At 41.8% G+C, this 144,179-nt stretch overlaps 2 protein-coding genes across 8 annotated transcripts; one reads left to right on the top strand and one right to left on the bottom strand.

Annotated features, from left to right (window-relative positions):
• Window positions 1–25,895: 25,895 nt before the first annotated feature.
• Window positions 25,896–73,754, top strand: Btg3 (BTG anti-proliferation factor 3). Of its 5 annotated transcripts, none has more exons than XM_076549127.1 (7): window positions 25,896–25,912; window positions 30,132–30,310; window positions 34,784–34,921; window positions 39,132–39,339; window positions 41,963–42,186; window positions 45,126–45,196; window positions 71,221–73,754. In XM_076549127.1, the coding sequence occupies exons 2-6, from the start codon at window positions 30,138–30,140 to the stop codon at window positions 45,157–45,159; spliced, it is 777 nt and encodes a 258-aa protein (XP_076405242.1). In that variant the 5' UTR covers window positions 25,896–25,912; window positions 30,132–30,137; the 3' UTR covers window positions 45,160–45,196; window positions 71,221–73,754. The 5 variants fall into 5 exon arrangements, with proteins under 5 accessions (XP_076405242.1, XP_076405241.1, XP_076405243.1 ...); XM_076549126.1 differs by lacking the exon at window positions 25,896–25,912 and adding an exon at window positions 26,618–26,753; XM_076549125.1 differs by lacking the exon at window positions 25,896–25,912 and having other exon boundaries at window positions 27,670–30,310; window positions 71,224–73,754.
• On the bottom strand, window positions 42,714–108,118 carry Cxadr (CXADR cell adhesion molecule). 3 transcript variants are annotated; one of them, XM_042259497.2, is made up of 8 exons: window positions 107,780–108,118; window positions 81,307–81,473; window positions 76,834–77,038; window positions 72,541–72,696; window positions 71,743–71,865; window positions 71,164–71,302; window positions 69,956–70,139; window positions 42,714–49,397 (listed from the first exon to the last, which is right to left on the bottom strand). In XM_042259497.2, the coding sequence occupies exons 1-8, from the start codon at window positions 107,820–107,822 to the stop codon at window positions 49,395–49,397; spliced, it is 1,020 nt and encodes a 339-aa protein (XP_042115431.1). In that variant the 5' UTR covers window positions 107,823–108,118; the 3' UTR covers window positions 42,714–49,394. The 3 variants fall into 3 exon arrangements, with proteins under 3 accessions (XP_042115431.1, XP_006983654.1, XP_006983653.1); XM_006983592.4 differs by having other exon boundaries at window positions 42,714–43,250; XM_006983591.4 differs by lacking the exon at window positions 42,714–49,397 and having other exon boundaries at window positions 65,636–70,139.
• Window positions 108,119–144,179: the final 36,061 nt, after the last annotated feature.

Genomic DNA, 144,179 nt, shown 5'->3' with positions numbered 1-144,179 from the left:
AAATAAGGAAAAATAATGGTGAAGTATAACATGTTAGCTAATAAGTTATTTAGAGGCTCTCTGAGAAGTGAAGAATGATCCAGGTCCAGTCTGTTTAATACACTGAAGAAATAAGGGGACAAGTTTGCACAAAGAACTAGAAGACTTAAAGAAGCTGCCATGATCCCATAGGTTTCACAGCAAAAGAAAGGCAGAAAAGAATGAGAAAAAATTAGAGACACCAGGTATTGCATTAAGCATGAATCAAAAAAGTCTGAATGAATTTGAATTTTAATGGAAGTACTGAAATATTTTAAACAAGCGACCAATGTGGTTCATTTTTTTTCTTTTTTTTTTTCTTTTTTCTGGCATGATAGTCTAGCACTTGGGAGGCTCTGCCATACAGATCTCAAGTATGACACCAGCTGAACTACACAGTGACACTGTTCCAAAAAGGAATAATAAAAAGAACGATGAGAAGAAAGAAAAATAAAGAGCAGGAGGCACACTGGTGTTTGTATAAATGAAATAACTATGTTCCAACATCAGCAGTTAAGCACGCAAGTAAATTATATGCCAAATGTGCCAAAACCAAGACAATGCTGCCCACATGCTCTTCTTCCAATAAGACATTAACATTCTCTTATGATTGCCGGGGTCGAAGTCTGTGACCTGCAGAGAGATGATGATTATAGCACTAGTGATAACATGTATGTTCCCAAATTCATTCAATGTCTTGTGAGGAAGCCAAGCAGCTACAGTGAGGAACCACATGGAGGCTTCCCAGCCACTGTCCCAGTAGAGGCTCTGCCTAGTAGACAAAATGAACCCCTCCATATTTAAGTAAGACTTTAAGTGATTCTCGCCTTCACCCTGAACCACTTTAGCCATGGCAGAGGAGGCTGCTGATCTCTGCCCAAATGCAGACTTACAGGCAAATTAAATGTTGTCACATTATTGTAAGTCACTACATTTGGGGTGCTTTGCTGCATGGCATTGGATAAATGAAACAGTAAATACCAGTCTGCTAATCACTAGCACGACAGACTCTCTCCTTTTCCTTTCAGTGTCCAACTTCCTTTGGAATAGCAAAACTCCCAGTTACAAGAATATATTCCTCGGATAGATTGCAGCTAGCAGTAGGCATATGAATTGTTTCTGGCTAATGAAATGCAAACACAGGGCTTCCAGGAAAGCTATCTATTAAAAAAAAATCATATAACAACAAAAAAATAAAAGAAGGAAAAGAAAGGGAAGGAAGGAAGGGAGGGAGGGAGGGAGGGAGGGAGGAAGGAAGAGAAAGAAAGGAAGGAAGGAAGGAAGGAAGGAAGGAAGGAAGGAAGGAAGGAAGGAAGGAAGGAAGGAAGGAAGATTTGTCTGGTAGTAACCTTCTGCTCCACTTACCTTATCTTACTAACCACACGTAGGTGGGTCTGGAACCATCTTGCATGCATGAACATAAAGATCTGCCTTCATGAGTATGCAACCTGTGAAGTCACATGGGACCCTGTAATGGGGCTTGTCTGCTGTCACGATCTTAGAATTGTTTTTCATTATTATTATATTTAGTGTGTGTGTGTGTGTGTGTGTGTGTGTGTGTGTGTGTGTGTGTGTGTGTAGATCAGAGAACAACCTGTGGAAATCAGTTCTCTCCTTCTTCTATGTAGACCTCGGGGATCAAGCTCAATCATCAGGCTTGGTGGCATGCTCTTTTACCTGCTGAACTATCTTTCCAGGCTGTAGGAGTTCCTAATGACTAAACAAAGGATCCTCTTTTTTGTTTATCACTGGGTACCACAAACTCACAAACTTACTTTGCTTTCTTCCTTGCTCCATTCCTCCTCTCTTCCTTTATTTCTTGAGATAAAAACTGAACTCAGAGACTCACATGCAATGCAAACATGTGACCACTGAGCCATGTCTCCAGCCCTAAATAACTATTTTTTTTAAAGTCTGTGTGGAAGAAATTAAAGATACCCTTCTTTGGCACATAGCCTTGCTTTCCTAGATTATACATAACTATTATTGATGTTATGTTTGTTTGATGACAATAATCATCTGTGGAGGAGCTGAGACATCTCTTTCTGATCTGCGCTCTCCCTGGAGTTTCAACAGGGATTATAATCATGTCAGTCTACTGATACAGAGAGGACTTTGCCTCAAGAATTCACCATCTGCCAGGAGCCTGTGAAACATCAGGAACAATTCATTCATCAAAGTGACATGGCTAACACAGCCTTGAGAGAGAGTGGATGATGGGCATTAGTCAATCAGCGTTGGGGAAGTGTAACTGCTGAACAAATAACTGACCCTTCAAGTATGTCATCAGTCCAAGGAGAATACTCCTCCAGCTTTTACGTCTCTTCATAGCTGGTTTAGAAAACCAAGCCTACACATGCTTTCTTTCCCCAAATTCAAGGACAGTATTAGCACTTGTTCATTATTTGTTTTCTTCTGAATCCATGATTCAGTTAGTATAGCCGTACACATGGATATGGTAAAAACCTCAGTGATTATAATAAGATTATTATAATATTATAATAATATTATAACAAGATTATTTAATATTATTATGATAATGATTATAAGAAGAAATAATAAAATGTATAGGAAGATCGCAGACTTCAGGGGAAACAGTTATTCTATATGATGCTTTGAAGTAGATACATGTCATCATACATTTGCCAAAAGCCATGCAACACACAATACCAAGAATGAACTCTAATGTAAACTGTAGACATCCAGTGATGATGATGTGTCAATGTAGATTCTCTATTTGTAATAAAAATAATATCCTGGGGTAGGATGTCAAGGGGAAGATTTAGCACGAGAGGGGAACATATGAGAGCTGTGTATTTTCTGCTCGTTTGTTCTGTGCATCCAAAACTTCTCTAAAAATAGCCTATTTAAAAAAGTACAAAAATCTAACTAAAATAAAAGTAGGAAAAGATACATCTACAACCATGTGTTCCCTTTAAGTGTACTTACAAGATATGTTTCTCTTGCTGGATCTGACTGTCTGATATTTTATTTCTTGACCATAGTGAGACTACTTGCTATTTTGCTAGTGACCTAATAAGGATGCTAGTAGGCAGGGGTTTTAATTGATTGCCTCCTCAAACGATCTAGCTGAATGAGTTTGTGGCTTCATGACACCTCTGAACCTCAGTTTCCACATTTCTAAAGAGAATTATTATAGCCCTTCCTTGTGTCGTGAGGCTATTTTGAGGAGAAATGAGTAATGTGAAATGCTTTGTTCACATCTTGTGCTGAATAAACGTTAATACAAGAGACAGCTGCTGATTCTGGGTACTCATAATCCATTCCCTCCAGGTTTGGCAATCAGATCTCTAGTTCTCTTTAGGGAAGTAATATCCTTGCCAGTCACTCACACCACATGGTTTAGTTGGCCCCATCCTAACTTCTTGTGGCACTCTGGACACAGTCCTGACCTGTCACACTTCCAAGGTCATAGCAACTTACTTCAGGATCTGCAAGGTGATCCAAGTTAGGCCAAAGAAAATCAGCAAGACTTTTGCTTAGACTTCCAAGACAGAAGTAGATACCCCTTTCTAGGGGAGATAACAGCTAAGAATATGTAAAGAATAAAGCTACTGTTGCTATCACAAAAGCAGAATTTATCTATCATAGTTAGCTTTTTGTTGCAATGATAAACACCATGACCAAAAGCAACTTGGGGAAGAAAGGGTTTATTTTGCTCACACTTCCTGGTAACAGTCCTTTACCAAAGGAAATCAGGGCAGGAACTCAAGCAAGGCAATAACCTGGAGGCCATGTAGGAATGCTGTTGACTGACTTGCTCAGCCTGCTTTCTTATATCACCCAGGACTATCAGCCCAGGGGTGGCACCACCCACAGTGAGCAGGCCCTTCCATATCAATCATCAATCAGGAAAATGCACCACATGCTTGCCTACAGGCTAATCTGGTAGAGACATTTTCTCATTTAAGGTTTCCTCTCCAAAATGACTCTAGCTTATGTCAAGTTGACACAAAACTAGCCAGTACACACAATCAAAGGACAATGCTAGGCAAAAGGAGAAGAGAGTCTGGGAAAGAGAAACTGGCCCTAATGGCATCACCTCAGTCCCTATGGCTGACTTTCAGTTACAGGAGCAAATAAGCCTTTATCTTTGAGGCAGTGTAGTTGAGATTCCTATTCAAAGAAGAGTTCTAATTGATTCGGTTATTAAAATTGATAGAAATATCATTACTACTTCCATCAAAATAGAAGAACTGGACCAGTGAGATGGCTCAGTGGATAAAGGTATTTGCTGTCATGCCTGATAACCTAAATTCAATTCCCTGTGACCCACATAGTGTGAGAACCAACACCCCCAAGTTGTTATTTGACCCCGACAGAGGTATTCTGGCATACAGATACCTGTGTATGCTTCCTCCTTTGTGTAAGCATGTATGTGTATGCTTGTGTGTGAACACAGATACAATAAAAACATGTAAAAAAACCCACAATTAATCAAATTTTAGAAATTAACAGATATATATTTAATTATCCATAATAATACCAATCAGACAACTAGCTTTGCAGTCTCAGAGAAACAGAGATATAGTTAAACTACTTTGACCTCAGAAGACACAAATATGAAAATCTGCTATAGATAGCAAATGCCAAAAGGCTGAATTCAACCTAACTCTTACATATCAATAACAATTCTCCAGTGAAACAGGTATAATATGAAATAAATATATACATATATGCATGCATACATACATACATACATAGCAACAATTGGCTCATAGGATTATAAAAGCTGAAAAAAAATCCCATCATCTGCAAGCTGGGGAACCAAGACACCCAAAATCTGAGTCTGAAGACTGAGTCTGAAGGCTGAGAACCAGCTGAACTGATTATGTAAATTCCAGCACAAAAGAAGAGATAAGATGTTCCAGCTCAAGCAGCCAGGCAGAACAAGAAGGAGGATTGGGAGGTGAATTTTTCCTTCCTTTGCTCTTTGTTCTGTTTGAGCCCTCAACAGATTAGATGCTCACCCACACTCAAAAGACCATTCTACTGCACTCAGTTCATCGATTCACATGCTAATCTCATCCATAAAGAGATACACCCTCAAATAATGTTTAATCTGGGTACCCTGTGGCCCAATTAAATTGACACAAAATTATCCTTCCCGGATATCCATGCTAACCATCTCTAGTCAACATTTTAAAAGAAGTTCTAATGTTATAATAAGATGAGAGAAAGAAATTATAAGCAAACACATTGGAAAAGAAGACATAAATCTCTCTTTATGCATAGAAAGCATGATTATCCATGTTAAAATACTAGAGATTTACAACTGTGGTATTAGCATTAAAAGTGAGTTTAGTTAAGTAGCAGTCTATTAAGTTATATAAAAGACTTATCATTGGACTACGGGTATAGCACTTACCTAGCATGCATGAAGTCATGGGCTACCACCACCACACACATACACACACACAGAGAGAGAGAGAGAGAGAGAGAGAGAGAGAGAGAGAGAGAGAGAGAGAGAGAGAGAGAGAAATTCTAAATGTTAGCAACGAATAATAAGAAATTGAAAAGAAAAACTAAGATTTATATTGGCATTAAAAATATGAAATGTAACACAGAAGACAGGTAACACTGAGAACTACAAAATATTGCTCAGAAATTTAAACAGAAAACACATATCCAACCTTCCCATGTTTAAAGATTACATGTTGTTAAGATGCCATTTCTCTGCAATTTTATCTACAGGTTTACAATTTCCCAATAAAAAACCCAGCAGGCTACTTTACAGAAGTGACAAGCTGATTTGAAAATGTGAAAAAGATCTAAAATAGACAAAACTATTAAAGGAAATAAATGGACAAAGGCGGAGGGAGGGAGTGTGTGTGTGTGTGTGTGTGTGTGTGTGTGTGTGTGGTTTTTCTTTTTTTGGGGGGAGGGCACCAATCAGCTCCCAAATTGTGCCACAGTGACTTACTATTAAATTTAAATGCTCCACCCAGCTTAAGCTCTTTTCTTGCTACTTCTTGTAACTTAGCCTGTTTCTCTTCATCTATGTGTTGCCTTGGGGCTTTTGACCTTTCCTACTTTGTATATTGTATTTCAGTGCTTCTCTGTCTGTCTCTCTGGTGTCTGCCTGGCTTCTTGCCCTGGGGGTGTCACTACTTCTCTCCTGCTTCCCTCTTCTTTTGAGCCTAGATCTCTCCTCCTATTTATTCTCTCTGCCAGCCAGTCCCGCTTATCCTTTCTCTGCCTAGCTACTGGCGGTCAGCTTTTTATTAAACCAATCAGGTGCCTTAGGCAGGCAAGGTGAAACAGATGCAACCCATCTTTACATAATTAAACACACATCCTTACATCATTAAACAAATGCAGCATAAACAAAAGTAACACACTTCTACACAATATGCTACAGAAAAGTAATATTCTGCAGCATAAACAAATCTAACACATCTTTACCCAGTTAAAATAATATTTTACAATGTGTGTGTCTATGTATAATTGTGCTTGTATAAAGCATCTTCCTAGAAAGTAATTTCAAGCAGTAGTTTTAGAGAATGAAGTAAACATATTTATTAAAATAATATATTATTAAAGTAAACCTTGTACTAAAAACCTTTTGGTTTGGAATACTTTTAAAGTAAGTTAGAAGTTTTCATGAACTTGAGAAATGCCTGGTTGACTTTCTTTTTGGAGACAGTTCCTTGGAGCCTGCAGCTCACCCCTACACAGTCCTTGTCTCTTTCTTTCCCTCTCCAAACCCCCCCCTCACAGAGTCTCCCAACACAGTTAAGATTCCACATTCTTGGCAACTATTGCAACTTCCTCCCCTGATGCCACCAGCCGCCCAATTCTTCATCTATGTGCTCAGCTTCTGACCATACGTGGGCACAAATCCATCCTATGGCAGACGCATCATCACCCCTCACCTACAATCTATAAAACCTCCCTATGTTAGCTTGGATGTGACCTCTCTGGCCTCAGTCTCTGAGACCAGTGAACCTGCCCAGGGGTTGCTTTGCTTTCAATAGACCTGCTGTTATACTTTTTCAGTTTGGCTTGATCTGGCTTACTGCATCAGTGGATAAAATTATTGGGGGGATGGAGGGGGCAGAAACCCTATTAGAGCCTAAGTGAGAATGAAATGGGGTCAAGTGAAATTACTAGTAATATACATGATGGACAGGAAAAAATACAATTTGTAATAAGTAAATGAATATAGTGGTAATTAGCAAATTTATGGATAAATACAAGGGAAATAGCCTATTTTTTAATATCTTGCAAATATTTGATAGTTCTAATTGTGTTTTAATAGCATAAAGAATAACTAGCTTAACACCTTTTAATAGAGGCTCTTGCAATGAACACTTGCAAGTAAAGATATATGGGCAAAAAAAAAAAAAAAAAAAAAAAGGTAGAGGCTCCAGAAAAATAGCTTGAGCTAAGAATCTGCTGGTATAAATTGCAGTACTGGATCTGTTGATAACCAGGCAGCTAACTTTGAACAAGTGACTTCATCCCTCTATATTTTAGCATTGGTATTTTCAAAATAAGATTACTGGATGGCTGTTTTGAGGTGTGTTTGTTTGTTTCGGTTTTTTCTTCTCATAGGCATGTGTGTGCATGTATGTGCAGATTCACATTCGTGGATGCAGCTGCAACTGAAGCCCGGCGGCTGATGTGGATGAGCTTCCTCTGTCATGTTCCACTCTATTCTTTTTGAAGTAGATTCGCTCTACCTTCCAAGACTAGAAATACAGGCGAGCCTCCTCCCGCACACGGTGTATCATGTGGGCTGTAGAGGTCCAAAGTCCAGCTCTCCTGCTTTCAGGACAACGGCTTCCACTGCTGAGCCATCTCACCGGCCCCGTTTGCAACTATCTGCCACAGGTTCTGTTTATCACTATGTCAGCATAACGAGACTTTAGCCGCCATTGATTCCATGTCTTCATGTCTCTAAAATCCAATGTACGTGTACTAATTCGAGAACAATACCACAAGATTATTGTGTCTGTATCCAGGGAACTGGTGTTCTGAAATGCTTTTGGTTTTCACCATCAGAGACCCGTAGAAAAGGAATTTAGCCGGGCAGTGGTGGCGCACGCCTTTAATCCCAGCACTTGGGAGGCAGAGCCAGGCAGATCTCTGTGAGTTCGAGGCCAACCTGGTCTCCAAAGCGAATTCCAGGAAAGGCGCAAAGCTACACAGAGAAACCCTGTCTCGAAAAACTGGAAAAAAAAAAAAAAGTGAAAACCACATAATCCTTGAGGCTGTCCAGCCTATATGCTGACCCAGAATCTGAACTCCCGCCTGCAAATCCTTCAGAACCCATAGACTCATAATTTGAAAAATCTATCTCCTTTAGTCTTTCTGTGATCATTGTTTTATCTTTTTTTAAGACAAGGCTTCACGTATCCCAGGCTGGCTTCAAATTCGCTGTACAGTTGACCCTGAGCTGCAGCCTCCACCTGCAAACGCTGGCATTACAGGCACGCACCGCCCTGCTCGCCTCTGTCTTCAGTACATGTCAGACTCCAATGACCGGCAAAACTGCCAGCTTGGTTTGCGAATCTCAAAGGCTGCCCTTGGGAACATGCGACCAGCTTGTTCCCAGTCATTTCAGTAGAGCCTCCCTATCAATATGCAACTCTGTTACTGTGAGTGTCACCCTTATCTGTTCTTTTAATAGCTCTTCCTCTCCTCGATCTTTCCAAAGAGAACGTTAACCCACATTGCATTCTCGGAAGTTCTCCACTCGGCGCCTAGTCGTTGCTTTTCACATATATAATCCAGTTCCCCGTCTTCACTACCTAGAAATGCCTTCAGACTCCTGGAGAAGGGTGTGAGCTTGGCTGACCTCAGACCTACTCTGAATCTTTCCGTTTGTAGCAATCAAACCAGAAGTAGATGAGTGAGTTAGCAAGTCCAAATTCACACACACACACACACACACACACACACACACACACACACACACACACACCACCCTTTCGCTCTCTGCTGAAGCCTGCAAAATGCAGGCATTTTTAAACTGTGTGAAATGTCTCCTCCTCTTCAGTGCCCCGGGGAGCAGGTATAACCAGTGTACCACACTCAAGGGAGCTGAGCAGGAAGGGCAAAGATCCACAACTTACAGCAGATCCTAGATGCCACGGATGTAGAAGGATGTACACAGTGACAAGTGGTAGAAATGTGGAAACTAAAACTGACATGAAGAGAATAGAAAGTGGAAATCATTAACTCTGCCCCGGCAACTTGAGTAGGTTTCGGCGAGAATGAATAGTTGATGTGTTGGAGGGGCTTTAGAGTTTGCACTCATCACTTCTGTACAAGAAATTGATAAAGGGGTCCTGAAAATGTTTTAATATGTTTAGAATTCATAAAACTGTTTCATTTAAAAAGATTACAGAGTTGGTATCTGTGAGTGCTACCGCACACTTAGGTAAAAACAACCAGCAGCCTGGCTGAACTTTTATTGGACACTTTGAAATATTTGGCTCCAAATGAACTCATGCACTGAGCCACAAAAAGCAAAGAGGCATAAAAAGCAGCAGAGAGAAAGAATTGGGGAGAGCAAGACATTTTCAGTTCAGCTTTTTAATTTTATGGTCTAACACTGTAAAAGCAACAAGTTACAAAACTATGGTGTTCTAAACTGCTTACCGCCATTGGGCTTGACATAATTCTACAATAAAGGCATAGTCTATCTGAATGAAAAATGAGGACCTGACTGCTCCTAAGTATGGTTGAGGAGAAGGCTTATTGTAGATTCGAGGCAGAGCACAGTCAGAGACATCTGCAAGAGTCCAGACCGAACATGGCCAGCAGACTGAGAGGAGAGAGAGGTGGTGAGAGCGAGAGAGGAGAGATCGAGGAGCAGAGCCAGCCAGGAGCCAAGAGAGTGTGTGGGAAACAGGAAAGCATGCCACCCAAACGACTGAGTTATATAGGAAAGAGAAGCTGGGGGAAGGGAAGCTGTGAGCCAGCCCCTGGGTTGGAGAGGTTTAGGGTGAGGGGCATGGTGAGAAGTGCTGGATGCCACAGGTACTCAGTGAGACTCGTCCCGGGTTGCTCTGAGACCTAACGCTACCCTTTTCTAAAGACGAATATCTAAGTTGTATGTTCAGGCTACAGAACCTCCAGGGCTAATGAACCAGTGTTAGTGGGTAAAACATTTTACTCTTGATATTCAATTTTCCTAGTCATTTAGGACTGACTTTCCAGCAAGCATCTCAGAGTTTCGACACTTGGCATGTCTGTCAAGGCTGAAAAAATTACATCTCAGAGCATGACACTTTAGCAAGTGGCAAACTTCAAATCAGGAGAAATTAAAGGCCTTAAATTAGCTGTCTTAAAGCCAAGGTTTCTCTAACCTCTTTCTTCTCCTCTGACAGAGAGGGGCATTTGTGAAATTCTCTTTCTACATGAAGACCTGCCCAAAAGCACAAGATTGCCTTCATTGTTCTTCCCTGAGATTCTACTAAGCAGAAAAGATTAAACTCATATCACAGCAAGGAAGAATGGGAATGTCACCACACCCACACAGACTTTGTCACAAGTTAATTAAAGTCCTTCAGACCATTCAGTTCTGAGATCCTGGATGAGTGTTCTTCAATGGGCCCACTGAAATCCTCTGACAATCATTACTACCCGCCATGTGCAGATACGTCCCTCACATTATACCACCACCTTCACAAATTTCACTCATTTCTTGGCCTGAGTTCCAGGTAGACAGGGATGTACTCACTACCCTCTTCACCCCATTCCTTCATTCTCTTGTCTATATGCTGCATTTCAAATTCTGCCCTTCCCTTCTCTTCTGCACAAAGTGGCACTGATCTGGAAAGGATCTCTAATTTTCATGCACCAATGGAAGCCTCTGATTCAAAGCCGAGTGGGGAGCAGAATATCACACCCAGAACGTGAGATATCTTAAATGAGACCAGCTCCAACTTCCTCAGCAAAGTCAGCAATAGTATGAGAATAGGGAGGTAAGCTCATCTCTAAAGACTTCAGTCAGGATACTCTAATGCTATATAGGAACTTGGATTATCCCATTAATTAGCTATGTAAAGGAGTTTTTGAGGCACTTGGGGCTATTTTAATGGCCTGCATACATGTATATACCAAAATGGTATTAACAAAATATTTTTATTTTTTACATATACCTAAAAAATAAAACAAAAACTTAAATAATAATTTTATAATAATAATAATAATAATAATAATAATAGCCAGGTGGTGACAGCGCACGCCTTTAGTCCCAGCACTTGGGAGGCAGAGGCAGGCAGATCTCTGTCTGTGAGTTCAAGGCCAGCCTGGGCTACCAAGTGAGTTCCAGGAAAGGCGCAAAGCTACACAGAGAAACCCTGTCTTGAAAAACCAAATAATAATAATAATAATAAACAGTTTTGTTCTTAGGACTCCTGGTAAATCTGAATCTTAGAAATTTTCATTTGAGTGTATTCTCCATTAGAATCAATCCAATATATTTTGATCAATCTTGATTTCTTCCTAGACTCTCACTCTTCACTGTGGCAATATTCTACCTTCAAATGCCCATTTACTTCCCATGCAGAAGAATTTAGAGACATCCTGGGTATTCTCACAATGGTCAGAAACGTAATATCCATTAAGAAAAGGGCACATTCCAGTGTTTTACTAAAAATACTGCTTTTCTTGTGACTATATTGACTTCACCTTTCTCCACAGGCTGACTTAATGATTCTGCCATTTCTATTTTCATAACATTCTTTAAGTAACTGTACTGGTGCATGGATGAGGAAAGAAACCTAAGATATTCTAAATGTAATGACAAGGAGCTGGGATACGGAAGAAAGAAGAGTTAGAAAGGTTTATCACTAACAAGCTCTAGATTTTTAAAACTTTGGTTTCTAATCATGAGTGGATGTTGAAACTTGAACTCAAATGCTAATGCAATGCTGTAGCTGACATTCTAAACTGCTCACAGGGCCAAGCAGTCCAAAGCCAACAGTGCAGTCCCTTTGTAGACTGTCCTTCTGTCCCCAACTGTTCTCCTCTGATGAGCCCACCTTCTAGTCAACAGGAAAGTGTAACTTCACTATAACTAAGTTGTTGTTTCCTGCTCAAGTTTTCATTTAAAAATGTTCTGCCTTCCCAAATCCTTTAGGTATTTCTAGCAGTTCTGGGAACTTGTCCCAGGACTCTTCTTTCCTTGTCCTGGACAGTCTCTCTAATGTCTCAACACACATCTCTTGATCTCAGGAGTTGGGTTTAACATCATTAAAACTATGCATTACTGTTTTACTTTTCTGTTTATCTTAGTAAATTATGAACTCCTTAAAGACAGAAACTGTGATGACTAAATGCATGTCTACACTTGGCTGGGTTCTCAGACAGCTAGTCAAATGTTATTATCCGTATTCCTGGAAGGGTGGTTTGGGCTTAACATTTGAATCTATAGGTAACAAAGCTCAAAGTTGTAGGTATGGCTCATCTAGTCAGCAGAAGCCTGAAGAAGAGTACTGCCCTTCATCTGACTGAAAGAATCCTTCCTTTCAGACTGTCTCTAAACTGGGACATTTGATGTTTCCAAACATCAGGTTTTCCAGGCATCAGCTCTTTGCAATAGCAACAGGACAGAGAACCACCATGGGTTTTCCTGTGTGCCAAGTCTTTGGATACAAACAAGATCCATCCCAGTGGCTGCCCTGGAACTCAATTTCCTGGCTCATCCTGAAGCTGTTCTAGCTGAACAGCTAGATTTTTTGAAATGAGTGATTTGTCCATATGTCTATGCATCTTACCAGTTCCATGTCTCTGCAGAACCTGACACAAAATGAAGCAATTCTAAGAACCCAGTATTTGGCACAATGTCTTATAACTGAAGTTTTTCTGTGTCCTGCCCAGTCCACAGCTGCTCAGACCCAAATAAACACACAGAGGCTTGTATTATTTACAAACTGCATGGCCATGGCTCAAGCCTTTTGCCAGCTAGCTTTTATATCTTAAATTAGCCCATAACTATTAATCTATGTATCGCCACATGTTCCATGAGTCCTGAGTCCCATTACATGTTGCTCCTTGGGCAGCTCACTGGTGTCTCCCCTCTCCTTTTTCCTGTCTCTCTCTTTGAATTTCATGCCTGCCTCTAAGCTGCCTTGCCATATACATTCCCCCATCAATGTCTAACAAAAGCAGATACTTCTTCTTCAAGGTATAGTAAATAAGTTGGTATTTTTAAACAATATCCTTACAATCTCCTGATATAAATTTGATTTTTTTTTGTTTATTAAAACAGGAAGAAAGCTAACGACAAAGTTTAGAAAATTCAGGTTATGCACTGATGTGAGAAAAGTGAATTATTTGCTTTTTAAAAATGCAACTAGAAAATTACTTTTCTACAAGGAAGAGGAAGCCATGGAGCTGGGCTAGAACTTAAGCGTTTTACATATTTTATTGATCCAAATTTAGAATTGGCTCCCACACCACCCTTTCATCAGTCTGGGTCTTCTTTTGGTGTTCACAGACCGTAACGCCTGTTCCTCCCCTGTCCCCTGTCATCTTTCTCCCATTTCAGCTTGTCCTGTAGCAACTGCAAGCTAATGTGCTTAATGTGTTCCTTTCATGCTGCCCCAAAGGTTTCAGTGACTCTCTGGTGTCCCCACCATTACTTTGATACCTGAGTCACAGTTTGATCACCATCTATTTTTCAGGCTTGTCTTTCATCCATCTCTCCAGTCCTCCAGCCTTCCTACTATGTGGGTTAACAGATAACTGACGCACACAGAACTAAACTTACCTAAGTTTCAGAACACCTCTCCCCTCCCCCCCTCATCGAGGTCAATTATCTCAAGCACTAAGGAAGGAAGATGGAGACCTGGATTCTAGCATTCTCCCATAGCACTGTGATTTGTGACAAGGGCAATTTTGTCGATTGATAGCCTTGAAACTCCATGCCCTTGTCTATTTGATAACGAAGAAAGACAAAGTAGTTCCAGTTAAAGGAAAGGATATTCACTTTTTGGAGTGACTTTCATTATTAATACAACAAACAGTTCTTGTGTTCTTCTGAGCAGTAAACATCTGTTTCTCATTTCCACCATCCAAGGATCTGATCCGGGTGGTCAGGCTGGGCACCAGACAGCTCTACTTGCTGGGCTATCTTGCCGGCCCTATAATAGCTCCTTAAACTTAGGCCTCTATACATGTGAAAAAAAAAAATCTCAGACTTTGCAAAGTGTAACCTGAGATATTTGCCAGAAAAAATATATGATTCCCAAATCTCCATCCCTTTCCAACCCTGATTCAGTAATTAGTAACCTATGTTATAATAAGTAACTCCCTCCCTGACCTATGGTTCTGATTCAGGTGGTCCATCAACCACACTCTAAAATGAAAACAACTGCTCCATCTATATACAGCACATCTTTTTCATACTTATACAGACTCTCAATTTATCTTTTTAACTACATGATTCAGTCTGAGGGATAGTAATACTTGCGTCGACCAAGATCCAAGATAGCAAATGAGTCACGAGAGGCGGGTAACTGTAAAACAGACAGCCCATATTATCAGAAATAATGGGAAGGACAGGAGACAATACTGAAGACACAAAGCACATGGGACAAGGTGCTGTCTGATGTGTCAGCCACACGAACAAAAGGTATTGACTGAGACCTGTGACAGTGACGACAAGCTGGTTCGTCACAAGCGGCTGCTGAGCCCAGTTCAGACACAGACATTCACACAACCCTTCGGGTTCTCAGTCCTTTCATTCTTTGCTCCAGGGAAAAGCCTGGGTAGGAAACACAAAGCCAATGTCCCAAGGAATGGAGTGAAACAGAAAGTGGAGTAACTTTGAGGGGCTATTCTCGGGCTCTCGTTATCTGTAGTCTTGGGGTACTCTGTTCTCATCTCTGAGGAAACACTGTAAATGTATCAAGCATTGGCAAGCATGCTCATTCCTGACTTTGAAAGCAGGGAAAAGATGGAACCTTCTGAAACCTGCAGACTTGATCTTTAGTTCAGCCAGGATTTTAGCACATTGTACTAACATCTTTGTGGCTTTTGTGATAAGAGCCTCAAGTTAACATCAGCGCACCAAGGACAATATTGCCAGGCAGCTTGTTTGTTTGTTATGGACCAGGAGATTCTTATAAAACTTGCCAGTGATGCCTTTAATAGGCATTTCACAAACTAATGATAGTCTTGTGAATAAGAAGTCTTTCAAGTGATTCTCTGAGGTCAATTCCAAGTTAGTTGCCTCATTTTTGTCAGAAATAATTAGTAATTGTGGTCTCTGGGGCTTTTTTCTGTTATTGGTAACTCACATTCACTTAACAAATACTTATGGTGGATTTTACCAGTTATCAGGGACTGCTCTAGGTAGTGGGAATCCAAAAGCGAATAAATTACAGTCTCTGCTCTCAAGGTACTTAGTAATGAGAGACAGATAAGAAGACAAAATGCAGTGAAGGAAAGACAAAATTAAAGTGAATGAACTGGAGAGTGCTTCCCTCAAAGACAAGACAGAGAGCAGAGTGTGATGATACCTGAGCAGAGACTTGGCGGTATGAAGGAATTGGTTGTGTAATTATCCAAGGGAAAGAATATTTCAGGTAGTGGGACCCTGAGCATGTGGGTCAGAAATAGAAATCTGCTTAGCTAAGAGACTGTCTATCACAGCAGAAGTTTAATTCCCCAAATACGTTCGTTGAGTACATCATTTTGGTTTTCATTGCTGCAACAAAAATACCGGAGACTGTATTACTTCATAAAGAAACACCTTTCTTTAGCTTACAGTTCTGAGAAGGCAAGGGCCCACAGATGACAGTAATTTGCGTGATGTAGTTCTGAGAAATGCGTGGCATCACCTAACAAGAAACAAAAGGGGCACAGGAGTGTGTGTGTGTGTGTGTGTGTGTGTGTGTGTGTCCATGTGTGCCCACGCACTCTCTTCTTACAAAAGAGTCAGTATTCAATCAAGGGGCCCCATTCTGAAAACGTACCTATTCCTAATCACTACCCAAAGGCCTCATTTACAAATTGGATTTGGAGTTGGATTACATTTTTACCCTTTTGTTGGTTTGTTTAATACGGGGTCTTACTATCCCTGTCTGGCTTGGAACTTATTGTGTTGCTGGCTGGCCTTGAACTCACAAAGATCTTCCTGTCTTTGCCTCCCAAATGCTAGCTGGGATTAAAGGTATGGGCTAACACACCCAGCTCATTTCACCGTTTTAATTCCTCCTAGTGGAGATTACATTTCAACACATGAACCTGAAGGGACATATTCAACTCTTACCTGAATCTCAGTAAGGCACTACTTCTTGGAACATAGGAATTTGTTGTATTACATGGCAAAAGAACCTTGGAGATATTGTTTCAAATATCAAGATAAGAGATAATCGCAGATTATCCAGAGTGACTCAATCTATTCATATGAAACCTTACAAACCGACTCTCTGACTGCAGCAAGAATTATTCAACACAAAAGGAAATCAGAGATTATGAGAATGATACCATTGTTGCTGACTTGGAAACAGAGGGGCCCACCAGTAAAGACTTAGGAGAATGAACCCTCTAGGAGGTAGGGACAGCCTCTAGGCAACAGCCAGGAAGGAAACAGGAACCTTACTTGTATAAATTTAAGACTGAATTTTGCTGACAACCAGAGAAAATACCTAAGCCAAGTTCAACTTCCAGCCCAGAACTGCCTGACAATAGATGCATGTTGTTTTAAGCTTCACAGCCAGGGGCAATCTGTGATCGTTTGTTATGACAGCAAAGTCATACAGATACTAGACTGAAATGAGGGAGGAGCATGGTAGAGACCGGGGAGAGAAGTGGGGGGCGTGGGGCAGGGTGCAAGGACAAATGAGGAGGAAGGTAAGACTGGGGCTTTGTGGAGCACTATAAAGCTTCTGTCTTTTATGGGAGGGAAAGGTGGAGTCAATGGGTGTTGGGAGCAGAAACACGGTATACCTACACTTACATTATGCAGAGACCATTTTGAACGACCCTGTGTAGAATCCCGTTAGACAGCTGGCACCACAGTTCGTGAAAACTCATAATGGAGAGGGTATTAAGTTGAAGCATATTAAACCTGCGCTTAAGTGGGTCCAGAGTTGAAAACAAAATGATGAGTTAAAAGATACAATGCTGGGCGGCTTACGGGGTGCTGGAAAAAGAGAGGACTCCCTGTTGGCACCAAGATCTTGGGCCTGAGCCATGGGTAGAAGAGTTACACTGAGGTAAAAAAGAATGCCGGGGAGCAAGTCTAGTGCAAGCTGGGGGACAGAGACAGACACAGGTTCATCTTGGGACGTGTTGTGTATGAAATGCCTGTCAGACAGCCAGGAGGAGGAGGACATTCGGCTGCTAGATAGAGAGTCTGGATTTCAGAGGATTAGCTGGAGCTGGAGCTGTTACCAGCGGAGTTCTCTCAACGTCATGAGGTGAGCAGTTCAGAGAAAACTGGCTCCTCCCAGCTGACTCTTCAGGAACGCCTTCTATAGAGCATAACCTTTTTTTTTTTTTTTTTTTTTTTTTTTTTTTTTTTTTTTTTTTTTTTTTTGCCAACTTGGCCCTACAAATGAGAGAGAGAGAGAGAGGGCATTTTGCTATGTAGCCCTAAAGTTGGCTTCAGATTTATAATCCTCATGCCTTCTAATTGTTGAGTTTACAGATACATGTTATCATGCTCAGCTTCAACAAAACAGAGTATTATTATTATTATTATATTTTTATTTCTTCCTGTGTGTGCATGTGTGCACACACACAGGCCATAATCCATATGTGGAGGTCAGAAATTGTTTCTTTCCTTCACCATGTGGGTTCTAGGGACCAAATCCAGGTCATCAGACTTAACGGCATGCATTGGTCCAAAAGAAAACACATTTTAAGTTATTTATGTATTTATTGAATTAATTTCTTTAAAATAATAAAATTAAACAAAGCCTTGCTTACTTATGGGTCTTGCAATTAAGATTACAATGTTGAACAAGCACACAAGGTCCAAAGCCACATTAAAAATCTAGTAAATTGTATTCCCCTAACTGCTACCACCCGGAGACCTTCTAACGCCTCAGCACACAGTTTTATGCAACATTTATGTTGACCATCTGAAAAGAAATATTTGTATTCATTTCAGCTCCTCGGTGTTATAGGCATCCAGTTTTTATGTGTGTGCCATTACAAACAAAAACCAAATGAACGAAATGACCCACCTGACCCTGAGTTCTCCTGTTTCTTTCCTTGCATCCTGCCCCACTGTATCACTGCTAGCTTATTACCTTCCCTGACATCCTTCTGGAAAAAAAAAAAATCTGTGAGCACTTTAGAGTAGGCTAAAAACACCGACAGCAGACCTCTGTTATATATTCCCTTTCCATCGCCGGTAGAAATAAAGTACACACACACATACACGGCAGTGAGTAGAAACACTCCCACAACTTAAGAGAAAACACAGTCCTGCCACAATTACCTCCTGGAGCACTCCTCTAAGCACACCATTAGAAAATATTTTTGCCAACCACATCACAAACAATTATTAATGTGCTAACTTTAGTCCATGCTTTAAGCTCCTGCTGGATCAGGGGTGGGGTGGGAACATGCTCATTATGGGAACGGCTCATTGGCTCATCTGCTGACACAGCACCTTTGGAAAGCCTCCCCATAATCATTCTAATTAGGCCATCAAGTGTCAGGACTTGCTGTGTGAATTTCATTAATTCTAGCCATCTCTGTGGTGGAACTGATGTTGCCTGCATTAAAGGCGTGACTCTCTGCCTGGGAAGCAATTTCCTTATGTTTATGACCTCTCCTGGCTACCTGCTGGTGCTGAGGAAGGCTTGCAAAGATGTCCTTACACATCTGTAAAACTTCCTTTCAGCTGGGAGCCCAATCCCATCTAGACACTTTGATATACCTATATCTTGCCCTTAATTAAATAATCCCACCTGTGAAATGTGAAGTGGAGTGTTGTAGAGGGAACCCAGTTAAATTCCCAGTCCGTCGGTGTTCAATCACTCCAGGATTTTTTTTTTTAAAAAAAGTGTGTGTGTGTGGGGAGGGGAAATAGTGACCCCTCTCTCCTCTCTTTTCAAGCGGTCACATACAATGGCAAGAAGCACCGCCTCCTTCGTGCCATATAGCCCAAGGTCATGGGTGGAGCAAATACCACTACAGAGTGTTTATATGTATCTGTGCTGCTTTGGCAAGATCTCAGAGACTGAGTAATATTTAAAAAAAAAAAAAAAAAACAGAATTTATTTTTCTCAATCCTATATACAGAACAGCTTAAGATCAAGGTATTAGCAGGAAGAGCTGTCTGGTGAGGGTTCTTTTGCATCCAATATGGCACCTTAGGAAGGCTGTGCCCTCACTCCGGAAGACAAAAGAGTAATGAAGACAAATACCTGTACAAGGGTATCTGCGGTGATCTGAAGTTGCAGCGGGGAGCCCGGCCACTCCTATGGTACAGTCTCTACAAGGCAGACTGACTGGTAGGAGTTCCTGATTGCAGAAAGCAGATCCAGAGCCAAACTATCTTACCCAATCTTCAGTCCCGTAATAGTCTTTCATTGCCCATCTTTGTCTCTGACCAAGATCCTTTCATCTACCCAGTGAAACTTTTTAGAATGTATTAAATTAACAATGCCTAGCATCCGCCGATCTGAAAGCTAAGGATGCCATCAGACAGCATCTGAGACATACAGTTGAGAGTTCTCACTTTGATGAAACTTACCTACTAATGTTTCCAGTAAAGTATTTGGAGAAATATATTGATTTATGACTTCTTATTCTTTAACTATAAAAATTCATGAACTTGTTTCTACATGGAAACACATTATTTGGGACAATCATGTCTGTATTATAGAATAATACTGTTCTATTGCTATGAAGAGACATCATAACCAACACAACTCTTATTTAAAAAAAAAAAGCATTTAAATAGGGGCTTGCCTACAGTTTTAGAGGAATTAATTAGTTCATGGTCATCATGGCAGGAAACAGACAGGCATGGCATTGGAGCAGTAGCTGAGAGCTTTATATCCTGATCCGTAGGCAGCCGACAGAAAGAGACAGACTGGACTTGACATGGGCTTTTGAAACCTCAAAGCCCACTCCCAGGGACACACCTTCTCCAGCAAAGCCACATCTACTTCTTCCGGGCCATATTTCTTAATCCTCCCAAACAGTTCCACTAACTGGTGACCATGCACTCAAATACATGAGCCTACGGGGGCCATTCTCATTCCAGCCACCACAAGCTGGGTCCATGTTTTCCATCAGCACCGCTCTCATTTAGAAAGCCAGCCTTCTCAGTAGCCTAATCACCTGTGAAAGGCCCTTACGCCTCAATAACTATCACTCTGGCAACCCTGAAGTTTGGAGGGGACACATTGAAACCATACCAGCATGCTTCTACCTTGAAGAGATAATGACCCATTTATTAGTTCAACTTTTGTTCTTAACAGCTGCATTGTCCTCAGTGCTGTAGCAAATATTTGGTTATAGGGAAGATGGCTTCTGAAATCAGCCAACCCATCTTCCTTCCCCTACTTCTAACGTGGTTGTTTCAATAACACACGCCACCCCACTTCTCTCCCGCTGCCTCATTCTCGGGCACTTGACCACTTGGCTCCCAGTGGAGAGCACAGTTTGAGGGGGGCTTAGGAGGTGTGAACTTGCCGGAGGAAGTATGTTACCAGGCCACCACACTTGGAGATCTTAAGTCCTCACCCTACTCTCTGTTTGCTCTCTCTGCCTCATGTGTGGGTCAAGACATGAACCCTCACCTTTCTATAACTGATGCCATGCCCGACTCCTATCCCTCCACAACTATAAGCCAGATAAACTCTTCCTTCTATAAGTTGCCTTGGTCATGGTGCTTTTATCACAGCGACAGACAATTAACTAATACACCTACCTACCCTCACTTCCACAAAACTGCCTAAGAAGATCAAATTTAAATCACGGAAGGGATTTGTTTTCCCTGTGTATGTGTGACTGTGTAGTGGGAAGAGGCATGAGTGTGTATCCGTGTGCCTGAGGAGACCAGAGGACAATTTTGGCTGTCAATCTCAGGTACGATGCACCTTGTCCTTTGAAACAGGGTCTCTCCTTGTCCTGGAACTGGCCAAGAGGGGAGGCTGGCTGGCCAGTGAGCCCGGGAACTCGGCCTGCCTGGCTCCATAGCACTGGGGTTAAAATTGTACTGTCACATGGAGTTTTTCTTTTTTTCTTTTCTTTTTTAACCTAGCTTCCGGGTGCAGAACTTGGGTGTACCAAGTGAACAAGAGCACTTTACAGATGAGGTTTGTTTTTCTAATGAATGTGTGCTACATGTGGCTCATTCAAAACCTTACGTTTTTAATCTTATTTATCATGGGCCAGCACGTCTTTGAGGAAACATTACTAGTTAGCAGTTGTTTTGGTAACTGATTTTATGCATCACTTTGCTGATATAGTGCTCAGTTTTTGTAACACAAATCTTAATTGGTCTCTATCGAATCCTCAGCCTGAAAGGAGGAGAGAAGTCTTGCCTCTACGAATTCTCAGACTGAATAGCTCTCTCTAGTCCTTAGCCAAAAGGGGGGCCAAACTTCTGTCTCCTCCCGCCTTATATCACTTCCTTTCTCAACCTTCCTAGTGCTGGGTTAATTCCATGTAGTCCAGGGTGGCCTTGAACTCACAGAGATTTACCTGCCTTTGCCTCCTGAGTGCTAGCATTAAAGGTGTGTGCCGCCACTGCCTGGCCTCTATGGCTAACTCTGTGGCTGGCTCTGCCCTCGATCTTCCGACAAGCCTTATTTGTTAGAGCATATACAAAATATCACCACTCTTTTTCTCAAACACTAGTCTAGATGTCGGCATGAAGGGTATTTTGTAAATGTGATTTAACATTCTTAATCAGTTGCCTTAAGTGAAGGAAGTTGCCCTCAATGATAGATCTGAGCCTCAATCAGTTGAAGGCCCAAAAAGCAAAAATTGAAGTTTCTCAAATAAGAAAGTTTGCCTTAAAGACCTTAACATAGAAATCCCAGAAATAAGTTTAGGGCTCAAGTGATAATTTCAATTACTGATGAGTTTCTAGACTGATGGCCTTATAGATTTTGAATTTTCCATCTCCTATAACAGTACAAACCAATTCTTAAAACTCTCTCTCTCTCTCTCTCTCTCTCTCTCTCTCTCTCTCTCTCTCTCTCTCTCTCGCTCTCTCTCTCTCTCTCTCTCTCTCTCTGTGTGTGTGTGTGTGTGTGTATGTGTGTATACATAGATATGTACATTTAGGCGGTACTCACTAATAAAACTGAGCTTCTTTCTTGAATGGGAAAACAGGTGAGTGCTGACAGAGGAGGTTAACAGTAAAACAACCTCCTCTTCTGTCAAAAAGGGGAGATTCACATCAGGCACTTCCAAGACAAAGCTCTGCCTAAGTCCAGTGTATCTGGCCCACCTAGGCAGTATGCTTACCTACTTCACATACTCTTAAATTTATCAATAAAGTATCTGAGAAGATTGACCAAATATCTTCTTCTCAAAAAAGCAGGTTATGACTAGGACCTGGCTGAGACAGTCAAGTGGGTTTAAACAGTCAATAAAACTCAAAAAAAAAAAAAAAATGAGGTTGGTATGCCAAGTCTATTCTTCATTCATCCGGTGACTGTGTGACTCATGGAAGTCAGCTTTGCTGCATGATAAATGGAGAAAATAAGGATTATAATTTTTCTTTATGCTTGTATTTTTTTAAATTACCAATTTATTAATATTTAGAAAATCCAAGAGCAAAGGAAGCAGATTTAGTTTAATTTAGGGAAATGGTTAAATCCTAGAAAATCTTGATGAGGCAATGCTATAGTTTGGATGTTCAGCCTCCCCAGAAGTATATGAACTAATGTCATGTCCTAGGTGGGACCTAGAGGGAAGACCTTGGGACATCGCAGTCATGTCCCTAACTGTGATTGTGGGACCCTGGCTTCTTCTTTTGCTTCCCAGCCATGAGGTGAGCAGTCTGCTTGGGAAGTTGCTATTTAGCACACTTTTCAGGGGGCTAGAGCAGTGGAGTCACCTGGTCTTGGACAAGCAGCTCTGAGACTTTGAACCAAAATGAAGCTTTTCTCCTTGGAAGTTAATTTTCTTGGGTATTTCATCACAATGATGGAACACTGGCTGCCACAAACATATTATTTTTAGACTTAAAAATTCTTAGATACCCTTATTTAATCTCCAGTGATTCCCTAGGGCTATGTTGGTGCTACATAATACAGCAGAAAACTCTATTTTCAATATAAAAGAGATGGATGCATATTCAGATTCAAACTAAACATGCAGATTGAGGAGACTGCACCCGAAACAGATGTAACTCTTTTTGAAATTTAACTTTTTTATGTATAGGATGAGTGTGTTGCACTATGTGTGTGCAATGCACTATGTGTGTGCAATGCTCCTGGGGACCAAAGAGGGCATCTTAACCCCTGGAACTGGAGTGACAGAGCTTGTGAGCTGTCCCACGAGTGTTAGGAATCGAACCCGGGGCCTGTGGAAGAGCAGTTACAAGCTCTTAACCTCTGGGCCATCTCTCCAGCCTCAAGACTGTTCTGATATCAATGCAGAACTTCCCTGGGCTCAAAGAAACAAAAGGTTGTCTCGTTTAAACAAAACATAACCAGAAGTTAAAGCACTACTGTTACTTAGTGAAAATGAGATTTTGAAAAGTTATTCACAGATTTGCTTAACTATGATTTCTTATTCAGAAATCACATACAGCTTTCAAAAATCACACACAAACCAAAGGATGTATGTGATTATTTAGCCTCAGTCCTATCAGGGTGGTTCATTTGAAAAAAGAAACCACTTGCACTGAAACACACGGTAGTAACTAAGAACGATTTTAGTGAACATTTTGTGTTGGCTGTGAAAGAGAAACATTAGCATGTAATTGTTCACACCAGCCATGTTTCCTTCTTAGTTCACGCAGCCATAACATAAAACCAAAGGCTGAGCAGATTAAAAAAAATAGAGATTATTTTCTGGAGGGTGGGACATCAAGATCCCCGTGTCTGGTGAGGGTTCACTTCCTGGTTTGCTCTCTGTCTTCGGCTAGCGTCCTCTAGCAAAGAAGAAAAAGCAATCATCTCTCCACTGCCCCTTCTAAGAGGGCACACATACCATTCCTAGGAAGGCTATGCTCAAAATCCAGTCACATCCTGAAGACCTCACCTCCAAATACCATCCTTACATTGCTGAGTTATTCTAAGTAACAGTTGGTGGTGGCAACACAAATATCCACTCCAGAGCAATCCCCCTTGCACACTTCCTGCGGAGGATGGTCTCATTTGACCAGAACAATTTCATTTAAACTATATATATTGCTATCAGAGACCAGAGGTGTCTGATCCCCTGGAGCTGGAGTTACTGGTCCAAATGTGGGTCCTGGGAATCAAACTTGGATCCTCTGTAAGAGCAGCACATGGTCTTGACGGCTGAGCCGTCTCTCCGGCACTTTTATTTGTCGACTTTAGGAACTGGGAGTGGTTCTGAAGTACACAGATAGAGCTTAAAATTAAAAATAAAAATTTTTTAAAAAGGCAAGATTTTATGTCTCTGCATGTATGTCTATGCACGATGTATGTACCTGATGCCTGAGGTGGTCAGGACAGGACATGGAATCACCCAGAACTAGAGTTACAGAGGGTTGTTAGCAGACATGTGGGTGATGAGAATTCAACCCCAGTCTTCTGTAAGAACAGCATGTGCTCTCAACCACTAAGCTATCTCGACACGGGCAAGTTTTGAAAAGCACAAAGGGAGCTACCATGTGGGCGAAAAGTGAGTGAGGGAAAACAGAAGTGTTTCAGATATGTTTAATACCACCGAATGTGTGAGGCTTCAAGTGTTTGCCTTTTGTTTGGGTTTAAATGAATATGGCACTTTTGTCTGAACCACGTGGGCAACAGATGAATAAAGTTTATACAGGGATTCTAGCCAGGCATGGTGGCAAAAGTCTTTAATCCCAGCACTCAGGAGGCAAAGGCAAGCAGATCTGTGAGTCTGAGGCCAGGCTGGTCTACAAAGCCAGATCCAGGGCTGTTATACTGTGTCCAAAAAAAAAGGGGGGGGGGATTACAGAGAACATTAATAACAAGAAAGATTTAGAAATTTCTTGACAATTAAAAATGTTTGTAACTACCCATTTTATGAAACTGTAGAGTTAAAGGCCTATATCAGTAAAATAACATCAAGGTGATTACTAGTTTTCAATGAAAACACTCTTAGACCATCTCCTGGACTGGCCCAAGGACTACTTATAACAGCCCCTCTTTCAACTGAGAAGCAGCCTAGGTTCTACAACCGTAGTAATGCTTCTCATCAAATAAAACACATATTACACTAGTTTTATAACGGTTTGAGGGTTGTAGATTACTGGCAAAAATGATCATTTTTGAGTTGCCCAAGGCTATCATCACCAACATCAATAATAAACAGTTTAGCCATAGAATGAGGCTAACACATGTTACCAGGCCCTAGTAAATACCAAGAAATCTGGTCAAGATAAAGCTTTAACAATTAGTTCTTAAATTTGCATTTTTTTAGTCTTCTTTTAATGAGCAGCTTGCGTTTTTCCGGGCCCCTTAGACTTATCCACTGCTTTCACCACACGAACACCTTGTTGCCTTGTTCAGGGATGGAAAGAAATTGTTCCCCTTTCTTATGTGTTTAGTCAAGGCTTAAGTTTTATTCCTGGGAAGTCCTTGAGTTAAAGTGCCTCAGAAATAGAAAGTCTGGCCACTCGAGGATCGCTTCGTCCATTGGGCCATCCCTGGGGCCGCCCCTTAAATCACTGCCCAGCAGAGAAAACAAAAAATGCAAAAAAAAACCTCAACAGGAGGCTACCAGGCTCAGATGGAGACACCCCCTCGGCCAGCAAAGTGCTCAGGTAAGAGTTATCTCTCACAAGCTATCTATCTCACGCACAGGGGGTGGGGAGGGAGCAGCCAGTGACTTCAGGGCCCGGAAGGACGGGGAGAGTCGGCGGCGCCAGACTGCCCTCGGTGCTCGCCCTCGAAGCCAGGTGGCGATCTGGACGGAACCTGCCCTCGGGCAGCCGCGAGGCGGGGTCGCACTACGGGAGGGAGACTGGCGTGAAGAGGAGGAGGAGGAGAAGGAGGGCAAGGCCCTCGGGGGCGGGCGGGGGAGGGAGGGCGCTCCCGCTGGACGCGCCGCAGCCTCGTGCGAGCCTCGCCGTCGGAACCCAGGCCGGGAGCGCGCGCAGCCTCGGGCCGGCCTCCGGCACGCGCACGGGCTGGGAGGCGCGGGGAGGGGGGGAGAGGGGGAAAGGGGGCGGGTCCAGGCGGAGCTCCCCGCCCCCCGAGCTCGCGTATTGGTCGCGCGCAGCGCCGGGCCCCGCCCACTCCCCCCGCCCCTCCCTTCTTCCGGGGGGCCCCTCCGCGCGCCGCGTCGGGACCGCGCTCGCTCGCAGGCTCGCTCATTCGCTCGCTGGCTCGCTCGCTGGCTGGCTGGCTGGGCCGCGCGCTCTGTCGCCCGCCAGTCTGGTCGGCGCGCGCTCGGCGGCGGCGGCGGCGGCGGCGGCGGCCCGACGACGCAGCCACAGCAGCAGCAGCAGCAGCAGCCACAGCAGCGGCGGCGCTCGCCGGACGACGGGACTCGCTCGTGGCTCGCACTCGCGCTCGGCTTCCCCCCGGCCACGGGACGCGGTCGCAGCCGGCGAGGGTGCAGGGTGCAGCCTCTCCCCCCCCCTCTCCACCGGAGCGGCGGCGGTGAGGAGAGCGGGCCCGGCCGGCCGGGCGGCCGAGGGAGACGCTGGTGGCGGAGAAGGGAGCGCGGGCCTGGCATGGGAAGCGGGGCGGGGGCGCGGGATGGGGCGGGCGGGCGGGCGCGGGGGAGGAGGAGGACGCGGCGGGGCCCGGGGCATCGGGGCGCAGGGAGGTCGGGACGCGCCCGCCGCCACGTCGAAAGCGGAGCGGCCGAGGGCGAGATGCGCGGCGGCGGCGGCAGCAGCGGCGGCGGCAGCGGGTCCTGGAGGGGAGGGCGACGCCTCCTCCCGGGCGCGTGCCACGTCGCCTGCCGCCGCCGCCGGGGAGGCGACCGCGGGCGTCGGGCGGGCGGGCGGGCGGCGGGCAGGGGCGAGCCGGCTTGCACAGGTTGGACGCGGCGCGCAGGCCGTCCCCTCCCGAGTGTTTTTTTTGTGTGTGTGTGTGTATGTGTGGGGGTCCGGGGGTGGGGTGGTGGGTCCCCCACCCGTGCCGGGATCCATCATCTGGATCCCGCTGGCCACCACCGCCCCCGGGCGGTCGGGGGGCCCGGCTCGCCGCCGACCACGCTTGCCGCCCCCCTCCACCTTGGCAGCGTCCACCTGGGAGAAGGGATTTGTTTCTAGAAATTGCGACTCGCTTTTTTTTTTTTCCTTTCGTTCGCGGGGAGGGGCGGGGTGGGGGTGCGTGCGTGGGGGGGTGGGGGGGAAAAACTACAAAGTTCTAAACTCCTAGAAGGCCGGGCTCGTGGAACAAAGTAGAACTTGAGGAGCAGCCGCCGCGGTGACGACGTCCCGGGATGACGTCACCAAGCGGTGTTGAAAATGGGAGCTTTGGGCTTGGGTGGGTGGTGGTGGGGGAGAGTGTGGGTGGCAGTAGACGCTTCAGGTCTGATGGGTCCCTCCCGTGGTGGCTCGCCCACCCACCCCCCTTCCCGGCTTTAGACCTCCCTCCCTCTTTTTGCCTTTGGGTGCTCCTGGAACACGGATAGAAGTGGGGGGGGGGATTAATTTTCCAGTCATCATTCCTTCAAACCGAAAAATAAATAAGTCCGTATGACTCATCTTCTGTTACAAACCAAAAGCAACCACTAAGTGGTTCTTTCCTTCCTTTTTTATTTTATTTTTTTTTTATATATGAAATGGAGCAAACAAAAGCACATCCCCAAACTCTTGTTATGTGGCACATACTGGCCGAATTGATGAATGAGAATGCTCTAGGAATCAGTCAGTCCTTTTCTTTCCTGTAAGTCTTTTTGTTGGGGGAGTGGAGCTCCTGTCGTTCCACCAAGCAACTTTCTTGCCCAAAGTGTGTCTTCAGTGCCGGTGGGTTTTCTGTTCCGTCATAGGTGCTACACATGAAGTATAAACGAAGCTTCATGAAGTGGGGCGTACCTCACATTTTTCAGGGGAAGGGAGATTGTACAGCAGTTGGAGTAGACTGAGGTTCTGTGTGCTCACACACACTGTTCTGTGAGGATTCCATCCACCAGTTCGTGATAGCAGTAGGTGAATTTGGCCTTCGGAGAGTCCAAGAGGAAGGTTTGGGTATCTTATCTTCCCATGCAGGATCAGAGTGAGCGTGGCTGCCAGGACACAGCTCAGATAACTATGTAGAATTTGTTTTACAGTGAGGTCGCTTGTTTGCATTTGCATTAGACAAGAAACTTAAAAGAGCAGTTTGAGAAAAGAAAGCTGAAAGGACCAGGTGCTCCTGAGTTTTTGTCGTTGTTTTTGATTTGTTAGAACCGGCTGTTGTGAAGCTAGTTCGCAGTTATAATCAATACAGTAGGGCCTGTCATTGGCGCCCAGAAAGATGACGTTACTTAGGAAATGCTGCATCTGAAGATCTCCAGGTTACTTTCATCTGCCAAATGAATGAGCTCATCTCAAAGCATATATGTATTCAAAACAACCCCAGAACAGCCTTTGTGGATTAATCAATGACAAATCAGATTTTCTATTTTAAGAGTCCTTAATGCAGCTCCAAAACGTAACTGATTATTTAATTTTTTGAGTGATCCTGAATTTATGTTCTGTTGACTATGTTTTAATACTCACTGTGTTGTCTAAGCTTTTTAGGAAAAAAAAAATATATATATATATATATATATATGTTCCTGAAAGAGTATGTGCAAAACACTCAGTGCAGGAAAAAAACAAAACTTTTAATGTGTAACAGCTTTATTGAAGTATAATTCATATATACAACTCATCCATTTGAAATAAACAAGTGCTCCTGGCATAGTCAGCATTGTAAAGCCAGGACAGTACTCAGTTAGAATATTTTTATCACAGCAGAAAATTAACCTTGGACCTACTAGAAGCTTTCCTCCTGGTCCTCCACGCCTCCTGCCTCTAGGCCAGTCAGTCTGATCACTCTCTGTGTAGACTTACCTGTTCTGGACATTAAAATGAGGGGAATCTCAATATGTGGTATTGTGTGCTTCTGCTTTGCCTTTCCATGGTATGTGTATGGGTCTCCCATCTTGTACCACATGTTAAGACTTCATCCCTTGTAATTGCCAGTTCCATTGTTCGTGTATACCATACTTTGTTCATCATTTGGTGGGTATTTGGAATGTTTCTACTTTGTAGCTGGTATGAATAGTGCTGCCATGGACATATCTGTACATGTTTTTTGTGGGGGCATATGTTTTTGTTTTCTTGGGCTTCTAGCTAGTAAAATTACTGGAAATGTCATAGCTCTTTAACCTTTAGAGAGAACTACAAATCTCCAAAATGAAGCTATCGTAGTAAATTTTAATGATTTTTTTTTCTTTACTTTTTATGTGTATGGGTGTTTTGCCTGCATGTATGTATGGCCACCATATGTGTGCCTGGTACCCTGGAAGGTTAAAAGCTCCCCACCCCCCACTGGAGTTACAGATTGTTAATAACTACCATGCAAATCCTCTGCAAAGTAGCAAGTGATCTTAACTGTTGAGCCATCTCTCCAGCCCTGAGGACTAGATTTTCAAATGGACTCTTCTGTTTTCTGTTTCAAATCATCTCACCGAATTTGTAACTTGAGTTAGAGTTTGACTTATTTAGTAAAACTGGTGTAGTATTTATTACACTGATTCTTTTGGGGTGTTACTTGGTTTTATTTTAGTCATCAGAAGCAATGTGATGTGTTCTTCACTGAACTACTGCTTAAAACTAAGTAGTAAGAATCCCAGTAGTATTTCCTAAGAGGTCTCTGAGTATGAAAAAACATTAGTGATTATTACTGGACATGTATACAAGGTAAAATTGAAAGGAGAGGAGAGAGCTGTAAGGGGGCATATTGTACAGAACTTTATTTTCCTGCATGCGTGCGGTTTTTGTTGTTGCTGCTGTTTGGATTTGTGTTTTGTTTTTAAGAACACTTTGTTCTTTACAGGGAAAAATGAAGAACGAAATTGCTGCTGTTGTCTTCTTTTTCACGAGGCTGGTTCGAAAACATGACAAGTTGAAAAAAGAAGCAGTTGAGAGGTTTGCTGAGAAATTGACTCAAATACTTCAGGAGAAATATAAAAATCACTGGTATCCAGAAAAACCATCAAAAGGACAAGCCTACAGGTAAAGAGTTAGATTGGGTGGTTGAATTGGACTAAGTGAAGATCAATTTGTGTAATGGCTACAAGGCCAGGAGACTAAAGGTTTAGAACATTGTGCCTATTATGATTTTATCTGCAAAATACAAAACTCTGGGGTGTTGTGGTATTTTCTTGTTCATTTTAAAGTACAAGGGTTTGCTGATGGATCCTATTGCTTAGTCTTGGGAGGCCAGAGCTCTAGATTCGTCAGTTTGTTTCTTGTGCATACTCTGGCTCCTGTTCAAGTACACTTTGCTGTTATCATGGGTACTTAGGGTTTTTCACAAATCTAAAGGATTCCTAATCTCTTCTAAACGAGCATGATAATTAAGAGTGAGGGAAATTAGTTGCATTGTATCTAAAGGTAAAGTACATGCTGTATGTTCTTTTGAAGAAGGCAGTGGTGGCACACTCCTTTAATCCTGGCACTCAGGAGGCAGAAGCAGGCAGATCTCTGAGTTTGAGGCCAGCCTGGTCTCCAGAACAAGTTCAAGGACAGCCAGGGTTACACAGAGAAACCCTGTCTGGAAAAACCAAAAAGGAAAGAAAAAGGTAAAATAAGATAATCAGACAGAGCCAGACATAGTGGCACACGCCTCTCATCTTAGCACTCCAGAGTCAGGAGCTGGTGGGATTTCTGTGATTTCAAGGCTAGTCTGGTTTACATAGTCCCAGGACACCTCTAAAGCTATATCGAAAGACCCTGTCTCAATACACAAACAGAAGAAGATAATTAGCATAACATGTTTTTGACCTTTCCGATGATGATCTCATTTATATTCTCTCCTTTGTGTCATAAGCCAGTTGAAGGTACCTCACCTGTGTACTTCAGGTGATAAATACTGGCTTGGGGATTTTATGAATGACACCAGGTTTTCGTGAGCTCGTGTCCACCATAGTCTTGGCACTAGGAAAGAAGACAGTATCTACTTGGAACTGCCTTATACTCTGATTGTAAGTTACATGTACAGCTAGAAGAGCAGCCTTTTCTTTAAGCTGCACAAGAAAAACATGCCCCAGCATGCTCACTTTGGTACAGATGTATCTACTGAGAAGCCAAATAAGTCATTTCCTAAAACTTGCTGTCATACCATAATGGGATTGTGGACACGGCTCAGAATTTAAAGTGCAACACTGGTTAGCTGGTGACAGACAACTGCAGAAAGACTCTTATTTGTTCACGTTTGTTGTCCCTACCGTTGGTCCCACAGACCAGTACTTAGGAGGTCACCTATAAGAAGGTCTTCTTGTTAGCACTGAAAGTACAGAGCTATTTGAGAGATCCAGGACTGAAGTGACAGCTACAGATCTTAGTGTTTGTTGTCTCGTACTGGCTTAAAGCCAGTTGGGGTGTGATAGTCTGGTGACAGAGTAAGCCGGCGTAGTTTCGGTGCTGTTTCTTCATTTTTACCCAAGTTTCCTAGTAAGTTGGTCAATATTATGAATACAAGTAGGCATGTAGCTAGTAAGTTAAAAATGTTGTTTCTACATTTTATACAAATGAGATATTTGTAGAGGACAGTTTGGCAATATAAGACCTGTAAAAATATTTATATTCTGAACATTAATTCTCAGAATTTAATCTGGAAACATAATCAGGAATGCAGACAAATATAGATGAATACAAAAGTCTCTTACATATTTTAATTGCCAAAAAATTTAAAAGAACCATCAGCATTAAGTAAATAATATACTATTTTCATGTAACTTTTATAATCTTGCATATAAAGAACAGTTAATAGAAAAGTAGTCCCAGTATGTAGGGTAAAAAAAAAAAATAGCATAAAGATATATTATGTACCTAAATTGGTTAAAACAAACTTGGCATTGTATCTAATTTTAAAGCTTAGCTTCTTCATCACTCTCGTGATTACGATGTGTAAACATGAAGAGCTCCACTGTCTCAACTGCTTTGTACTTGGTGCATGGAACTTGAAGAACCTGTGTAACATTAGAATCCAAAGGATGGGTCCATCTAATAAAAAAGATGATGCAACATCTTATAGACCATAAAATAATTTTTACTCTGAATTTGTTATTTTTAGTAGTGCAATTAAGAAATGATAAGGAGTTGGGCGGTGATAACACACACCTTTTATCACATCTCTGAGTTAGAGGCCAGCCTGGGCTACAGATTGAGTTCTAGGACAGCCCTGGCTGTAACACAGAGAAACGCTTTCAATAAATAAATGAATGGAAAAGTTTGCCAGGTGTTGGTAGTGCACACCTTTAATCCCAGCATTTGGGAGGCAGAGGCAGGCAAATCTCTGAGTTAGAGGCCAGCCTGGTCTACAGAGTGAGATCCAGGACAGCCAGGGCTGTAACACAGAGAAACCCTATCTTGAAAAACAAAAGAAAACAACAACAACAACAACAAAAAGAAATGATAGGGAACTGTGGTTGAGCTTTGAGAGAGGGTTTTTGTAGGCTGTAAATCATACACACTAGGCAAGCACACTATTTCTAAGCTATACATGAACTTTGGAGTTGTTAGCCAGTATTTGAAGTCTAGATTCACTGGTGTGTGATATTGGACAAGTTCCTTAAATGCCTGCCTCCTTTTTTCCCTTACAAGGTTAAAATAATAGCTAGGTCATGAAATTACAAAACAAAAAAAACCAGTTAATAGGAAGCTGTCTATTGCATAGTATGTGATCAAAAAGAATTACTATATTCTAGAAATAGTTGTCTTATGAGAACTTTTTTTAGTGAAGATTAAAATCAGCTAATGAAACAGCTTAACTTTAAAAACTAAATATCACAGCCTTTAATCCCAGTACTCAAGAGGCAGAGCCAGGCAGATCTTTTTGAGTTCAAGGCCAGCCTTATCTACAAAGCAAGTTCCAGGACAGCCAGGGCTACACGGGAAAACCCTGTCTCCAGGGAAAAAAAAACCTAAGTATCACATTGGTACTACACCAGTAATTGAAACACTGGTTGAGTGGTCTTTGTTAGTTACAGAATTTATCGCTCTTATTATTGGGTGCTTGGAATTGAGCCCAGTAACAGAAACTCAAGCAATTGCTGTACTACTGAGCTATATCCACTTCATCCTAAAAGCAGATTATAATGGATGGTCATTGTCAGTTCACTTGTATGTCCATATTCCAGATCCTCAGTTGTGGTAGAGAAGTGAAACACTTTATCTAAGCTTTTACCCAGTAGATAAATTCCAGGAGTAGTACTAATGCCAGATTGTCTTGGTTGAGTCTTGATTGAAAGCAATAAAATACATTTTATATTTTTTCTCCTTTTTTTTCTTCCCCCCCCCCCCCCCCCCCGCAGAGCTGAGAACCAGACCCAGGGCCTTGCTAGGCAAGCGCTCTACCACTGAGCTAAATACCCAACCCCATATTTCATAATTTCTGTTGTAGCTCCTGTTTTTCCTCTTAAGCAGAATGCATGTTTTAAGGTACATTTTTGCATTCATGATACTATTTAGTCACTTGGCAAAAAAACTTAAATTTTTTTTTTTCAGTACAGTACAAGGAGGCAACAGGTTAGGTGATGATAGGGTGCTGCCTACACTGCTAGCTATATTTTCTGCATTCCATTGGTGAACGTGGCATTTTTTAGGTTAAAATGTAACCAGCTTTATTAATTTTCAATTTTCACTAACTTATTTTGGCAACTCTTAGATAAAAGAAAGTCCTGTGTAATACAAGTTACATCAAATAAAGTAATAAATGTTTTAGGATTATTAATAAGTATGTGATATGCATGGTTCTATCATCCTTGAATAATTACGTTTGAGACAATTATAGATGAAGTAAAAGCTGTCTCCCTTAGGATTTCACGTTTTTACCTGGGATGTAAAATAGTAGCAATAAAACTTGTCACAAAAAAGTTCCAGTAATATTTGAGGCACTGGTTGGAGTGTTTTATTAGTTCCAGATTTTATCAGCTTAGTCTGCAAAACTTTGTAATGTCAGGGCTGGGGATATAGCTCAGTTGGTTGAGTACTTACCTAACATGAAGCTTAGGGTTTGATCTCCCGCATTGTAATAAAGCAGGTGTGAGGGTTTCTGCCTCTAATCCCAGCATTTGAGAGGCAGAAGTGAGAGTATATCACAAGTTCCAATAACATTCAACTCTATAGCAAGTTTGAGGTCAGCCCGGGATACATGAGACTCTTGTTCCCCCCCACACCCCTCAAAACTGTTAAGAGTTCTAAGTTCTAAACATTTTGGTCTCTGCTTATTTGATGTCTATGCACTGTTTAGTGGTCTCTGATAACTTAGGGGACTGGTGCTTGCTCTGGGCTCACACAGATACTTTCTTCTGTTTTCACCAGGCTGGGCAGCCTTCATGTTGCCTCTCTTGCCTGAAGTTCACTCTTAAGAATCTCCCAGGTTCTCCATCAGGGAATTTTATCATTCACTTTCTCATATATTGATAGAGAAGATTTATGATGAGATTCAATTCTAGCTATTAATCTAATTCTGTTTTGTTGTAGATGCATTCGTGTCAATAAGTTTCAGAGAGTTGATCCAGATGTCCTGAAAGCCTGTGAGAAGAGCTGCATTTTGTACAGTGACCTGGGCTTGCCCAAAGAGCTCACACTCTGGGTGGATCCATGTGAGGTGTGCTGTCGGTGAGTCTTCATGTTTAGCAGCAGAACCAATTTTACCAAACCTCCTCCTGTGTGTCCTGTCTTACTTCTCTACAGCCAGGAGCTGGCAGCCTGGCTTTCTCAGGAGAGATTTATGAAATTACCCTCTGAAGGTGGTGGGAATCTATTTTATACCATGAAGAACTCAGAAAGAGGTTTTCCTGGCACCTTGCCAAGGATTTTACTAACACCAAGAGGTGTAGACCTTAGGCACCTATCACTGTTGCACTCATGTGACTGGCACACCCCTTTCTTCAAGTTGGGAGAAGCTGATTCTAAATAATGTAGGACAGTGACCTGTAGTTGGTCTCCATCGCTGCCTTGTTTCTGTTTTCAGATGCCTTAGTAACATTCTAAAGATTGTATTCCCATAATAGAAATTACTTCTGTCATCTCAAACAACTGTAGAAGGCTGGTAGATGTGAAATCTACTTCAACTTCTAATAAAAACATTATGTAAAGTAGGCACTTGGTGAAGTTTTCAGAAGTTAAAGCAACATTCTTTAGGGAGTTCAAAGGGTAATAAGAGAGAAGAAATTGTAAGCAAATTACAGCATAGTATGATTTGTGCCATATTAGAAACTTCACAAAATACAGTGTTAAGCGGCACAAAGAGAGGAAGACTGCTGAGTGGGTGTTACTTGAGCTGCTATGTGAAGGGTGGATTGCGGGTAACTAGGTGACAGGGCAGGGAAGCTGGTTTTCTCCAGGAAGAAGAATCAACTAGTAGCATGAACTCCCATGGTTTTCCTATGATGGTGCCCATGGGGACTTTCTCTTTATTTTGAAAGTACAATTCTGTTGGCCTCTCCATTGATTATAGTGAAGTTGCTTTTTGATATGAATCTAGCTATATACATAGAGATGGTCACAGCCTTTAACCTCATCTGTAATGAAGATAAGTAATACTGAAAAAATGGATGTGTATCCTAAGTTTTATCAGCAAAACCCCAGTGACTACTGGATATAAGGGTATTGTCTTGGAAAACTGGGGAGGTTACAGGTTCATGAAAGCAGAGCTTTTTCAGCATTGTTTTGTTTGTGGAAAAAGGAAGACTAAGCTTTGTCAAGTTTTGATCAGAGACAGTCAAGACAGTTTTAGATTGTGGGATTGAGTAAGAACTCAGTGTTATTTGGGTTACTTTGGAGACTTTACCCACTGAAATCCTGCTAAAGACCCGAGTTTACACAAAATAAAGAACCATCACAGTGTCACTGAGATGGACAGCCAATCCCTCCTAATCTTGAGTCATTACTGACAACCGCTTAAAGTTGTATCAGCAATAACCTTATCAGATTTATTCCAAGCCTGGTGGTGGTGGCACACGCCTTTAATCTCAGCACTTGGGAGGCAGAGGCAGGCGGATCTCTGAGTTCAAAGTCAGCCTGGTCTTCAGAGCAAGTTCCAGGACAGACCCTAAAGCTACACAGAGAACCCTGTCTCCAAAAAAAAAAAAAAAAAATTATTCCTAATATCAGATGTTACAAACTTTACAGTCTGTGTGTGTGTAACTGGCATAAACCCCATTGTTTGAACTCTCTCAATTGCTTGTGTTATTTCCTTCAGTTTCTTTCCATAAAGACCTATACATTCTTAATGTCAGACATATTTCTTACACAGGATACATTATGTATGGGCTTTGCCTGAATGTATGTCTATGCACCGTGTGTATGCTGGTACCCGAGAAAACCAGAATAGGGCAATGGAACTTTGGAACTGGAGTTACTGATAGTTGTAAGGCTCTATATTGTTGCTGGGAATTGAACCCAGGTCCTCTGGAAAAGCAACAACCTCCTAAGCCCTCTCTTCAGCCCTTACATTTCACTCTCTACTCTGCCCCCGTACCTCCCATATACTACTGGATATACTGCTCCCATCCCCCACCACACACACAAGGTCTCTTTGTGTAGCCCTGGCTGTCTTGGATCTCCCTCTGTAGACCAGGCTGGCCTCAAACTCACAGAGGTCCGAGTGCTGGGGTTAAAGGCAAAGGTATGTGCCACCATGCCCAGCTAGGTAGTTCATCCTTAATAATGCCAGATAATAAAAACCTACTCTTGTTTTATCATATTAGTTTATTTTCAGTACCTCCACCATGCTGGAATTAAAAGCATGAGCCACCATGCCTGGTATGTTGTCGCTTTTTTTAAACAGCTAATACAAATTAGCTTAATATTGTAGTGTATACACCCTGGTAACAAAACCCTTCCAAAGAACATAACAATATGATCTTTGTAAGTTAATAGAGAACACTGAGATAAGGAAATGTGTTTTTGAACCCAAACTGGAAAAATAAATGTTCTGAAAATTAGAACTGTGCTGATGTAGTAGATATATAATTGAAATATATCTGTCTTCAAAAACAGTAACTTGGGACTCAAGAAATAGTTAATAGCATGTACTACTTTTCTAGAGGATTCATTTGGTTCCTAGCACACATGTAAGGTAGCTCAGAACCAACTTAAGCTCCAGAGGATGTGATGTTTCTAGCATTCAAGGGGACCAGCACTCTCTTTGAACATACCCACAAATGTATACATAATTAAAATTAAAAATAAGAAATAACGCATTGGTATACTTGAGGCCAAGGTGCTATAATAAAAATTGAGATGTGTTTAGAGAGAGCATTCTTCCTTGTCATAGAATAACATGGAACTTAGTAGGTTATCACTTGGTGAAATATTTGAAGATACATAATAAAATAGATTTTTTTTTTCCTATGAAGGGAAGTCTAAGAAAGCTGGCAACTTTATCTGTTCAGTATTATTTTACAACTTTAATGTCTACAATCTTTTTCTGTTAAGGAGCATTAGATAAGTATCGATTTGTTTCATAGTAACTAAATTAGCCTTGATATTTTAGCAATACATCATTGAGATGGAAAGTTTAAAAGTTGTCCATTACTAATTCTCATAAGGAGTTAACTGTATATTCTTAATGTTACAATAATGTAGCCAGTAGTTTCATTTAGTAGGAAGCCCTCATTCCAAAATACTACAAAAACAAAGATGTGCAGTTTAATTGGTTATCAGAGAGAGCAGAGTTAGTTAATACAACAGGTCCTTCAGTTATTATATGCATGCCTTTGTAGTAGATTTCTGTTTCTACAGAGGCAGTAATTTATTCTCTGCCTTTCTGGTTTCCCTGAATTTTAACTCTACTAGTGGGGAAAAAAATGAAGATGTGCTTCAGTTTCACATTTTAAGTAAATGTGAAATTATATATACTACATGTATTCTGTGTTATGAGTTACTCACCCAAACTGCTAGGCATTTTAAATTCAGAATTGCTGGATTGAGCTGGAGAGATGGCCCAGAAGTACTACTGGCTTCCTCATCCTCATAGGAAACTAAGGCCCAAAGAGATTTGGTGGGTGCATTGGGTCACACTAGCTTCAAGGCTCATGATTTTTCTGTCTCTGCTTACAAAGTGCTAGGATCAGTGGCCTCTTAAAAAGTTTTTTAAAGGTGATCAGTTGTTCTATAAATCTCAATAACATAATATATTCAAGCAAATCTCCTTTATTATCTTCATCATTTTCCCTTTAATTATAGTAATTGTCAGAAGTCTTTTGTCTGTATGTAAATTTAAAAAACACAGGCCCTAGCAGGGTGGTGATGACATACATCTTTATTCCTAGCAGTCAAATCTCAGTACTCAGGAGGTAGAGACAGGTCAATCTCTGTGAGTTCAAGGCCAGCCTAGTCTACAAAATGAGTTCCAGGACAGCCAGGATTGTTACACAGAGAAACCCTGTCTCGAAAAACAAAAAATAACACCTCCCTACCCACTCTTCCAAAAACCCCACAGGCCCTGTCAAAGTAAATATAGGAAATTTCCAGTTGATTTTGGGCCGTGGCCATTTAGAAATAGATTAGAAAAAAATCTTGCTGTAATAAATTGTCGTTGATACATACAAAACATAATAAAAAGATAGATCCCTTGTGATGTTTCAGGCACTTTTTGTTTGATGTCAGTAGAGAAGAATATAGCCACTTTTATTTATACTTCAATAGACGAGCTATAAGAAAATTACAACCTACTTGTTCTTTGGATATTAAATGTGCACAGTCTAGTTCTGGAATGGTTCCTTTATTGCTGTGGAACAGTGGCATGACCAGACCTGTTTAATTATTTTTACAAACGTTTCTTACTTTTTATATGATTTGTAAGTTTTTTATGTATACCTAGGTATGGAGAGAAAAACAATGCATTCATCGTTGCCAGCTTTGAAAATGAGGATGAGAACAAGGATGAGATTTCCAAGAAAGTTAGCAGGGCTCTTGATAAGGTGACTTCTGATTATCATTCAGGATCCTCCTCTTCAGATGAAGAAACAAGCAAGGAAGTGGAAGTGAAACCGAGTTCAGTGACTGCAACACCAAGCCCCGTGTACCAGGTGACCATGGGACACTTCCTGTTACTGGACATTAGCAGGTTACAGCTACTCCAGCTAGCCACGCTATACTTGCCAGGGATTCTGTTGAGTATTCTGAATCTCAGCTCTTCCCTTTTACACACACACACACACACACACACACACACACACACACACACACACACACACAGAGGAAGCTGCTTCTCTGAGATGCAAATTGGCATTCTGAGTCAGTTTATCAAAAGTACTCCCCTCCTCTAGGGCTGGAGATGGCTCCGAGGTTAAGAGCACTGGCAGGTCTTCCAGAGGTCATGCGTTCAATTCCCAGCAGCCACGTGGTGGCTCACAGCCATCTATAATGAGATCTGGTGCCCTCTTCTGGCGTGTAATGCAGACAGAACACTGCATACATAATAAATAAATAAATCATTTAAAAAAAAAAGTACTCCACTCCTCAGTAACTAAAATAAGTATATTTTTAAAAGAAATATGCTGTCCTCCAAAAGAGAATTCATAGTAAATATTTCTGATTATATTAAAAAGTCCTTTTATTTAAAAAAAAATCACCAGTAACTTTTTATATTTTAATATTTCATTTATATATTTAGGTTAATTGTCTTATTCCCTTTTTCCATCATTAAAGATAAATTTTATTTACTGAATTATATTTTGGTTAGTTTTTTATGTAAAAACGAAAAGAAAGTCATCCTTACTGCTCTACCCATGGAAGCATCATATAGCAAATGCATTTACATTACAGATTCATTTACTTTATATCTATATATTTAAAAAATGTTTAATTACTTTCTAGAATTTTGACTAGCAATAGTCTTTTAACAAAAGGAAAACAAGTATTTTCAGTCAGACATTTATATAGATGTTTTGAGGAGCTTTATTCTCTATATGTACTTCTTTATATTTTTAGTATATTTTAAAATGTACCTTCATTTATTAGTCTAAATTAGATGTAACTTAACAGTGTTAGCATAATACAAAAACTTTTACCTAATAAGTCTTTTGAGTATGAAAAACTAAACTTTCAAATTCATATGATATAATGAATATTTCCTGATTGAAATGTAATTTCTTCCTCTCTTGTTTAATTGTCTTTCCTTGGATTGAAAGGAAGGATAAAAAAGATTATCACATATTGGAAGTATATGTCTATACTTTAACACAGGCTTCCTTTCTACAAAACTTTTCTTTTAGGGAAAGGTTTCACTGTGTTAGCTCTAAATGGGCTGGAACCAACTACATAGACCAGACTAATCTAGACTTATCTGCCTCTCTGCCCGCTGGGTGCTAGGATTAAAGAATGTGCCACCACATTGAGCAAAACTGTTTTTAGAAAATAATTTATTAAAACTATAAAAAAAAAAAACTTGCAAATACAAACAGTAAGATATTTAACAGTGCCAGGCGGTGGTGGCGCAGGCCTTTAATTCCAGCACTCGGGAGGCAGAGGCAGGAGGATCTCTGAGTTCGAGGCCAGCCTCATGTACAGAGTGAGATCCAGGGCAGCCAAGACTGTTACACAGAGAAACCCTGTCTTGAAAACAAACAACAGTATAAAATAACAGTAATTTCTTCCCTCCAGTGCCCTGTCCCATGCTCTTCCATGGGGTGCTCACCACCAGGCTTTGCTGTGGTTAGTCTCCTTTGCTTTTGTTTTGTTTGTGGCTGCCTTTCAGATCATTTTTCAAATCATAAATAAATACTGAGCAAAAATTGCATGAATGCCAGAAAGCACATGAAAATGTGTTGTATCGCATTTGTTCTCAATGAAACACAAAACACAATGAAAGCAACTGGGTCTCATAAGGCGTATAAACTGACATTTCTCCTTCTGCTCTACTTGTCAGCATTGTACTCCTTCCTAAGCACTACTAAGAAAATGTAAAAACTGCAGGGGGGTTTAGATGTGCACAGAGGTACAAATACAGAATCTTTTCAAATATGCACAAAATTGGTTCATGCCATTTGTACCATTTGAATTAGATGTTCTACAGAATTTTAACTATTACAGAACATCTCACATTTAGAGGGACAGATTAGAATCAGAATCTGAAATTCATACACTGTAATGTTCTAAGCAAAGAAGTTGAAAACTGCTGATGAGAATTTAAGCAATGTGAACTTGATGTCCCCTACCTGACTTAGAGTATACTCTAAGATTCTTGGGCCCAAGTACTAATAAACAAGCTACAGCAGAATGATCTGAAAAGTGTTGTTGAAATACTTGGCCTCTGTCCCTAAGATTTCATTATTTTGTAGTAGACCTTGGACTGGGGCATGAAAATCTGTGCCTCAAAGTTCCATGAGTGACTGACTCCTTGCTTATTTACTGAAAAAAAAAAAAAAACCTATTGTGTTCTTAGGAGTTGCCATTCATTCTGTGTTTGCATCTTTGACGCTTGAAGATTTTTAATTTAGGTTTTTCTTCATTCAGAAAATATGTGACCTATTATTAATAAGGTGTGGTTTTTCTTTCTTCACATATTTAAACCTAACCAAAGGGATGTCCCTGAGTCCTACTCCTAGATGAGTGATAGTTTGTGTTTTGTCAGCAGCTTGAAACAGTCTTTACCGAAAACGTGGATTATTTTTTCCTTTGAATTTACTCGATGCTTTTTCTTTGCTACAGATTTCAGAACTGATATTCCCACCTCTTCCTATGTGGCACCCATTGCCCAGAAAAAAGCCAGGAATGTACCGAGGGAATGGCCATCAGTCTCACTATCCACCTCCTGTGCCATTTGGTTATCCCAACCCAGGAAGGAAGAATAAAGCCTACCGTCCGATTCCAGTGACCTGGGTACCTCCTCCTGGAATGCACTGTGACCGGAATCACTGGATTAATCCTCACATGTTAGCACCTCACTAGTTCCTTTTGATTGTGGTGATGTCATGTTGAAAGAAAGGAAGAATATACCTTAAGATATACTAAAAGTTCATACTGGTAGTGAAGTTAGATGGACCAAACCATCAAACTTATTTTTATAGAAAAGTTACTGAGAATAATCTTTCTTAAAAAAGTATATATATGCACTTTAGATACATTGAAATAGTTTGAGAAACTTTATTAAAGTTAGTCAAGTGCCTGAGTTTTTACTATTGGACTTAAGTATTTATATATTGTGCATTGACTCTGTTGGATACAAAAACACTGTAGGAGTGGGCGATGTGTTCTAGCACCTTTGAGCATTTACTTTATGGAGAGTATGTAAGTTATTTATACACAGGAAATCTATTTTATGTCATTATTTAGAAGAATTGCGTGAAATCATGTAGTTGCAAATAAAAAGTAGTTTGAGGCATGACAATGTGTGGTTTTGTTCTGTACATAAGAAAAGGAGAAGGCAGAAGAGATACTTAGGAAAGAAAATAATCTAAAATGTTTCTTTAAAAAAACAATTTTTATTGAACATATGTTCCCCAAAGGCCACATATCAAAATATACATGTAAAAAAAACTATATTTACTGGCAGTAGCTAGTTGAAAATATAAATATAATAAAATAACTATCAAAGTCAAATACATGGGACCTTTGTCACCAGGATTTTGGCCCATAATAACATTATAGGACATCTGACTTATATGCCTTATACCATTAGAGAAAGCAGAAATGTTCTGGTAGCCATTCTTAACCACTGTGTAAACTAGGTATGGTGGCAAGCACATGTAATCCCACAACTTGAGAGGTTGAGGCAGAAGGAGCAGGATGTCAGGGCTTATTTAGCTACACATCAAATTTGATGCCAGCCTGGGCAAGATAAGACCTAATCTCAAAAACTAAACACAAGGTGGGGGAATGTGTTGTGCTTTAGTCTTTACTAGAGTTCTAAAGTAAAAAGGTATGGTACTGCAGATTCTTCAGTAGTCCTTCGTATTTATACCACTGTAATCCCATCGGTCTGGTAAGTGTACTTGAACTACAGAGAAAAAAAGAAAGAAAAACCATCTATGAGTTTGGGAATTCTAAAGATTTAAACTTAACAAAACTAAGATCAGCAATACTTTGACCATCGCTCTGACCTTTAAATTTTTACTCTGAAATTATTCAACGTAACCAAGAGTGACCACAAACAACTTCCTAGTAACTGATTAAAAGGCTTTGACTATTCCAAACATTCCTGTTGTCAGGCCCCTTTATTTCATTTAGTTGGTTTTGGTTTTTTTGAGATACGGTCCCGACTTAGCTCTAGCTGTCTTGGAACTCACTGTGTAGACTAGGCTTGCCTGAAATCTACATATCTGCCTGCCTCTGCTTCCTGAGTGTTGGGATTAAAGGTGTTTGCCACCATGCCCAGCTCTGTTGCCAACTTTTTAAATTACTATTTAAGTACAGAAAATAGAATGAAGTTAAAACCCAGTGGTGTGAAATAGGAAGTCGTTTTAATACTGCAGTTTACTGTGTTTGCAACTTCATCCGGAACCATATTTTAATCAGCAGGGACTCCTCGTTTTAATGTCACTGCGTTCTGACTTGTAAGCCATAACAATTTTAGCATATTTCTAAATCACAATATCAACTTTACCCCTGAGTATTTTCCTGCTGGTAATTGGCATCACAAGGAAGATTAGTTTTAAAATGAGGAGGCGAAATAAAAGAAACGGTGTATTTTGAACTAGGAGCCTTGTTAGTTTCCCTGATTGTCTCCCAATTGCTGATCTCAAATGATCTCCCCTAGTGCTGGGACTTCAGGCATGTATCACCATGCCCCACTGAAAAATAAGCTTAACTGCTAAGGCCATTGTGCTGTTGTGAGTACTGGAGGCTTTTATGGAGATAATGACAGATTTATGGGCAGTTCGAAAGTTTAGAATAGTTCTGTAAGGAAAGACAGCATTTGTTCTGTTAGTTTGCTTATATTGCAGGTATATACACTTGTTGGGAAATTTGAAGTATAGTAGCCACTCAGGAAGAGAAGCATTAATATTATCACTCACCAAGTTGACTCTTTGCACAGTACTGCAAAATATAAATCTATAGTCAGCCAGATGGCTCAGTGGGTAAAGGCCCTTGCCACCAAGCCAGGTGACATGTCTCTAGGATCCACATGGTGGTAGGAGAGAGCCAACTCCAACAAGTCTTTTGACTTCACATGAATGCTGTGGCACCTGTGCGTGCATGTGCATACCCAGAACACATAAATATGATAGACATGAATCCTTAACTAGCTCTGGCAACTATGAGATGATGCTTGGGGAAAGCCAATATTTAGACTGATTTGTTTATATTTTATGTGAATGGGTCTTTTGTCTGCAAGAATGTCTGTGCCTGTGAGCCATGCCTGGGAAAACCACAAGAGGGCATCAGATCCTCTGAAACTGGAGTTAACAAATGGTTCTTAACCACCCTGTGCATGTTCTAGAAATCAAACCTGGGTTGTCTGCAGGAGCAGCAAGTGCTGTTAACCACTAAGCCATCTCCCCAGCCCTGGGAAAGCTGACTGTTAATTCATCTGCATTTTAGATAGTTTTTTGTATAAGACGACCTTTATTCACTACTCTACCTTGCTTTAGAGTTTAAGTTTATGTAATAGTAAAGCTTTCAACAGTAAAGCTTTTCCAGTCCGTAACTATTGAAAACAGATCACTCAGCAGTTGGCTCTTAAGTTCTGGTAGGCATGGGTACTCCTTAGTGCAAACTAAGACCAAGTCAATGTTTCCCTTCCAGGACTGGACTGAAGGAAGACTGGCAGCAACTGCATCATTTCAGCTTCAAAGCTTTACTAGTTTCAAGCATGAGTTGCTTGTGAATGAGTAATGATAATTGGTTTTAATTTCCCATTTTGTATTTGTAGGTATAACAGCAAAGCTCTAAATTTTAGAGGTTAAAGTTGGACATGGATGTGTGAAAAATATAAGTTCTTTGGTAAGTTCTATATCATTAATGAAGTGCTTAAGTACTTTTTTGGGGTGTTTTGTTTTCTTTTGTTTTTGGGACAGGTTTTCTCTATGTAACCTTGGCTGTCACAGAGTTTGACCTGTAGAGCAGGCAGGCCTCGAACTCAGAGATCTGCCTGACTACCTCCTGAGTACTGGGATTAAAGGCATGTGCTGCCACCACTACCACCACTTAGCTGTGGACATTATAATCTTAATCTAAGATAGAGCATTTATGGTGACTTCTAAGCCGTCAGCTTTGTGATCATTTGTTTAATCCTCATAATCATCTCAAGATTTGTGCCATTTTTATTTCAGTTAAATAAGGACTCAGAGAAGTGAAAGATGTCCAGGATGACAGCAAGCTAATTAACTTAAGCCTCAACTTAAAAACAAACAGGACTTAAGGCTTGTGCTCCATGGTGCCTCAACACCACATACAGTTTGTTACCTATATAAAGTCTATGGATTCTTGGAACTTGTGAGGTCAGGTATTGGACCAAGACTTGACAGAGAAATCTTAGGCAGAGATTATGTTAAATGAAACTTAATACAAGACATTAGAATTTCTATATTAACCACGAAGTCTTAATTCCTTGTTACAAACTGTTCAGTTGTATCCGAGGAGGGGAACTAAAAACGTGACAGCAGTTTTGTTTGAACTACAAATCAAACTTAAGTAGCAGTATGGCCAAAAGGACAAGAAAACTACTGGCCAGGGAGAAAGATCACACATAAGAGAAATAATAGTAGCAGTGCCCAAGATGAGCAGTCTTCTGCCTTTTTCTTAATTATCAGTTTTTGGGTAACTTAATCTGGAACAAAATGTTAACGTTAGTTTTGCCAATTTTTTCCCATATATTTTCTGGAATTAGACTGTGGTTAGTGAAACATTTACATGAATGCTCCTGTGTAAAATGTGTACACTCTAAACACTGCAGAAATTGCTACCTACTTCCCAGTGTATAAAAAGGCCATCTTCAATGTAGGACCAAAATAAAAACATTTAATAGTTATCAAAAGCATGAGAACTTATAGCAGATGTCACTCTTATTAGTGTAGTTTGATGTTTATTGCATAAAAACAATTTATACAAAAATCTTGTTTCTACCCTAAAAATGGAATAGCTACAGAAAGAACTTTCATAAAGTTATGAACTTAAGAATTTTGTAGGACTTGAAAACACCATTCGGATTTACACACATCAGTAGAGATCATAAAATGTAAACTAGTGAGATGTATGATGAAAAGCATCTCTGCTACATTAGCTGGCTCATGTAGCACTTCTGTAGTGCTGAGGCCAGTAAGTGTATCAGCTTCACTAGTAACTACGTTTGAAAGATTTATTTAGGCAGTCAGGATTAATATCCCCATTACTGTGTAAACACTGTACAATGTGTCCATGCATTGGAATATCCCATAGTACCCTGCAAATAAACATGACTGATATATCAGATAAAAAATAAATATGATTTAAAAGGTAATATCCCTTGTTATTGAGAACATGTGGATAAGTAGAGATGTAAAGAAATATAACCTTTTGTAAGGCAGTTACAGTTTTGAACTATAGATCTTTTTACCTAGCAATTGTACTTTGAGAAATGTATCTACAAAAGTACTTAAATAGAGGGACTATCATTTATGTAAAAGTGTTCAGTGTAATGTATTTTTGGGTAATGAAGAAGCCAGCCACAGTCAATGAGCAATTAACTAAAGTTTAAAACATGTATTCTAGGGCTAGAGAGATGGCTCAGTGGTTAACAACACTGGCTGTTCTTCCAGAGGTCCTGAGTTCAATTCCCAGCAACCACATGGTGGCTCACAACCATCTGTAATGAGATCTGGTGCCCTCTTCTGTCCTGCAGGGATACATGCAGACATTACACTGAATATATAATAAATAAATATATATAATATATATATTTAAAAAATGTATTCTAGGTAATATGGAAAATGCTATGTGGCTATGGGAAAAAAGAGTAGATGAGTTTATAATGGCATAAAACATTAGAGGTGAGAACATGAAAATATCCTATCTACAATGGTGTCTGTATTGTCTGAAAAAAAAAACAGTTTTGACAGTATATTCAGAGGAAGGAGAAAGAGCTAAGTACAGACCATTTTATTTTTCTACTCTGCTTATTTCTTTGGATTTTTCTGGTGAGCATTATTTCTCTAGTTTTTTTAACTAGCTTGCTTTTTTAATTAATTTTATTTTTAAGGGCTAATGTAATATGATAATATGATAAAACAAAAACTAACACGGAGTTGGACAAGATAAAGAGAAGGAAAGAGAGAGCGAAAGGAAGTACAAGAGTCAGAGACCCACTCTTTGGCACACTCAGAAATCCCATAAAACATTGAACTGGAAGCCACAATTCCATAATTCTTTAACTGGAGAGGTCAAAACAATTTGTTAAAACACTTAAGTCCACTGGATTCATTTTTAGCTAATACTCGTAGAAAATAGAGTATTTTGGCCGGGCGGTGGTGGCGCATGCCTTTAATCCCAGCACTCGGGAGGCAGAGCCAGGCGGATCTCTGTGAGTTCAAGGCCAGCCTGGGCTACCAAGTGAGTTCCAGGAAAGGTGCAAAGCTACACAGAGAAACCCTGTCTCAAAAGACCAAAAAAAAAAAAAGAAAGAAAATTGAGTATTTCTGTTTAATTCAACAGAATTCTCTGTTGAAATGTACAGTAATGAAGGACTATAATCCATGCATGCCGTGCAGCAGCATGGAGCCAGTGAGAGAGTGATCCCAGTCTGCTGAAGAGAAGACATGTCCACAGTGTTATGAGAGGGCTGGCTGAGAGTACATATAAAAAGTAATGAGAATAGACTGTGCCTTAGAGGGCTTTGTGTCCTTGGTTCTTGATACAGGGTCTGTGTGAACTGAGAATGACCTTGAACTCCCAATTCCCTTGCCTCTACCTACCCCGAGTGCTGGGATTATAAGCATAAGCCACCAGGCCTGGCTTAGAATTTGTTTATTATAAAGTGAGATGACAGATATAAGACACTGGTACCTGGCAAGTATTAATTAATACTTAGTATGTTTACATGAAGTATCTGGAAGGTGGAAAGTCAGTGTAGAAGGCAGGACTAAAGGTACCCGCTTATTAGCTGTCCAGAGCAGCACATACATGAAGTCTCAGCACTTGGGTGGCTGAGGCAGGAAAACTGCAAGTTTAAGGCCAGCCTAGATGACCTAGTTTAAAGCCAGCCTACACGATAAAAGAGTAAGCTCTTATCTCAAAAAAAAAAAAAAAAAAAAAAAAAAAAAAAAAAAAAAAGGAAAGCAAAAAAAGTGAAAAATATAACTAGCCTAGTAATCAAGATTACTGCTACGGTAGTTCATGTGTATGTACACATATAAATTTAGCTTTACCTAACCTATTGGGAATTAAGTGCTGTAAGTACTTTCCATTCCATGGTAAACCTGTGTGTCCTAATACTGCCTACTTGACAGAAGAGAAAACTGAGTATTTAAGCTGCCCAGGGCACTATAATTATAGAACTTTAAACTCAGACGTTGTAACTCTAGGACACATGCTTTTAAGAGCTGAGTGATGGAAGTTTACACAGTCTTAAACTGTTAATGCTATGTGATTTTTTTTAATAGGAGACGAGGTATGTATTATTCTGATAATTTCAATGAAAATAAAACACCTATAAAAGTTGTTGGCCACAAGAGGGCATCAGATACTCTTTTAGTGTCAAAGCTAAAAGTTGGATTCCAAGTAATATCCCCTTGATATGAGAAGTTAGTGGTTATAACCTGAAGCAACACTTCCTATAGGAATGGAAAATTTTAGGTGTTCCATAGTTGTGTACAATATACATGCCTTTATTGTTGTTTTTATGTTTATCGAAGTAGTACCCATTCAATAAAATATATGTACAAAAGGAGGATAAATTGAAACCCCTCCATCCCTTTTGCAGATAAAGCCGCTGCTGAAATTTTAGAGGATGGAGGGGGGCGTTTTTCCTTCTATATACATGTGTTTTAGTTTTCATATTCAAACTGCTGTCATGTATGTTCAGTTGGTTGAGGGAGTCTTTGTCCTTCGACGTTAAGCTGCAGATCTCTTGGAAATGTCACATCAGGTATCTCAGTATGTACTTTACAGTGCTGGTGGTGATAGTATTCCCTTCAAGGTCCAGAATTTATCTCCTGACTGCCAGCTTTCACTGTATTGTAAAGAAAGCAGTAAAGTTCAGCAAAACAGTCAAATGTGGGCTGTTCATGAAACTGAAAACATTGTTTTTACATATTATAGATCAACAACTAGACACATCTTCCACAGAAGGAAAAGTAGAGTCATCTGGGGGATTTGCCTAGCATGTGTGAGGTCCTGGGTTTGAGCTCCTGCTTGGGCAGAGCGGGGAGTGGGGGAGGGACCCTTTAAATTTTTTAACCAGCCTGGTGGTTTATACCTGTAAACCCACCACTCAGGAAGCTGAGGCAGGAGGGTCGACCCAAGTTTGAAGCCAGCCTGGGCTACATAGTAGGTTCCAGGCCAACCTGAGTTACAAAATGAAGGCCTTTCTCAAACTTTTTTTCTAAATTTTTTAGCTTTATCTAAAATGACTGAAACATGAAAAATAAATTAGTTCTGTCATCTAAAATGTTAGTAAATGAAACCTAGTCCAGGTTTGTATGGTTAACTGGAACCTCATTCTGTCTGCTGTATGTGCATAAGAAGCAGAGAGATGCCTGATGAAGTGGCACATTAACTAGTCTCAGAGACCAGGAGACAGAATTTGAGGTCAGCACAGGTTACACAGTGAGACCTTGCCTCCAAAACAACAAAGAGCTAATCTAGACAAAAACAAACACAAGTTTCTTACATTAGTGTGACATTTTGATAACCAAAATAATTCTTTGGCAAATAATTTTGATCATAGCACTTTTGATCCTAGTGCTTGATATACTGAAAGACATTACTGTTAACATACCGGACATAGCAGGGGATTTGCTACATCCTGTAAATGCATTTCCTATGTCAACCATAGCTTAGCAACACAGCACATCATCCAGTATCAGTCTGTGGCTACCTGGTAGCTACAGCCTGCTATACCACTGCCCAGCATTGCCAGGAATACGGTGCCCTATTTCACAGTCCAGGAACACATTGAAATTCAAAGTGTGATTCTGCTGAATATACCAGCATACAGAAAGGGGGAAAATCCAAGTTAGGGGCTGCATGTAACTTTCGTTTGGGGGATGTTGCTCAGAGATACAAAGCTTGCCTAGCATGGTATTATGTAGATGTAACCAACCGTCTTATTAAATAAGAAACACAGAAACAATGTAAAAGAGAAAGCCGAGAGGTCAGAGCTCAGAGCTAAAATCTCACCCTTCCTCCTGCTGTCCCAGCTTCGCGAAAAGAGACCTACCTCCTGTCGGTTCGTATTTTTAAAGTATGTTGTTCTGCCTTCTCATTGGTTGTAAACCCAAACACATGACTGCCTCGTCACTGTCTGAATGTACAGCCCCCTAGGTCTTAAAGGCATATGTCTCCAATGCTGGCTGTATCCCTGAACGCACAGAGATCTTATGGGATTAAAGGCGTATGCCACCACCGCCACACTCTTGCTATGGCTCTAATAGCTCTGACCCTGAGCACACAGATATCTATGGGATTAAAGGCGTGTGCCACCACCGCCACACTCTTGCTATGGCTCTAATAGCTCTGACCCTGAACACACAGATATCTATGGGATTAAAGGCGTGTGCCACCACCGCCACACTCTTGCTATGGCTCTAATAGCTCTGACCCCCAGACAACTTTATTTATTAACATACAATCAAATTAATATTTCAGTACAAATCAAAATAATATTTCAATACAATTAGATTATCACCACATTTCCCCTTTTCTATTTTAATAAAAAGAAAAAAAGCAAAAGGTTATGACTAACAAAAGAAAAACTATATACAAAAGTACAATAACTATATACAATATATACAAGTAATAAATACCTAAACAGGTATTTGACAAATCAGAGAAAATAATTCCATTATCTATCCTATTTTGGTAATTCCAAGATGTATCTAATGTACTTTCTATCCTAATTAATGTTCAACTATAACTAACTAATCTTCAACCATAACTAACTAATCTTCAACTCCCTCAGAGACCCAAGAAGGGAATAATATTAGCTAACAAAAATAAAAACAGGAAGTGCATGCAAGCAACTTCCAAAAAATTTTTTGAGTTGACAGAAACAGCCAGCTGCCTGGGTAGTCACCTGAGGTTTCTCCGTAGTGTTGGGGCATCATCTTCAGCCTATAGGCTTAGTGTATCTGACAGACTCATTTGTGAAGTAGGATGTACACAAGGTCAACAGTTCAACCTCACATTGGGTGAGAGCAGTCCACGTACCAGAAACACCTGAATTCCACTAGTGTCCTGTCATGATTCAGGATTTTAAATTCTGGAAATTGTTGACAGTTTTTTAATTCAGCTGTCCATTCTTCTTGGCTGTGTATATATGGCTTCATCTCAGCATCCCCTTCTTCTCCACATCCCTCTATTAAATGCCAGTCTACTTTTGAGAGGCATGAGCTTTCAGCTGCTGTTCCATTGTACAACAGAATCCATCGGCCCTCTGCCTGTTAAGCTGCCTTCGAAGAAAAGGGCACCGTACCTTTTCCGGATGCGAAGGCCACTTCAGGGATGGGGCCATATTGTCCTGGCCTCAGAAGATGCCTTTTGATAAAGCCATAACCACACTTGTTTTGGCAAGAATCAGTAGTCCCTTGTTTCGTGATCTGTCTGTCCATTTTGTCCTGTTGATTCGAGGATACTTTGTTGTCCAGTGGCTAACTTTTGCCAGAATGAAAGTTGACTCCATATGCAGTTTCTTCAATGCCCATATTTTCTCTAAAGTAGATTGGTACTGCCAGGAGCCGACATGTCTCAAAAAAGAAAAATTTTCTAAGTTATTAAAACATTTTAAATGCCATATTCTGTAGATCTCTGAAGGGTTTGAAGATGACCTGTCTAAAACATCTCTGCTCAATTTTTAAAACATATCTAATATGACTACAAGTTCTATGATAATGTCTAACTACTAGCTTTCATTTCTTTATATCCTAATAGTTGATAATAATAACATTCAAGGATCAGAAATTTGCATTACATTGTTAAATGGATGGAATAAATACAATTAGAAATATACATATAGCATTTTCTAACAATATCAGTTTCAAATTTGTGTACAATATAAAACAATTCAATCCAATGTAAAGTATTTAAAACTAGTAATTGTCTTTCTCTTTTCTTTCTTTTTTTTTTTTTCTTTCCTTCTTTCTTTCTTTCTTTCTTTCTTTCTTTTTTTTTTTTTTTTTTTTTTTTTTTTTTTTTTTTTTTTTTTTTTTAAACAAGAACCTTAAATCTAATCTCCTTTGCTTAGCCTTTTTCCTAACCCTTGACAATAACTTGTAACCAACCCCCCTAAATACTGAAAATTATCCCAGACCCAGAACCCATTAAAAAGACCAAAAAACCACCTGCCCCACACCACCTCTTTGGGAATGTGGGCGTCGTATTCTTAAAATTGCTTCCTGCTGGGTATGGGCGAAGTTTTCTTTATCCTGAAAGAAAAATTTTAGGTTAATTGTCAAATTCTAGGAGAGGTAACTATATCCTTCATTATCCAGTCTGTGTATAATGCCAAAGTTGAGGGTTTATCTCAAGTCCTTATTCAAGTAGTCTTTGAGACTGGATCATCTCAGCTAGTCATCTCAAATTTGCTCTGAGCACCTTGTAGTTCAAAGCTGATCTGTGGATGATGTTTGTCAGCTTAATGATATTATTATTGTCCACGTGGAATTGTTGTTGTTGTGGGGCCCCATCTTCTTTCTGGAGACTTCAGTTGATGTTAGGCCTGGCCATGATTTCCTGCAGAAAACTGATAAGAGACTCGAACACAAAAACATATATATGCAGCTAGCCTTTTTTCTAGAATTAGTTAGTACTCTATGTGACCATTCATATCTTAACAAAGTTTAAAATGTATATATATATATTAATCTTGTAAATTTTGATATAAAATTTATACTTTGAGAAAAGTTTAAAGAATCAGAATAGAATCAAAGAGTTGAGATTAGTAATAGAATAGTCCCTTAATTAATTTTGCTTTTGTCCTGTACCATAGCAGAAATGGCTCTTATTCTGGCATGATACAGGGAGTTTGCATTTTCCTTTTAACAACATGCTTGATTTTAAAGAAGGAGAGAGCCATTCTCCAACTCCAAAGTCAGCTTTAAATTTTAATTGAACTGGGACTGTTAGAAGACCAATAGTGTTAAATCTTTAGAGAAAAGCAGAAACAAACATTTAGGAAGACATAAAAATTTTTTTAGATAATATATACCCATACACCGTTTCACTCTGTTTCTTGGGATAGATGATTTGTCCCTTTTCTTCAGTTGTCTCATTTGTCCAGTGTTCTTCAGATTCCTTAACCTTCATTCTCCTAAAAGACAAAAACAAAAACCTTTCCCCAAGACTAATTTTGGGGATGTTCCTTTTTGGCAAGTTATTATCTGATGAAATGAAAAGGCATGTTTTATTGATACAAGTTAGTTTAAATTGGATGTTCATGCTGGTTGATGAACTATCACCTCCTCTAATTAAGAGGTCTCTCTTGTTCAAATCGAACCTTTATCAATTTTGATGGTACCCACAGCTTATCTTCTCCTGTAGAAACAAAAGCAAAACCACGTCCCCAATGTAATACATACCCTGGTTTCCATTCTGAGGTCAGCACATCCTTAAAGTATATAGGCTGATTTAATTCTGTAGTTTTTTCTATTATCCAATGTCTCTCTGCAGCTGTTGTTCCTTTCTCATTGGCATTCAGAAAATTCAAAGTTAGAAGAGCATTATGCAGTCTATTTCTGGGGGTTTTTGTTACCCATTTCTGTTTATTTAGCATATCCTTTAGAGTTCTGTTTGATCTTTCTATAACTGCTTGACCTGTAGGATTATGTGGTATGCCTGTAATATGCTTTATATTGTAATAAGCAAAAAACTGTTTCATTTTAACAGAGACATATGATGGAGCATTGTCAGTTTTGATTTGTGCAGGTATACCCATGATGGCCATAACTTCTAGCAAATGAGTGATTACAGAATCAGCTTTTTCAGAACTCAAAGCAGTTGCCCATTGAAATCCTGAATAAGTATCGATAGTGTGGTGTACATATTTCAATTTTCCAAATTCTGCAAAGTGAAACACGTCCATCTGCCAGATTTCATTTCTCTGAGTACCCTTTGGGTTACATCCTGCTGGTAATGGCGTCTGATTGTAGAAGGAACAAGTAGGACATTTCTTTATTATTTCTTTGGCTTGTTGCCAGGTTATGGAAAAATCCTTTTTTAAACCTTTACTATTAACGTGATGTTTTTTATGAAATTCTGAGGCCTCCAGCACATTTCCTATCAATAATTTATCAATCTCTTCATTGCCTTGTGCTAGAGGGCCTGGCAGACCAGTATGGGATCGAATGTGAGTTATATATAAAGGATGATTCCTTTTCCTGATTGTATCTTGTAATTGAATAAATAGTGAAGTTAATTCTGAAGCATCAGGGATAAATTCTGCAGTCTCAATATGTAACACCACTCTTTCAGCATACTGAGAGTCAGTTACTATGTTGAGAGGTTCTGAAAAATCCATTAATACCAACAGAATAGCATACAATTCTGATTTTTGCACTGAATTATACGGACTTTGAACCACTTTACTTAAATTTTCTGATTTGTAACCTGCCTTTCCTTCTTTGTTGGCATCTGTATAAAATGTACGAACTCCAGATATGGGTTTTTGCCGTACAATTCGAGGCAAGATCCATTCAGCTCTCTTTATAAGATCAATTCTATTGCTTTTGGGATATTTGCTGTTAATTTCTCCCAAAAAATTACTGCAAGCTCTTTGCCAAGGTTCACTTTCTGTCCATAATTTTTCAATGTCCTCCTTAGTTAATGGTACGACAATTTCTGCTGGGTCTATGCCTGCTAATTGACGAAGTCTCATTTTTCCTTTGTAAATCAAGTCAGAGATTTTTTCCACATAAGTTTTTAATTTTTTATTTGGTTTATTTGGTAAAAATATCCATTCCAATATAATATCTTCCCTCTGCATTAATATTCCAGTAGGAGAACGCCTAGAAGGTAAGATAACCAAAATGCAATCCAGCTTTGGATCAATACGATTCACGTGTCCTTCATGCACTTTCTTTTCTACCAATGCTAATTCTTTCTCAGCTTCAGGTGATAATTCTCTTGGACTATTTAAGTCCTTGTCACCTTCTAAGGTTTTGAACAAATTAGTCAGTTCATCATTTTTTACCCCAACAATAGTTCGTAGATGAGAAATATCTCCAAATAATCTTTGAAAGTCATTAAGAGTCTGTAGTCTATCTCTCCGAATTTGCACCTTTTGGGGTCTAATTTTTTGTAGCTCTATTTTATATCCTAAATAATTAATAGAATCTCCTCTTTGTATCTTTTCAGGAGCAATTTGTAATCCCCAGCGAGGCAAAATTTTCTTTACTTCTTCAAACATTATTTCTAAAGTATCTGCATTTGAGTCAGCTAGTAAAATATCGTCCATATAATGATAAATTATAGATTTAGGAAATTTTTTACGTATCACTTCCAATGGCTGTTGTACAAAATATTGGCACAGAGTTGGGCTATTCAACATTCCCTGTGGGAGGACCCTCCATTGAAATCTTTTAACCGGTTGAGAATTATTATAATTAGGCACTGTAAAAGCAAATCTTTCTTTGTCTTTTTCTTGTAAGGGTATTGAAAAGAAACAGTCTTTTAAATCAATAACTATGAGAGGCCATCCTTTTGGTAACAGAGTAGGCAAAGGCATCCCAGATTGTAGAGAACCCATTGGCTGAATTACTTTGTTAATTGCCCTAAGGTCTGTTACCATTCTCCATTTACCAGATTTCTTTTTAATAACAAATACAGGAGAATTCCAAGGGCTGGTTGATTCTTCAATATGCTGAGCATTTAACTGTTCTTCTACCAGCTCTTCTAAAGCCTGGAGTTTCTCTGTTGTTAAAGGCCATTGCTGGACCCATACAGGCTTGTCTGTTAACCATTTTAAAGGTAGAGCTGTTGGTGTCTTTGGAAGATCGTCAGTTATTGTGCCCTGTTCTTGTATAATATGGATGGCTGGTGACCACTCATTAGAACAATATCTTCTAATATTTCTCTCAGTAACATGTGCTAGTTTATGATTTGTTTCTGAGATTGGAGGGATGTTAATCTGAGTATTCCATTGTTGCAACAAGTCTCGACCCCACAGGTTCATAGTTATGTTAGCCACATATGGTTTTAATTTTCCTCTCTGTCCTTCTGGACCTATACATTCGAGCCATCTTGCACTCTGTTTCACCTGAGATAATGTCCCAATTCCTAACAGTTGAACGTTTACCTCCTGAAGAGGCCAAGTTGGATGCCAAAATTCTGGTGCAATTATGGTAACGTCCGCACCTGTGTCTACCAGACCAGACAACAAAACACCATTTATTTTTATCGTTAATTTTGGTCTTTGTTCATTAATAGAAGTTTGCCAAAAAATTTTCTTTATGTTTTCTCCTGAATTTTCTATTCTCTCTGTTTCATCATTCTGACCAGCATGATTTATTCCAATAGGCATTTGGTTATTTAATCGCTCTCCAGAGCAGGCATTTCCTCTATGGCTGCCGGAAAGGTTTGAACTGGATTTGCACTGGGGGCCTGCCTGAGGCCCCTCTGGGAGTTTCCCGAAGACTGAGGCAAAGGATTACCCTGTCTGTCCTTTGTTGATCTACATTCGTTGGTCCAGTGTTTTCCCTTACCACACCTTCTGCATACTCCAGAAGGAAGGGGCATTCTGTTGCCATTGTTCCTTGAAGAAACATTGTTTCTGGAAATGACCTGTCTACAGTCCCTTTTCAAATGTCCTTGCTTTCCACATCCAAAACATCTAACACTCCTCAAACCTTTTGAAATTACTTCTCCTACCCATGTATCATCATGCTCATCAGCTTCAACATTAATTGTTTCTCTAATCCAATCTTCCATAGGTGCAGATCTTGCCCTTAATGGCCTGATTATTCTTTTGCATGCTGCATTCGAATTCTCAAAGGCCAAAGATTCAATTATTGCCTTACCAGCTTCTGAATCCGAGACCGTTCTCTTTACTGCTGAAGCCAGTCTTTGTAAAAAATCTGTAAAAGACTCTTTTGGGCCTTGCTTCACCTTTGTAAATGACTCAGATTTTTTTCCTGGTTCCTCAACTTTGTCCCATGCATTCAAGGCTGCCGTTCGACATAAAATTAGGGTTTGGACATCATATAAACATTGTGCTTGTGCTGAAGCATATTGGCCTTCGCCCATAAGCTGATCCTGGCAAACTTGTACTCCTTTATCCCTCCACTGTTTTTCTATGTTTTTAGCCTCCTCCTTAAACCAAGTCAGAAATTGAAGTCTCTGGCTGGGTTCCAGAACACCTTGTGCGAGGTCCCGCCAGTCCTGTGGTACTATCCTATTATATGTTGACCAAGTGTTTAACATTTGCTTTACATATGGGGAATGCATGCCATAAGATACTATTGCCTCCTTAAACCTTTTTAAATCCAACATTTCAATTGGAGCCCAAGTATTTTGTGTAGCCATTTGATCAGGCATCTGCTGTACGGTTACAGGATAAATTAAGGGTGACTGTGTGAAAACAGGCTTTCTTTCTGCAACCTTATGATCCCGACTTGAAACAACTTCACTGTTAATTTCTTCTGTCTGAATTTTTACAGGTTTAACAAGTTCTTCTAACGCTGTTATCCTGGCACTTAAATTGACTATCTTTTTAAATATTAAAATGTGGATTATTATAGTGATGAGGTGCATAATTCCACCAATACTAATATTATATAGTTGTTCCATTGCCAGACTGCCTAAAATTTCGAACAAAAACCAATTTTCTTCCAATGCACACATAAAACCCATTTGTTTTTTAATGTGGAAAAAAAATTCTCTTTTAGATAGTTTCCTTTAAAATATCTGATATATTATGACTTACCAAATCTGCGTAGAACAGTAGAAATCCGAGGGGATTTTCAAAGCAGCCACCTAGTGTCCCAGGTGTAAATCCAGAGAGAGAGAGAGAGAGAGAGAGAGAGAGAGAGAGAGAGAGAGAGAGAGAGGGAGAGAGAAAAGAGAGAACGCACAAGAAAGCGTAGCCGGCTAAAGCTTAAATGCAGCCACGTGTTCCCTCTTGTGCCGAGTCAAGGCTTGGGTCTGGCTTCCTTAAGCTCCGACCACGTGCTTTGGCTTTACAGGCAGGGCCCTGTTCGGCAGGGCAGGTCTGAGTTGTTTGTAGCACCGGCTTTAGGCAAGCTGCTCACAGACCTAGGCCCGGGCTAGAAGTTGCTACCCGGACTAGGACGCCAGCAGCTCGGACTAAGAAGCCGATCGCCGCCGGCCGCCGTGTGCCGCCGCTGCCGCCGCCGCTGCTGCCGCCCTTGCGGGAAAGCGGACCTGCCGCCAAGCCAAGCAGTTTTTAATGGATTCTTGTCACGTTGGGCGCCAGATGTAGATGTAACCAACCGTCTTATTAAATAAGAAACACAGAAACAATGTAAAAGAGAAAGCCGAGAGGTCAGAGCTCAGAGCTAAAATCTCACCCTTCCTCCTGCTGTCCCAGCTTCGCGAAAAGAGACCTACCTCCTGTCGGTTCGTATTTTTAAAGTATGTTGTTCTGCCTTCTCATTGGTTGTAAACCCAAACACATGACTGCCTCGTCACTGTCTGAATGTACAGCCCCCTAGGTCTTAAAGGCATATGTCTCCAATGCTGGCTGTATCCCTGAACGCACAGAGATCTTATGGGATTAAAGGCGTATGCCACCACCGCCACACTCTTGCTATGGCTCTAATAGCTCTGACCCTGAGCACACAGATATCTATGGGATTAAAGGCGTGTGCCACCACCGCCACACTCTTGCTATGGCTCTAATAGCTCTGACCCTGAACACACAGATATCTATGGGATTAAAGGCGTGTGCCACCACCGCCACACTCTTGCTATGGCTCTAATAGCTCTGACCCCCAGACAACTTTATTTATTAACATACAATCAAATTAATATTTCAGTACAAATCAAAATAATATTTCAATACAATTAGATTATCACCACAGTATTATGCTAGGCAAGCTTTGTATTATGGTATTAGCATATTGAGCAAGTATTCTGCCCTTGAATTACATGCATCCCTAGCCTCAGAGTCAGATTTTTACTTTTTTCTATTACCATATTTAATGTAGCCTATGTGCACAACTTTCCTAAAATATGGAAACAATTCATTCCAAATGTTTAGCTCTTGTCCAGCACACCCAGTACTGGGACCATCAAGATAAGACTCTAGAACACCTATTGGTAACAGTGTTTGAAACCATTAACAGAAGGGACTGGCGAGGAAGGTGGCCTTCCTGGCTGCTGTTGCCAAGAGAAACTGGGAGAGGTGTAAGAGAGCCCCACACTAACTTCACTTCCTGTCAGTTTCACTCAGTGCCAAGAAGCCAAGATTTCTAGAAAAAGACTAGACCAAGAATCAAGAGACATACTTTGTTTCATAAGGCCTTGTGAAATCAAAACCTTTCAGGGTTTTGCCTTTTTCATATGTATACAATGATGAATGAAATAACAGGACATTATATAGTAATATTTCTGATACAGATTTAATTCAATTTACCTTTATTTGGCTTAAAAACAACTACCCATAAAATCCCAAACTTTTGCCGGGCGGTGGTGGCGCACGCCTTTAATCCCAGCACTCGGGAGGCAGAGCCAGGCAGATCTCTGTGAGTTCGAGGCCAGCCTGGGCTACCAAGTGAGTTCCAGGAAAGGCGCAAAGCTACACAGAGAAACCCTGTCTCGAAAAACCAAAAAAAAAAAAAAAAAAATCCCAAACTTTTATCAGAGTTTCTTCCCCAAACATGTTCCCAGCTTGGCCATTATGGGAGCAGTACTTCCAACTTCCAGATTTGCAAATCTTCAGTAGTCAAATGTGAAGAAATCAAGAGCCATCTGGGTTTGCAAAACAGTATCCAGATGAATACAGGATGAGGCAGTACACACATCAAGCACCCGCACTACGAGCTTTCCTCCCTTAGAAGACTCTATACTGCTGTATGGCCAAGGTAAGACAGGAGGCTGACGGTGCGGCTCTAGTAAAACTTGTCTCTATTAGCAAGCTCTAGTTTGTGGGCCTAACGGATCCTCTTGTAGCACGGTTAAAAAAATTCTCCGTGAGGTGAGGTAGGTATGAGCAGCCCTGCGTTTCTGCTCCAGAACTCACTGCAGGGTACTTCAACATGGTCTCAAAGAAGCATAAAGGAATCCATGAGACAACTGAGATAGTACTAAGGGCTCATAAGCCATCGTCTTTAGGCAAACTGTAAGCAAGCTGTGTTTCTAGTTTGTCAATGTTTAGTGATTAATCATGGACACAGGCGGCCCCTGGTGTTTGGGGTTGCGGGGTCAAACCACTGGTGGCTTCAACATACTGATGGGCTTCAAGGGTTGCTTTAGTACTGAAGTGCATGGTTTACAGAAGTAATAATGTGTGTTGGAGAAAATGTCAAACTGCCACCTCAAAACGATCTCTTCACGTTTGATGTCATTCCTGCAACTGTTGTAGACATTTACAGTTTGTAAGATTTAACATTTTAAAGTCTGTTGGCATTTTTTTTGTAAAGTTTGAATTACTATTTAACTTTTTTTTCACTTAAGTATGGCATATTGCTTACCTATATAACATTGTAAGAAATGCTGCCGGGCGGTGGTGGCGCACGCCTTTAGTCCCAGCACTCGGGAGGCAGAGGCAGGCGGATCTCTGTGAGTTCGAGGCCAGCCTGGTCTACCAAGTGAGTTCCAGGAAAGGCGCAAAGCTACATAGAGAAACCCTGTCTCGAAAAACCAAAAAAAAAAAAAGAAAAACAAAAACAAAAAAAAAAACACCAAAAAAAAAAAAGAAAAGAAAAAAGAAATGCCCGTCAAACTCAAACACATGGAAGTCTTATTAGCTACTACACAGTACATGCTAGCATTTTTATTGACAGGGAAAGACTTCATTTCATTGGTTAACTTGAATTTTGATTTGTGTAATGTTGTTTCTCTGAATGGAAATATTGCTCTACTTTTCACATTAAAATCCTGCTGCGTGTTAGAAGATTCTCAACTTTACAGCAGTCTACAAGTTGCAGTTACTGGTTTGATTCCTCCCTTCTCCCAATGCTTCATGTAAATGTTCTTACTGTTGACAGTTCTGGGTCTGTGTGATAGGGAAACTGTCCTACTTAACATTAAAAGAACACAGTGCCAGTGGCCAAAATTTATCTTGGAATAGTGTGTAACAGCTAACCTAATCTGTCACCTAATCATTTTCTTTTCAAGGGCAAAATAATTCATTCTTTCATCTAGTTTGTGCTGATTCCATAAAACTGCTCAAGGTAGAAATTGCAGCAATTTGAGGAACCTAAAGATAAATTGAGAAACACTGTTTCATCTCAAAACACATACAGCAGTGGCTTACTATGAAGAAAATTGGGGCAGTTGTAAATTACCTACATCTAGACTACAGGGAATCTGTTCTCTCGACATTTTGATGTAAAGGTGTATTCAGCTCTGAGAAGTGTGATGTCTGCTTTTGTTTTTCATTTTCTTCCCTATTGTTTGCACTGGATCCTAAATACAGATTCGGTCATACACACACTCACACATACACACACACTCTCATTTCCCTGCTTCCTATTAGACTGTAGGACTGTTTGCTCCCTCATTTTCATTTAAGTGTGATCACCAACACACACATGCTCTTAAATCCCAACCTTTTGTCTCCAATCCAGCATTCTCATGCTCCAGATAAACTTAGGGGTTTCAACATTGCCAGTTCCCTATTCAAGTAAATGCCTTGCATTCAACGTGTTCAAAGCACAATTCCATAACCTCACTTCCAACACTGACAAGTCAAGGTTGTAACTGCTACCTTTTCCCCTCTATATAGTCTGCCATGGTTATATGCTGCCAACTTTTTATCTATAATAGTATTGATTTTATGTTTTGGTCCCAGTATATAACTCAGTTACCAGTTACCATTTTACCTAAATTAAAAAACAAACAAAAACTCTTCATGGGCTTTATCCCTGTAACAGCTGTATCTCAACACATTCAAATGTTAGTCTTCGGTTTTCTGTCCCACTTCACTTTTCCACTCAGTTGCTCCAACCTTAAACCTAGTCCTTCCTCCCTTGTGACCAATCCTGGCACTGCTAACTTTTAAAGATTAAACAGGATGTACTTTAAAACATAAATTAGGACCTGTGTATGTATAGAATATTCCTGGAAGGGAACAAACTGATCATACATTCCATTATATACTTAGGCTTTTCGTTTGGTGCTTTGAATAACCTATTCATAAACTAATAGAATTTAAAGTGCAGCTTTTTGACAAACAGAATAGAAACAAACACTGGTGAGGGTGTGCCTTGTATTTTCACACTGTCTCCTGCATACCACCTTTTCAAGTACTAAAAAATATCAAGAAAACTATTCAGACCCAGTTATCCTTAACGTAAAAACTTTTAATTCTGCTTCCCCGAAAAAAAAAGTCATTCTATCTTATCAGCAAGATTCATAAAGACAAATTAATTTGCAGTTCATCTACTTTTCACTTGATGAGCACATAAGTTTAAACAGTATTACCATTTCATATTTTTTTAACGATATTAGACTCTGGAGAAAGGATGAGGCAAGTGAAGGTATCACTTTTTGTTTATATTAAATTAAAGTCAGGTGGTGGTGTTGCACACCTTTTATCAGTGCACTCAGGAGGCAGAAGCAAGCAGATCTCTGAGTTCAAGGCCAGCCTGGTCTATGGAGAGCTCCAGGACAGACAGAGCTACAAGGAGAAATCCTGTCTTAAAGCAAACACAAAAACAAAATCACTGTAAACAGAAAATCCTCTAGGCAGATATTCTGGATCAATTTTGACGGTTTTTTAGGGCCCTCCTTTGTAGTTTGCAACTATAATGAGTTGAAATGTCCCTACCACTCCAAATTCCTATGAGGAAACTTAACCCTTAAGGTATGAGTTGGGAGCTGGTTGAAAACACACAGCAGTTACTTCAGATGAGGTCTTTGGTAGGTGTAAATGCAGTATGATTTATGTCCCAGAATAAAAAGGGACGATGGTAATACATGCAAATAATCTCAGCATTCAGGAGGCAGGGGCAGGTGAATCTCAGTTTTAAGGCCAGCCTGGTCTACAGAGCTAGTTCCAGGACAGCCAGAGCTACATACAAAGAAATGCTGTCTTGAAAAACAAATGAAAAAAAAAAAAAATAGAAAAACAAATGAAAAAGCAAATATGGACAGAGACAGGTATTTACAGAAGAAAGAATGTGAAGAGAATCAGGGAGAAAAGACCTATGGACAAGCCAAGGATGGATGCCTGGAACCATCCATCTCACAGCTTGCAGAGGGAGCCATCCCTGCCACCATGTTGACTGGCCCTTAAGTCTTAAGCCTCATCATTTGTGGTAGTTTGCTATGGAAGGAAGCCTAATCAACAGGTACAAGTACACACAGAAATCACTTGTAAATAACTACTTTCAGAAGACGAGTCATTTAAAGATTTGAAAGACAACTGACATGGTACTATAATGTATTTTGAAAATTAAAGTCTAAGAAGTGTGTTTCAGGTATCTTAGCAGGTCTCCCTAGATTTTTATACCAAAAAGTAATAGGATATCAAAACTAGCTAACATGCTACCTAGACTATATCTCAGGTCTTCATTAGCTCTTTAAATCAACCAAGGAGAGGATTTCTTTGCTGTTCTCGTAAGACAGCACCTTTCTTTTCTATACAAATGCTTATCAATGTTAAAAAGGCACTGAAGTAACTTCACTTCCTCTTCAGAAACACCAGCAAAATTAATTAAACCTGAGCTTGGTTTCTGGGCCCAACCTGATCTTTTGACTGACGTCATTATTGCATTTTGAAATTATATTCAGTTATGCCCTTAGATAATAGACCTTTTTTGTAATTTAGAAATAAGTTTCTTTACATTCAGTTTAGTCAGTTTGGCTTTTACTCAATTAGCCAGGAATATCATATGGTCTTTAGAATTATTAAGATTAAAATATGGTCTATATTAAAGGCATTCAATTGTGCACCATAGTTTCACTTGACATTTTATTTTATATGGACTTTGAAATTCTGTGCATCCCAAATATCAAAGATGAATACAAAGATTTTCATCATGCCAACTCTCTTTAAAACCTGACATCTCATGAAGTAGGTAACTATCATCACTTTAAGGTCCATGAAACTGTAGTTAAGTGAAGCAAACAGTAATCCTATGCTCCTCATGTTAGTTAGCTCCACTAGAAAATTTCACATTTAGTATAAGCCACTGCTTCTCCAGTGGACCTGATTAGCCTTCTTCCCTAGGGGGTGCAGGGTCAACGACAATGTTGAAAGACGCTTCACTGTAACAACTAAGGTGGAGGCCAGGGTACTTCTGACATCTGAGTAGGTGCCACTACTATCCTATAATGGGGACAGTTGCCTACAGGGAACTGTCTAGCCCAAAATGCTGATGGTGTTGAGGCTGAGAAAACCTAGCAAATAAACCAAACTATTCCTCAACATGTAACTGTACAGAAACTTCAATGCCCTGTTTTCTTGAAATCAACCTTTCAAGCCTGTAAAAAGAGCTTTAAGCCATGAGATGATTGTTGCTGTGATCTGAATGTTGATGCTTTCCTGAAATTCTTACATTGAACTATCACTGGTAATGTGATAGGAAGTGCCAGTTTGGAAAGTGACAGTCGTGGGGCTCCACCCTCTTGATTGGAACGAATGTCCTTATGAAAGGCACGAATGAGCTCCTCTGCTCCATTCCGCCTTGGGAAGACGCAACAAAACAAGCCCTCCTCAGACTCTCCTGGTGCTATGGTGTGGGCTTCCCAGCCTCCAGATCTGTGAGCAGAGTTTGCTTGTAAATGGCTGGTATAAGAGATGCTTTTAATGCAGCAGGACGAGACCAAAACATGTCTGTGTTTAGCATGTATTTATACACACTTTTAATTCATCTGAAAAACATGGGTTTATTTCTACAATTATGGGATTCCAGAAGCCTCAACTTCAACATTGTATATTAGCAAACAAATACATATCTGGAGTGGCATGTATGTATGGTTGATTAATATATGATGATAGCAATCTTGAGTCTTGTTCAAGGGATATGAGGGTGGAAGAGGCTGCAGGAAGGAAAGCAGGAAGGAAAGCATACTGAAGCTTTAGTAGATGTCTGTGGAAGCAAAATAAAGCCACAACACAAGGCAGAGAACTACTTTCTTCATTTTATTTCAAAAGTACACAAGGTCACAAACTAAGAGCAAGTTTCTGTTTTTAAACATAATTGTTATTACAAACTTTAAAATCTGCATCACTGGATATGTAAGCCAGAAATTTGAAATACAAAATCTGAAAATGACACTACCCATACTCCACTTTGCAAATGTGGGGTGTCAGATTAGTATTCTTAGTACCACTGTATTTATTGCCAAAATTCACAATTAGGGACAAGAACAAGTCAATCAGTGAATTGTGGTCCTCCCAACACCTTTGTCATTAAACAAATGAGCAGAAAACACAGAGCTGGGCTTTGCCAGAGCCTTTGGTGTCTAACTAACACCCAGCCCTGCTGATGATGTCTGGATTCTAAACTACAAACTCAGACCTATGAAATATATTTTGTAAGCTTGATCTTAGAGCTTAGGGTCAAATTCTGGAAGGTAAATGGTCAGCCTTCCAAAAGGAGAAATAACCACAATTCACCAATTTATGTATTATTACCTTTCTATAATATTTTCAAATGCAGTCTTGCTCAAATATTTTAGTGTCAAAGTAGGCAAAGAAGAAATTCTATTGCAGAACATGTTGCCTTTATTGCTGGAATATCCAGAGGCAATTGAAATATTAAAACTTGCCCAGAACATTTATACTACGAAACACAAGGATGTTATAAAGATATATGTACATATATAATATACAATGTCACAAACCACTTAAAATTGTGCCAGCATTTTTCTACACACTACTCTGCAAGTGACACATTTAAAGCATTCAACACATAAAAAATGAACTTTCTTTTCACACTGAAATAAGGCAGCTGAGAGCACTCTAAACACAGGTGAAACAAAATTTAGGGAAAAAGCGAAAACCTATGAACATTCACATAGCTTCAAATTTACATGCTGTGTACACAGAGCCAGTAGTTATTTATAATAAGTCACACATTAAAGAATAGCCAACTCCATGCAGTGAGTTCTTTTTAATCAAAAACGTTTACTTGCCTCTTCACTTAAATTCTAAATTCCCAGAGCTCAATCTGAAATTCATGTCTTAAAGGAATTCAGATTCAAACCTCAGTCTTTGCTCTTTCGAGACAAAACACTGTACCACTGAGTTCAACCCCCAAGTGTTAGGTCTCTCGGTGTAGCTCAGGCTTGTTTTGAACTGGCTACTGGCCTCAAATCTAAGAGCTTCCTGCACTTCTAGAGTTCTGGGATCAAAGATGTGTATAATCACAGGCATTTCCATAATCTATATGGACCTTGCCCCCCTAAACACACCCAGTCTGTGTTTCCATTCTAATAAATCCTTGGCAGATAACTCAAATTTAAGGAAAGGTTTATCTATATAAGTAGTCAGGGAACTCAATACAAGACTGTGAGCAGCAGCAACAGCAACAGCAGCAGGGAGGGCTTTCTAACAGGAAAATATCAGTCAGATTATCAATAACAATACTCATAAATTTCTGTATTCCAAGCACAGACTACGTAATCCAATGTCATCTCTCCAGATTACCCCAAGTAACATTAGAATATGGTTCTAAGTCTCTCAAGTATGAAGTGGAATCAAAAGGGGCTGCTGTGAAGACACAGTGTGGCACTGGCTGTCACTGGCGCTCTAGTTAGAATGCACTAATAAAGTTATTGAACTGTTGACCACTACAAGTGTTAATTCTAGAACAAATACTTGCTCCCTGGTTCAGTTACAATCATCAGTGAGAATTGTGTGGGAAACTATTAGTACTTGTCTGAGCTTTGGGTAAACTGAAACTTACAATGAGAATAACTAACATACCAAAGCCTAAAATTTAACTGTATCTCTAATTCTATATCCTATCGATCTTTTTTTTTTTCTTCCAGTTTTTAGTTGTTTTGTTTTGTTTTTTAAACAAGCTTGTCTTTCAGATTACAGTTGCTACAGATCTGGACTGAAATACTTACTCAGATACTCTAGGTTTGTTTGCCTTTAAATAAATACGAAATGTGAGGAAAGGAAAAAGTTACACACATCTACTTTCTATAGTAATTTCTACCTAGCATAATCTTCATTATGTAAAAAATCATTAAAATTTACAATCTTAATTTATTCTTGTTATATCTTATAAAAATGCCAAACATCTGACAGTCAAACATGGCTATGGTTCTAAATCAGAAACACAGTCAAAGAGTACAGGGCATGTGATTTTTTTCTTTTCTTTTTTTTTTAATCTTTATAAACAATGGTATCACTCAAGTGACATAAAAAAAAAAAAAAAAAAGGGCAGAGGAGAAGAGGCAAGCTTGAGACTGTAAGGGTAGAGAGGAGTCACAGTGATGTGCTTCTGGAAACAGTACCTTCACCTCTAAGCACCTTCCAGGTAGGTGATAGCCAGCTCATAGGCACCAGAAAGTCATAGTAGAAATCAAATTACCCAAAAAGGCACAGATGAAAACATCAACACAAATATCAAAAGTAAGTTTATGTGAGAGTTAAACCTACTTTACAAAATGCTTCCAAATATGTAAAACTGTACACGAATCCATTACATGGACATTCATCTTAAATTCACCATTAAAATGTATACACAATACTCTGCCTAATTGTAAATGCATGCCAACATTAATTGATAATGTAGCATTTACCAGTGCAGCACCTGAAGAGATTAACAGAAAACGATTCCCTAGGGGAAAGGTTTTGGAGTTAACGACATCTTTTATTACAGACCGCATCTACTATAAGGAAACTGCTGGCTCATTATATTCTACACACACTCCCTCACAATCTTAAGGGAAATACAATAAATTCACTTTCTTCTACAAAAACTATATTTAATACATTTGGCAGATAGGAGTATTCCCTTTACTCCTTTTTAAATTTCTTTTAAGAGTAAGTCACTTTCAGAAAACTAAAAATCAAACTTGATTTGTGAGAACTATAGAGAGGCAAGTTTGGCCACAGGACAGCAAGCACATTGCCCAAGTCTGGAATTCAGGGCGGGTGGAAGACACTTAACTTGCCTCAAGTAGATTTGTTCACTGAGTCTTGGAGAAAAATAACCTCCAGGAACTGTCCTCCCAATAGTAAGCCTAGATTACATATTCCTACAACATAAAATGTGCAGTACAGCCTGCCACAAAACAAAATACAAATTTAAAAATCAATAAATTGAGAATTCTCATCTATAACTGCCAGATAATAAATTAACACTTTTGTTGTCCATTTTTCCTTTTTTTCATTGCAAAAACATCACCTAAAGTGGAAGGCTAGTGTTTAGTTGTAGACGGACAAATCCTAAATCCTCAGTCTGTCTAGTCAGAGTTTTGCAGATGTCCACAGGCCCTGAGGCACCAGACACATACAAGGGTTTCATCTCTGTGTAGCAGAAGCAAATCCTTCTGCTGAATCTCCAATGTTGTTCTTTTCCATAGCACATAAAAGGTTACTACTTCCTGTTGCCTCTGCAGTCTATCAGTTAGATACTTACACTGTTCTACAGCCAGTACAGTAATACAGACTTGTAATCCCAGCGTTCAGGAAGTTGAAGCACAAGGATCATGATTTGAGGCCAGCCTAGGTTACATACTAAGACTCTATATCAGAAGAAAACACAAAAAGAAGAAAGAAATCATTTCATAATGTTTATGAATGACTTAGAAATGAAACTAGTCATTTCTAAAACACTGTAGTGTTTCCTACTCTTAGAGATATCCCAAATACACTTAGAATTCTCAGAGAGATTATACAAATTCAAACATAAAGTCATTTTTCCATGGATGTTTCTTAAATTTAGGGGATGCTATTGTTCATAACTAAATAAGACAGACAACCTAAAAATGATGTTAGAAACCACAAAGTACCATTTTCAGATGATTCAAGTATCAATTTGGTATATATATATATATATATATATATATATATATATAAATTCACAAATTTCTTCACTTATGACATCATATTCAAAGTGCCATATCTTTTTTAATACCAGATGCCCATTGAAATTAACTTGTTAAGAAAACTCATCTTCTCCAGATGGTCAATGCCATTACTATTAAATCTTTACTGTTTCACTATAATCAAGAAATCTGTGGAGCATGTTTCTTAGTTTCTTATTAACGTCTTCGTGTGTGTGTGTGTGTGTGTGTGTGTGTGCGCGCGCGCGCATTGGGGCTGCTGTTAAAATTTAGACTAGAATAAGTTTGATATATAAAGAGAAGAAACAAACCATGGAAAGCAGAAAAAGGAGATGTAGAGTTCTAGACTATAGACCCATCCTTGCTTTGTGCTGGAATCATCACAGGAACCGCTCCCATTCGACTAAGATTAGGGGCAGCTACCTTAGCGGGTGCCAGAGTTGGGCTCTGAGGAGCGCGTTCAAAGTCTTCACTGGGGACTTGGTTATACTGAGTCTTGGAATACCCTTCCATGTTGGAAGGGGACATGGATCCCAGGGAGGAGTGGTTGCTGCCAATGTAGCTCCTGGCAGTGGATGTCCGACTCTTCGGAGGCGGCACATCTTCCCTGCAAAACAAAGTCCCCAACACATTGTAGTTTCTAAAAACCTACAGTTAAGTAAGCTACACATGATGGGTAAGCACAAAAATACAAACATTGGGCACAGCAAGCCCTAACATCATTAATTATGTATGTACCTGCCCCAAATTATTATCTTGGTCAAAGCACAAAAATCAGTTAATGAACTGTGGTTTTTGCACCAATGCATATGGTTTTGTCTAATGAGGGCGGAATCTCAAAGTTTCATATATTAGCATCATTGATGATCTAGTTAGCCATAGCATTAATAGTTAATAAAGCACTAACACATATACATAAATTTCTATCCCCAAAGGAAAGAAAGAATTCCTTTTACCTGGGAAAGGCCTCTAAGACTTTAGAAACCACATATTTCTGTTTTCAAAACCTAAGAATTCATAGCTCAGAATTTTCATCAAGCACTGAATAGACTATAAGCCTGAATAACTTTGGGTGTATGTTAATAAAATAAGTGCTCCAATCTCCAACTTCCAGACCCAACAGCAATTTCCAGGTGGTTAATCTACTTACATCATCTGTTATTTTTTTTTTAAGTATAATCCTAGTTAAAACCTACCAGTTTAGAATATTTAAGAAAATAAGCCATGTGTGGTAGTGTGTGCCTGTGACTCCACAATTAGGAGATGGGAGCACAGGATTATGAGTTCAAGGTCAGTTTGGGCAACTTGGTGAGACAGTCCCGAGAAGAAAAACAACTACATTGCCAGTTCCACAAACTACCACTGTCACTAATGACAATCAAGTCTTTTCCCGTGAAAGGCCAGGTGTTCCTGAGACAACCATTTTGTGTGATTCTCAAAATAAGCTAAGAAAATTTGAATAGTGGTTGGACAGATGCACTTGAACATGAACCCTTGGAAATGATTTGAGGGGAGGGACCAAAGTCTGTACGCAGTTTTCATACTATTGCTCATTTGAGTACTTCGAGAACTGCCATTTACAAACGTAATCGTTTCTTATATGCCTGTCCAATCTATTTCCAGTTAATTACCTGATATCATGATGAACTTCCTTTTCATACTTCTCTTCTCTGCGTTTTCTATGACAGCAGAAGAGGATGGCCCCGATGAACACAAGAGCAAGCAGCGTTCCTATGATTGCTCCTGCAATCGTGCCAGCTCGATTTGAAGCTACAAGATTTCAACCGAATTAGTAGGAGGAAGAAAACCCACAACACATGGCTTACTACTGAAAGGATGGCATATATAGGTAGACTCATTGCATATATTAACTTTTAAAAGACAGATCAGCAAGGCTTTTGTCTAGGAAGAAAAATGTGTAAAAATACTGTTTTTGAATGTTGTATCACCAGAATTTAAAAGCGGATGAAATTTGAGTCAAAGCCTTCTTGATTGGCACACCAGTGTTATGAGCTTCTCGTTCTTTAATGGCTAAATAGTGTACCAAAGCTGACTTGACAACTTTTAGCTACTAAAATGATGGTCTCATTGATAAAGTGTAGTGTCTTTTCAAATCCAAGTGAGCATCCTTGCCTTCAATACACCCTCGCTGACTAAACTGAACGAGGCGATGAGAGAGAGGAGCCAAGTGGATGAAATCAGTCACTTACGAGGGACAACGTCCAGACGTAGCATACACTGGTCAGAGCCCACTCTGTTTTGGACTGTGCAACTGTATGTCCCAGAATACTCGGAACTGGCATTTTTCACAGATATAACAGGTGAAGTCATTTCTATGGAAGAAGTGGGGGGAGGGGAGCAAATTTATTTTTACAGGATGTAAAATGTAGTACTTTCCATTTTTAATAACGCTAATAAACCTTACAGAAGTCTGACAAAGCTATGCAAAGACAGACAATGCTGGGCGCAAGCACACTGCCAGAGGCAGACCCACATCTCCAGATTCATGCAACGAGTCTGCGGGCCCAACAAGCAAGCTGACGGTTACCACAAGCCCTCAGCCACAGCCTCAGCTAAAGCAAGGTGGTTGGTCCACCGCAGAGCAGCTATATTATCAGATGCATGATTACATTTAGCCAATGTGTAACTTTTTAGCTCACGTTACTTCACATAGGTTGTTTGGTTTAAACGTACACAGGTAAATTACTACTGTATCCGTGACTCCACTTGGATACTTTTGCCACTAATTTGTGACCTTGAACATTTCTCCACATTAAAAAAGATGTGCCAACGTAACTAATTACAATATCCTAAAGGTGAAATCTTTCTAGAAACATTTCTTCTTTGAGGACACTTGGTTGTGATTATAAAATACTGAATAACTTTCATAGTGATTTGGATCGTTCTACATAGACCAGGGAATTTAAAATGTAACACACACATACAAACTCTACTAGGTTTAAATCCAACAGGGGCCTATGGGTACCATTTTGGGCCGGGAGCAGTACCTGCTAACCACGGAGTAGGCATTTTCTGGGAGTCTGACAATTTTTGCCATTCATACCGCAGTGGAAGGGAACCTTCTTTTGGTTCACATTTTAGTTTGAAGTCATTTCCAATCTCTTCCGATCCATCCACGAAACATCTTGTACCTGAAGGCTTCACTGTACAAAAAGGAAACAAATTACAGCTTTATCTAAGAGAACAGAATGTGATTTTCTAGTGGATTCCTTAAGCACAGAGTACGATGCACAGCCACTGACTCCTTTACCAGCCACTGCGGGGCTCGGGATGGACAAGGGCACAGAGAATGGTATGTTGTCAACACCAGTTTAGGCAGCTTTAGCAAACACAGACAGGTAATGAGCTCAGGCAAGCAGCCACCGCATAAAGTTTCGCGACATCTCAGATGCAGCTCAGCTCTGTGCACGGCCATTCCATAGGCGCATGTCAGAAAAGCGGGGAGATGAGGCTGGATGATGACGCTCCCAGAAGCTAGCCTCCACTCCTTACCTATTCTGTGTCCTTGAAATGCAGCCATCTGTGAGTACGTGCCAAGTCATATCTCTCTAGGTGTCGTGACTGGACAACCGGGGCACTTATTAATAACGCGGACAACGGGGACAATCCACTTTAGTGCAGCGCAGACCATTTAACATTAGGTATTTACATGAATTCAAATCCATTCAGACAGCAGAGTCATAAAAAGTAAATTGGAGGTTATCCTTCAGACCTCTGAGCAATGGTCTAGAGTGACAACTAATCTCATGACCTGCAGCTTACCCCGGCTCTGGCCTAACACCGAGGCATTGCACCGTTCTGCATCTCATTGAGGCGTGGCATTTATGAAGTGAAATTAATATATGTTAGTCAAATGGGTTTAAACAAATGAAGTAAAATTAATATACATTAGTCAAATGGGTTTAACAAATGAAATAAAAATATATGTTAGTCAAATGAATTTAACAAATGTGTCTGTATAGTCATTGTTTAGTTTTCTAGTATGTAACTGGTTTCAAGGCTCTATAGGTATAAAAGTTGGAGGATTTTCACCTGTTTTACATGAAATGACCTAGTTTTGCACATAGCCTACTCCTGTTAAAGACTTTAAATTACCTATAGATTGCTTGAAATACTTATTACAATGTAAATGATACTTAATTGTTATAATGATTATGACTGGAGAAAAATCATTAAAGTCTGCACATTCCATGAACATAAATGTTTCCAATTATTTTTTGATTCATGGTTGGTTCAGTGTGAGGATGTGAAACCCAAGGACACAAAAGGCTGACTGTACACCCACTAAGTGGTACTCATAGCTGCAGACAGCCTTCCTTCAAAATCTGGCCAGCTGGCTGGCTAGTTAGATTTCTATCATATAACATAGGTCTTCCTCCTGGAATTATGATTCTAATGAATATTACATACTTTTTTGGTCTTTTATTCTATAAGCTATTTTTTTTTTTTTAGAATAAACCATGTGTGTATGATTAACTGTCTTCGTTAAATGCTGATTACTATTCCACTGCATCAGTATAACACAACTGTGACTTCCCATTCAGCTACTGATGAACTCTATAGTTTGGGAACAGACAACTATAAAGCTTGCTTAGACAAGTTCATCAGGAACAAGTGTGCAAGTCTATAAAATCAGAATGCACAGCCAAGGAAGTATGGAACGCTACTACACAAGAGGCAAAAACCTGTAAAGGATTTGGTAATATTCTCCAAAAAGCAGACACCAGCTCTCGGACAGTTATTTCTGAGAAAAGGGTAGGCGAGTTGGAGACTAAACATGGAGTCGGTACTGTCAGGATGGAGGGCCCATTAATAATTAGTTCCTGGTGAAGGGGGGTAATGCAGGGTCGGTCTGGGAGCAATGCTGGCCAAACAGTAAGCCGTTATTTTCATTTTGCTCTAAGGCCTTGGGAAAAACAATGTTTGCTTTGAAGTCTGTAGTTGGCTTGACCATCTGTCTTCCCAGTCTGATAAATGCCAGAGCTGTTGATTTCTCCCCCAAGTCTAAGTTGATTCTCATGCTTTCAGTCATACATGAGTTTTCCTTGTTTCACCATTAGGAATAAAGTGGGTACTGGGACACTCACACACACTAAATGTCAAGGACCATTCCTGCTGCTACCACAAGTGTGCTTAGCCACAATGCCATCACTGCTGTTCCACCCACAGAAAGATACTCTGAGAATAGCTACACAAATCCCATTGCTTCCCAATGAACCTTTCCCAAATTTTGATAGCAAGCTGTCAATCACATTGTGAATAATATGAATAGCAGTATGAGATGCTCTACAATTTATCTGAACTCGGTAATTCCAGGCTAGTGCTGAAAGAAGGTATATGCAGAGTTACACAGCACCCGCTGATCAGGATCTGAGTAAGAGTTCAGACCGCTGGCTTAAAGAAACTGTCGCCAGCTTATGCAACTTACAAGCATCAAGGCCAGTCCATGTTTACATGACATAAACATAGCTAGCATTTCCAATGACACCACATTCCCTTCTCTGGAACCTTCTTCAGGTTCCCTTTCACATCATAAGAAACACTTTTAACTGGAGCCATTTTAAGATGGAGTGTCTTTAAGATCAGGACCCCTTGGGTGCTAAATCAGTGAGGTGGCCATCAACTAAGACAACTTCAGCAGTTGCCATTGGGATGTAATCGACGGCCCCCGGTCCCTGTCTGCTCACACAGGCATGCTTTAGCAGAGGCCCTGTCCGGAAACACTTACTCATCCTACCCTAAACTAAAACCACATTGTAGAGTTTGACAAGAGGTAACTCTCTTATTTAATTATTCCCAAGATTATCTTAAATAATTCCAGGAATCCGCATTTCCTACAAAAAGTGGATCTCCCTGAACATAAGACTTTGAGTCACAAGGCAGGGAAATTACTACCGTAACAGCTGTTTTTTACTTATAGAAGTCAGCACACATTGTGTGTACAGTCTACCACAAGGAAAGGTTCAGAGATATATTTGAGTTACAGCCTTTCAGAGCCTCCCAAGTTGAAGAGATTAATTGTACACATTATTTCAGATTCTAAAGATAAATAAATAACCTCTGTAGTCTTTGGACCTCTGTAGCTTACTAAGAAGTTGACACATCTCTTTTGTAGCTATCCAAAGGGAGTTATAAGGCATCCCAACATCTATCTAATTCCCTCGCCTGAGGAATAGAAACAGTTATAGCAAGGAGGTAAATAACCCCTCAGTCCTTATTTCAACTCCTACAGTACATCTCCTCCAAATGAAACATTCCAGTGATTTGGGGCTGGACAGATGGCTCAGTGGATACGAGTACTTATTAAAGCTCTTACAGAAGACCCAAGTTTGATTCCCAGCACCCACATCTGACAGTTCCTAACTGCATATGACTCCAACTTTTATGTTTCTGGCCTGCATGGGCACTAGTACACACATACATACCCCCACACAGACATCTACAAACACATAACTTAAAACAAATCTTTAAAAATACAAATAAATAAATACTCTGAGGAATTAATCATTTATCCTTATGAAAATAAAGGCTAAAACACAAACCATTTTAAAGCTGAATGAGGCCTTAGACTTAATGATAATTAAATCTTTGTTTCAAACTGATGGGCTGAAGCTAAAGGAAATGACAAGTTTGAATTAATTCTCAGGGAAATTTCTGAAGAGAAAAAGCAAACAACAACAAAAAACTTACACCAGTTAAGGTTAACTCCTGGTTCAGTCTGGTTTTGGTTTGTTTTCCGATGCTATAACCAAACACCTGAAGCTGAAGCTAGATCACTATTTTGAAAGGAAATTTGTCTTAGAATTCTGGAGGTCCAAGAACATGATGTCAACTGTATCTGCCTGGTTTCCAGTGAGGACCTCATGGCTGAAGCAAAACTGGCATTTGACCCCTGAAGGGGTCAACAAAGCTAATCAACTGTAACGGATATAGCAGCATTGGAACTACATCAATCCCTTCAGGAGAATGGAGGCTCCTTGACCTAATTACCTAAAACATCCACCCACTTCCTAAGCAAGCCTCAATGAGTTTTGGTCACAACACACTCAAATCATAGCAGAGTTTTACTTCTATTACCTAAGATCCTTTCACTGACTTTCACAGGTAGGCGGGCCTCTTCCTTTCTCCATTCAAAAAAAATCTCTGGACTAACTCTGTTTTCTACTGTCCCGGGTTTCATGAGAAACCAGCTGTGTCTGCCATGAATGCTGATACTATACGCTGTAGCCACTTTCCCTGTAACCACGGAACCCCCTTCGACACAAGGAATGGTACCTTACCAAGAACTGTCAGCAGGATTTTCTTATTCGCCACTCCAGGAGCTTTCTTCACTTTGCACTGGTAGGTGCCAATATCTGATAACTGCAGATTCGTTACATTTATAGACGCGTCACCAGACTGGACATCACTGTTCGTAAAATGTACTCGTCCTTTCAGATCTGGATAGTAGTTATCATAAATTTTGTCTCCAGAATACAAAATAATCTAAAACAAAGGCAAGAGAAAATGAGGAGATAAAAAAAAAAAAACTACCTCATTTCATAAAGGTCTGTATTTCCCAGGAAGATCCCTTGTTCTTGTCAAACTCAAACAAGAGGGTCACGGCTGGGATGTGACTGGATGATTTTCTTATATGAACAGTATGGGGAAAAATAACATACAAGAATACCCTTTTCCCCCCAATGTTAATGTAAAATACAAAAACCGAAAAATGCTGTATTATGAAACACCAGCTGTCTAATCATGCGCAGGATGAGAAAGCAGAAGAATGGAATGGGCTGAGTTGTGGCCTCATTCTCCACTTCACATGGGGAAATCAAAGTGGAGTTTGATAACATAATATGCCCTATAGTAACTGGAAGAAATAAACAAACAAAAACCACCCACAAACACAACCGTAATCTACACCAACTTCCTGTCTGAGGTGTTCATTATGCACAGTACAACTGAAAAATGTCTCTCAAGGATATCTTTTTTCTGAGCTTTTCTGTTTGGCGCTTCTAACATGTCCACCCCAGCCTGAGTCCACAGAAACATGTTTGTATGTATGTTAACTGCCCGTCACCAGGTCACACTCAAGATCAGTTTGCTGAGTAAACATACAGAGCAGCTGAAGGAGCCAGCACTGGTCTGGACACACTGGCCATTTCCTTATTCCTGTCTAGACACCCCCATGCGTCAACATCCATCAACACTCCTGTGTCCACAAACAAGGCACGCTGGCTTCCTCACTATTAAACTCCTCACTCACGTTGTGAAAAGCTATAGTTGAGTTCAAACAATCTACTTCAAGAGCACATTTTGACACATGCATCTCACTCTTCTTTTTTTGAAGCACCGAACAGATGTGTTCCCACTGTGTGTGACTTTGTAAACCAGCTTAGTGCTTTCCTATGATAACTGGCTAAGCGATGGGACACCTGGCATTTACCAGGCGATTCTCCATGTCTTCACTGATTTCTTGCAATGTGGTAAGGACGGTGCGATTGTTCCCTTGTAACACTTACACCAAGAAAGTCCTGGCTCTTGTCACATCAATTGATGCAACCTAGCCAAGCAATGAGCCGGGCTATTTTCATCAGGCACACTATGTGACTGATGTTTCTGTTACTTCCAAGCTGACAAAATACTTATGCATGCAGTATTTCGTTAAACTCTTCTAAGAGGTGGTTAGGACATATGTCCCTAGCAGACACACGGGTTTACAGAACATGGGAGACAGGGAAGGCCAGCACAAGGCTAATAAAAGCACAGGTGTCAGAACTGCACAAGTCTGGGCTCAAATCCCAACTACTAGCTGTATGACATTGGACTTGCTCCTTCCCATCTCTGGGCCTGTTTCCTCACTTTCATAAACATAACCATGCGCATCCTAGAGTCATTTTAAAGGTTAAGTAAGTCTATATAGTCATGTGCTGTATACAGATGTTTCTGTCAACCCTGGGGTGTGCATGTGCAATAATGGGTCCACAAGACTACTTCATTTATAGCTTAAATAAGTCTATATAGTCATGTGCTGCATACAGATGATTCTGTCAACCCCAGGGTGTGCATGTATGACAGTGGGTCCACAAGACTACTTCACAGTCATCTTCTGTCTGTGCAGGTACATTCTCTGCTGTTCAAATGACTGTCAAAGTCATTCGATGATATTCTCAGAAGACATCCTTCATGCTGAAGCATGCATGGCTGCCTAACTTGAGCACACCGACACTGACCAGGATGCGGCAAGCACATAGTAAAGTGTCTCACGGGGATAAGACTAGACATGTCTCCTGCCCGGTCTTCCAACTCCATGTCCTTAGTTACCATCTGCTCCATGAACTCTATTCAAGTGGGAGTTCAGCTAACGTATGCTATAGCTAAAACACTATGGAAGCATTTCCGTACCTGTCAGCTTCCTTTTCATCTGATTTGACTGTGTGTTAAATGTAAGGCCAGGTTTTTAACCCAGAAATGACCACTCCAGACCAAGGGCCCGGCGTCATGCTTGTCTCACAACTGTGTGCTTTGTCCTTCGCTTGCAAGATTTGGGACCCTCCTTCCATGAACAGACAGACTATAAGCTCAGGGCACACTGTGCCTGCTGGTCTCTCCAGACACCTGGTCACAGACTTCAGGGTCTCAAGTAACTCAGAAGGACCGAAGACTCATGCTCTCCTGTGTTAACCACGGGCTCAGAATCCTGAGCAGGATGAGGGAAGAGAGTGCCGGACCTCCATCAGAAACCTGTGTTCATATGTGGCCTGGGGAGGCGTCTCCATACAGGTAAGGTGACCTGCTGACGTCCCACACAACCTAAGTCAGAAGCTCATTTATTAGTAAAAGGGGGACCTGTAGGGCCCTGGCCCCCGTTTTGGGTAACTGTTGCCTTGCTTGCTGACCTTAACCTTGATATCCTCCCTATGCTAATTCCCTGCTGGGTTCCACCCTCCTGAATGCTTAAGGAAAGATCCTTGTCTGTGTATCCTGCATAATGGGCGTTAACAGCTTAGATGCAAGATTGTAAAATATGGCAGCGACCTTCTGCCCTCCAGGGTTCTCCCATTGTGCTGTAAGCCTGTATTTAAGACCTCCTCCCTCCTTCAATAAACGGCATTGGGGGAGGGAGGGGAAGGTATAAACCACCATATATAATTTTATGTGATACTAAGGCAAGCACTCTTCCAACTGAGCTATATACTAAACTGTCTCCTTTAACAATTGCTTGAATTATCAATGTGTAAGTTTTTTTTCTTCTTTGATTAAACATACTCCTAAATAAAAAAAAGAAAAGAAACGTGTTTAGAATGCAGACATCTTCACGGGGAGAGAAGCGGGGAAGTAAGAGTGGAGAAGGCCACAGGGTGACCGGGAAGATGAGAGTCAATGAGACAACGCTGTCATTTGCTTTTCGTTTTTGTTGTTTGGGGGTTTTTTGTTTTGTTTTTTTGCTTAGGAAACAGATAGTTCTGGTTACAGAATCAGGGCAGAAGTAAATCCACAGCCCATGTCACTGACAACTACGGAAGCTTCTTCTTTATCTCCTACACAAATGTGTGGATTTATCAAAAATACTCATTTCTGGACTGCACTAATTTAATCATTAAGTGGAAGAATTTCATTTTCAGTTATAAAATGACCCCTTCTCTCTTATTTGGACAATACGTAAGATTGTTAAGTTTTCTGAAGGGGCCACATTATGTAGCGCAGGCTGTCTTCCGCCTCAGCCTCCTGTGTGTGGGAACGACGGGTGTGGACCACCACGCTCATCTCTTACAAACACTTGTATCACCATACCCCTGTGAAATCCTGAACTTACTCTCTTACCTCTGGTCTAGTGTTTTTCAAATGAAGTATGCCAAATGAAGTTAACAGATAGCATTCTAAATAAAGTGACTACTAAGCGCGTGAGTCAGTATGTTACCGGGGGTTGTGCTGTTGTGTGCCACACCCACCCCTTATGATCATTTTGTGTGCTAGGAAAAGGGCTCTAGGGCAAGGAACCCATCACCAAGAGTGAGGACCCGAGTTCGACCCCTGGAATTCACATGGTGGAAGGAAATAGCTTCCCAAAGCTGCCGCTAACCTCCACCGGCTCACCACCATGGCAGCATTCACATGTGCAGAGGCGCACAAATAAATAAAAGGTAAGACAACAAGAGAAGATTTCATTCCCTTCTTAAGTAATTCATCGTACGGGCTATTTAGCTTGAGGAAATATGGCAGATAGGCTCTAGCAATAATACTGTACACTTTTCTTACAATATACTACTGTATCTTCATCTTCTTTAACGAAACTGACTTACCCACTGTCCCTCACACTGTGTACACTCCTGTCTGTCTGCTCCCGACACCCTCTATCCCCTGCTCTGGCCCCTCACAGCCATACCCAGGCTTTCAGAAATTTCCATTGGTCCTTGCCTGAAGTAGTCTTTCACGTACTTCATTCATTACATGTGCAGTATCTCCTGCGTATGTCAACACACAGCCTGACTGTGTTCCTCACTTCCACCACACCTGAGCAGATGGGGGCTTTTTCCTCCCCCCAACACCCAGTCTGTGTGAAGACACACCGGACATTGGCACTGATGTGTGCAGTGACGAGCACTGATCACACTCACCACCTGCACCTGCACTGACCTGTGCATTGACCAGCACTGATCACACTCACCACCTGCACCCGCACTGACGTGTGCAGTGACCAGCACTGATCACACTCACCACCTGCACCCGCACTGACGTGTGCAGTGACCAGCACTGATCACACTCACCACTTGATCCACCTTCTGGTTATCAGAGGGGGATAGCAGCCACTCGATGTCCAGTGGTCCATCGTCTACGGTATCCAGTGTGAACTTGCATGGTAGATAAGCAGTTTCCCCTTTCGCTTTCTCGATACTCTGGTCAGGAGAAGTGATGCTCAAACCTCTGGTGACATCTGCAGAAAGAAACACATACATGGGACTAAGCTTCTGCTACTGTCCTGGCACATGACGCTGTGGCCATTCATGAGAGCAGAGTGAGATGGGAGAGAGAGAAAGGGAAAGAGAGAGAGAAAATGGGCAGTGGTGGCGCACGCCTTTAATCCCAGCACTTGGGAGGCAGAGGCAAGCAGATCTCTGTGAGTTCAAGGCTAGCCTGGTCTACAGAGTGAGTTCCAGGACAGTCAGGACCAATACACAGAGAAACCCTGTCTTGAAAAAACAAAACAAGCATAACAAACAAAAAAATAAATAAATTTTAAAAAAGCTAATATTGGTGTTCAGATCAAGATCCAAGGTATGAATAGTCTGGTCATTAGCTTGATTTATAACAAATTCAATTATAAATGAATCATCCAATAAACATCTTTTAAAATCATCTACAACATAAAAGTCTCCACAGAACTACTTGTCATTTCTACCAGTTTCTCTGTGATGCCTTTTGTTATTCTGAAACACGGCCCCATTCATTAAGCCACGCTGGACTGGAACTCACTTTGAACTCTAGACAATCCTCTCACCTCAGTGTCCTAAGTGTCCTATTTTACAGGCATGAGCCACTACTCCTGCCTCTAATGGATTTCCTAAGCATGGACTCAAACATCTCGTTGCTCAGGACACTAAGTTTCACCATTTTGGGCTAAGAAGCAGCTTTACCACTTGGATGTTCAGTGTTGGGTGGATTCTGAATGGTACCCAGGGCCTGCCTCCCCCTCTCCCCATCCTCTCTGTTCACCCTCCCCATGCCTTCATCTTGCACCTATCATTAACACACTGGGCAAAATGAGGAGTCAATCCCAAGACCCCATTCTCCACAGTGGCTATTTGATGATGTTTCTCCAATAATGTATGGCATTATCCTTTCTATCAGGTGAGGATTAATCTTAATACACCATCAGAAACAATATAATGTTGGTAAAGTTGAAGCTCCAAGAGCAGGAACTAAAAGTCACCATCCTAAGCTTTTAACAGTAGTATTTAAGGGCATTACTCACACTGAAAAAAGAATGAGTGCAAATCCTTTGCGTTCTTCTCTTAAATCACACCAGTGACAAGAATGCACTGGGTAAGACCCAGGGCCAGGCCTCCAGATTCCTTGCTAAATCCCTTCTCGCCTTCTTGAGCACTCTTACCATTGTGCAAACAATCCACATGAGGTGTGTGACCTGCAGCTGTGACTGCCCAAGATGCAACCACAGCAGACCACCCACAACCCGTCTAGACCAGCTTCTATGGCGTCCTGAGTGAGCCCAGAGCTTCCTTTCTCATCCTAGCCTACCCTGACACCCAAGGGACCGTGGACACATGACTTCTGTGTTACGTCTCTAAAGCTGGGGTTGGTTTTTCACCCAGCAGCGGTTGATCGACCATCTAAACCTACTGACTGAGACCAAGCAACAGCTTAGCATCGTCCAGAAAGCATGCTGGCCTTCTGTTTGTTTCATGCTTACACATGTATTTAATTACAATACGGTTTGACACTGATGTGTGGCATCTCCGGAGTCCCTGCTGAAGAGATATTGGAACTCTGGGATCCTTTTTATAATATCTGATAAGTTTAGCCCTATGCCTCCCTCATTTTCAAAGACTGCATTCTACTAGCTCTCCGCCCTCCAGTGAGGTGTCTGTACTTCCTTCTAGGAATACTCATGGTAGTCACCTGTGTATATCCATCACATTGCCTCAGTGCTCATGTGCTTTTTTTCCTGGCCAATGCTACCCTGCACAGGACCTTTGAAGGTAGCAATCCTGATTTACCATTACATGATTAGCTTCCTTAGGGGCAGGGAACTTCTAAGTACCTCTGTCTCTTAAAATAGCACCTTATTAAGTGCTCGAAAGAATTTGAGATGGAATTATATTCTGATCAATTTTAGAGATGTCAGGGAAATATGAAAACCTGCCAGAAGGAATTCCTCCATTTCAAGTGGTCTACCTTGTGTTGCCCTTTGCTGGTGGTCAAGGTGCAGAGACTATATGCAGATTCTACCTCATTTTTCATGTACACTAAGTGAGTACCTACAAGTGGGTCCCCCAGATACCAGGAGATGCTATTCCGCTTAAGATATTTTAAGCAGTTTCATAAATGATTTTCGGTATTTCTCTTTTGGAATGTGTTTGCTCCTCAATGTGTTGTACTAAAAATGAACTGAAATCTCACGATCCTCACAAAAGAGTTCTTGAGTTTCCTAGCAACACTGAGAGCTCTCTCTGAAGAGGCATCCTTTTTCTTCAAGTGCTGAAGTATGCAACAGTCAAAATTGTATAAAACAAAAGACAGATATACTTAGTCTCACGTAGGAACTCTGTAAACTGCTAATATTTCAGTAAGCTAAGTGATAAATTAACTCACAAATTACTCACAGGTTCAGAGTTTGAAAACTCAATCAAATATCAAACCTTATAATTTTATTTAAATTGCTTTTTCAGGATTTAATGAAATAAATGGCATAAAAATTCAAGCTCCAAGTCCTTGCAGAGGCCAGTAATGAGTCCTCAAAACAGGAGTATATAAACAAACAGAGTGATGCCCATCCCACATAGACACTAATTGGAATAACATCTTCCAGCCCTTCTGCTTGCTTTTCTTATCTCCAATTTCTAAACCCTTGGGTCTTTGAAGACTCTCTGTTGCCCAGTCTAACTGAACATCAAAGCGATGTGATGTCATCAAAGAGTATTTTTCAGCCCTTGATGTCGCCTCCTCCTAAGCCTTTAGGAGGTCCGCTTCTACAAAGAACGGCACCAGGACAGCAATGGACGGAGCTGGTGCGCCAAGGGGAGGCAGTGCTCTGAATGGATGACACACATTGTCCCAGCGGACATCACCCTGTCAGCGTGGGTGAGCTGCAGCGAGCTCTGCCTGTCAATCATGCAAAGGCAGAAAATGCTGAGGAAATTTAAGGTTTCCTTTGTTTTTTATAAAAAGTAAAGATAAGACTTTTAAATTATGTTGAGTAAGGAAGCTCTTAGAGAAAAGTGTGTTTTTGGAGTCTTTGTTTTTTTAAAAAAAAAAAAAGTGGGAAAGCTCTTTACTATAAATATTTGAAGTTGGAAGCCATCACTTTGCAAAAACCACAGAAGCAAAAGCTTCAAATAGGAAAATTAAAAGGAGAAAGAGTAGATTATCTGGTGCCACAAAATCTATGCGGTGTCACAAAATCTCAGGGAACGTGGGTTACAAAGGGAAACATGGTGGCTTTCTACTAGAGCATGCTGTAATGCACCACCTTACCCAAGGGATCCAAGTCACTTTCACTAGACCAGAGTGGAAAGTGTGTGCCTGCCTCCTGATCAAAATTTAGCTGTCCTGGACATAATGCATACCAAGTTAAAAATTTACAAGCTGACCATGAAGACAGAAAAACCTGCAAAGTACATTTGCAAGGCCCGGGATGGGGGTGCTCACCTTCAATCCCAGTATCTGGGAGGCAAGCTCTGTGAGTCTGAGGCCAGCCTGCTCTACATAGAAGTTCCAGGCCACCAAGGCTACATAGTGAGACCTTATCTCGCAAACGAAAACAAAATAAAAAGTATATTTAGAAAAGAAGTCAATGGAAAAGGAGATGCTCTGTTTAATTACAGCCACATGACTTTCTACAAAAGGAATAATTTAACCCAGTAAAAAGACAATTATAGAGGAGAGAGGGATGGAGGGACGCAGGGGTTTCTTGGAGCTGCCAAGCTCTTCTTCCTGATGTTGCGATGGTAGAGGCACTTCTTTTGTCTATAGCTGATAAACAGAACCGTAGACTTGGGGTAACAGAAATATGTCACAGGTTCATCGGTCTAACATATGCAGCCAGGAGGTGGTGACACACACCTTTAATCCCAGCTCTAGGGAGACAGAGCCGGACGGATCTCCGTGAGTTTGAGCCATCCTGGTCTGCAAAGTGAGCTCCAGTACAGTCAAGGCTGCTACAGGGAAACTCTGTGTGTGTGTGTGGTGGGGAGGGGAGTGTAACATAGGCATCCTTTAGTCAGGGGATGCTGGAAGCAGTGAAGACTGTACTGTGTAAAATAAGGCCAAGGTTGCAGGAGGAGAGCTGACCCCATCCTTCACAGGGAAGCTGACCCTGTCCCTCTGCCAGGGGCAAAGTAGTAGTATCAGTGATGGCTTGGGTGCAGGAGAGCTGGCCCTGACCCTTGCCTGAGGGGGGCTGTTCCAGTGGAGGCCCAGACTGACCAACTCAACTAACACCCAGGCCCACATCCAGGGTTTTGAGTTAGCACTCCCCAACATCTACCCCGTCAATGACCTGCTGGAGCTCGTGAAGTGACCGATCCGGCAGAATGATAGTCACAGGATCTCCGTGACTTGTGCAACAGAAAGATATCTAAGAGGAGTTTCAGTGAGGGTCCAGTATGTGATGGTGTACCAGAAGCCAGAGGCCTCGAACCAGACCAATAACACACACTGCAATGAACATTTCCAAGTAAAGCTGTTTGGGCAAAAAGGTATGCTGTGTGACACTAGGCAGCTCCCAATGCCACAACAACAGTTGAATATGTGATGGAAAGGCGGGCAAGGAGAATCGAACTGATATGTAGATATACACACACACATTTATATATACACATATATGATTTTTATTTTATTTTATTTTAATTTTTATTTCTATTATTATTATTATTATTATTTGGTTTTTTTCAAGACAGGGTTTCTCTGTGTAGTTTTGCGCCTTTCCTGGATCTCACTCTGTAGACCAGACTGGCCTCGAATTCACAGAGATCCGCCTGCCTCTGCCTCCCAAGTGCTGAGATTAAAGGCGTGCGCCGCCGCCGCCGCCGCCGCCGCCGCCGCCGCCGCCGCCACCACCACCCGGCTAATTTTTTTATTTTTTTATTTTATTTTGTGGGAGAGGCTACAAGGGTTTAGGGCAGACATGGAAGGACTAGGAAATAAGTAGTACTGGGGTGCATGCTGTAAGATTCCCAAAGAATCAATTAATAAAAATTACATTTTAAAAAAAAAAGCCCAAGGTATAAGGGAATTCCTTGTACTTTGTATTCAATTTTGTTTTGTATTTCCAACAGTTCTTAAACTGTAACCTATTTTAAAATGTACATTTGTAATTAAAGAACTACAGAAATATAAATTAAAGCAATGTGATATTGTATTCCACATACAACATTGGCAGTGTTTAAAAAACAATTGCCACGCATAAAGGTTCACACCTAGAATCCCAGCATTTGGAAGCTCAAAGAGTTTGAGGCTAGCCTAGGCTTCATACCAAGTTCAGGGAGAGCCTGAGCTACGCAGGGAGATTCTGTCTCAAAACCCAAGAGCCGGAACTGTGCTCAATGGTAGGGCAACGGCGGTGCCCATCATGCGCAAAGCTCTGTGCTTGATTCCCAGCACCCACAAGAAACAAAACCAAAAAGGGCTTTAGTAAAAGCCAAGACTAATGAAACATTAAAAACTGCGAGGAAGTGAAAGTGAAGCACTACCTCCTATCTTGGAAACAACGGGAGACCTGGGAAACGGGTTTGTGCGTTTTTTAGGAACTGGCTAAACTCCTATAGTGAAGATTTCAGTGTGCAAGGACATGATCGACCAAGGACGTTATTCCCTGAAGTACTACAAAGCAAGAAAACATCTGAAAGCAATCGCATTGCCCCCCCCCCAAAAAAAAACGAGCAGGAAAGTTGGGTAATAAACCCAAGATCATCTACCAAGATAAGGATCTACAGCAAATACACCAGGTGGAAGCAGTCTCCTCCAACAACAAAGAGAAACCTAACCAGATTTGGTTTGAGGTGGTAAAACTGAATCTCACTCACATTAATAAAAGCATAGCCAAAGACTGCCCTTTGGATTCCATTTCATTTACCCAATCATTTAGTCAAATCCGACCATTCAAAAAGAACATGGCTTTAAGTACACAATGTTTAAAAATAGGACACTCATACTAAACGCTTGGAGAACGAGGCTACTGAATGCTCCCACAATTTGAGTATAAGCTGTTTTGTGACGTTAGAAATATAGCCTTTGAGGCAAGGATCTGAGCTGAGCACTGGAGGAAGAGTCACCTTGATTCTCCGTCTTGTGCAGGCAGAGATGAGAAGATACCTACCCCCAAACCAGACAGAGGCTCCTCAGCATAAACCAAAATGGCTGCCTCCCTGGCCCTGGCTCTCTTAGCTGCAGATCTGTGAGAAAACAAGTTTCTTCACTTAAGCCATCCTCTTTGGTAACCTGTTATGGCAGCCGGGAGAAACGAATACAGGCTGAGTGCCTCAGAAAGATCCACAGAAGAGGCGAGCTGTTCATTACAACAAAAAATCTCAAGTATGATCTAAACATATTGAGAACTCACAAGCCAAATCAACGCATCATCAGGACCATCTAAAGATGGTCCCTCCAGATAAGCAGGAAATAATTTATGTCCACAAAGATACAGAGGAACTTGATTAAGTTTATTTAATTATACTTTATTAATTTCCTATAAGTCAGGCATCATTCAGAGGCTGTGAATTATCTGATTTATCCCTTATAAATTCTGCAGGATAGACACAACGGGCACTGACACCACACTGTTTCTCACAGGAAATCGGGTTGATACCACATAACACTGCCACTTAATTAACGCTAGTGTATGATGTAGAGGGCCACAACAGAAGGCCATAGGAGCCCTGGTAGAAGGAAAAAGGATGAAATAAAGCCCAAGGATTCAGGAACAGGAAACAAAAACACTGCTTGAGATCCCTTTGTACATACAACAGTTTTAAATGAATAAGGTACAAGTCACCAGTGGCTTTAAAAGATGGGCTAGACAACCATTTCTGATGTGACTCACTTCTGCAGTATAGCACATCCTCTACCAAGCACTTAGACTCTAAGATTCTTCCTCGGCTCCCCTCTATTCGGTCACTTCTTCCAAAGACCATCTCTTATACCCATATATGGACTGAAGTAGGTGGCGTCTCTTCAGGTTGAACCAGGTGTACTCTGGTTCGATGAGAATACCACCATGAGCATTTATCACACTGTCTCAGGCTGGGGCCTTGCCACTCTCTACCCTCAGTGACCATTTCACTTCTCACTTTTAAAGCCATGGGCCACGAAAATCATGACCATCACCGGACTTTCAGCACAGCCGATTTCCAGGCACTCAGACAGAAGTCAGCAGCGAATGACATTGTGTGTCACTGAAGAGACACAAGAAATGTTTGGAAGTGTATGTGTCTTCTGCTTTTGCCTATACCGCCAAATGAAGTCTGACCACTGGTGGCTCATGTGGACATTTAAAAGACCAAGTCGTGTAGAATTCAAGCAGGGGCTCATCGGGTCTCTTCTTTATCTGTGCGTGAAGAGGGGCTATCAGTTGAAATCCGCAACTACATAACGTATTTTGCAGTCTAATCAATCAAGAAAGCACTTGGCGCAGCAGAATAAAACATCAATTTTGGATGTCTAGAGATAAGCAGATCACAAATCTGAGGTACTGAGAGGAGGAGGAGGAGGAGGAGGAGGAGGAGGAAGAGGAGGAGGAGGAGGAGGAGGAGGAGGAGGAGGAGGAGGAGGAGGAGGAGGAGAGCTCACTGGCACAAAGTATGCTTGAATTAGAGAAGGGGAACGGAGGGTCCACTACAGAGGAAAGGTGGTACATTTCAAAACGAGGGGGACAAGTAACAAGATAAGTGCAATTGGAAGGGGGTGTGAATGAGTCCACTCTCTACTAAAGATGGAAGACATCAGGGAAATTTTTTGGTCTAGGGTCCCCAGAAGGAATACACAGACAAACTCCCTGATCTGCTGTCCCTAGAGAAATAACCCAGAAGATACAACGGGTGGACTGAGGTGCAGAACACACCATGTTAGTTCACTTTCCTACCTCCTATGAGAGTGCATCTAACCTGTCACCTCCTCCCTCAAGCATCCCTGATCCCCACAGGCAGAGAGTGTCAACTGCTGTCTCCTCCTCTTATCCAGTTCCTTCATTCTAGGTAATTGTTCGTCCTTCCCTGAAGCACATATTTTCACGTACTTACCCATACCCCGGAGCCACATCGCCAGAGGATACGTCCTAAATCTCCCTCAATCATCTCTGGACATAGCAAGTACTTAAAGCCGCTACACTGGCAGTGGGAAGGGGGATTTGAACCGAGGTAGGTGAAATAAAGAGGGATCAGGATGCAAGTGGGGACCATCAGACCTTCCTGGAAAAGCAGGAGGCTGCGGACTGTGAGGACATACAGAAAGGACCAGTACAAGCAAGCCGGTCATATGCTTAGACACAGAACACTTGTTATTTTAAGGAAATGTTAGCAAACCTGGGAAGAAACGGACATGTATTTACTTTACATACAACTATTTAACACGAGAGACGGTACTGAGAAAACTTTTATGGGAAGCTATTCTGGAAGAGATGAGGAAAAGTTGCTTGTCTTTGAGGTGTCCCAGGAAATAAAGCAAAAGGAAAGTAAGCACGCAGGCAGGTCTCACTCCAAAATCTAGTCATTTTCCAAATATTACCACAAGAGCAAAACATCTGGGGTTGGGCGGTTGTTGGTTTTTGTCTCATATCACCTGGGCTGGCCTGGAACTCACCCACACCGCCTAGAGTGACCTTATAATCTTAAACTCCAGAGCCTCCCTCCTCCACCTCCTAAGAACTGGGACTACAGGCGTGCCCCATCACACCCCATTAATGCTTTGCTGGGGATTGAACCCAGGGCACTGCACATACTGGATAAACATCCTACCAACTCTACACTCCCAGCCCTTGCTCTGGACTTTCACAATTCCCTTTGTCGTCCATGCTGGTCATGGACTCAGGGAAAGCTTGCAAAATTGAAATTTTGTTTAAAAAATAAATAAATGTTTCTTAGCTTTCAAACATCTCTCATGTTTATTTAGTTTCTTGGGAATGACTCTAATGTCAACTGTTACAAAGAATTCACTTAGGAGCCTGCTTTTAGAGAAATGTCAACCATGTCCTGAAGGTTGCTGCTTTGTATTTTTGCTTTTTTATTTATTTATTTATTTTTTTTTTGAAGACAGGGTTTCTTCGTGTAACAGCCCTGGTTGTCCTGGAACTCACTTGTAGATCATACTGGCCATGAACTCACAGAAATCCACCTACCGCTGCCTCCATAAATGAATGAATGAATGAATGAATGAATGAATGAATGAATGAATAAAATAATGGGGTGTGCCACTCCAGGCATGGTTGCTGTTTTAAAGAGAGGTCACAGTAATCTCACTGAGTTAGGTCTACACCGTCATCCATACAGTTAAAAAACACAACAAAAGAGAAGACACAGCAGCCCCATCAACTGGAGACAAACTAACCCTTCCTCTGCACCCATCCTCGCCACGGCCACCTTGCCGAAACAAAAGGCCGACGGGGCTGATAAAAAGAGACGAGGTCAAACTAAGGGCCCTTCCCCAAAAGACCTGAAGGGTTGTCTGCTGCACCTCCCAGCGCCCAGGCGTCAGGAGGTCCCTGCAAGGATGGGAGAGAAGAAGCCTGAAGAAGATGATGGGAGCAATAATGATACAGAATGTGGAGATGCCAACATGGCCCAGCCACAGAAAGCCGCCGGTGCCGCTGTGAAATGCATGCATTTACAGCCGTGTGCATCCTAAGACAGCACAGCTGGAAATACTGTTTTTAAATCAAGTTCTGTAACAATCACCAACTCTGTTTTACTTTTTTTTTTTTTTTTTTTTTTTTTTGGCAGCACAGACACCGTTCCTTGTTCTTCAGTAGGAAGTAACATATGTTACTAACAGAATGCCTCCCATGCCAGACAATTTGATAACGTTCTTAGCTCCCAGGCCTCGGAAGCTGGCTCACCTAGCCACCTTGGCACAGAATGCCTCTTCCAGTGTGGGAGAACTCAAAAGAGTGGTTTTATGTCCTCCTTTCTTCCTCCACCATCAACACAGCCTTAACTCCCTTAAAATCAGAAACCTGCTCGGACCTGAACCTGGTTTGCGCAATGTCAGGCCATCTGCCCTCGCTCTGCAGTGATCCCGCTGAGATATCCCTCAGCAGGGCGGCAGTCCCCTTTTCTAGAAGATCGTGGATCTTCAGATTGATAACTCTGGCATTTTCGTTTCACTTCCCGAAAGTCGGGGTCTGTTATTTTCGAAAACTATTACACAATGTGCTTATGTGAAAGGTCAGCCATCACCCGAAACTTCCCTTTCAGAGCATCCCGTGGAGACTTCGCTGGATTTTACAGTGACTTTAAAGACAACGAGAAGAAGCCTCTCTGGCCTAACTTCAAGAAGGAAATTAAACCAACCAGCAACCCACATATTACAGTGACTAATAAGGACAAGCAGATTTTTGTAGTTTAGTCACCAATACTACGGAGTTGCTACTGGTGGAGAAATCACAGAGAAGTCAGGCCTGTGCCAAAACAAAGCTGTGATCTATGCTCTTGGGATCGATTCCTTCCTGTTTCACCAACCTGTGCCAACTGTCCTGCCAGGAAGTTCCTCTGGGATTAGTAATGCTTAGAAAGTCACCTGACTGACCCGGCTTTTCTACCAGAGAAGAAAGGAAGGGGGGGGACTGGGCTGGGCTGGGCTGGGCACAGTGGCACACACACATGTAATCCCAGCACACACATGCAGTCCCGGCACACACACATGCAGTCCCGGCACACACATGCAATCCCGGCACACACATGCAGTCCTGGCACACACACATGCAGACCCGGCACACACATGCAGTCCCGGCACACACATGCAGTCCCGGCACACACATGCAACCCCTGAATTTCAGAGCCCGAGACTCGAGCATCAGGAGTTTGAGGTCAGCCTGGGCCGTACCAGGAATTTCAGGTCACACCAAGCTGAACAGAGACCTGTCCTGAGGAAGAGGAGGGAGGGAAAGAGATGAGGTAGATCGGCAGGGGAGTGGTTAAATGTTGTTCAATTGTCACTTCTGTCTGCTGAGATAAGAAAGTTAATAGATAAATTAGCAACAATAAGAACTAGCACAAGGGTACTTGGCATTTTATCAACAGCAGGGTTGACACCCCACACCAAGGAGAATCGAATACCCAGTACCCAGGAAATATGGTGGGATGAAAACCACCATCTTTTGCAAGGGAAGGTGACTTTTTGAGACAGGGTCTCACTGTGTAGCTCAAATTGACCTCAAACTTGAGACCCTCCTACCTTAGACCCTGGGTGCCAAGACTGTAGCTGTACACCACAATACCCAGCTCAAAAGCATCATCTTAATAAACAGGAAGAAGACTCATTAAATGCTTTGCACTTTTCAAAATGCTCTATAGTAGAGGTTCTCAACCTGGGGGTCAAGCGACCCTTTCACAGGGGTCGCCTAAGACCATCTGCATATCAGATATTTGCATTACGATTCATAACAGTAGCAAAATTACAGTTATGAAGCAGCAGTGAAAATAATGTTATAGCTGGGGATCACCACAACATGAGGAACCGTATTATTAAAGCACTGTAGCATTAGGAAGGTTGAGAACCACTAATCTAGAGGAGAACTCTGAATTCTCACTAACAACTCCACGACAGAGATATTCATGGTATCTCCATCTGACAAAGCATCGGAGACATTGAAACATAGCTTAACTTAGAATGCAGCAAAACACAAATCAATGTGGTTGCCTACATCTCAGCCACAGTCAACCCGTATGGAGGAGGGGACAGAACAGGGATCCTCTACTACAACCCAAATGCCTAGTCCATCATCAGAAACCCTCTTGATCTGCAAGGTGGGGGAGGGGTTGAAATATGCGCGGACCCTCTTCTATACTAAGCTTCTTTTTTTATTTTTATTTTTATTTTTTTATTTTTTTTTTTTTTTTGGTTTTTCGAGACAGGGTTTCTCTGCGTAGCTTTGCGCCTTTCCTGGAGCTCACTTGGTAGCCCAGGCTGGCCTCGAACTCACAGAGATCCGCCTGGCTCTGCCTCCCGAGTGCTGGGATTAAAGGCGTGCGCCACCACCGCCCGGCTCGCTTCTTTTTTTTTTTTTAATTGATACTTTATTTTTAATTGTGTGCATGCATACATGTGAGCGAGTGATGTGAGTGTGTGTGGGAGTTTGTACACCTGACTGCAGTACCCACAAAGGCCAGAAGAGGGTATCGCATGCCCTGGAGCTGGAGTTACAGGTAGTCATGAGCCACACAGACATGGATACTGGGACCTGAACTTGAGAACTCTGCAACAGCAGTGCCCGTTTTTAACTGCTGAGCCATCTCCGCAACCCCTACACTAAACTTCCAAGCAGGACTTCAGGCAGAGTACAGTGGTTCAGAGTCCAGGTGGATTGTTCTTTTTAGCAGACAAATAAATAGAGGACTGGTAGTCTGTTGTCAAATTTGGTATACACATACACACACATACACACAGAGCTGTGTCTGGGTCACTTCGGACAGGTTGCCTCTCTGGACCTTAGGCATAAAGGCGTTGAACTAAATTATCTATTTCAGTATTAAATGTGCTCTAAGTGTAGTCCATCAATCGACCAAAAAGACACCTGCCATCATCCCTTTCTACCTCCTGCCATCATCATGACAACAGCTTAGCAGCTCAGACTCTACCTCTCGACAACTTGAATCACAGAAGCAACTTACCCAATGAACAGTTAGGGCTGCAAGGTCAGATCTGAGTTCAAACTCAAAGCTGGCTTATAAAATTGCCTGTAAGCAATTTATAGTCTCATGGTGACTAGATGTTTTCACATTTAAGATGAAAATAAATAGTAATAATGCCATGTAGGCACAGTGGTATATTCCTAAATCCCAGCACTCAGGAGGCTGAGGCAGGAGGATCACCATATATCTGAGACTAGCCTAGTCTATATTTGTGAGTTCAAGGCCAACCTGGGCTGTGCAGTGAGACCTGTGTTGGAAAATGGACTAATAAATTGTAATAATGCCTACATCACTATAGGATCAAATAAAATAATGCACACAAGACTAGACCAGGGTCTGAAGAGTTGGCTCAGTGGTTAAGAACACATATTTTTGTGGAATATTAGTTGAAGATGTATTACATGTGTTTATGCTGTAGGCATTTATTCAATGATGCAAAGATGTGTTGCATTCTTTTATGTTGCATTTGTTTAACTCTGTGAAGCTGTGTGACTTTGCCTGTTTGAAACACCTGATTGGTCTAATAAAGGGCTGAATGGCCAATAGGTAGGCAGGAGAGAGAACTAGGCAGGGCTGACATGCAGAGAGAATAAAGAGAAGGAGAAATCTGGGAAGGGAAGATGGAGGAATGAGAAAAGGAGGAGGAGAGGAGGATATCAGGGGCCAGCCACCCAGCTACACAGCATGCCACAGAGTAGGAAGTGAAGAAAGGTATAGAGAATAGAGGAAGATAAAAGCCCAGAGGGAAAAGATAAATGGGATCATTTAAGAAAAGCTGGCTAGAAACAAGCCAAGCTAAGGCCGGGTATCCGTAAGTAGGAATAAGTCTCCATGTGATTTGTTTGGGAGCTGGGTGGTGGGCCCCCCCAAAGAGTAAAGAATAAAAACAACCAACAACACACATACTGTTCTTCCAGAGGCCCAGAGTTCCATTCCCAGCATTTGTCAGGCAGCTTAGAACTGCCTGGAACTTTACCTCCAGGTATCCAATGCTTCCAAACTCTCAGGCACATACACTCACACACAGACACACAGTTAGAAAAAATATTCAAAGGACAAGCTCCAACACAAACTGGTGTTCTCTCTTCAATAAACAGAGGGCAGTAGACAATACACTGTCATCTTAAAAGCCCACGTCAGGTGGGAATTATAGCTTAGTTAGCAAAGGACTTGTCTGGCAGGCAGGAAACCCTGGGTTAGATCTCCACCATGCCATAAACTGGACATGGTGGTGCATGCCTATAAGTCTTAGTCAGGGTTTCTATTGCTGCAATGAAACACCATGACCAAAAAGCAAATTAGGGAGGAAAGATTCTACTTGGCTTTCACTTCCACAGCACTATTCATCACTGAAGGGAGTCAGGACAGGAACTCAAGCAGGGAAGGGACCTGGAGGCAGGAGCTGAGCAGAGGCCATGGAAGAATGCTGCTTACTGGCTTGCTCCACATGGCTTGCTCAGTCTGCCTTCTAGTACAACACAGGACCACTAGCCTAGGGATGGCCCCACCCACAATGGGCTGAGCCCTCCCCATCCATCACTAATTAAGAAAATGCCTTACAGCCATATCTTACAGAGGCATTCTCTCAATGTTCCCTCCTTTCAGATAACTCTAGTTTGTGTGTCAAGTTGAGATAATACTAGCCAGCACGATATATAACAAATGAATGGACCAAACCCATCCCTCCTATTAGGATACAGACCCCTCTGGGTCTTTTATCTATAACACTTAGTACTAGGGTTTTCCAAACAAAAAGAACTCAACATTTATTAGGAAAAGGAGCAACACTAAAATGTATCCACTGGTTTTGATGATCACTAGGTCCACTCCAGCTTAGCTCTGTGGATGTAGACTGGGATACATCTGACGAGAATGCCTGGAGGGTCCAAGGAGAAATGGAAGTGACCATGATTTTGAGGAACAGGGCCTCCGAGAAGAGGACAAAAACAGTAGACAGATTGAGATCCTGTCCAAGTAAAGGTTGTTTGAAATGAGAAATGTTGAGCATGCTTGTCAGTCAATAGGAAAGGCAGGAAAATAGAGTAAAAAGGGAAGCATGCCGTAGAACGCTCAGACTTAAGGATGAAACCCTCAGAGAAACAAAACCCTGGAAACACAGGGTAAGACACCCGAAAGACCGGAAATTTACACAGTACGATTACAGCTAAATTTACACTGGGTGCAAGAAATTAAAGAAGAAAACATCTCCCTCCCAGAACGGTGGCTCCATTTCTACCCCCCGAAGCCCACCGCAACACCTCAGCAAAAAATACACCTTCTTTCCTTCAAACCCCTGCAGGAACTGAGATTGCTTGTAAGAAATATTTAATAGAGAATTTAGAATCCAGGAATACGGAAAACGTAAATAACCATGGGAAGAAAGGCAGGCCGGGAGCACACAGATATAAGCAGGGCTGAACCGGATTGAGACCCTCCCTCTCGCAATCCCTCACAAAGACCCTCTCTTGAAAGGCTGCATTGATGTTTCGCCTCTGACCACTGACTGTAGCCCTTTCTTATCTAAGCAGAACACTGTCTTCCCGTTGGTCACCACTACACAGCTGCTAATTTCAAACGTGTCTGACAAAACAAATGCAATGCACTGTGGGTAAAAGTAGAATGGTTACCATGGTGAATATTTTTTATCACCTTCATGAAATGCTATGTATATCGCTCCATTTTAGGAAATCTCCTTGCCTCCTTGCTCATAAAAATCTCAGCCCACTTCTCTTCCTTTTTCATTAACATAAGCCTGGAAAGAAGCTACTTGGCAAAAGCAGTAAAGAAAACATTGGAATGAAATAAGAAACTTAACAAATGGACATACTAAAATCAGTATATAGTGTTTCTTTCGTCTTATTTAAAAAAAAATAGCAAATCGGTACAGAAAAGGTCACTTACATTCTGTGATACGCATGTCTAAACTGGTATAGCTTTGTCTGCTTTAATCATGGTATAAATGCCTTCCCAATGTCCCAAAGTGAATTCAAACTCCCCCTCCTCCATTACCAGGGTCACTGTATCCTGTTTATTTGGCACTTTTCCACAAATGCATTTATTTTCCTCAATGGGCAAGTTTCAGGCAGTAATTTTTGTGTACATATTTTATTTTTTCTGTCTTCCATGTAAAATGTGTAATGTTCATAATCATCAAATAAGGGGTGCTGACATATTTTTGTATGCATGTAACAATTGCTCTGACGATTAAAAGAAACTGAGTAAGAAACAAGAGACTTTATTTAGCTCACTGCCAAGAGAAAATACTATGTGACACGCATAATTATATGAAAGGTAAAACCACAAGAACAATCCAAAGCCATACTCCGTTAATTTTGATGACACACTGCTTTGTGCATTTTCAAAGCAGGTGTCCATCCTAGGGCTGACTATAGAAGTATCACTTTGCATTCTAGATCTATGCTGGCCAGTATGGTAACTGCCAGCTACTTCTGGACAAGTGCCTAATGCAAGCTGAAATGAGCTATAAATAGAGACACTAAGCAAATTTCATTTAATTGATCATATATGAAATGTGTTTTATATAAACCAGATTAAAAGTTACTCTCAACTTCCCCTTTTCTTTTTAGATATGGCTGAAAGAAAATTTCTAATAGCATATGTAATATGCATTCCCATTTCCATTGCACAGCACTGACGGAAATCATGGCCATAGTGAACTGGATGAAAGCTTTGATTCCAATAACTTCAAATGATAGATGTCCTTCTTATCCCAAAGCTATTAAGAGAATAGATTCAAATAAAATTGTTTTTCAAAAACAAGGAACCCTGAGCGGTGGCACATTCCTGCAGGCACAGAATTCCAGAGGCTGTGATTGGCTGGTTGCAGGAAGATCAACTCCAACCTGGTCTACACACTGAGACCACATCAAAGAACAGAACAGAAACAGGGTATATTCACTTCTCTATCCCAGACTCAATGCAGTCTAGATTGTTTTGTTTTGTTTTGTTTTGTTTGTTTTCTGTTTTGTTTTTTTCAAGACGGGATTTCTCTGTGTAACAGCCCTGGCTGTCCTGGAACTCACTCTGTAGTCCAGGCTGGCCTCAGAGATCCACCTGCTTCTGCCTCTGAGTGCTGGGATTAAAGGCGGCCGCCGCCGCCGCCGCCGCCGCCGCCGCCGCCGCCGCCGCCGCCACCACCACCACCACCACCACCACCACCCAGCTCTAGATTGGTTTGAACTGATCACGTCTGCAGCGAACAAGTAGAGTTTCCTCACTCCTTACTGCAACACTCCCCCGGCACAAAACAAGGTGAAAGTTTATGTCTAGCCCACTTGAAAACACGGGGACTTCCTGGTTTTCAAATTCAAAACATTCTTTTCTGTAAGTCTGAAGACACTGGTGACAGTCTTCACTCTAAGGACTTGGCAGAGACAGGACTCATGGCATTTGGCTCCCAGCTTCTGGATATCCCTTAGCAGTCCTTGACAGAGGGTCATCTGTGAGTCAAGGCATCTATCTGTTCCTCGGAAAACCTGGAAAGCTCCCAGGAAAGCACACTTGTGTCTTCAGAAGGTGCAACAGTATCCACATGTCTCTTTCCTTCTTGTAGTCTAAACATCTTTCTCGTCAGGGAAATGGACTTTTTTCCAAAGACATCTGTATTTCCTCATTATGTGCATGTTAGTTCACTTAACTGTGCCAAACCCTTTTCTCAAACACTGAGGAACACACACTGAACCCTGACACTGATAACAATAAAGCCCCCAAACAGACCGCCATGGTTAAAGAACACACACTGAACCCAGACACTGATAACAATAAACTCCCCCCAAACAGACCGCCATGGTTAAAGAACACAAACGGAACCCAGACACTGATAACAATAAACTCCCCCCAAACAGACCGCCATGGTTAAAGAACACACACTGAACCCTGACAGTTATAACAATAAACCCCCAAACAGACTGCCATGGTTTCCCTTCCTTCCGTTCCTGCAAGGGAGTAGGAAGCAGTCTTCTCCAAGCAACCTCTCAATTATAACCAAGTGCAAACATGCTGACTCCAGTCGAGCCCTTTAAGAATTGCGCTCTAACCTAGCTAACCCCTTATTCCAAATCACAATGGCCGAGAATGAAAGGAGCCGGAAAGCATCGGAGATACAATGTTACCTTCTTGGCCTCCTCCATAGTTACCTTCTCCGCCTTCATCATCTGCTGTTACTCAATGGAAAACCAGTTTAACTTTGTTCTCCATTAGCCAGGAGTCAGTAATGGGCTAGAAAAAGTAAATCTGCAGAAAACAGGAGTAACAGAGTCCGGGAAGAACCATGAGGCTGGTTCCAGCTTCCTGAAGAAATCGTATCACTGTGCCAAGGGGAGCACCCACACTCCTCAGTTCCTCCATCTGTAATTTCAACCCAATTTAGAAATTACGAAGAAAAGAAAGAAGTTGGAAAGCTTCCTCCTCTTTATTCCCTAGTCTCTAGGAAATGATCTAACTCCAGAGACACCATGGTAGATTTCTGTGATCCCATCACTCTGGAAAGGTGAGACCTAACAAGACACCGTGAATAAGGAAATAGAAAACATCTTTTGTACATGTGTATACATGTGTGTACAGGTACACACGTGTATGCAGATATATATGTATGTGGAGGTCAAAGGACAATCAGGCACCATCCACCGTGGCTTTTTTTTGAGACAGTCTCTTGGCCTGGGAGCTCACCATGGAGGCTAGGCCAGCCAAGGAGCGGCCGATATTCCTGTCCTAGTGCTGTGATTCTAAGTGCATGCCACTACATCCGGCTGTTTATGAGTTCTGGGGACTGAACTCAGGTCCTTATGCTCGCATGTCAAGCACTTTTACTGACTGTGTTCTCTCTCTCTCTCTCTCTCTCTCTCTCTCTCTCTCTCTCTCTCTCTCTCTCTCTCTCTCTCCAGCTTCAAGAAGAAAATCTACATCTAAAAACCAATCTAACCATCATTTTAGAGCCGTGGTTCTCAATCTCCCTAGTGCTGTGACTCTTTAGTACAGTGATGATCCATCCCCAACCATAAAATTATTTCATTGCTACTTCATAACTGTAATTTTGCTATTATTATGAACAGTAACGTACATATCTGATAATGCAGGCTATCTGATATGCAACCTCAAAGGGGTCTGGCCCCACAAGTTGAGAACCACTGTTTTAGACTATTGGATTTCTTTTCCTAAGGAGTGAGTGTAAGTTAGACGAAAACCAAGAAGCCAAGGAAGGTTCTAAGTTCGCTCTGGTTAGCTGCTACTTATTTGCTGGCTATTATTTCAGCGTTCACATCCATGACTTTCTGACCACTGAACGAACATAGTCGACAGCCCCAGCTTAAGTCTTTCCTTTATTTACTCACGAAAAGATCAGTTCTCACCTGATAATGGCTTGTGTGTGGACTGGGGAAACCTGGCAGCCAGTGGAGGAAAAGAACAGACGAGACACAGAATCCCAAAGCTTGAGCTGCAGTAGAAACTGACTCCTTCCATTCCTGACCACCCAGGCAGAGCTGACCCAGAGCTGGCCAGGTCGGAGACCCGGCCCGGCCTCCCTCAGCTCTTCCACCCACCACCTCTGACCTTCAAACACTCTTTCTACTCTAGGTCCTTCCCAAGTGTCTTGCAGACCTTCCGGCACATGGCCAGTGAATGTGCACAGTTCCGATATCAGCTGGCGAGGGCCTAAACAGTACCTTATCTCATGAAAGAATCAGTCTGGCGAGGAAAAAAAAAAAAACCAGTCATAATAAGGTGTGCCTGGTGTTAGAGGGATCGGCCTGGAGCACAGGGAAAAGTTCACCTAAGCAAGGCCAGCTGTGAAGGTATTTCACCAAGTTTAACAGATACTCTGTGGTTAGGACCTGAACAGCTCAGGGCTGGAGGGATGCGAGCAGATGAAAGAGCGGAGTCAAATCCCCACACTTCCGCCAGAGATTTCTGATGACCGAAAAGGAATTTAATGTCAGGAGGAATAGTGCTCAGGGAAGGGGGAAGTCTGAGTGGGGCTGGTGAGTGAGTGGTGTGATAGGGTAAAGGCCGTGAGAGACGAGAAATAGACCAGAGGCTGTCAGCGTAGGCATTCGAGCCGAGACCATACATCCCGGGAAACCTGCATGTACGGCCCAAGTGGGAAACTGAGGACAGCCCATCAAGATTAGCAAGACAGGAAAGAGACTGATTATCAGGGTGGAAAGTAAGCAACAGCCCAAGAGGGGAAGACTGTTTAACAGGGTTTACTTTTAATTTTCTAGGTATGGCTATTTTGCATATATAGGCACCAGGAGCATGCGGTGCCATGGAGGCTAGAACAGGGTGGTCGATTCTAGAGTTACAGATGATTGTGAGCCACCACATAAATGCTGGGAATTGAACCTGGGTCCTCTAGAAGAGCTGCCACTGAGGCTGGGTGGTGGTGACGCATGTCTTTAATCCCAGCACTAGGGAGGCAGAGACAGGTGGATCTCTATGAGTTGGAACCAGCCTGGTCTACAGAGGGAGTTCCAGGAAAGGCTCCAAAGCTACAGAGAAACCCTGTCTCAAAAAACAAAAAAGAGCAGCCACTGCTCTTAACCACTGAGCCATCTCTCTAGTACCAGTAAAGCTATTTCTGGGGCAAGGTTTAAGAGGCAAGGTGTGATGTGGCCACAGCAGTAACTTTGGTGTATACAACAACTGCAGCTTCACAGAAGCATGTGACATGAAAAGAGGCGACAGAGTCAGGAATCGCAGGCAGCTGCTGCAAAAAATTTGGTTAAGACAGGAAAAGAAGAGTGAGGAAGGGTCTAGAAAAACGGGGTTGGAAGCATACAGAGGCGTAAGCTCATCACCGATGAGGTCCAGAAGTAAGAGATGAGACAGAAGTGTGTCATCCCCGAGCAACCAAAGGGTTCAGGAGTTCATCTGCAGGAGGAACAATATTCAAATAACAAGGTTTTTGAGATGTTTAGATCTGGAGAGAGAAAAGGCAAGATCCGCTGGCTGGTCTACAAAGAAAGTTCCAGCACAACCAAGGATGTTACACAAAGAAACTCTGTCTCAAAAAAGCACACACACACACACACACACACACACACACACACACACACACACACACACACTTACACTTTTCTTTATTCTCCCCCTAGACTGTGATACCACCACAAAAATCAAGCCAGAAATTGCACTGCTTCTCTCCAAGTTCTGCCTTTCGTACAAGGAATCGGACAGAAGGTTTCACTACCACATCTCCCAAAAACGCTTGCCAGACCCAAGGGGAAGCTCAACATGGCCGCAGCGCATCTGCAGGGGGCATTCCTGCTCCGATCAGGCCAGGCCAGCCGTCCCCCTGGCGCTGGCAGAACTACCTGCCTCCAGAAGGACTGCATCGCTACCATTCGAGAACTTTCACAACTCCACCAGCCGCTCAGGATCATGGGTGGGCAGGGCTGACTCGACCAACCTATAATTTTCTGCCAAGCTCTCAAAACAGCCTTTACATCTCTGTCCACTAACCATGGTCAGCAGTGACATCATATGGCACTTGTTAACCAAAAAAAAAAAACCTCAGGCCCCACCCTCAGCCATCTTAATGACTCATGTACAATAAAGGTTTCAACAGTATTTGTCACATATTTTATATCTCAACCCCCAAGACACGCCATATATCCTTCATTGCAAATCCCCACATCTTTGTTGATACCTTTTACAATTTGCCATATCATACACTATTGTAGAAGCACCTAGCACTGAGCACAGTATATAGTAAGCCATAAATACTTGAATGAATAGACCCTTTGATCTATTAATTAATGGAAAGTTTACTTAGCAACGTGGAAAAATCTAAGGTATGCAAATGAAAACTGACTGTCATGTCAGTGGTAACTCAAGTGGGGGCGGTAGCTTATGTCGATGATCCCAGCAGTTGGGGGCGATGGGGGCTGAGACAGAAAGACTGCCGTGAGTTCAAAGCCAGCCTGGGCTACAGAGCACATTTCAGGTTAACCTGCTCTAGCAACAGAAAGAGACTTCAGAAAGAATGAGATGGGAGTCGGGGGCAAGAAAAAGAAAGGGAAGTAGAAATGGAGGGAAGGAGAGAAGAGGGAAATAGTAGTTCAGAATGCAAAGGGAGCTGAGCTGGAATGCATCTTCATGTTGTGTCAACCAGCTGAAGGTTACAGCAACAGATATGAGGTCGCCCGCATTCAGGACACCATGGGAAAGCTGACGCGGAAAGCAGAAAAGGACAAGTCGGGTGGCTGGGAAGCATCCAACCAAGGTTTGGGGGATTTCAAAGACACAAACACAGCAGAGGCTAGACCAGAACAGTGAGATGGCAGTATGGAGGCTCACTCCTAGAATCCCCTAATCCCAGCTTTCAGGAAGTTGAGGCAAGAGGGTGACTGCCAAGCAGCCTGCCTACCTAATAGTCCAAGTTACCTAAGGAGAGCGAGCCAGGGATCAATGGGAGGAGGAGGAGGGAGCACAAGAGGGAGGAGGCAGCCTGGAAGGGAGGAGCACACCAGTGTGCCCTGGCATGACTCTATCAAGCCATGTAATAGACAATTACCTCATACTTACTTTTTGTGGTAAGAACAGTTAAAATCTACTCAGCCATTTTCAAGACTATGTTATTAACTATGGTCAGTGTGCTCAAATACATCTCCTAAACTTATTCCTCTGATCCACTGGAAATAACACATCCTCTGATCAACATCTTACCAATCTCTTCCTCAGTACACCTGTTCTGCACACACAATGCAACTGAGGTGTACCTGACTGTGGCTTAGCCACCCATCAAATGCCTAGTAAGTGACTGCAAATCGGGGTGTTTTAAGTTTTACTCACATTGGTACAGTGAAAACCAGCAGTACCCCGTTACTGAGCAAACTTTCTGAAATGCTGGCACTAAGACCAAGCCAGTCAAGTTTCCATCACAGATGAGGAGGGACTCGGGGAGGCCTCCTCACCCATAGCTGAGGATGCTTTGGCAGCTGAAGGCCACCGGAGTAGAGAGAGTTGCTTATCTTCAGGGAATTGACCTTGGTAGGTTGTCAATGCCCCAGTGCTTGGTTCTCCATCCCTGCACATGCGGACATGCTCCAGTGCATGGTTCTCCATCCCTGCACATGGACATGCTCCAGTGCATGGTTCTCCATTCCTGCACATGTAGACATGCTCCAGTGCCATGGCTCACACCCATGCACATATGGCCAGCATGGAGTGGACTCATTGAGCTGTAAAAGGACATGAAATTGGGAGGACATGGCGGGGGAAGGGAGCCATCTGGGAAGATTAGAAGGAGGTTGATGAGACCAAATGCATCCATCATATACATGTGTATGAAACCCTCAAAGAATTAGCTGTTTCAGGTTTGGGTGGTTTTGTTTGTTTTGTTTATTGCTTCATTTTGTTTTTGTTCTCTCTATATATCCCAGGCTGTCCTTGAACTCACAGAGATCCACCTGCCTCTGCCTCCAGACTGCTGGGATTAAAGGTGTGTGCCATTACACCCAGCTGAGGTTTTTTTTAAAGACAAGAAATACTGGTGCCGGCTGGACTTCATAGTTCACATCTGTAATCTCACTACGTGGGAAGTGGAGCAGAAGAATCTGGCATTCAAAGCCCATCCTTGGTTAGGGGCCAGCCTGGGCTACATGAAACACTCTCCGAAAACAAAACTACTTCAGGTACATGAGATACATTCAGGCACAATATTTTCCTCCAACAGTGTCCTAAGCCCGGAAAAACACTGGACTCCTTACAGTGACTCAAAAACACTCAACCAAAACCATGAAATTAAAAGGCTAGTCATAAAAGCATTCAATATTTGACCCATGGTCAGACCTACAGCAGGTTCCTCCTAAGTGACGGGTGACCCGTGTTGGAACTGAGGATATCAATTAGAGGTAATCAAAGAGAAAAGAGGCGGTTTCAAAGGTATAATCTCACAGTGACAGCAGAAGGAAGCGCACAATGTGACTGTTGCACAGTAATTTACACAACCACTCCATGCCTCAGTTTCTCTACCCATACAATAGAAACGACTATAATACATACCCTCCAGTGCTGCTTGAGAGATTAAAGGAATGTGTATACAGTAGCCCGAGAGTCAGGCATGGGGCCGTTCTCCTGTAAATCTAGCAAGTAGGAGGTAGAGGCTGAGGCAGGGCTGCCTCGAAATTTGCTGTCTGCACGTGTGAGTTCCAGACAAGCCTTGGACTACAGACTAAATTTGCTGTCTACACATGTGAGTTCCAGGCAAGTCTTGGACCCTTAAAAGACAGTAGCCATTAGAAAAGTAGCACTTTATGGCTGTGAATGTATGTAGCTCAGTTGGTAGAATGCTTGAAGCCCTAAGTACCTAATCCTTGCACTGAAAAAAAAAAAGGCAGGAAAAGCAAGTGTTCAAGGTTATCCTCGAACACAGTAAGCTGGAGACCAGATCTGGTTGCTGAGGGGGTGGGAGTGGGGGAGGGGGGAAATGCTTAATAACTGTTTAATCAAGAGTTTAATCTTACTACTACAGCTCCAGCTCTGCTACTGCTCCTAATCATATGACTTGCGACTACATAGGCAATAAACAGACTTTCAGAGTCCCATCAGCATCCAGGACAACACAAAACCCTTTAAAACTTGCAAAGGCCAGGCAGGGCTGGACTGGACTGGACTGGAGAGATGGGTCAGCGGTTAGGAGCCCTGATTGCTTCATCTTCTAGAGGACCTGGGTTCAATTCCCAGCACCCACATGGCAGCTCACACCTGTCTGTAACTCCAGTTCCAGGGCTTCTGACACCCTCACACAGACATTCATGCAGGCAAAACACCAACGAACATTAAATAAAAAGCAATTATTTAAAACAAAACAACTTGGGAAGGCAATGTCTATAGCCCTGCAGAATCCAATAAGTAAAGCTCATTTTGCAAATATGAGTCCATTGTGTTAGCAATGAACCAGACTTCTCACCACTTTATCTAAGAGCCAATACTCAGAGCCATGAATCAATTAGTTTCTGAGGTGTTTGGGATTTCGGGTTGGGGGGGTATTTTTTTGGGAGGGGGAGTTGGCTGGGGAACTCCTGAGCTCTTAAGCAGAAAAACTGGAGTGAAAATAGTTGTCCTGTTTAGATGAAAACATCTGTCCTTTAATGATGCGTCCACTACGCCCTAACACCCACTGTATGAACTGAATGGCTAAGCATACTAAAATAGGAAGAATGACTATAAAAGAGGTATTTCAGAAGAAAAAGAAAATACCCCATTCCTTTATCAAATAAAAGTAAAACTAAAAAAGGAAGGTGGTCCGTCTCCTACAGTTTCTGCTTTGGACGTGGTCTAAACAGTATGTATGTCCTCCAGGAAACACCACCTCACGTACTCAACCTGAGTTTGTCTTACAAAACAAAGGTGGGATACACTAAGTAGACTGGTTCAATGACCCTTCATGTTTTCCAGGAGATTTACTTTCGAAAATTTCAGCCAAGCCTAAAAAAAGATCTGTATCAAAAAAGGTGGAGGTGGAGCAAAGCTTCAGATCCACAGATTAGATGTGTTAATAGAATGTTGATCCCGTGAGTAATGTTCACAGCTGTGGCATCCAACAATGGAATTAACATTTCAACAGGAAGCAGAGAGCCATCCCAATAGACAGAGCTGCCACCGACCCAGCCTCCTCCCCAGCTCCAGAGACCCTCACCAAAATCATCCTTGGTGACCACACTGTGTGTGCGCGTGCCTCCTAGAGTTGAACGTGTGAATCCTTTTTATGATCCATCTGGTTTTAAAATTCTACCAAATGCTTAATATATATATATTCAATGACATCAACTAGTTAAAACACACTTAGGAAAAGCAATTTCTAAATGTCAAAATGTTTGTGCGTCCTGGGGTCCAGGCATTTTTCTAAATGCCTTTTTCTCGTCTCCCGGAAAGAGGTTCGGCCGCTGATAGATGTTAATAAGCGATTCCTAACGCCACACAACTCACCACCTGAACGTCGTCTTTTAAAAAAAAAAAAAAAATGAATCAACTCATTACAAACCCGAGGTAACTCCTTCCCAACACCGGTTTCACACCGTCGGCTTCCTAATACCCGGTCTAGGGGTTGCTCGGTCGAGCTAGCCTGTTCTTTGAGACCAAAATCCACCCACCCGGCTAGCGCAGCTTGGGTGCTCCGTTCCTAGAGGTAGCCAGGACGATTGACACCGAACGGCTCAGTCTTCTCTCAATAATGGCGTTTGTAATTCAGCCTCCCCGCCTGGACTACCCGATACCTAAAAAAACTCGAGCAGCCGGGAGCTTGGAAATCGGGGAATGCTGGCGCACCCAACACCGGGGCCGAGGCGGGAAACAAAACAAGGGCGGATAAAGCAAAGTGGGTCCCCCAGGGTAAGCTGCCCTGGAGGCGCGCCCCGCACGTCGCTCCAGGAGCCACCGCCACCGCTGCGGTGCGATCTGGTCCCGGCTCCGCTGCCGCCCAGACGCCCCACGCCCCTTGCGCGGCTCCCCGGGCAGATGCACTCTCCCGGGTGGCGCGCGTGGCCGGCCCAGACCACCCCACCGGTGCATGGGTGCCCACCCGCCACCACCGCAGCAGCGCCCCCAAATTGAGCCGCCCCCTCCCCCCACGCCCCATTGTTCCCGGGAGGCCGCGGGCTGCAAGCGCCAAGGACCGGGGACAGAGGGATGCCCCACTCACCCGCAACCCCGCACAGGAGCACGAAGCACAGTAGGAGCGCCATGGAGGCGGCCCGGTCGTAGCTGGCAGGTGAACGCTCTTAGCCGGGGACCTCGGTTTTTCCAGAGCCCGGTACACTCCCGACTAGCTCCCGGCGGTGGCAGCAGCGAAGGCACCTCTGCGCCCCGCCCCAGCTCGGCAGGTGAACGCGTCACTTCCGGCAGCAGTCCGGAGCCCCTTTGGCTAGAGCCCACAGTGTTGGCGCCCTGGCGTTACCATGGAGACTGGGCGCAGTGCGCGTCCCCCTCTAGGGAACCTTCCAGTTCCAGCAGCCTTGCGCCCTACACCTGCTTGCACTGGGAGCCACCTCCAGCTCTCCCCCCACCCCTCCCGCGCGCAGCCTTCTTGCCTTGATTAAATCGCTGCTTTGTGAACTGGGAACCAGCCTGCCAGTCTCACCGCTGTAACTGCAGTCACGCCCTCCCCCGGGGCGGGCTCCAGGCCAGAATTGCTCCCTCTCCCTAGACACCGAGCTAGGCTCCTACCCTCCACCCGCCAGCAGCCGCTGGATTCCAGGGTCAGGAGTGCGGGCCCCCGGTGTGCCCTTGAGCAATCCGACAGCTCCGCGAATCTGTCGCCTCCTTTTTGAATGCATAGATAGGTTGCTGCAGAACGGCTTGGGAAAGGCTTTTCTTCCGCTCCTGTATATACACTGGAACCATAAAATGCGGCTCCTGATTTAACAAATACTTTGGGCTTTTCTCCTCCTTGTGTTTATGAGTCAACTCAGCCCTGAAATTAGCCCACAAAGACAAGAGAGCTTTAAAAGTGAGGCTGGCTGGGAATGGCTAAATGCGTTAGGTAGGGTGAACGAACTGGAGTGGCCCTTTGGGAATTTGGGATTTCAAGAGTCTGCAGTCCTGCCTCGTGGCTCTCCCATGCTGTTGTCCTCAGGCTTGTCCTTGCTGCTTGCTCCTGGTTGCTCTTCCCAGATAATGTTTATTTTTAACTATAGAGATGTGGAATTTCACAAGAGCTCCATATCAGGAGATAGAAAATAGAAGCAACCAGTTCGATGGCTAAGAGCTGGGGGTCTGGGTGCAAAAGTCATGCCTGGAAAAAAAAAATGCTTGGCACCCCGCAGAGCACATCGGAAGAGCTCATCCAGTAGCAGCTAATAAAGGAATATTGTTTATTGAATATTGTTTATTGAACCAAAAAGTAAAACAGGCTGGTGTGATGGTTTGAATGAGAATAGTCCCCATAGGTTCATATATTGAAATGCTTAGTCACCAGGGAATAGCACTATTGGCAAGGATTAGAAGGATTAGAAGCTGCAGCCTTTGGGAGTAGGTGTGGCTTTGTTGGCGGAAGTGTGCCATTGGGGGCTGGCTTTGAGGTTTCAAAAAGCCTATGCTAGATATTCATATTCTCCCTCTCCTCCCTCTCCCTCTCCCCTCCTCTCTCCTCTCCTTATAAATCAGGCTGTCGCTCTCTGCTGCTTCAGCATCAAACCTGCCTGCGGCCATGCTCCCTGCTGTGATGGTAATGAACTAAACCTCTGAAACTGTAGGCAAGCCCCCAATTAAATGCTTTCTTTTCTATGTGATAACTTGGTCATAGAACAATAATTAAGATAGAAATATAACCAGACTTAAGTCTAAAAAATCTCCTACAGGAGGGGAAAAAGTGTAGTCCGGGAGGGGGTATGCTACCCAGCTAAAACGCTTAAGAAGTGTGCTAATTCATTCAAGCAGAAGTCTGGGGAATGCTTGTGGGAATGGTTTTTAAGGGTGTAAGATAATGGTGAAAGGAATTTAAAACTGGACCAGGCTGAGTTTATTGATGTGGGCCCTCTGAATGGGGGTGCTAGGTTTAATATGGAAGCATGCACCGTTCACAAAGGTGTCAAAAGTCTGAACAGTTGGCTGAAGCATTTGTCAAAAGATGGAGATGCCTGATATCCCTTGGCTCAGGGAAGTTCCAATGCTAGAGTGGGTACACTGAGTAAAGCCTAATCCTCCACCATGGGAAGGTCCAGAAGATACGCCTGTCAGTAATCCTGTAAAACGTAACATTGTGAGAGAGGCACCAGCACATTTGAAGAGCTGTGTTGTGTTTTTCCCTGTGCCAGACCTTAGGGTTGAGACACTGCTGCTCAGTTGGATGAATTAAATGCAGTGGGTTTAATTGGGCCCCCAAAGAAGCAGGGGCCATGTGGCAGCACCCACTCTCCAAAGGCAAGGTGATTGTAGTTATCATCATGGGAAGCAGAGACAAAGCAGCGTCTAAAAATGACCTGACCTGTAATGGTCAGCACAGGCAAAGTGAATTCTATGGAGGCCTGACTCATATGGACCTTTGATACTGACTAATCAATCATGGTGTTTCCAGGCATGGAACAGATAAGAAGCCTACTGGAAATTTGGGATCGTGGCAAAACGGAATATAACCCAGTGAACCAATTTCCAGACTTGAGCCAGTTTGCAGACCCAGAAGCCCTTTTGTAAAGGGATGGTCAGGTTCCCCTTAGGAAGGACCTTGATAAAATTTTACTGATAGCCTTCCTGTAGTCCTTCCCCAGAGGGACCTACGGCCTTTTACAAGGATAACTATACACTGGGGAAAAAACAATCAGACTTTCTGGGGTCTTTTGGACACTGGTTCTGAATTGGTGACAATTCCAAGATATTCAAAAAAACAAGCAAACAGCCGGGCGGTGGTGGCGCACGCCTTTAATCCCAGCACTCGGGAGGCAGAGGCAGGTGGATCTCCATGAGTTCGAGGCCAGCCTGGTCTCCAAAGTGAGTTCCAGGAAAGGCGCAAAGCTACACAGAGAAACCCTGTCTCGAAAAACCAAAAAAAAAAAAAAAAAAAAAAAAAAAACAAGCAAACAAACAAACAAAAAAACCACTGTGGCCTTCCACTTAAAGTAAGGGCTTGGGAAGGTCAGGTGACTAATGGAGTTTTGGCTGAAGTCTTAATCATAGTAGGTCCAGTGGGTCCTCAAACTCATCCGGCAGTTATTCCTCCAGCCCCAGAATATATAATTGGGATAAATATACTTAGATGTCAGAATTCCAGCATAGGTTCCCTGCCCAGTGGAGTGAGGCTGTTATGGTTGGAAAAGGTAAATGGAAACCCTTAGAGTTGCCTCTTCCAGGGAAAATAGTGAATCAAAAACAGCATCACATCCCTGGAGAAATTGCAAAAATTAGTGTCACCATCAAGGACTTGAAAGATGCAGAGGTAATGCTTCCCACCACATCTTCTTTTAACATTCCTAACTGGTCAGTGCAGAAGACAGTGTATTGGCTGAATGGTTAGGGACATGGAAAGAGCATTATTGGGAACTTGTTGAGAAAAACATCTAGGTAAGAATTATGAAGACAGATCCCTCCAAATGGATAAAAGATGTGAAGATACTTGTGTCCCATGTTAAAGGCTCATCAAAAGGTGACTTCAGCTGAGGGGGAGTTTCAATAATCAAGTAGATAGAATGACCCATTCTGTGGACAGTCAGCCTCCTTGCCCAGCCATTCCTGTCATTGTCCAATGGACACATGAACAATCTGGTCATGGTGGCAGAGATGGGGTTTATGCATGGGCTCAACAACATGGACTTCCACTCACCAAGGCTGATCTTGCTATCGCTGCTGCTGAGTGTCAGATCTGCCACCAGCAGAGACCAACACTGAGTGCCAGATATGGTATCATTCCCTGGGGTGACCAGCCAGCAAACTGGGGGGCAGGTTGACTACACTGGACCACTTCCTCCATGGAAAGGATAACATTTTGGAGTAGGCACTTACTCTGGTTATTTGCCTTTCCTGCATGTAACAGATCTGCCAAAACCACCATCCATGGACTTAACAGAATGCCTTATTCTCTGATCATAGAACCCACTCATCTTACCTTGATCCCCACCCTCCTGAAGCAGCTGGTGTGAAAGAAAGATGAAGTGGCCTTTTGAAGATACAGTTACAACCCCATGAGGTGATAGCAATCTGTAGGGCCGGGTCAGGATTCGCCAGAAGGCAATGGTATGGTTTTGCCCATAGCCGAGATCTGTGGGTCCAGGAATCGAGAGGTAGAAAATGGAATAGTTCCACCCTAGTGACCCACTAGGGAAATTTCTGTTTCGTCTTTCAATGACCTTAAGTTCTGCTGGCCTAGAAGTTTCGGCTCCGGAGTGGAGAGTGATCCTGCCAGGAGCCGCAACAAACATTCCATTGAACTAGAAGTTCAGCGTTCCCTCTGGCCACTTTGGGCTTCTGATGCCCATAAGCCAGTAGGCTAAGGAAGGAGTAACAGTGTTAGGAGGGGTGGTTGATCCAGATGACCAAGGGGAAATTGGATTACTTCTCTACAACGGAGGTGAGAAAGGTTATGTCTGGAGTGCAGGAGATACTTTAGGATGTCTCTTTGTGCCACCATGTCCTGTGATTAACTCAAGGGAAACCACAATAACCTAATCCAGGCAGGATGACAAAGGGCACAAACCCTGTCAGGAATGAAGGGATTGGTCACTCCTCCAGGAAAAGTGCCAGGGAGGAAATACAGAATGGGTAGTAGAGGAAAACAGTTACAAATACCAGCTAAGGCTGTATAATCAGTTGTCGAAACAAGGATTATAGTTGACATGAGTGTTTTGTCATGTTTTGTTAATATGTTTGTACAGACATTTGTGTTTTCTTTCCATGTTTTATTCATCATGTAATATGACTTCAATTAAGAGATATTAGTGGTTATCATATTTAAGTTTGAGATGCTAAAAGAATGTCTCTCAGCCGGGCGGTGGTGGTGCACGCCTTTAATCCCAGTACTTGGGAGGCAGAGCCAGGTGGATCTCTGTGAGTTCGAGGCCAGCCTGGACTACCAAGTGAGTCCCAGGAAAGGTGCAAAGCTACACAGAGAAACCCTGTCTCGAAAAAACAAAAACAAAACAAAACAAAAAAAGAATGTCTCTCAAGGCACATTGCCACATATCCTAAGTTTATAATGCATTTGCAATTATATATGTGATAGTCATATCATGTTAGTTGTAATTGTGACATGGTTATTATTTACATTATTTACATGGTTATTATTTACATTAATTTGGAAATTAAGCACAACATGAGGAGATATAATTGTGTGTTAAGTTGACAAGAGGTAGACTTGTGATAGCTATTCTTCGTTGTTAGCTTGACTATATCTGGAATTAACTAAAATCCAAATGACTGGACACATCTATAAGAGATGTTTTTCTTTTTTTATTTAAGAATTTTTTTATTCATTTTACATACCAATCACAGATCCCCCTCTCATCCCTTCTCCCATTCCCCCCACAGCCTCCCCCACCCATCCCCTTCTCCAAAAGGGTAAGACCTGCTATGGGGAGTCAGCAAAGCCTGGTACATTCAGTTGAGGCAGGACCAAGCCTTTGCCCGCTGCATCAAGGCTGAGCAAGGTGTCCCACCATAGGTAATGGGCTCTAAAAAGCCAGCTCACACACCAGGAATAGATCCAGATCCCACTGCCAGGGAGCCCTTCAAACAGACCAAGCTACACAACTGTCTCCCTTATGCAGAGGGCTTAGTCCAGTCTCCTGCAGGCTCCACAGCTGTCGGTCTATAGTTCGTGCATTTCCATGAGCTTTCTTCAGTTCTCTCTGTAGATTTCCCCATCATGATCTTGATGCCTTTTACTCATAGAATCCCTCTTCTCTCTCTTCACTGGACTCCTGGAGCTTGGCCTGGTGCTTGGCTGTGGATCTCTGCATCTGCTCGCATCAGTTACTGGATGAAGGCTCTAATCTGATTACTGGGGAAGGCCAGTTCAAGAACCCTCTCCACTATTGCTAGTAGTCTAAGCTGGGGTCAAGGGGTGTTTTTCTTAATTAAATCATTTTAAGTGGTGTAAGTGGAAGTTTCTGTCCCACCAGCAACTCCCAATACCCAGCAGCCACTTCCCAAATAATTGACTCAGAGGCTTAATATTACTTATAAAAGCTTAGCCAGTAGCTCAGGCTTATTACTAACTAGCTCGTATACTTAAATTAACCCATAATTCTTATTTATGTTTAGGCACATAGCTCGGTATCTTTTCTCAGTGTGGCATTCTCATATTGTGTTCTCTGCATCTGGCTGGAGACTCCCTCTTCCCAGCATTCTTAGTTTGGTCACCCTGCCTATACTTCCTGCCTGGCTACTGGCCAATCAGCATTTTATTAAACCAATTCGAATGACAAATCTTTACTGTATAGAAGAGGATTCTTCCACCTCAAAGTGGGAAGACCCAATTTTTTAAACAAAATAAGTTATAATAAGATAAAAGAAAAACCATCACATCAAAGTTGGACGAGGCAAAGCAACAGAAGGAAAAGAGCCCAAGAGAAGGCACAAGATCAGAGACCCACTTGTTCACACACTGAAAGCTGTACACACAAACTGAAATCTATAATAAATACGCAGAGGACCAAAGGCAGACCTGTGCATTATGCTTCAGTCTCTGTGAGTTCATATCAGCTTTGCTCAGTTTATTTAAAAGGCCTTGTTCTCCCGGTATCCTCCATCCCCTCTGATTCTTTCACTCTTTCCTCCTCCTCTTCTGTGCGGTTCCCTGAGCTCTGATGGGAGGGATTTGATGGAGACACCCCATTTAGAGCTGACTGTTCCAAAGAGGAAGACCCACTTCTAATCCTGATCTTTGAGGAGGAATGATATACCTTTAATCTAGATCTTTTGAGGTGGATCTGAGTGACACCTTATGCTGGAAGCCTAAATATAGGACACTCTGTCTTTGCCTGCTTGCCCTCACTTTCACTGACAAGTCCATTGGCATTAGAGCCCACTTCTTAGGGATTCCAGCATATACTTTTGTAAAATTTTATTTATTTTTATTTAATGTGCATTGGTGTTTTGTCATGGGTATTGGGTCCCCTGAAATTGGAATTACAGTCATGAGCTGCCATGTGGGTGCTGGGAATTGAACCTGGGTACTCTGGAAGAGCAGTCAGTGCTCCTAACCACTAATCGATCTCTCTAGCCCCCCAGCATATACTTAAGACCAGATGACACATCCAACCTCATGGACTGAATAACTACTGGATTCTTGGACCTTCTGTTGCTAGATAGCCATTGTTGGACTAGCTGGATCACAGCCTGTAAGCTATCCTAATTAATCTGTGTGTGCGTTTGTGTATAGATTCATTGTATATGTTCTGTTCCTGTAGAAGACCAAAATTGCCCCACAGCAGTTCAGTCCAGTGGATTGCAACCTAACTCCCTGTTAAGATTATGTGGGAAACCTTTTTAAAAACATGTACCAAAGCTAAAGGAGTGGTTTGCTCACCCCTGAAGTCCCAAACTCAAGAGGCTAGAGTAAGAAGGGTTGATGAAAATTGAAAGCTCACCTGGGCCACATATTAAGTACCCCTTCAGATAGGGATACCCAGAAATACGGTCTCATAAAACAAAACAAACTATCATGTCTAAAGGTGTGGTGGTTTGAATAAAAATGACCCCCATAGATTCATAGGGAGTGGCACTTGTAGGAGGTGTGGCCTTGTTGGAGTAGGCGGAGCCTTGTTGGAGGAAGTATGTCAAGAGGGTTGGGCTTTGAGGTTTCAGAAGCTCAAGCCAGGCCTAGTGGCTCACTGTCTCTTCCTGCTTCCTGTGGATCCAGATGTAGAACTCTCAGCTACCTCTCCAGCACCATGTCTACCTGTGTGCCACTATGCTTTCCACCATGACCATAATAGACTGACCTGTAAGCTAGCCTCAATTAAATGTTTTCCTTTATAAGAGTTGCCATGGTTATGGTGTCTCTTCACAGCAATTAAAATCCCTAAGACAAAAGGGTACTCCATTTCTCCTTACAAGGGTGGCCCAACTCACTCGGTCCAAAATTGAGTCTATGCTTAGCTCAAGCTGAACTATAAAAAGGATTTCTGGCAGTTAGATAAAAGCCAGCATTCCTCAGGAACTTGTGAACTGGCTTCCAGCCTGCTAAAAGCAATCATTTTCCATGCCTCTGACAGAAGAGACAGGTACCTGTGTACCTATGAGCATATCAAAGCCCATGCTGGCTTCCAGGCTCCTCCAGCCACTATTCACGATTACTTGTTATAATCTCAAAGCCCACACTGGCATCCTGGTCCTTCTCTCCTCCTCCATCCTAAACTCCCAGGCGGCTTCAGTTCCCAGGCTTGCTCTTAGCTGCTCATCCACTTTATAACCCTCATGATTTTCCCACACACCCCCACTGCCCCAGTCCTGGCCAAGTCCAGTCTACTGCTGCGTCTCTCTGGACTCTTCCAGATGCCTCTGGATGTTCTCTCTCTCTTATCTACAATAAAAACCTTTCTCCCAAAGGGAAGTGGCCATTGAGGTGGCTTCTTTACTGCACTCTCACTCACAGTAACAAGCACACAAAATGGAAGGAGGCAGGAGGGAGGTGGCTTAGGCAATGCCTTGAGCAACATAAACTCCATGCTGTGTGAAACAGTGACTTTCAAGCTGTGCCTCCCCCACGGCGATACCTTTTACACAGCAGTCGATTCTGAGTGCAAATGTAGAGGCTAAATGATCTCACATCTTGTTGGTTTGTGTAGACAGCGTCACTGTCTAGCACTAAGAATGAGGCACAGACGGATAAATAACTTAGGCATTCAAGTCAAAACTACCTGCAAAATTCTCAAAGAAAACTAGGAACATTTAGGAATGAGGGAGTATTAAAATTGTGATGTAAAAAACCAAGCCCAAGAACATATTAAACACGCAAGACGCACTTGACGGTGCAATACCTCTACTTGACCCCATAAAAACAAGGACAACAAATGCAGATGGTGACAATCTCACTGACCCACCTGGATGTGTGTCAAGCAATTGACAAGTACGGAACTCTTGGTCTCAGCTCAGCATGGCCCCACTGCTTGGTGTGGCTGTGCTGGCTAGTTTTATGTCAACTTGACATAATGCTCAAGTCTTCGAGGAGGCGGGAACCTCAATTGAGAAAAACGCCTCCATGAGATGGGCTGCAGACAAGCCTGTGTGGTGTTCCTCCAGTTAGCGATTGATGAGGAAGGGCCCAGTCCACTGTGGATGGGCCACCCCTGGCCTGGTGGTCCTGGGTTCTGTGAGAAGGCAGGTTGAGCAAACCAGGGGGAGCAAGCTAGTAAGCAGCATTCTTCTATGACCTCTGCATCAGTTCCTGCCTCCAGGCTCCTCCTGTTTGAGGTCCTGTTCTGACTTCCTTCAGTGATGAACAGTGATTTGGACACGTAAACCAAATAAATCCTTTCTTCCCCCAAGTTGCTTTGCTCACAGTGTTTTCCCACAGCAACAGTAACTCTAACTAGGACAGTTTCCCAGGGAAATCCCAAGCATCTGGAGTAAGTCCTGCACTTCCTTCGAGTAGCCCTGAGCCTGTGAAGCCCAGCTGAGCTTTGTGATTGGTTCCTGCATGCTGCAGCTCTCTGCCTCTGCCTCCAGTAGTTCTCATTGAACTCTGGGCCTCTTTTACCCTTTTTAATCATTATGTAATGGTGTGATGTGGTGTGATTTGGTGTGTGTGTATGTGTGTGTAGATCAATGTGTGCTATAAGAGTTAAATGTTAGTAATTAACTTTGGGTTAAAATGACCTGTGGTTGCTCACAGCTAGCAAGAGAATTCAGTACTAAATTGCAGTCAACAAAATTGATGTAACTTGTGAACTTACTCAATAAATTCTGACATTGTGGAGCTACAAATGTGCCCATTTATGTTCCAGATGTGGTTTATTCACAGTGTGTGTGTGGGAGGGGGGGGTGAACAGAAACGGGGAACAGAGGGGGGAGGGGGAGGGGAGGGGGAAGGGACTTCTGTAACAGTTTCCTTGAGACTAAAACATTCCGTCCTGAAGGAATTTACCTAAGGTAAACAACTGAAAATAGCTCAGGAAGTCTCTGAAACTGACCAGATTCACTAGGCCCCTCCCTGTCAGAGTAAACAATAAAAGCGGAGAGTTCTCAGGCAGAAGAAAGCTGAGCTACGAAGAGCTCTCTCTGAAGAGCCCAGCTGCCAAGAAGGCTCAACCAAGCTGAGCTGCAGCCTCTCAGGGGAACAAGCTGCAGACTCTGAGACCAGACCAGCTGCCTTGAAGAAGCAGAAACCAGCCAAAGCTGCCTGGAAGAGGTTTAGAGCAACTGAGTAACCAGGAAAGGACATCCTTTCCTGCTAAACCGCTGACCTGCCTGCAGGCTGTGCAGTGCTCTACAGGTTCCCGGCTTTGTGAGCTGTCACCCACTCTGAGGTGGGCTTTGGCGATGTAGCTGTCTTTGAGTCGTTCTGCTACTGTAAGTAACCGGCCCATATTCCTATAAGTAGCCCTAATAAAAACCCATTGGTTTAGCAAACTGCATTTTGATGGTATCTGTACTTTGATCTGTTATCAGTTCTCCATCTGGAGTGAGTAGATTTGTGTGTTGCATCTCCCAGGAAATATTTTTGTCTCTCCAAAGGGGTGTGTCTCCAAAGCCAACAATAATTCTAATTAAACCTGAATAGAACCTAAATAGAATTTGAATAGAACCCTAGCTTACCTAAAAAGAGTCCAAGTGTAGAGTTGAGACAGTGTGAATAACACCTACAGACTACTTATTAACTGAGGAAACAGGACTTCCACAACATAGTTGCAGATAGATAGTACTCGAGTTTGAAATTTTCACTCACTTATATTTTATGAAATTAAGTCACTGAGAGTAATATTGAGGTTGGTTGGATCCATTTCACAGCTGTGGGAACCTTTCTTCATCTTGACCTTTATGGTAGTTGAGGTGGCTAATTTTATGTCAACTTGACACAGGCTAGAGTCATCTGAGAGAAGGGAACCCCAATTGAGAAAATGCCTCAATAAGATTGGGCTGTAGACAAGCCTGTAGGCATTTTTTTTTTTTTTTTTTTTTTTGTTTAGTAACTGATGGGGAAGGGCCCAGCCCATTGTAGGTAGTGCCATCCCCAGACTGGTGGGCCTGGGTTCTACAAGAAAGTAGGCTGAGCAAGCCATGGGGAGCAAGCCAGTAAGCAGCACTCCTGCATGGCCTCTTTGTCAGCTCCTGCCTCCAGGTTCCTGCTGCATTTGAGTTCCTGTCCTTTATTCCTTCAGTGATGAATGGTGATTTGGAAGCTTAAGCCAAATAAACCCTTTTCTCCCCCAGCTGCTTTGGTCCTTGTGGTTCATCATACCAACTCTGACCCTAACTAAGCAAGTAGCACATATTTGTTACAATGTTGTTGTCTTGCCCGTCTCCTGCTGTGGAAATCAAACCCCCTTTTTGTCTCTTACTGGAGAAAAACTTAGAATTTAATGAATTTAATTCAAAGGGATACTCGTTTATTTGACTGTTTCCTGGCACTTTTTTCTTATAGTCCTTATGTTTTAACTATGGGAATGGGTGTTTGCATACCTATTAATTATATTCCTTGCTCTGAATATTTCTAGAAATTAAGAAAGACACGTTCATCTCTAGCATCTATCTCAGCTGAGTACATGGTAGGTTCGCTAGCATTTAAATGGAACCTTTTCTATGTCGTGTTAAATCATTTACATATTCAAACAAATCGTTGCACTTTGATACATCTTTGAGAATGTATGCTTTAAATTTTATTTATTTACTTTATAGGTATGGGTGTTTTTTGCCCACGTGTATACCTCACCACATGTAAGCCTGGCACCTTCCAATATCAGCAGCCAGTGTCCGCTCCCCTGAGACTGGAATTACTAAAGGTTGTGAGCCTCAGTATGGCTGCTGGAAGCAAAGTAGGTCCACTGGACAATCAGCCAGTGCTCTTAACTGCTGAGCCATCTTGCCGGTGCCTAGAAAATTTTTAACGTAAATTTTACCCATGTGGAGGTTCAGGTATATAATTTCAGCACAAAGGAGGTGGAGGCAGATGAATCAAGAGTTCAAGGTCATCCTCAGTTACATAGCAAGTTCAAAGCCACCCTTGAGAGCTTGTCTCAAACAAACCCCCCTCTCAAAATAGATTTTATGAAGTCAGTGTTGTATGCTTCTTGATATTATAGAATACAAATTTTGAGGGCATGTTTTACAATTATAGCCTATATATTATTAAGCAAGGAGCAGTTTATTTTACTTATGGAATTATTGTTCTTCAAAAAGTTTTATGAAGTCACTTTTAGACTTTGGATTGTGACTAAGTTTTCACATAAACAGTAAATAAGATTTTGCAGGTAAGTGAAACCTGCTAATGACACCTTAAACTGCCTGTCTGCTTGGAAATTATGCCTCCTGGAAACTGTAGTGTAATAATCTCATTAATTCTGGAATGTGCAATTTACTCATTGTCTGGCACACTCAAACCAAACAAGCAAATAATGCCCAACCATTATATGGGTTCCTCTTTCATCGAACGCAGCTCTGTATTGTGTAGCCTCTAAGCCTGCAGAAAGATGATAGAGGCCCATAGAGAAGGTAGCAATTAGACAGACGTCAATCACTCTGTGGTTAATAAACCATCCATCCGTCCACGAATTTCTCGGTGTAATGATGTGTCAACACACCCATGGGTGATTAAAACTATACAACCAAGTTTCACTTATGCTTAGGAGTTAACGAATTTCCATCTTTTTCCTTTCAGATCTGAGGACCTAAAGAGACACATTCTACCACACATGACTGCTGACTCCCATGTTTTCTGGAAAATGCTGATATTGCTCTTAGGAAATCAAGGTTTGTCACTAGTGTGTTGTATTTACATTACCAGCACATTGGTTTGATACATAAATGTCATATAAAGGCTACCTATTTAAGTCTAAGCAACATATATATATATATAATATAAATGTGTATATTAACATATATTGTACATATATTATACATAAACCATTTTAGTACTGAGCATTTTGTCTTAGCCAGGAAGAATCTGTTTCTTTCAATTGCTTCCTTTTCTTCCTTCAGATCTCGAGTATTTCACACTATTGTTTTCTTCCTCCAGTTTCTGGTGCTTCACAGTTTTCAGCTCAAAGGGAAAACAGAGTGACGGGGCAAAAGAGTGTACTGAAGTCACGTAGCTTGGCATGGCACCACTCCTCTGTAATAACATCAGCACTCTGGAAGCTAAGCAAGGTGGATTGCCAACACCAGCAAGTCAGTCTCAGGCCAGTCCGAGATACTCAGGGAAAAAGGGAAGTTTTGGGGGAGGGCCCCATGATAATTACTGTTATGGTTTATGCCTGAAATAGTCACTGCAAGTATTGAATGGTTGGTCTCTGATTTTTGATAGGTGGTGTAAACTTTAGGGGTGGGAGGAACATCCACAAGAAGAAACAGGTCAATGGAGGAGTGCCTGTGAGGGACGGACATGGTTCCCAGCGTCTCTCTGCTCTCTCTCCATCATGAGGTTAGTGGCTTCTGTGTCACGGTTCCATAGCTGTGATGTCCTACCCAACCACAGCCCTAGAAGCGCGCATAGTCAAACACTATGAACTGAAATATCGGAACCTATAAGTTAAAAATACATCTCCCACTTTTAAGTTGTTCATATCAGCATTCTGTTAAAAGACGACAGACCAATCTTCAGTCTCCAGTGTAAATACACTGGGGCCCAAGCCCTGGAAATAATGGTGAGAAACAGACTGGGTAGATCATATTTTGTACCTGTATATGATTTTTTATTGAATTCCCCTTTATTCAGTACACCATCCATCCTAACACTTGGCTTGATGTCCCTTAAAGCACAGACCCTCCTTCCTCTCACGCGCCCTGCTGAGGATAGAATCCTGCATGCTAAAGGTGCTCTATACCTGAGTTGTAATTCAGTCCCATTGGCTGTAATTTTAATATTTTTAGGAGTAGAGATAAATGCATATATTCTATCCTCTACCTTCTTTCACAAGTCTGCCATCAACTCAAGGGAAATATTCCTAAACTCAAAATAACATGAATATGTTATTATTCTCCCAAATAATAAAAATAACCACCTTCAGTTACTTTATTTTGTAATGTAACCAACTTTTTTCTGTTCACCTTGTAAATGGTACATGGCTGTGTGTTAAATGCAGTCAATATTCAGTTAGGTTTGTCAATGTGTGTCTGTTTACTATTTCTTCTTGCGTCTCAAATCACTTCTAAGATCAGATTCTGTAATATCGAGACCAGTTTCCTTTGTTAGGGATTATGTCTTTCACAAACTCCTGCATTTAAAGTCAACATTGTTTAAATTGGTCTAAAAGTGTGTGTTATGTCTGACTGCTGGGAAAACCTCAACAATCAAATTCTTACTGAATGCTGCTTTTCCCACGGGGCCTCAAATTTTGTTCTATTAACTAAACGTATAATACATTTTCCCTGTGTAGTCCCATGAACTTTGGGGAGGGACAACTGGCCCATATAAAAATTGTAGCATGGATTTTCATTTAAGTTATATTTTTCTTTATAGGTGTAGATATTTAATTCTTTTTTCACGTTTACATTGGTTGCTTCTTATTTTCTACTTGCATGTTACCAATTATGTCTTCTGTCTCTTTAAACATAGAAAAGAAAGATGTATTTAAACATAGTAAATATGTCTATAAACAGCAAACACCCACATACATACTTGTATAATGCATTCACACATTATCTGTAATAATTGCGTGGCCAAATCAATGCCTCTGTGCATCTCACTTTTGTGTATGTGTTCATGCAGATGATTCTTGCTTTGTTCATATATTTTATGCTTTTTAGTATTTTTAATTCATTTGGGGAACTTAGTATTACTTAAAGGGTTTAAGTGTGTTTTTTTTTTTCCTTTATCATTCAATGATGGTAAATATGCACAAACCCAGATTTTACTGTTGCAAGTATACAATTCAGTGTCGTGAGAGTGAACACTTGGTAAATGGAAATTCTGTACCTACTAAACAGACAATGCCACCTCTCCCCTACTTCAGCCCCGCTGTCCATCATTCTCCTTCTTTTTAAACACATCCTCTCTCACCTTCACAGCCTTTTGTTTTTAACCTATTCGGTCAACTAGTGCTGCCCACAAAACGTGCTGTGAGACAGACACTGGAGCAGAGTCATCCACCCTGAAGAAAAGGGGCTACCCCTCCCCCAACAGCCATTAACTACCAGTAGCTCTCGTCTAAGGGTGGGGCCACAAGGTTTCCTCCCCAGACCCCCAAAGGTGTATTTTAGCTCCCTCTTTAAGAAGTGATACAGTTCACCACCACAGGGAGAGTCAGGGAGCATGAGGCAGCTGGTCACATTATATTGACAGTCAAGAGGCAGAGAGAGATGGCTGCTGGTGCTCAGCTCGCACTCTCCTTTTATCCGCTCTGGGACCCAAGCCCACAGTGTGGTGCTGTCCACGTTCAAGGTGGGTCTTCCTTTCCTGCTCAGTCAAATTTGGTGGAAACACCATCATAGGTATGCCCTGAAGTGTGATTCCATGGTAAACCTAAATTCCATTAAGTTGATAACGAAGATTAACTAATAGGGAATTGACAGCTAGAATCTATAGAAAGCTCAAAAATTAAACAACACACAGACAGACTGACAGACACACACACACACACACACACACCAGTCAACCATGGTACACATACCTCAGACACTCCTTAAGGAATACAAATGGCCAGCAAAAAACAAACTTAATGATATTTTTGTGGAGTTCTTATTTCATTTTGCTTTGTTTTGGCTTTTGTGTGTGTGTGTGTGTGTGTGTGTGTGTGTGTGTGTGTTACTGTTTTTTTTTCTTGTTTTGATTTTAATTTTTGTGGGGTTTTCTTCAGAGGTTTTTTTTTTTAATGTCTGTATGTGTTTTGTTTATTTTTATGTGTGTTTGTTTGTTTGCTTTGAAAGGGAGAAAGAGAATATAAAGTTGGACAGGTAGGGAGGTATATATATTAGTTAGTTTATGTTGCCTTGACACAAGCTAGAGTCATCAGAAAGGAGGAAGTCTCAACTGAGAAAATGTCTCTATAAGACTGGGCTGTAGGCAAGACTGTAGGACATTTTCTTAATTAGTGATTGACTGGGTAGGGCCCATCCCATTGTGGATGGTGCTATTCCTGGGCTGGTGGTCCAGGGTTCTATGAGAAAGCAGGTTGAGCAAGCCAGTAAGCAACACTGCTCCTTGACCTTTGTGTCAGTTCCAGTCCTGACTTCCTTTGATAATGATTTGTGATGTGGAAGTGTAAGCTGAATAAAACCTTTTTGCCCAAATTCCTTTGGTCATAGTGTTTCATCACAACAATAGTAACCCTAACTGATACAGAAGGTAGAGGGGATCTGGGAGGAAATGAAGGGACGGGAAAAATGTGATCAAAATATATTGTATGAAAAACATTTTTTTTTTCAATTAAAAAAATGGTGAATAAATAGTTGACAAAATATTAGACATCTTTAGCCTTTTAAATGCAATTTAAAACTCTTTGAGATTTCACCTGACAGAGTCAGGATGACTAACATGATATGTACTGGTAATGATCATGTTCATGATAGGCAAGCTCTCTGCCTCTAGCTACTTACTCAGCTCACATGAGCATTTCCATTTTCTTGTCTAGGAGAAAAGGAATTCGATAGTCAACTTTATAAAGAAGACTGAAAGAACTGCAGTGCGGTGGCCAGTGTATGACGTGTACACTCCTAGGGCATTTTTGAGACTAGATGATTTCATGTTTGCCTGGTGCTTTGAGCATACTAGATCAAAGATGGTTTGCTTATTCAGCATTAAACATATTTAATTTATACCTGCCTATAAAGTTAAACACTATTGTAGTATACACATGCTCATCTACATTTTACTGGTTTCTTTTTGGCTGTAGACAGCCATCTGTCTGATAGATAATAACAATGCCTCACATTTATAGACAGTAAAGCATCTTTCATCCAAGGAGTTAAAAGAACTCAACAATTATGACTCATTGTCCTTTACATTATCTGGATGAAAATGGAGGTGGTGCTCAGTACTGGCCAGGCACGTCAGAAGTCAGAGATGTAGGGCACAGCAAGTTCCCTGTCTTTGGTTGTGCGGCAGCCAAAAGCACACCTTCCCTCTCTGCAAAGGTCTCCAGTGGTTTCAGCTGCGTTTATGATAGAGGTGATACTTCGCAACTCTTACAAGTGCGGTGTTCCCTCCCTCTCCAAGGTCCGTTGACCATTACAACCGAGGCCACTGTGGGTACTTAACCTTCCGGTGCTGGTGATGTCATCACCTGTCACATTGTGAATCCATTGTTTCCTCCTAAAGGGACAAAGACAAGTATCCTGGTTAATTCAGATTCCATCATGAGAGTTTTAGTGCATAGCTAATGAAGTACAGATTGTGCTGAAGAATCCAGGGTTCAGTGGGATGAATTAGCATCGTGGGAAGTGTTTGAGGAGCTAACGGTAGGGCACATCGCCACAGCTGCAGTTCACAACTGGATATATGAATATTTAATTGTTTGTTTAGTGTCTGTTGATATCTATCTCCTCCAACTGTAGGATTCATGAGTCTAGGGGATATGTCTGATTTCTCTTACTGCTGGAGCCTCAGTGTCCCTTTAGTGCTTGGCTCTAAATGTGAGCTCAAAACAGAATATTAAAAGAATCCATTTTGATTTTTAGCAAAGTCATCTTTGGAAATTTAAGTCTACACCTTGAAACTCCAACTTTAAACTATAATCGAAATGCAATTATTCCAATTTATTGTGCTGATATATTTGAATAAGACAACATTATAGCATGGGACAGGAAAGCATATAACGTTATATGCTTTAACAATGTGTTTTAAACAATTTAAAATCTAGTAAAATAAAATGAGACAAATTAGGAAAGTAATAAACAGAGGAGCTTGGGAGCCCAATTGAATCCACGGTCTGTCTGTAGTCACTCAGTCCCTGGGGAGAAGGGACTCATGGTAGATTTTTCTGGGGCACCTAGGAGATGTAGTCGAGCTGTCTGCTCTTTGGGCTTTACTGAAGAAACTTGCAGAGGGTTGCTGTCACCGAAGCCTCAGGTGTGCTCAAGTGTGACAGAGGGCAAGAATCCCTTTGCTTCTTAAGTCAGCCTCTTTGGTTTAGTACAAAGGACCATCCAATGCGCACTGCTTCTTCTTTCCTTCAGAACAGGGGCGCCTGTCGTAACTCTCTCCGCATTTTGGAAAGAGCATCCCAGAGAGTGCCAGGGCGGTAACTGGAGAGAGAGGGAAGGAGCCAAAGAACAGAGGTCAATGAAGAAATTATTGCCAAGGTCCCAGTAAAAGCTGGTGCCATTGTGGCAGAGAATGGAGAGGTATTTTGGAGGAGGCACTAGAAAAATTTGAGCCCCGCTGAATGAAGACAACGGTGTGTGTGGGGGGGGGGGGGGGGCGGCGGGGACAGGAAACAATGGGAGCTGTCTCGGGTTTCTGGGTTTGGGCAACTTGTGGATAAAGATGTTGTTAGCTGAAGAGGGAGGGGCAAGAAGAGCCGGTTTCGTGGAGTGCAAATGTTAGGTTTTCAGTGCCTGGGGGACATCCAAGTGCAGATACCAGAAGAGCCAGACTGGCTGGAGATCCAGGCTTAGGAACCTAGATTGCACGCCTTTGAGGAATTACTTTGTATTTCGTATTGGTGGTAAAGGTGGTAAATCTCAACATATCCCATGGCAACCATGTAGCAAATGTGGTCACCTTCCCCAGAGGCCCACAAACACCACTTAGCCTATATTTTTCCTGATAGAATATAATACAATGTCACTTATCAGACTGTTTCTCTTCTCTGGGGACTTGCATAAACTAGGCCAACTCCAATAAAGCATCTTTTCTTGCTCCAATGGAGAACTGGTAGCAAACAGGCTGCTTTCTTCTCTTCTTAGTAACAACGGAGCAGACCCTGTCCTGTGAAACTAGCACCGTTTATGGTTTTAGAAAGAACTGGTTGACTGCATTTTCAGCTCAAAAGGTGTAGGGAAGATGGACAAGTATTTCATGGAGGAAAGCTATGGAGCATGGACAGATGCTGTTGGGGATAGGGTGGAAGTCTGGAGTGAAGGGACCATGATGGGGAATAAAAGAGTGATTAGTAAGACTGATGAATGAGCAGGATGGGAAAGCATAGGAACCACATATCCCAGGCAGTTCTGGAGACCTTAGTGGTGAGTTTGGGAAGATGTCAACCATGCATTATGCTAATCAGCAACAAAGAGGAGATAGGCGGTGTAGAGAGACACCCAGAGCACTAGTTACTCAGAAAGAAATCTCTTCTTAAGACATTAGGGGATTCTCTGGCTACCATGGCCATCCATAAGAATGCTTGTTTGATTTAGGGTTGGTCATAATAATAATAATTCATAAAACAATCTCTGAATAACTAGGTACCATATAAACTTCTGGCAAAGTCTTTCTGTAGAATTGATCTTACCTGTCTCTAGTTAAGTATTGCTTATTCTAAAGTCCTCAAAGCCAGGGGTACTAGTGCATTTATATGGTCACTGCTCTTCAGGACACTGAAGCAGGAGGATAGTTTGTGTTCAGAGGCTCAAGGCAAACTTTAGCAACTCAGAGAAACCCCCATTTAAGAAAAAAAAGTGTTAGAAAGACTTAGACGTCTCTTATCAGTAAAAGGCACTAGTGATTGTCCAACATGGCCTCGCCTTTATGTTAATATTATTGCTTAGAAAAACAAACTGGTTGCTTTTGTTCTTTGTGGTTTCTACTTTCTCTGTTTTCCTACTGTAAATGGACATTTCCTGTTGTTTGTTTTTTGGCAGCTCCTCTTCTCTTCCCTCCTCCCAGATTTCTCCTTCTATTTAGCCTCTCTGTCTACCAGACCCTATTGGCCATTCAGTTCTTTATTAGACCATCAAGTGTTTCAGACAGGCACAGCAACACAGCTTCACAGAGTTAAACAAATGCAACATAAACAAAAGTAACACACCTTCCAATAAAATTCTACAACAATTTCCTGTCCTGACCGCCAGGTCCCAAAGAACTGACTAAGAGGCTGAATATGCATTATAAATGCTCGGCCAATAAACAGCTCAGTCTTGTTACTAGCTAACTGTTACATTTAAATTAGCCCATACGTCTATGTATGCTTTGTCTCGTGATTCATGGCTGGTTACCTCATTTTCTACACACCTTGCTTGCCCAACAGCTGGCCAGCACCTACCTCCACTCTCCTGACTCCACCCTTTTCCCACCCATGATTCTCTCTGTGTCAGACTGTCTCGCCCAATCTCTTCTTGCCCTGCTCTAGGCCAATCTATTTTTTTTTTATTAACAATGAGCGTAATCCACAGCACCCTAGAAATGAGGAAGCAATGTACAGACTGTCACTGAAGAGAGATTAATACTATTCTGTTGGGTCAGTGAATCAAACTTCAAATTTGACTGAAGGTGTTGGGTGGTGAGTGTGGGAATAGTAACGTAAAATCAAGGACAGCTTTAAAGTAGAAACTCTGAAAAAATGAGAAAGTATATTTAACATATTTAATTGTGTTAACTGAAGATGTTTAGGAGGTTGTAGTTTATAGCATTTTTGTGTTTATTCAAGTAGAAATTAAACATTCTGACTTGGGTACTTGGCAATGCATTCCAGGCATATTCTGAACTCTTACCATGATAGCCATTTTCCAGAGCGTGTCTTGTAGATGTGTTAAGCCACCTCTTAAAAAAAACTACTTAGTATAATATTACATATTTTTTATTTGCTTGATTAAGGGCAGAAATGGACCTTGGGCAAATAGTACTGGCATATTCCACATTGCTCTCAGCACATAGCTATAGTGATATTTTATTTGTACTGAAATGTGATTTGTATGTTAATAAATAAAGTTTCCCGGGGGTCAGAGCTATTAGCAAGCCATAGCAAAAGCTGGGCGGTGGTGGTGCACGCCTTTAATACCAGCACTTGGTAGGCAAAGCTAGGTAGATCTCTGTGTGTTCAAGGATACAGCCAGCATTGGAGACACACGCCTTTAATTTCAATACCAACCATAGAAGACCTGGAGGTCTGTACAGACAGGCAGTGATGTGGCGATCATGTGGTTGGGTTTACAACCAATGAGAAGGCAGAACAGAGAGTCTTTATAAAGACAGACACACAGGAAATAGGTCTCTTTCGGAGAGGTAGGACCACTGCGAGAGGAAGGGTTAGGTTTTTAGCTCTTAGCTCTGACCTCTTGGCTTTCTTCTTTGCATTGGTTCTGTGTTTCTTGTTGAATAAGATGGTTACTTCTACACATAGCTGATGATACAGACATTCTTTTTGCATAGATGCTCTGTCATGCAGTAAAACGGCTTAATGGTCAGGATAAAAGTCAAATTGACAAATATTGGCAACCCTAATAGAAACTCAGATGATAACTCAAAATGGGTAATTAGGTTTTGCCCACAGAACTGCAAAAACCATCTGTCAAATAACATGCATCCAGTTTCCAGAGCCTGGCTCATTTAACAGTAACCAATGTTCCTATTAATACCTTAAGAAAAATCTGATCATGGAGGTGAGAAAGAAGGAAGACTGTCCAAACAAAACCAACCAGGCAACAAAAACAAGCTATCCAAAGTAGGTCAGGGTCTTCGATAAAACAAGAGCAGTTAAATATTTAATCACCTATGGTAGATTACAGGTTAGCTTACTTTTCATCATTCATTCATTTTTTTCTCCAATGCACAGGCAACTGAGCATCTCTATGTAACTGTGCTGAGCACAAAAGGCTAAATTATCAGCATGAGTAATGTAATTCTCTATAAGCTACCACCACCTCTAATGTTCTATGGATGGTGGAGAGTTGGAATACAAAGTAGGGTCTGGTTTACCCTCCAAGAAAGCACCAATAAAACACAAAAATGGATCCATCCAAAGACAGATATATAACTGGGCCCATTTGGCAGACATTCTGATTTAAATATTTGGTGGTCTGAGTATAGATGAGCCAACTAATAACAAGAATGGATTATCTATAATAGAACCAATGGAATAGTGATCTGACTTCAGCTGAGTTCTCCCAGAAACTCACCCTCGGGTCCAGACAGGTAAGTTAGAAGGTGATCTCAGGAAATACAAGGAGGAAAAGGGGGGAGTGGAGTGGCCATGGAAAATTACCCAGTAGATGGCATGACTGTGTGGTCGGTCCCACTAGGAGACACCAGAATACTATAGAATTGGCTTGGAGTTGTCCAATCTCAGGGCTGAGTCATCGGGATATTAGTTTGCTAACACTTTTCTGTCACTGAGTGAAGGCTGTTCTCACCTGCCCCTGAGGAGACCAACACTCCTGCAGCTGGAGAAGGCCCTCAAGCAGCCAGCCAGTAATTCTTACCATGGGAAAAAAGAATAATAAACAGCAAGTGCATAGGAACCAGGTGTCTATCACTCCTGCTTTGCGATTCTTTAAGGACTTTTTGTTTTGTTTTGTTTTGTTTTGGTGGTTATCAGTCACTTTTAGAATTTGGTTAAAGTTGCATATTTTCTCATTACAAAAAATAAATAAGTAGCCAGGCGGTGGTGGCGCACGCCTTTAATCCCAGCACTTGGGAGGCAGAGCCAGGCGGATCTCTGTGAGTTCGAGGCCAGCCTGGGCTACCAAGTGAGCTCCAGGAAAGGCGCAAAGCTACACAGAGAAATCCTGTCTCGAAAAACCAAAAAAAAAAAAAAAATAAAAAAAAAATAAAAAAAATAAATAAGTATATATGTGCTTGATTTGCATTCAGTTTACTTGGACTTGTATGTGAAATACCAAAGAGTTACTACCTTTGAGAATGTATACATACATTTTACCTCATCTCCGTGTGTTGTCAGATGAATACAGGGTGGTTGGGGCCAGCGAGGAAGTTATCAATCCTGGTCAGGCTTCCAGGAGAAAGTATCATGAGATATGTGTGAATGGCAGCATCTTCTTGTTATATGGAGCCACCATGGTCTTGATGGAGGGAAGGACAGTGATCTTTATAAGACTCAGATGCAGGAAGGAGAGAAAGCCGAGGGTGGCAGATAGTGTTGTTAAGGTCTCGAAGGAGTTAGGAATCGGGAAAGAAGATGGGTTTTCACAGAATCATAGCAAGTACTCCTCAAATTGCTTTTCGTTGCTTGGGGAAAGTCAAACAAGGAACAGCTTGGGGGTTCTAAAATGACCACAAATGCTAATGGGTAAACTGATCACAGCAAGTGTAATTAGTTACTCCTTCCTGACCTAAACCTGACCAAAAAACCCAAAAAACCCAGAAAACTCATAGTAGTAAATGCAGTAACTGTTTCCAATCTCAGACACCAACCCCGAGTCTTTTAACTGGCTGCCATTAAAAATCTACAATGGGATGTGGTAAGTCACTTCTTCGTTGGCTGGTCTGAGGTGGTTGGAGCAAGGTTTTCAAGCCTGAGGTTCGTATCCCGGGCAGAGCGTAGTTCTCACCACCTCCTTGATAAGAGCCTTAGCAAATGCTTGAGGCCCCTGCTCTTCTGCTCTCCCTGCTCGGTGATACTTACTTCACTTCTAGTTTGTTAAAAGCTCTTGATTCCTTTTCTCTGGTCTCTGTGCCATTCTTTGGGAAGGTCTTCTAGGGGAGGCATCCCCAAACTTAGGCCCCTCATCTGAGGACAAGGGTGATTTTCCAATTCTCTCTCCACTAACAGTGTAACCAAGACACCATTGTAAAAATGGGGAATGGGGGGCGGGCAGGAGGGAGAGAGTCCTAGAGGCAAGATTATCTTTCTTAAATTAGGTGAAGTATAAACTTCAATTTGATGCTAGTGAAACCACCTAATATTCCTGCAAGATACCATGCTGACAATCTATTTCACTTTATATTTAGTTTCTTAAGTAGGTAATATGATCCTATGACTCCAACTTCAGTAGATATAAAATGATATTAAAGTTGTTTTTCCCCCTAATTCTTGTCAGACATCTAGACTTCTTCCTTCCTATCAGGTTCTCGAACGGTTGTATGGATGACTGCAAGAAGAGGGTTTGAAACAGTATCCACAATTGCTACTATGTTCCTGAGACATTGAAAAATGGAACATAAAATGAGTAAGTGCAGTTCAGCACTCCTGCCCCTGGAGTGAGGTTTACCAGTTAGATTTCTGGGTTAGCACAGCCTGTGTCTGACATGACAGGCAGATGTTCTTCCTTTGTGCTGGTGGAGGAAGTATCCACTGCATATCTCCTGTGTCTGGATTGTGATGTAGAGAACCCAGTGATCTACTTACAGAGTTTTCAGTTGAAAGATATACAGGCAGGCCAGCTAGGCAGCAGTCAGTCTTCATTACCAGCTAGACTCTCTCGTCAACAAGTTTGAGACAGGGTAGATACGATAAAACAAGGCTTAAAGATGCGAAAATGCTGGTTTTGTTTTCTAAGCAGACTTGCTGTACCAAAGAAGAATTTTGATGGTAAAGTGTGTGATCTGTATGGTTCTCATATGATACCCGAGGTACCAGATGGGAAAATGGGAAATACAAACTGTGATTTGTGGGCCAAAGTTATAATTTTGGACATGGGGTATATGGAGTATTTCAGAACATTGAACTAGAAAATGATAGGTATTATTCCTACTTTTTTATTTGTTTAAATAAGAAGATAAACAATGGCAAAGAAAAAAAAAACAAGAATAAGTAGGAAAATTTTCCATATACCCGTTTTTGGTAAACTGGCAGTGTTTGTGGATCCTCTTTAACTGCTTTTAAGAAGCCCAATTTCCTCCAAGTCTTAACACCAATTCCTTAAAGCTGACCTGATGTCCAAGGTGTTTTAGCCTTTGGTTTAGAATATATAAGTAGTGTGTGTGAGTGGCAAATTTGATCTCTACTAGCCCTTAGTCATTCGAAGAGAGATGTACACACAGGAATGACAGGCGATAGTGTGCCCATGTGGTAGTTCAGGTCCTTCAAGGAGTTGATGTCATGGAAACAATCTAAGTATTCATCAACCGATAAATGATATGGGACATATACACAACAACTTATTCCACTATGAAGACGAATGAAATACCATCATTTGTGGCAATGGGGATGTATCTAGAGATCATTAATTATGTTAAGTGAAATAAGCCAGGCATAGCAAGACAAAAACATTATGATCTCGCTCATAAGTGGCATCTGGAAAAATTGATCTCATAGACTCTGGGAGCAACTGGATTGTTAGTAGAGGCCAGGGAGGGAGAGGGAGAGGGAGAGAGAGAGAGCCAGCCAGCAATATTGATCAGTGGGTCACTGTTAAGTTGCAGTGAGAAAGGGCAAAGGTCTGGTTTCTTGTTGCAGGATAAAGTGACTATAGAGAACAATAACGTACTGTACTTTTCTAGAAGCCAGAAGAACATATTTAGAAAGTTTTCACTACAAGTAAGTCATTAGTTTGTTGACACAGATATGGATAGAAATGTTATACACAGCATACATCTACGAAAAGATTACATGCCACCCCATGACCCTGTACAATTTTATGTCTTTATGTGCCAGTTAAAATATATTTTATTAAAAAGTAAAATAAAAAAATTAGAAAAGAGAACTTGTTGTTAACTCAAAACATAAGCAGAGTGCTTTCTTGGGGAGAATGCTCGTGAGGGAGAAAGGAGAGGGAGCAGAGTAAGCTGAGAGCAAGGAGGAGAAAGGGGCAAGCTTTTCGACTGCCATGCAGGGCCTGGGCCATTAGCTCAGCGGGAGAGTGCTTGCCTGGCAAGCGGAACTCCCTGGATCCAGTCCTCAACTTCCAGGATGAGAACAAAATTACAAAAAACACCCCCACCCCACAAAACAAACCATCTAGGCTGCAGTGCAGACAGGAGGGCCCCAGGATTCCTGGCATACCTAGATATTGGAAAGAAAGGAGGAATTCAGAGAGTTATCCAAGAGCTCTTGATTACCAGGGTGACAAGTGGTCCTTTTAATAGGGATGGACCATAAGAGGTTTATTTGAGTTAGCATTCTTTTCACTGTGACCAAAGGCCTGGCAGGGAATTCATTTTGGATCATGAATTCATGGGGTTCAAGGATTTATTTTGGAGCATGGATTCAGAGGGATCAATCCATGGCCTGGTGCTGTGTACTTGAGTGGAAAGTCATAGTGGTAGGAGTGTGTGGTGGAGTGTGTTGTTCTTTACTTCTTGGTGAGAAGGAGATAGAGTCATAAGGTCATGGTCTCTGTGACCTATTCCCTCCACCAAAGCCACACTTCCTACCATTCACCACTTCCCAGTAATCCCTTCATACTCAGAATCATCAGAGGATTAATCCAATCACCCAGTCAGAGCCTCGTCATCAGAAACATACTCAGGGGTGTGTTTTGCTAATCCTCTGGGTATTTTCAATCCAATCAAGTTGACAATCAGAATTAACCTTTACAAGATACCATTGATTACTGAGACCTCAGTATTCCCAGAGAGGGAAGTGGTCACTGCAGTGATGACAAGGGACATTGTGATAATGTGTGGCCCTCAGCTAGAAGACCACGAGGAACATCAAAAACAATACTATACTGATTCGTGGACAATGATTGGAATTACTTCCTGTTTATTACTTTGAAAAATACTGCTGAGTCCAGTTTCTGTGATTAATAACTTCAGTTCCAGAATTGACTATCTACCACAAGAGGAGTAGAGGGGCAAATAATAGTTGACATCTATGGATTTGGTGATGCCAATATAACGTGCAGTCTACATGCTTCTAAGACATCTGGAGCTGGTGGAGAGATACATGGTATATAGAAATCATAGTGCTCCATAGATGTTCCTTTACCATTGTTAACATGGCTACATTTGCTCCTCAAATTTTGTTTGGGTAATGTGGGGAAAACAGCTTCCCTGCCTTCATTTTCATGCTTCTAATACAGACCTTGCCAATTTGAATGGTTACCATTAATTGGTTGGTTTTTCAAGTCTTTCTGGATTGGTTGGATAAAGTACCTGATTGGTGTATTTAGTTTAGTGAATCCTTCTCTGTGTGGCTTTAAATCACCATGGGCTATTTTCTCTTGTCTTCTCATTAATAAACCGGAGAATCTGAGACATAGGGAAGAGGCAAGATTTATTATCAGTTTTTCTGTCTTTGTGACAAAATGTCTTGAAAAGTAATTTAAAGGGTTAAAGATTTATGTTGGTTTAGTTCCAGAGGTTTTTGCCCATGGTTGGCTGGCTTCATTGCTGTGGACCTGTGGTGAGGCAGAGCATGATACCAAAGAAGGACAGAGAGGGGCCCAGAACAAGATATAGATCTCAAGAAAATATACGCCAAGATGCACTTTTGCCAGTGAGACCCCACTCCGAAAGTTTTCCAGTACCTCCAAAAAATGCCAAGAGATTTTGAATTCACTAATGAAGTAATCCATTGATCAGGTCAGGCCCCACATTATTCAATCAGTTCTCAATGATTGGATTCACCACCTGGAAATCAAATCCTCAACACATTACCTTTGGGGGGAACACTCAAATCCACACCATAACACAAGCAATCAGATCTTGTTATTCACATGGCAAATGGTGCTGAGGTTGGAGTTGGGGAACTAAGAACCTATTCAGAGATGCATGCTTTTGCTAAAATTTGTTGGCAGTTTGAAAAACTATTTCATTAGTACATTTTATAACAGCATACATACAGGAATTAAAGAGTTAAAAAAGCAAATTAATACCAGGTGGTGGTGGCTCACTCCTTTAATCACAGCCCTTGGGAGGCCGAGGCAGGCAGATCTCTGAGTTCAAGGCCAGCCTGGGCTACAGAGTGAGTTCCAGGAAAGGCTCCAAATCTACACAGAGAAACCTTGCCTCAAACAAAAACAAAAACAAAAACAAAAAAAGCAAAGTAATAGCAATCAGAAGGTGGCTAGCATTGTAGTTCAGTGGTACCATGTTTACCATTGATCCACAAGACTGTAAAAATATTACACATAATAATCAAAAGAATGTATAGGGCCAGGGATACAGCTCAGATGTTAAAATGCTACTCTGGGTTCAGTCCCCAGCACGTCATAAAACGGCATGGTGACTCATAGCTATAATCCCAGCAATCAGGAAATGTTGGCAGGAGGATCAGAAGAGAGTCAACCCCTTCCAGCTCACCTGGAAACATCTGCACTTTCAAATCTACCTCAAAGTTTATTTTAAACATTTTTTTTTACATTTACTTTATTTATTTTGTGTATGTGTGTGGGTGTATGTATCCCCCAGGGCTTGTGTAGAAGTCAGAAGACAATTTATGGGAATCGGTTCTTCTACCATGTGAGTTCTGGGGTTCAAGCCGGGCTCGTAGGCTTGGTGGCAAGTGCCTACCCACTGAGCCGTCTGACTGGACCTTACTTCGCAGTTTAGAGGGCTTGATGCCAACAGAGCTAATAATAGCCATGTCTGGACAATTACTCTGGATATAGACACTGAACACTGGAACTCTACTCAATGGCTTCTCATAGTGCTGTGTACAGAACTGCACAAAAGAAGCCATCACTGTGCTTCACACAGATGAAAAACCATCACAAAAACTGCAGTAAAAGACAGGGTACCTTTGTCTTTGTAATGTGTATGCTGGCACTGAATGGCCTGTGACTTTAAATGCTCCTGTCCTCCCCCTGGGGCTAACATTCAGAGCTTGGGAAATAGCTCCCAAGATCGATGTCCTAGAAACAAAAAGGTACTGTGACCAAATGTGAAGATCTGAGGGCACACTGCTGCCAGCAGCAGAAAATGCCCGGCCCTGATTGTGGGGCAGGGATGCCCAGGTCCGAGACAGGCCAGGTGATCTAACCTTTCCCCTCCCATAGCACGAATACAGGGAATTCTTCACTGATGAAAGTGCTGGCTTTCAATGATTTCAATGTAATTTTTAAAAAGGCAATTATTTCGTTTTTGAAATAGGGTCTCACTGTGTAGTCCTGGCCGGGCTGGAACTTGCTATGAGAACATGCTGGTCTTGAACTCACGGAGATTTGCCCATCTTGGCCTTTGCCTCTGACTCTGTTTCCTAAGTCCTGAGATTAAAGGATCAAGCTACTGGCCAAAAAATATTTATTTGTTTGTTTGTTTATTTGTGTGTGTGTGTGTGTGTGTGTGTGTGTGTGTGTGTGTGTGTGTGTTACACACGCTTCCATGCACCTGTGCCATGGCCTTACTATGGAGGCCAGGGAACAGCTTCTGAGAGTTATTTCTCTCTTTCCACCATGTGGGTCCCAGAGAAGGAACTTAGTTCCTCAGGCTTAGAGGCATGTGCCGTTGCCTAAGCCATCTTACTGGCCCTTCTTGTTTTTTGCTTTTAACATTTGCTAATGGAAGTGGAGAGAGAGCATGGAGAATAGTTTCTCTCTTTCCCTGTGAGTTCTGGGCTCTTTACTGACTTAGAGGTCCTTTTTCTTTCTTTTTTTTTTTTTTTCTAGCTGGTGGCCCCTCCACTTTCCTGAATGCCTTTCTGTTCTCAGTTGTGAGTAACTCTGCGGCGTTCAAGAACCCGTGGAGCCTAGCAAGGTGGCACAAGCCCGCAGTCCTACCTGAATGGAAGGGCGATGTGCGAGGGTCACTTGAGCCCAAAAGTTTAAGACTGGCTTGACCAGCCTAGCAAAATCCCTTCAAAACACAAAACAGAAGGCGCCATGTGCTCTCTGCATGTGTGTATTCATGAATACACACATTAAAGAAATAAGTGCCATGCACGTTTGAATAACAGCTGCTACTCACAGGTGTGCGTGCTTACATCTGGCTGTACCGAAATGAGATGACTTTCTCATGTTGGCAGCTAGATGAACATTCAGTGCTAGATTTATGCTTGTTTCAGGAGCCAATCAGCAACGGTTAAATTGTCAAGAAGTTCAAATTCAGCATTCAGGAAAAGTTTTCTGGAGTGGGGAGATTGTTTAGCCCATAAGTGCTTACCAATGAGTTTGAGCTGAGCGTGATCCCAGACCCCACAGAAAAAGACAATTCTGCTGCTGTGACCTTAGCATTCCAGCCCTGGGGAGGTGGAGACAAGTGGGATCTGGGGAATTGCCAGCCACTTTGCCTAGACTATAAGCCTAAGGCCTAGTGAAAGATCCTGCCTCAAAAAAACAAGTTGAGAGCAGTTTTGACACCCAGGGTTGACCTCTGACCTTCTAATGCACCCCACTCCCCACACATATACACAAACACATAAATAGTAAATAAATAAATTTTTATTTTAAGTTGTGATTTTTTTCTCATTTGTATTTTGCGTTTTAATTTTTTAAAAGCTTTGAATAATTTAAAACAAAAATAAGAATTTAAAATCTCTTTCATCTCTAATTTACTTTAAGGAAAGTGGTCATCAAATTTTATAGGCTTTCATCGTCAAATTTGTTTATGTTAAATTTGATTATACTTTGTTTAATTCCTGAGATTTTTATTGACAAGATAAATGACAAGAAAATCTTCATTATGACGACTGTTTTATAGTTACTGATTTGTTGCTGTGAGGAGACACCATGACCAAGGTAACTTATGAAAGAAAGCATTTAGTTAGGGGCTTGCTTAGAGTTTCAGAGGGTGAGTCTATGGCCATTATGACTAAGATTGTGGACACAGGCAGACATGGCATTGGAGTAGTAGCTAAGAGCTTACATCTGATCTGCAAGACGGAGAAAGAGAGAGAGAGAGGGAGAGGAGAAAGACAGGGACAGAGAGAGAGAAAGACTGAGACTTGGACTTGGCATGGGTTTTTTTAAACCTCAAAGACTGCCACCAGTGATACAACCAGGTCACAAACCCCAATCCTTCCCAAACAGTTCCACTAACTGAGAATCAAGTATTCAAATTTATGAGCCTGTGGGGACCTTCCAATGTTCTCATTTAAACCACCACAACAACATTGGGGCTTTGCCACAGTGGGGATGTGACAATGGCTTGATACACATAATATCATTTGCAATGAATGAAGTCTCTATGTTATTAATGATCTAAAGACCAGTGAGGGTAGAAGTGTGTCTGAGTGGTCCAAGGTGCTCAACAACAATGAGGATACCCCACTATTTATCCTTCTTGCTTCCTTTTTTTTCTTCTATGCAAAAGGGAAAACATCATAAGATAGTGATGTGATTATCTGTGTAATCTTAAATCCTCCTAGCTTTGCCTTCATTAATCAGTTCTTTCATACCAATGCATTCTAAGAGTTTGGTTTCCCAAAAATATCCTGTCCGGTCTCCTCTTTCCAAAGTGAATATCATAGCAAAGGTTGGAAAGGAAGTTGACTGGGCCAAATCCAGACATCAGCTTCAGGAGGCATATGTGAGGCATGAACAACAGGAAGTGGCTTCTCTAATGCACAGGTCATTTTGTGCTGTGTCCTTTTCCTTAGCTCTCTTTAGACCCATCATAACCCACAGCTCCATAAATCTGTCCACAACACTCCTGACAAGAGAGTGGTTTACAAGGGATTCGTGGGAAATAGGTAAGGTATATGCAGAGGCTAATAAATAACTCAGGCAGCCATTGTGTAGCTAGCTGACCCTGACCTCTGTTTTTGTGTTGGCACCGCGGACTTAGTGCATGGTTTTTTCCCTTTAATTCTTTACACAGAACTTACTGTTACTCTTCATTTTAGAGAAAAACCAGAGTTAGTGCTTTCGGTGTTCTCTCTGATTGTTTCAACTCACTTGTTGTTATGCAAACAATAAATGCATATGTAAAAGTGAACTAGATCAAATTGATTGTGGAAAATATTTCTTACTCACCCAGGAAGATTTGGAAAGACTGTCTGGATTCCCCATGGATCAAATGATTGGGTCCAGGGAAGCATCAACTTGTGGCACCTTTTCCCCAGAGGCTTACCCTAGCCCTGGGTTTCTTAAGGGAAATGTACATAGAATCGAAGAAAGTACAAAATTAAAGTGAGAGGATTCAGCTGTTATCATAAAAATATAGCTCAGCAGCAATTTCCCCAGCTCCAGTATTGCTCTTTCTTTGTTTTATTTCACTTAGTATGACTTCTAGTTACATTCATTCCCTGCAAATCTAACAATTTCATTTTTATATCTGACTGCATAAAATTGCATTGTATGGACTACATGTCTTTATCCATTTGTCATTTGATGGACAAGTAGACTGGATTCATTTCCTATCTACCATGTCAATTGTATCAGTATCCTGGCTTAGAGCCCCTTGGATTTATGCCCAGAGTGGGTTACCTGGGTCATATGGTTGTTCCCTACATCCTGGTTTAAGTTTTTTTGAAACACCTCCATACCGGTTTCCATACTGGCTGTACCAGTTCACATTCCTATCAGTAGTGAATAAGAAAACTTCTCTTGTTTAATTTCTAATGAGATCTTTGCAGCTTAGCTGAAATAAATTAAAACACTTCTAGAAAACAACTTAGGGACTTAGTGCTCCTACAGCATTCTTAACTTTGTTATTTACATTATTATTATGTATGCATTGTCTGGCCTTTAAGGCTTGTTTCCTTCTCTGTGTTAAATTTACAAAGCCCCAAATAAATAATAAGTAAATAAAATTTACATAGCAACTTAGGGCCCTCTTTCCAACTGAAAAAGAGTCAGTTTTTATAACCAAACTGCCTTTTTGAATGCTTTTTAAAAATTGATGTATGTTTTATTTGGCTGGTTTCCTTAACACGTTCAGTAGTCTTGTTAATGAACCTTGCCATGCCTAACATTTTTCACCTAAGAAAATATGTGTATTTATTTTTTAATAGCATCTCATCTGACTGTATTATTCCTGGGTCACAATATATATTATTTTTGGATCATATTCTATGTCTCTTTTGGATGACTGTTTTATTTATCTATGGGGTGAAACAAATTACTGGAAATATCACCCACTTAATCCAACAAGCCTTTATTGTTCTGCGTAGTTCCTAAGAATCAGGAATCTGGGAGTGACTCGGCTTCACAATCTTGCCAAGGTCTTCCTTCATGTTGGATTCCAGCTGCAGGACCGGGCTGTAGTCATCCCACAGTTTACAGGGCCACAGGATGTCCTCCAGATGCTCGCTCATGTGTGGGACTTTGAGCACAAGTCTAAGTTTCTTCTTCTCTTGTTGGCCTGGCATGGCCACTGGCTTACCCCCATGGAATGATCCAAAGGTGAATCACTGGGGTTCAAAAGTCCACGCCAGGCCCAGTCTCTGGCTTTCTGGTAAAGATGACACCTGCATCCTGATCCTCCTGCTTCAACTTTTAGGGTATCTGGAAATATAGTGGTTTGCCACCAGAACTGGCTTCTAATTACATTAATTTTTTAAAATCATTTTCTTTCTGTTTTAATTACGATTATTTCTGTCTTAGTTACCATTCAATTGCTGTCAAGAGACACCAAGATCAAGGCAATTTACTGAAAGTATTTGTGCTAGCCAGATTTATGTCAACATCACACAAACTACAGTCACCTGAGAGGAGGAAACCTCCGTTGAGAAAATGCCTCCATAAGATCAGGCTGTTGGCAAGCCTGTAGAGTGACAGAAGAGGACCCAGCCCACTGAGGGTGGTGCCATCCCTGGGATGGTGGTCCTGAATTCTATAAGAAAGCAGGCTGAGCAAGCTAGGTAGAGCAAGCCAGTAAGCAGCTCCCCTCCACTGCCTCTGCATCAGCTCCCGACTCCAGGCTCACTGCTCTTGATGATGAACTGTTACATGGAACTGTGAGTGAAGTAAACTCATTCCTCCCCAAGTTGCTTTGGTCATGGTGTTTCATCACAGCAATAGTAACCCTGACGAAGACAGCATTTAGTTAGGGGCTTGCTTACAGTTTCAGAGGGTGGGTCTGAGACCATTATGTCCAGGAGCATGTGGCAGGCAGGCAGGCAGGGTGCTGGAGCAATACCTAAGCGCTTTTATCCCAATCCACAAGTTGGAGGCAGAGAAAGCCAGACACTGGGCCTGGCATGGACTTTTGAACCCCAATGGGACAGCTCCTCCAACAAGATCATACTTTCTAATACTTCCCCAAACAGTCCCACCAAGTAGGGATTAGGGACCAAACATCCAAATACATGAGTCTATGGGGTCGTTCAAACCACCACAACCTCTTTCAGTAAGACAGAGCTTTCTCGTTTGGTTTTGGTTTTAAGACAGGATCTTTCTCTGTAACAGCCCTGGCTGTCCTGGAACTCGATTTGTAGGCCAGGCTAGCCTCACTCACAGAGGTCTGCCTGCCTCTGCCTCTTGAATGCTGGAATTAAAAGCACGTGCTGCCACTGCCTAGCTAATGATACAGCTTTTTAAAGCTGCTTTTAAATTTCTTTCTCTGTCTCTCTCTGTCTCTGTCTCTCTCCTCTTTGTGTGTGTGTGTGTGTGTGTGTGTGTGTGTGTGTGTGTGTGTGTGTGCATTCCCACGTGTCCATATGTATATACATGTGTACCATATGTGGTCAGAGGGCAACCTTTGGGCATTGGTTCTCTCCTTTCCAGTATGTAGGTTACAGAGGTCAAACTCAGGTCATCAGGCTTGGTGGCAAGCACCTTTACCCACTGAACCATCTTACCAGCTTAGAAAAAAATTTGGATTTTGTTTTGTTTTTATTTTGTTTGTTTATTTGAGACAGGGTTTCTCTGTCTAACAACCCTGACTGTCTTGGAACTTACTCACAGAGATCCACCTGCCTCTGCCTCTCAGTGCTGGGATTAAAGGCATGTGTCACCATGCCTGGCTAAGATTTTTTTTTTTTAACAAGTGTTTATTATGTCCTTGTCTTCTGCCTCAATCACATTATCCTCCTGTTTCTGTTTCCTATGTGCTGGGATTGTAGGTATGTGCCACTATGTTCTATTTCATTTTGTATAAGTCATAGACCTTATATAATCTAGCAAGATTTTGTCAGAAAAACCAAATTGAAAAAATGCACAATATCAATAAGTAATTCTTTCTCTGTTTCAATTCTCCCAGGTCTGAGACAACACAAATAAGTATTTTCTTTGCCAGGAATGGTATCATACACCTGCAATCCCAACAATAAGGAGGCAGAGGTAGGAGTATTTGTTCAGATCCATTCTTGGATCCATACTAAATTCAGGCCCACCATGGGCTGCATGAGACCTGGTCCAAAAAAAATTTAAATAAATAAATAAAAAGAAGTAGTTTTATTTCCTTTATCCTGTGAACATGATCAGGGACACATGCACGTGTACACACACACACACACACACACACACACACACACACACACCTTTCACTGCAGTAAGCATCTTTGTTCACATACTTATATTGTATAATGTACATGTGTTAGTAGACTAAATCCCTAGGAAGAAAAATTCATGAACTTCTAAAGATATGTTGGCAATGACATTTCCATTGTAGAATATTATTATTATTATTATTATTATTTTGGTTTTTCAAGACAGGGTTTCTCTGTGTAGCTTTGTGCCTTTCCTGGAACTCACTTGGTAGTCCAGGCTGGCCTTGAACTCACAGAGATCCGCCTGGCTCTGCCTCCCAAGTGCTGGGATTAAAGGCATGCGCCACCACCACCTGGCCTGTAGAATATTATTTTAATGAGGCAAAGATATGTTACATTTGTTTATGCTGCAGAATATTACTTTAACTATGTGAAGATGTGTTACTTTTGTTTATATTACTTTGTTTAATTATGTAAAGATGTGTTACATTTGTTTCACCTTGCCTGCCTAAGGCACCTGATTGGTCTAATAAAGAGCTGACCGGCCAATAGCTGGGCAGAGAAAGGCTAGGTGGGCTGTCAGGCAGAGAGAATAAAGAGGAGAAATCTAGGTTCGAAAAGGAGAAGAGAAGGAAGAGGAGAGAAGGAGGAGAGAACAAGGGAGACACCAGAGGCAAGAAATAAAGGCAGATGCCAGCCAGCCTTAGAGAAGCAGTGAAAATAAGATAATAAGGAAGTCAGGTAATAAGATATATGGAAGTCAGAGAGGTAATAAGCCCCAACGCAAAAGGGAGAGAGACCAGTTCCTTCTTTACCCCCCGCTCCCAACCAGGGTACTCTTGAGCAGGAAGGAACAAGAAGTCTGTAGATAGAAATATAGAGGAGAGAGACAGTTAGAAACACAGGATAACTCAGAAGGGCCTGAGTCAAAGGAATTCCCAGGGGTGTAGCAAAAGACCTCCCCCCAGCACAGCCAAGTGCAGACCATCCCAAACACCTGGTGACCATGCATGTGGTCAAGCCATCCCCTAATGCAGCCCTGCTGTGTAAAGCAAGCCAGATCTCACTAGGAAGCTTTTATGAACTTTCACAGAAACAGGTTAAATTATAAGAGCTAGCCAGAAAAGTGCCTAAGCTAGGATGAGCTTTCAAAACTAGTAGTAAATCTCTGTGTGATTTGGGAGCTGGTTGGTATCCTAAAAGAAAAAGCATTTTGGGCACTGTTTTGAAAGATGTGCTTTACTTTGCCTGTGCTTTTGAGACTAAGAAACTTAGATTTTAGTTGTTTGACACTTTTGAAGCCCCCCTTAACAATGTGCAAAATTTCCTGTAAATAATAGGGTTTGTTTCTTTCTTTCTTTTTCTGAGACAGTCTTACTATGTAGCCCAGGCTATCTTTAGACATACAGTTCTCCTTCTGCAGACTAAGTG

The sequence above is a fragment of the Peromyscus maniculatus genome, chromosome 12, assembly GCF_049852395.1.
Source record: "Peromyscus maniculatus bairdii isolate BWxNUB_F1_BW_parent chromosome 12, HU_Pman_BW_mat_3.1, whole genome shotgun sequence".
Taxonomy (NCBI): Eukaryota; Metazoa; Chordata; class Mammalia; order Rodentia; family Cricetidae; genus Peromyscus; species Peromyscus maniculatus.
This window is presented reverse-complemented; position numbering and strand designations above follow the sequence as displayed.

Bases quoted from the DNA above. Each gene is read 5' to 3' on its own strand.
- Cxadr (XM_006983591.4), bottom strand. From the start codon at position 107,822: ATGGCGCTCCTACTGTGCTTCGTGCTCCTGTGCGGGGTTGCGG. The intron at 77,039-81,306 runs GTGAGTGTGATC...CCTTTGTTTTAG, and splicing joins ACCAGAAGGTGGATCAAGTG to ATTATTTTGTATTCTGGAGA. The intron at 71,303-71,742 runs GTAAGTGACTGA...GAAATCTTGTAG, and splicing joins ACGTCTGGACGTTGTCCCTC to CTTCAAATCGAGCTGGCACG.
- Btg3 (XM_076549125.1), top strand. From the start codon at position 30,060: ATGCGTGCGGTTTTTGTTGTTGCTGCTGTTTGGATTTGTGTTTTGTTT. The intron at 30,311-34,783 runs GTAAAGAGTTAG...GTTTTGTTGTAG, and splicing joins TCAAAAGGACAAGCCTACAG to ATGCATTCGTGTCAATAAGT. The intron at 42,187-45,125 runs GTTAGCACCTCA...TTGTATTTGTAG, and splicing joins CACTGGATTAATCCTCACAT to GTATAACAGCAAAGCTCTAA.